Consider the following 121,896-nt stretch of genomic DNA (forward strand, 5'->3'; position numbering starts at 1 on the left):
CAAAATTAACAAATTAGCAATGTGGAACACCATGAAAGCATCAAGTTTTTTTTTTTTATTTTATTGTACCCTTTTAAGACAAGTTCATATTTGTCTCAGAGGTCCCCAAAACATGCCTGTGAAGTCTGTTTCTGAAAAAACACTCCAGTGTGGAATTTTTGCATGTCTAAAAACCTCTCTTTTTTAGCCCTGCTCAGAATGAGCTGTTTCTGTGTTTGTGGCTTTAAATGTTAATGAGCTGTCTGACTCAGTCCCTGACCACACCTCTCTCAGGAAATGGATGTGGCTTTATGGATGTGGCTCTCCTCAGCTGCCGATCAGGAGAGGAGGGAGGAACTTTCTTCCAAGCGGGGCGGGCCAACCAAACCTGGGGGCGGTGCTAACTCCCCCACATGACACCATTGGGGGAAAATCTGAGAATGGCTTGTTTCAGCACACATTTTCTGAAAGGTGGAGAAAGGGGGGCTGGATTTTTCTGATTGTAGGGGGGACAGGCCAGGGGCACATATTTTTGTTAGAAAAGCTCAAAAAAGTGATTTTTGCATAATATGTCCCCTTTAAGGAGGAAACAGATGACCTACAGCCTGTTGCACCAGTTTATGTAAGTTCTGGCTTAAGTTATGGTGTGAAGTCCACAATAAACCCTACGTTGAAACTAGTTAAGTTCAAACTTAAGTTGTGTCATTGCTCGGTTGCACCACAGAGATATAAGGTTGATCTTAACTAGTACAGATTTACGTCCAAACTAACCAAAATATTGTCGCAGATAAGACGTATTCTCTTACTTTAACCAATCACTGAAAAGCAATTTTTTAACTTCATGTTTGCTACAGATGCTAACGGCTCAAAATAATGTTTGCTAACTGCCATTAATCATCAAACAGCATCCAGTGTGGATGAAAAATATGACAAGGCATTTTGCCTATGTGAGTATTGTAAAGCCTACAGCCTAAACCTAGAGCCAGTATAAATAACAACACTGATAAAAAGTGGTGAAATTGCTAACAACACGAGATAATATAACAGTGGACGGCGGAAATGATCTCTGCTAATGGAAAAATAGTTACTGATCATGGAGAACGCAGTGCTGACTCCAAATTTCTGGTAAACCATCAAAAGCATGTATTTTAGGGGTAACAGAATTCAAATTCACATGCATGCAAAAACCTTTATAAACAGCGAGGTGGCTGGAGAGCTCTGTGGTTCATATTGCTGACTTTAAAACAGGAGATTGGGAGTTTGAATCCTGGTCAGAGCACAATAAGCTTCCCTTGGGCAAGGTCCTTAATGCCTGTCCCAGATGATAGTCGCTTTGCATAAAGTCGTCCACTAAATTACATGATAACTTGTATTGTAAATAGAAAATCACCATAAGAAAAAAAAAACAAAACCTGGGTATTTACAAAGTTTTTAGTCTGCTTTAACTTGAGTGCACGCTTTTAACTGTTTTCTCAAGCTTACTTTTAGTGTCTTTGGCGAGCTTTAGAATTGGAGTTCATGGAGAACAAAACAGCTTTACCTCCTTTTTTTTGCTGAATGATAACAGCTCAAACCATGCACAAATCCCTCTCATGTTCCTCAGTCTGGAACAGCATAGCAGTGATGAACAGCCAGGTCCACACAACTACCAGGAGAAGAGATGACTTCCTCTGCATCAGCCTCAGCACCTGAGACATCCACTGAAGCTCCTCGCACCCGTGGTCTCCGCTGCCGTTGATAAGAGTGGAAAGATCGACAGTCCACTTGTCTCCAATGATGGTGACGGTAATGCTAATACAGCTAGCTTACTTTTAGCTTAGAAACACATGCTCCGTCAGCAGTAAACAGTCACAAATGCACGGGAATTACAGCATGGTAACTGGCTTCAGCTCACAGTCCAGCCGGGGGAAAAAACAAGACAACTGAGGAAAAGTCTGTAACAACTCTACAGGTAGTCTTTAGCTCCTCTCCACCATGTTTTCTCTGCATCTTTCTCTCTCCTGCCCTAGCTTCTCTCTCCACTCAAGGTCACTGGGACCAACACTTCCTGGTCATTACCTGACGTAAACACATAACAGAAACGTTTTTGAATAATTTTTCAAACAGAATATTTAAACACATAAAATGTAATGAAATGTACATATTTTAACAGTAAATCATGCATTTTAACTAAGTTATTATTGATGAATTTTTAAAAATTCTGTTAATTTTACATCATTCTAATATGACAACTAAAAATTCAATCAGGCATTTTATCAATAAAGGATGAGTGGCAAGTGGATTGGTGAAATTCTGGCAGAAGCCTGCATTAAAATAAGACTTTCATATATCATATACACTATATTGCCAAAAATATTCGCTCACCTGCCTTGACTCGCATATGAACTTAAGTGATATCCCATTCTTAATCCATAGGGTTTAATATGATGCCGGTCCCTTTGTAGCTATAACAGCTTCAACTTTTCTGGGAAGGCTTTCCAAAAGGTTTATGAGTGTGTTTATGGGAATTTTTGACCATTCTTCCAGAAGCACATTTGTGAGGTCACACACTGATGTTGGATGAGAAGGCCTGGCTCTCAGTCTCTGCTCTAATTCATCCCAAAGGTGTTCTATCGGGTTGAGGTCAGGACTCTGAGCAGGCCAGTGAAGTTCATCATACCAAACTCTCTCATCCATGTCTTTATGGACCTTGCTTTGTGCACTGGTGCACAGTCATGTTCAAACAGGAAGGGGTCATCCCCAAACTGTTCCCACAAAGTTGGGAGCATGGAATTGTCAAAAATCTCTTGGTATGCTGAAGCATTCAGAGTTCCTTTCACTGGAACTAAGGGGCCAAGCCAAACTCCTGAAAAACAACCCCACACCATAATCCCCCCTCCACCAAATTTTACACTTGGCACAATGCAGTCAGCCAAGTACTGTTCTCCTGGTAACCACCAAACCCAGACTTGTCCATCAGATTGCCAGATGGAGAAGCATGATTCGTCACTCCAGAGAACGCGTCTCCACTGCTCTAGAGTCCAGAGGCAGCGTGCTTTACACCACTGCATCCGACGCTTTGCATCGCACTTGGTGATGTATGGCTTGGATGCAGCTGCTCAGCCATGGAAACCCATTCCATGAAGTTCTCTATGCACTGTTCTTGAGCTAATCTGAAGGCCACATGAAGTTTGGAGGTCTGTAGCGATTGACTCTGCAGAAAGTCGGCGACCTCTGCACACTATGCGTCTCAGCATCCGCTGACCCCGCTCAGTCATTTTACGTGGCCTACCACTTTGTGGCTGAGTTGCTGTCATTCCCAGTTGCTTCCACTTTGTTATAATACCACTGACAGTTGACTGTGGAATATTTAGGAGTGAGGAAATTTCACAACTGGACTTGTTGCACAGATGGCATCCTATCACAGTACCGCGTTGGAATTCACTGAGCTCCTGAGAGCGACCTATTCTTTCACAAATGTTTGTAGAAACAGCCTGCATGCCTAGATGCTTTATTTTATACACCTGTGGCCATGGAAGTGATTGGAACACCTGATTTCAATTATTTGGATGGGTGAGTGAATACTTTTGGCAATATAGTGTATCTAGAGCAGAGCAGGGTAGAATGGTACTTGAAAGGGAGCAATTTGCTCCAGTGCGTGCTGGTGGATTGCTGAGCAAGCAGAGTATGTGGAGTTTAAGGGAGACAATCATGACAAAGTGCTTGAAATAAAACTAAAAAAAATTCCTCTGAAGTCTAAAGTTGTAAAGGAGCTGTTCTTCAGACCTAAAATTTCAGCCCTCTCACTGCATGTTGGTTGGGCAGGAGCACAGAGCAGTCACAGCTGCAGCTTGTTTGGTGTTGCAGCTGCAGCTAATACTTGGCAATCAAAATCTCCTTGTAATCACCTTGTGTTGAACTTTCAGACACCAGAGTACAGCTTCCAGTATGGTAGCCCAGCTCCTCTTCAACTTTTGAATCTCATGATTTTTTAGTGAGTTTTTTTGCCCAGTCCTGCCCATTTTGTCTTCCTCTTTTGTAGTGCCTCCATCTCTTTGCTAGTACTTCTGCCAACCAACCAGTACTCTTACTGTCATTTATACTATTTATCCTTACTAACTCTTGTGTTCTGCTCATTTGTTGTTTCTCACTTTATAGATGAAAAGGCAGCAGAAAGAGAATTATCTACTTAGAGTAAAATGCAAATTCCAATGAGTAGGAGTCCCTCAACAGCAAAATGCAGCTGTTTCCATAGAATGTCTCTTTCAATCCCACTGTACACTCGCAAGCAGATGGTGGATGTGAAATAGATTCCTCTGTTTCTAAATTCTCTCTTTAAGGGGATACAGATGATCTAAAGTTGTGTTTACAGTTTGTTTCCCATGCTCCAGAGTGACCAAATGGATCCATAAATGCAGTTTTCATCCTTGTTTTGTAAATGAACGCTACATCAGACCACCAATTGTCATATCTACCGTTTTAGAAGAGACACTTTGTCTGCCGTTTGTGGGGATGACTAGAGATAAAACAGAAGTTTCTTTAAATGTGTAACAACCGCAGACTGTTGAACAGCCCACTTGAAGCTCTCACCACAAAGTGAACACAGATGCACGCTGGTTAAGATATTCAGACAACAGAAAGCAGAGGGGTTACGGTGAGGTTGGTATCAGGCATCAGTGAAAATGTTTTTTTTTTATGTGAGATTGGATGGTAAGTGACATTCAAACAGAAATCAGAGCATGATGTTGAGGAATGAAATGGGCAAGGCATCACCTGTAACCGCTGTTAACGTATTTCACTAAAGCCAGCGTGTTTATGATAGTGATGTTCTTAGATAAGCCATGTATGTGAACTGTTGATTTTTGGTATCATTATATTAGGTATACCTGTTCACCTGCTCATTATTGCAGATATCTTATCAGCCAATCGCACAACAGTAACCGATCCATTTAGGCATGCAGACATGGTCAAGCTGGGCTGCCAAAGTTCGAATTGAGCCTTAAGATGGAGAAGAAATGTGATTTAAGTGACTTTGAACATGCCACGGTTGTTGGCGGTCTGGCGGATTTCCATGATGTTAACACCAAACTATAACCATACCGTCCGAATGATGCAGCAGAAGTGAGACCCATCATACCAGGCCACGTTTTCCCAATCTGTCTGTCCAATTTTGGTGAGCCCATGCAAATTGTAGCCTTAATTTTCTGTTCTTAGCTGACAGGAGTGGCACCCAGTGTGGTTTTCAGCATCTGTCTTTCGGTTGTTCGTTCAGAGATGCTCTTCTTCAAGCCTATCAGTTCCATCTGTTCGAACCAGTCTGGTCATTCCCCTCTGACCTCTGTCACTAGATACAGTCTCTTTCTAGACCATTACCTGTATACTATGGAGATACACTATATGGCTAAAAAAGTATTTGGTCATTCCTGTTAATCATCTAACTCAGGTGTTTCAACAATCAGACCTATTACCACTGGTGTATAAAGTCAAGCACCTAGCCATGCAGTCTCCATATGCAAACATATGTGATAAAAATATGGGTTGTTCTAAAGAGCTCAGTGACTTCAAACATGGTACTGTGATGGATGCCACCTTTGCAATAAGGCAGTTCTGAAATTTCATCCCTACCGGATACTCCTCAGTGAACTGTAAGTGATATTATTAGAAAGTGAAAGTTTTTAGGAATAACAGCAACTCAGCCACATAAAATCATAGAGCTGCCTGACTGCAGCGTGCCAACTGTGAAGTCTGGTGGATGAGGGATAATGGTATGGGACTGTTTTTCAAGGTTGGTCTAGGCCATTCATCTCCCATAAAGCACAGTCTTAATGCTTCAGCATACCAATACATTTAAGACAATGCAATGCTGCCAACTTTGTTGCAACAGTTTGGGGAAGGCCCTTTTCTATGCCACCATGCCTGTGCCCCAGCGTACAAAGCTGGGACTATAACGTTAGGGTTTGATGAATTCAGTGTGGAAGAACTTGAGTGGCCCACACAGAGCCCTCACCTCAACTCCATCGAGCACCTTTGGGATGAACTGGAACAGAGATTGCGACCCAGGCCTTCTTGTTCAACATCAGTGCCTGACCTCATGGATGCTCTACAGAATGAATGGGCGCAAATCACCATGGAAATGCTCCAAAATCTTAACAGAGTTAACGCTAATGCTTATAAGGTTGATGCTATTGCTGGTGCTTTGCTTTGTGAGAAACTTAGTGTGAGGTAGACTTGTCTCATGCATACTTGAGGATTTTTAGCATCCATCCCCAGACTTTTACTTTTCAAAAACCTTTTCTTTGAGTTGCTTAGGGTGTTCTTTTGTCTTTATGGTGTAATGGTAGCTAGGAATACTGATTAACCAGTGACTGGACCTTGCAGACACAGGTTTCTTTATACTACAGTCAGTTGAGACGCGTTCACTGCACTTAGGTGGTCCCAATTAATTATGAGATAACTAGCACCACTTGGCTGAACCTCTGTTGAATTAGGTCAGTCACTTTAAAGGTGCAGTCACTTATTTTGCCTTGCATGCTTTTGTTTTATTCATATTACTTTGTAGAAATTGGTTTATAGCCAAATTATATTGAGTATGATTGATGTAAAAAATCAATTAAAGGGTAAAACATCCAAGGGGGTGAATACTTTTTATAGGCGCTGTACTTTACCCCCAATGATATCTAGATCTGAAGAAATAGAAACTGTATTTAAATACTTATGGGCAATTTGAAGTTGGTTCAGAAAAAGTTTTTAAAATCAGATTAAGAATGAAAGGGTTTCCATTGAGGGTTTCTCCCTTTGTTCTTGTTGTGGTTATGTCGACCTCCATTCCTCAATCCTCCCACCAGTTCTTATCTCTGGCGTTTGTGCAGAACTCCTCCTCAGACATGCTTTCCCTTCATCACCAAATGGCATCAGTTGTTCCTTACCTCATTCATCTTCCATTTGACCCTCAGACATACTGGGCAGGGGGGGAAATCTGTGAGTTTTCCAGTGCCAGTATCTGTCTAATCTTATTTTCACCATTTCCCTCATGGAAATCTATACATAATCACTGCAACCTGGAGGCATGAAAGCATAATGGGGGCACGCAGAAGACTATGAAGCTGCTCACATGTTGAATATGTTAGTAACTGTGGACCCGTTTGTTTTCACACGCTCTGCCTTTTCTTCTTGGTGCCCTGACATGGACTGACTCTCTGCGTATCTTAAGCTGTCAAAATAAATAAAGTTCAAACTTCAAAGCGTATTTCAAAGCCTAATGTTGGGATAAACTGCTTCTGTCACGGCAAATCAAATAAACCCTGTTGCATGGAGGCGTGGGGTATTAAAAGAAAGCTGGTTGCATGTTAAGGTATCATTACAAAGCTGCTGGGGGTCTGAGCTTTGTTCTTTCACCCTGATTCTGTGACATGATCAGATAAGGACAAAAATGAATGGAAATCTGACACAATCTACATTTTCAGTAGTTTTATTGAAAAATGCCTCTTCTGTTTCAGAAATAAATAAGAAAATAAGGCTGTGTGGAATTCACAAAATGTGCAGTTAAAACATGAGAAAAGCAATTCTATGTCCATAGTCTTGCAACCAAATCCAAACTGCATAGATAGAAAACAACAACTATATTCTGACCTCCTTAGTAAATATACAACACAAACATGCAATTCCACCAAGAGTAACAAAAAAAACAAGTTTGGTTTGTTACAACATGTCAGATTATCCTTTGGTTTACAGGCCTTGGAAAAAAAAATCTTTGGGGATCAAATTAATAATCACTTTTATGGATGGAGACTCTGAAACAGCTTTACAATGTGACGTTTGACAAAAAAAAACAAAACATGGGTAGTCTGAAAATGTTCATATACATACATACTGTATGTCCTTGAGCATACTTTCTGCTGGTTTTCACATGATTAGTGCATTATACATTGGAGTCTGATAAATACTTGCAGTTATATTACAAGCAGACATGAAAGGGAACACTTAGCAAGCACACAGGTTTGTGATGACGAACATGTTGGTTAGCATTCATCTTGCTAAACTTTTTCAAAAACATATATGTTCAAAATAGCCCGGGGTGTCAAACCCATATAAGCACTGCTTTTGTTCTGAAAATCTTTATCCTTATGTAAAAATCATGGCTGTCATTTCAATATTACACCTTCTGAGAACTTCTCATTGTAGCTATGATGCTAGCCTCTCTGTTTTGTCCTGTGGTAGTGATCTTTTTCCCCGTTGGTTTCGTGTGTAACCAGGTGATTGTATTGTCTCAAACTCTCCAGCTGGCTCCTCAGGTATAGACACCACCTCAGGTTCAGGTGGGTAGCGGTTAGCTGAAAATATTTGGGATTGCCAATCAAAACAAGGGTTTGTTCTGCAACTTCTTAAATGCACAATTTAAATATATATTGCACTATGACATTCCCATAAAGTTCCCTTCCTTAACATCCTTAAGTACCAAAGAAAAAGCTACATAAAAACACTTTCAAATGCTGTGATGACATTTACAATAAATTCATCAAGTCACTGGATAATAAGACGTAGTAAAATAACCAGCTCATACTACAAAGGACACATGAAAATGGCAAGAGAGCAACATTTAGCACTGGTGTGGTCAACGTACAAAAGAACATGATGATTAAAGGTACAAATGGAACATGCTTCGCCTGGACCAGAGCTGTTTAAGTCACTTGAGGCGCCGTGAACAGAGGTTATGCTGGTGGTAAGTAAGCAGCGGGTTATGAGGCACAAGCTCAATACAGATGTTAACATGATTTTTAGTGAAATGTCCTGATTCATACATCATTTACAAGGCACAAAAATTAGTTTTATTTACACACATGACCTCTACTTTAACACTGCTTTCAGTTATCAAACCCCCTTTGTTAGTACTGGTTTTATGGTTGTTGTTTGTACATGCTCCTTCCTTCGTAGAAATGTTCAGTCTCTGATTTTTTTTCCCACCACCGGTTTGTGTTTCAAGATGCAAACAGGCCAGCAGGTTGCCATCACTGTAGCTGGTAGCTGTGAGATGATGTTAGTGCCTGTCCGCTCCGTTCTGTTTATTGGCTTTCATTATGTTTGTTTGAATGTTCAATAATTATGTCCATGGTGATTATCCTTATGTGCCCCATAGAAATACGGGCAAACATCTCAGAAACGGGACTTCAAAGTGTAAGCGGCACAGGTGACTTAGAGCGTTTATTATGCCAAACCTGAAAATAGTTCAAAGTAAGGTGTGAGTTTTCTCTGTGGAACAAAGCATCTTATCTGATTTAATGCAGTCATCATTCACCACTAGCTAGAATGCTTTACATGCCAGTTTTAAAATTGATCATCAAATGTATGGAGGTATTGAATTAAAGTCACTGCAAACTGACTGTTCACTAAACTCCAAAAAGGTGACTGTCTCTTGCAAGTGCACAAAAACATTTTTAAAGGCTATAGCTTTGGATCAAGCTCAACTTGGATATTTAAAATCCTTGTAAAGTGAAATCCAAACTGTGTCTTAACACATTAGATATGTTGAAGTAAGGTTGCAGTTTTTTTTTTATTGTGGGGTAAATTTCTCAAATATACATAGTGGCTGTGGTGCATTAAAAGTATCAGAGAGATTTGTGTGAGAAAACAGTAAAATTAATCCTTAAGTTGTGGAACAGAGCCAGACAGCTGAGCTCCGATCAGAAGCCTTTTTTTTAATTTGAGAGGGTTGTCTTTCATGTGAGTGGGTGTGGCTTCAACTCGTTCAGCTGACATCCTAGAGCAGATTTTACTGCCTCATTTTTCATGATTTTGAAGCTTAATTTTATGAACTTGGAAATGATTTTCATGACTGAAAATTTGGCCTGGTGTTTCATAAGAACGTGGCCTGTCATACAACAAACCTAAATTACAGATTATTCTTTATCACTTCACAGGGACTTTAAAATCAGTCAGAGACAAGGTATTCTAATAAATGCAGAGCTAACATTAGCTTTTGCTAACCATGGCTGATCAAATTTGATAGTCAGTTAATCAAGTAGAAAATTAACAGCTAGAAATGTTGCACCCAAGTCAACCATATGCAACCATACTTTTTTATTTTACTCCAATTTTCCTCTGATAATGAGTAAATTTTGGCTGTTATTTTGAGATCTTGGCTTATTCAGCACATCATCTCTGAATCATGTAGGCCTAAGTTTTTCTGTAGTAATACTTGATTACAGTTATTTTGTCAAGATGCACTCATTATCATGGAAAATCAGCATGGTTATACTGTGTCATTTGTTGTGCTGTCTACAGAGGGATATGACCATGACCTAATTGTGGCCCAACTTGCTTCTCCCGACTGGTCAGATAGATTCCTGATATGTTTGATATGTTGGTTCTTCAACTCCAGACACTCCCACAGTGAGAGCAGAACCAAGAGCAGAATCCTCAACTTTGGGGTATTTTTTTACCTTTGTAAGCTGTCAGACAGCATCTTAAATCATCATGACAATAACAGAAATTACCTTATAGTTCCCCTCCTCCCTGCTATGGAATAAATAAACAAGCAGCATGACCATCGGGCCATATAGTGTGAGCACATAAATCGTGCGCTATGGTCCTGCGTTGTAAGCAGTTTGGTCGCACAGTATGAGCTGAAATCCCATCACTACTGAGTTGTCCTGAAATCGCACAGTGTATGCCCGGCATTAGATAATGGGATAAATAAGTTAAGCTTTGGATTAAACAACCTTAATGTACTTATCCTGGAAAAAGGAATAAAATAAATTGCATGGATGCATGTCCAATTAGTGCTTCCATACAAGCCGTCTTTTGTCAGCCTTTTTCTAAAATAAAATAATAATTTTTCTAAAATATGTCTCTTAATTTCAGTGGTTAATCTTTCAACATTGTTGTGTGACCAAAGCTTTAAAGAAGTAGCCACAGTGAGGTGGGGCTTAGTGAACAGTGAGTCAACAATCAGTTTCTATCAAAAAATAGCTTTTTTTGTTTTTCTGTTCAAAATGCACTCTTTCAAACTAATATCTCCATACATTTTCATAGAAAGAAGAGATGCACTGAGTTGCAAATGTAATTAGTCTGCATACACTTAGTTTTAATCTAATATTTAACCATGCAGGGCTTAGACAATGTTAATTGTACCTGTGTATCCTTGTCCATTGTAAGGAATGCCAACACACTGTGAGGAGTCGCAATATCCAGGGGGTCCTGGTGGTCCCCTCACCCCTGGAGAACCCTGGCGACCTGGAGGGCCACGAGCCCCAGCGGAGCCAGATGGACCAGGGGGTCCTGTTCTTGACTCTCCTGGTGGCCCTGCAAAGAGAGTTCAGGTAAGAGAGACCACTTGAGTAGTCTCCAGAGCTCTGAACAAAACACAGCTGACATCACCAGTAAATCTTCAAGTGAAAATTGTGGGGCTAACAGGGGGTTGCAGCACTGTAATTTAAATTTTTCAATGGCTCAATTAAAAAGCTTGACCAAGAAAGAAAAAAAAGTCTCAGGCTGCATGGAGTTAGCCCCTGGCCCCGTCTGTCTAGACGGTAAAAACTCAGGATGGAATTTTCCCCCTCTCTCTTTTTCTCTCCCATAAGTGAGCCCATGTGTTGTCAATGAAGCCACCAAAGAAAGCTCATTGTACCACAATCCAATTCTCACACACATGAACAGTACGCACACACAAAAGTGAGTCATCATCAGTGTGGACTTCCTCCCACTGGTCTTCAGTTGTCTCTTCATTCATTCATAGAAACAGACATGTGACTGTTTGCTATTGTGGCATAGACATCAATAGAAGTCTCCCTTGGGACAGGAAGCCTTCTGAAGTGGTCAGCTTTTTACCAAAATAAATTTGATACCAATTGAAGAAAGACCATGTGCTTCTTCAAACTGACAAAACAGCTTGATAACAATTTGTAGCAATTGTCTCTGAAAACGTCCTGACCTTGACTGAAAACTGGTTCAAGATTGTCTGCGATGAAATTCTCTCCTTATGATAGATGTACATTCCTTCCATTTATTGTATAGAAATCTGAGATGTGAGCCATGTTTGGAGAAGCTTAGTATACATGGAACATAAATCTTTAGGAAAGAAAAGAATTAGGAAGATGTTTGGGGTCCCTCCAAAGAATTTATGCAGAACAGCTGCCCAAATGAAGGTGCTGGGACACGTTTAGTGTAGGTAAATTCTGGCCTCTGGCTGGAATATGTCATTTTAATTGGACTAATGGGAGTACTCTGTGTCCTTGAAATGTCCACTCAAGATGGTGAAAACCCATTTGAAACCTTGTCTACGTGGTAAGATATAAGTTATGAAATAAAAGTTGAGCACACAGTGTTCAACTGCTAGAGAACTATGTTCATGTGGAAATATGGGCAAGAAAATGAAGATATGATAACAGTAGTGTTACCTTGAGGCCCAGTCGCTCCTCTTTGTCCTCTGATACCAGTTCCTGGAGATCCCCTCTCTCCTTTCTCTCCTTGCATACCTACATAAACCAGAGACAGAACCCAAATAAGAAAGGAATCATGTGTAGACTTTGCAAGGTAACTCAATATACTGCTACTGAACTTTCTGCTCATGTCATGATGATTTTAATTGATTTGTCATCTAATATTAGCTTAGTGCTCTGTTAACAGTCCCCAAAGTCAGAACTGAAACATACGTTGAGTCATCCTTTTACCACACAGCCCCTTTCTGTGGAACAGCTTACCTGAAGACTTAGGACCGCACCTAATGTTCATGCTTTTAAAAGCAAACTTAAGACCTATCTTTTTAGACTGGCTTTTAACTAATTCTTATATCATCATCTTAACCTGTTATAGTATTTTAGATTTAATTTCATACTATTCTAATTGCAGGATTCTCTTTTGGTAGTTTTTACTGAGCTATCTTTAAGTATTTGTTTTTATTTTAGCATTTTTTTTTTCTTTTAAATAATGTTTTTTGTTTTTGTGCTATTTATGGGCTGTTAAAAGATAAAAAATGTTAATTGCAATGAATCTCAGCATTGCTGTAGTAAATCGTGATCAATTTCACCCTTTTTTTTATCACATCTTAAAATTTCTTTATCTTGCATTTTAAACTGTTTTTGTGGGGTTTTTTTTATTTTTCTACTGTCTTAAACTAGTGGTAAATGACTTCCTGTTTGGATACAGACCTGCTCTTATTGAAGATTTTAATTTGAATTTGTTCACAGAAAAAGAAACTTGTTATGGATTGAAAATGGAATAAGAAAACATTAAGAAGGCTTAGATGACTTTGACATAAGTTAAATGACACATAAAGCGGCAGTGGTGAACTCATTTTCATGACTGTGGCCGCAGGGAGATGCTGACATGCATTAACACAAGGGTACTGAAAGGGACAATAAAGCATGCGAATAATCGCAACTAGAAGAATTAGTGCACTAATGGTGGACCTTGATTAATCACAATTAAGTTGATTAATCTTGACAGCTCTAGTTTGTTCACATTTACCTTGTTTCCAGTGTTTCATCATTGTAAAGTCAAGATAGAATTTCCTCTGTACACAAGTCCTTGTTCTAACAAATTCCTTCATTTATGAGGTATTTGTTGTGTATAGACTATGGGGTGGGGAAGTGGGGTGGTCGAGTGGGGAGAGGGGTGGATGGGGCAGGGACATGTTTTCTCATTTTAATTTAGTTTGTATGTAAAGCATATTGTGCTACATTGTCCTGTACATAAAGTGTTATAAAAATAGAGATTCACTGATTGACTGGTTGATTGATTGACTGGTTGATTGATTGATTGATTGATATTTTTCATGCATTTTCCTGTTTTGACACTACCAAAATTTAGAAAAGTCACAGAGAGATAAGTTACCTCTTTCTCCTTGACTTCCAGGTAAACCTGGGTTTCCAGGGAAACCAGTTCTACCAGGCTGTCCAGGCTCTCCACGCGCCCCCTGCTCTCCAGGCGGGCCAGGAGGACCAGCTGGTCCGGGGGAGTTGCTACGGTATCCAGAGGGAATCTGGTTAAGCATCATGTCGATTCGGCTCATTTGATCTGCAAGAAAAGAAAAAAAAAAAAGGTTGATTTGGATTTTTTTATGCTTTGACAGCTTTAAATGTTCCAACAGGTTGAGACTGGTTTTGCTTACTGTTCACAATCTGTTCGCAAACTTGTCTGGCAATGGAGCGCATCATGTTCTGTGAAGCAATGTCTCCCTGAAAACAGAGATTTTTATGTTAATGCATCTGTTGTTGGTGATGATAGCTAACTTAAAGTTATTTAACATAACACATACCCTGTCTCCTTTCTCTCCTTTAAGACCAGCAGGTCCCTGTTAACAAGAAGAACAGTCTTAGAAATAATCAACCTCAACTTCACCTCAATGCTGTAATGACACCATTGTTTGTGTCTCATTACATACAGGGTTTCCTGTGTCTCCTGGTTTCCCTGGTTTTCCTGTAATTCCTGGTACACCTGGATTTCCAGGGCTTCCCTGAAAAAAAGGAAGAAACACAAAGTGTAGTGTTTAATTTAAATTACTGCACACTAAACTTAATTGCAACGTTTAACTCCTGCTTCCTGTTAACTGTTGTGTAACAAGCTTTAGGTTGGGATCTATGCTTTGACATGTGCATTCATGGGGCATGTGGCACGAGCAGCCAAGAACAGTAAAGAGGATGGAAACACAGATGCACAACAGCCAACAGGACTCACACAAACACATGCACATGTATACACACACCAACCGCCATGCTGCTAATGGGTTTTGGAGCACTCAGGATGGTATGGTGCATGGATTCTAAACTGGCACACAGCCTGTTGGCATGATGGCTGGATTAAGTAGATTCAGACTTCCTCAAACCACAGAGGAAGAAAATGAGATGCATGCGCCATCCTTATAACAGTGCAGAGGCCTACAGTGCGCTTTTATGTACCGTTCCACCAGAGTGAAACGTGCAGCCAGAGAAGTGATTGTTGAAGATCCATCAGGAAATAAAGCACACTCCAAGGGATATTTATTTTGCTCCAAACTGAACAACACAAGACACAGAAACAAGCACACTCACCATGGGTCCTGGGGGGCCTCTGGGTCCAGACTGTCCCTCCTTTCCGGGTGGCCCCTGTGTAGAAACAACATACAATCAAACATGGGTTACAGCACACTGGGGACCCCATTCATGCAATACATCAGTGTCATGGCTTCATATTGGTTTCAGCTTTGAGTCCCTCTTGAAAGCCATGGCTTACTTCTTCTGGCTCACGCAAGTGACAACATTGAGTAAAACTGCACATAGCACCACATCACTTCTGTAAACGTTGAGCCAAGTGGGTGATCGCATGCTGCACATTAGTTAAATTAAGTGTTGGACTCATTTGCAGGTTTTAAACATAAAGTGTGAACATTAAGCAGGCCTGGAGGTAGATCTTACCCGCGCTCCGCTTGGTCCAACAGGGCCCAGAGGACCACGTGGACCGGGTGGACCCTGGGAAAAAAGCAGACACACGTAATAAATTGTTAATGATCAGGAACAACACATTGAAACAGGTCCTTTATGCTTCTTTAAGACTTAAACTAACAGGGAAAATATCTGCAGATTTTCAGTTATTATCCAATAATAATACATCATCCTGTTACAAAAAGGCGGAACAATTTCTTTGTTTTTTGACATATGATGTTTATAAGACAGCTCCTGCAGAGACAGTGCTGTTACAATAAGTGTTATTGTGTGAAGCCAATGAGCTCTGAGGATTCAGAATATGACTTTCTCCCACATCTCAATTTGCCTTTCCAGAGGCCAGAATAACCAATGGTGATGTTCTCTCCCACTGAATTGTGGGAGTAGGCTGAATGACCTCATCTGGGTGAGGGATGGCTTGCTCAGCCAAGAGATGCTATGTAATACCAACCTACTCAGAAATACCCTTCCACTGAGGGATTTTCCCTGTGATTTGACACTTTAGGTTAATTTCTGTTTCACAGAACAGGGATATTCGTTTTTATTATATAGACCTATGGATGGTTTAATAACATCAACCATTTGACTTCCTTTTTTTCCATTAAGTCATAAGAATGATGTTCAATTTTCAGACAGACTTTAAGTCTCAACCAAGTCGTGATCATCTTCAATTACAAGGCTGGGGGAGAACATATTCCATTCCCTATTTCCTGTTTCCCTTTGGTAGCTCCAGTCTGGGCTCCATAATAATTTAATGGCATCATCTGGCCTCCTACTGTTTGTCAATCAACACTCTGAACTGAGAGTGTGGGTCTCCCCTGAGGATAGCATGGTAAACCCCCCACTCTGAGTGTGGTTTCAATCTCTCCTTCTGGACTGGATCCAGGCTCCAGTAGCAACTTTAGCAGCTCTCTATGGATACTCTCCTGTTTCCTGTTCATAAACCACAAAATGAGAGGGAAGGACTTACTTGCAGACCAGGCAGGCCTGGGTCTCCACGATCTCCCTTTGGTCCTTGGCGGCCCTAAAGTCGCAGAAAGAGGAGGAAATGGGAGATTTGCAACAAACTTTAATCTTTATGTAACACATTTTATGTGTAAATATGACTGATTTCATGTCTTAGCGGCATCTACAGGTAGAGAAATAAAGCAGTAGCCTCACCAGAGGAGTTTGAAATATTTTGACATATAAAATATAAACTCCAGTCACCGGTGAGCAGAAAAGCGCTATTCCTCAACTTTTACAAACACACATATCATCTAAAGCTCCACAGTTATGTGACTGTAGCTGCCTTATACATTAACCCCCAAAAGGATTACGTCCCTCCATGGACTTGGATAACTTACAGGTTCTCCTGGTAGAGACAGTCCATTAGGGCCCTGTGGACCTGGGGGTCCCATTGAGCCTGGAAGTCCTGGCTCACCACGCGGACCCATTGCACCCTACGGAGATGAAAGAATTTTAAAAGCCTTACTTTAATAAACAAACAACCACAAACAGGCCTTATATTGAAGAAAAAAAAACAGAAAACGAAGATTAACACTCAGGGCTCCTTCACACCTCTAAAAAATTTTATTTAAGATGTTTCAAGACTTTTTAAGACCTGAACTGAGAAAAATTAAAACTACTTTTTGTGCAGTTAGCGTTCAAGAAAGAAAGGCATGTGAGATTTCTCAGTCCACTAGACCAGGACTGGATTTTTCTATATAAATTATTGTTTATGTAGTAGGGCAGTGGTTACCAACTTTTTTCCCCCGACTCAAATCTAAGAAAAGTTCAAGCCCCCCTAGGACCCACTTGGAAATATGAATCAATTTCAATTGGTTTTATCAAGAAAATCCCAACATAATGGACCTACTATCTTAACAGGTTCTTGATTAAACTTCCATGTATAAACTATCCATATTACAGCACTGTTAGGGACACTAAGGATAAAATAATAAAGAGGATCTGCTATTTTCTGAGAATAAAAACAAAACAAAATTACAAGTTCAAAATGTTGTAAATTTACAAGGAAGACCTTTTCTTTTTTACATACAAGTTGTATATGTACATATGTGAACTGTGACTTAGAATTTTTAACGTTATAAAGTCAAAATTTCAAGTTTTTATCTAATAAATTTACAATTTTTTAAACTCTGAAATACTGAGTTTGGTTTCTTGTAAATATCTGACTTTATAATCACAAAAATTTTGAGTTTTTCTTAAAAAATTGACCTTATTTTCACAAAAATTAACAGATCCTCTAATTTGTTTTTAATTCGTTGGGTTGTCCTAATACATGGTTGCACATTATGTCTCTAATAATGGTTTGAAAATATAAATGCACATCTAATTTTGACAATATCAGAGCTGACAGGCTCCTGTACCCCCCCTCGAGTTCTCAGGGACCCCTTGGGGTGCCTAGACCCTAGGCTGGGAACCAATGGGATAAGGCAATGAAATTTTGGATCTGCTTTGCCCAAATCTAATGATTTCTGGCACATTTAATACCTTTGTTCTATCAATTTACCATACATTGATATTTATCATAACATACTTTTCAAGGGTGCAAACCTGATACCAAATGATATTGTTATTAAAAAGATAAATTACGGGGGTGCACAGATATCCTAGCGGTCTAAGGCGCTACCCATGTATGTGAGCCGCCTGGGTTCGAATCTGGACTGTGGCCCTTTAGCGCATGTCTCTCCCCACTCTCTCCTGTTTCTGACTCTATCCACTGTCCTCCTCTAAAGAATAGAGGCATGAAAAGCCCCAAAATAAATCTTAAAAAAAAAAAAAAAGATAAATTACATTTTTTGTCAGGGAGAAGGTCAAATTAAGGGGATGGGTTTGAATATTTTTCATTGGGCAACTTGGTAGGCCTGAGAAGTGTAACATGGACAAACATATAAAGAACTATCAAAATCATGTTAAGTTGGTCAGAAAACAATAATATAATAATAAGGCCATGTCTTCGTCAAAGGGCCATTAAAATTTAAGACCTCCCACAAGAAAATCAGACTTTTTATGGCCTTAAATTTCACAAGTCCATGTTAAGACTTTCCAAGGATCTGCAGGAAACTTGACACTGGTAATGGGCTTAATGGTACTTGATATAGACCCTTTAAATCAAGCTCAGGAAAAATGTACAGCCAATAACTGAATTCAGATGTGATTATGTAACTATTGTAAAGCTGTAGCTGAGTTGTGCTGATCAGTGAAGATCTCTAGCTATTTATAATTTTGCTTCACTGTCTATGACCAGGGTCAAAATTTGACCCTACTTTCATTATGGTGGGTTTACAAACTCAAAGTCCATTAATTAATTTGGAAAAGATATATCATGTATTACTCACAGCATTGCCGGTCTGTCCTCTATCTCCTCGTGGTCCCTTAGAGCCTGGGCTACCCTGGAAAAGCAGAAGAAGCCAGAACAGAGTGAGTGTAACATCAGGCGCAGATTCCAAAAGCTCTAAAAAAAAAGCCTAAGCTCTACAAAATCCTCACTGGGGCTTAAAAGGGTTACCAAGCACACATATTCCAGAGTTCTTTACTGCTGTTTTTCCGACAGGCATTTATCTTTTGACACCTCTCCCTAAGCCCACGTTTCATTGCATGCCACCTGTCTGATCCTCGACTGCTCGCTCAGAAGGAAAAGAAAATACCGCTCCTAATGTGAGGGCCATCCTTGGTGTACTTCAGGTCAAAATGTTTAACAGGCAAATGTCAAGCAGCTTATTATAGCTGCAGACTTATTATAATGGCAGCAGAGAAATATGGCTTTTTCATCATCTTCAAAACATGGACACCTTCTGAGAAAACCATTTAAACAGACAGAGGTAGAGGAGGAAGCACAAATCACAAGGTAGAGTGAGTGTCTTTACCGAAGGCCCGGGAGGCCCCTGAGGGCCAATGCTGTCCTGTGTGCATGTGCAAGAGTGGGGCAGGGATGGACACTTGGCCTCATCTCTCTGAAAAGAAAGACAAGAGATAAAGAGATGAGGAAAGAGAAATAAAAACATGTATATTTCAACCACTGATAATTAAGATCTATAGCAAAGGTAATCCTTGATGTAACTTTGCGACAAACGTGTGCTCTTTAGACTTTACAAAGACACTAAGAAGAAGTAAGTCTGGTAATCCATCAAAGTTTATGCTGAACAAAAGTTGTAAAGCCTTCTGGGTTCTTAGACCAGATGCTCAGTGACAGAGGAAGTCTTTGTCTACATTTTTGAATACGAGTCTCTGATATTACAAGTTACGCAACAACACTACGATCATTGAGATGATACATCATTATCAGATGCAAATTACAGATCAATTACTTATAATTGGGTGAATGTGCATGCATCCTGTATTCATACCATACTCCATCATAATAAATGAGGTCTACAGCCTGCTTCGTCATCTAAAGGAGCACTTATTTTCGTGTAATTGGGGGATCATTCTGGCAACGGTCCGATAAGCACAAATTACACAGAATACAAGGTTCTATTCAATTCAGCTAAAGCTCTTTCATTTAGAACAGCTCTCAAGCTAACAGCCTAATTGACTACATACGAACATACATGAACCTAAGTAAGTATAAGCATGTAGTACACAGTAGATACAATCACAGTGGTGCTACATTTAAAGCTTAAAAGCTGAAATGTAAAAGATGAATCTATATCACTACAAAATGTGAAAGATATTTTCCAGATAGCATTCCTTAAATGGCACTTGTTCTTACCATGGCAGGCAGGTCACAGCATTTGTCGCGGCTGATCCAGCTCAAGCTGCAGATAATATCGAACATCTGGAGCTGGAACTACACAACAGACAAAGAAGAAAAGGGTGTTACAAATGGCTCTGATTATTGATGAAAATGCACACTGTTACAAAAAAGACAACAATAAGCTCCTCAAAGAAATAAAGAGATACAGGCTCTCATCCCTGCAGCACTCACTGGGAGCAGTTAAAAATTAATTGTGCATTTACACAGAAGAGCTTTTGGATAAGGATGCTTCGGAAACTTTTTAAAAAAGAATTTCATGTCGTTTTCACTCACTGTTGCAGACTGCTTCTTTCCGCCTCCAGACTTGACCATCTTGCCAAGCACTTCATAGCCTTCCAGTGTGATGTTGTTGGCCTCCTTAATGGGCTTTTCTGCCACCTCTTGGCAGTCCACGTTCAGCTTGACTTTCTCTGGAGAGATGGTGATGTGGAGCTGCAAGAGGGAGAAGATGGAGAGGGGGCATTATTAACAAGCCATTCTTGTCTTCTTAATACTTCACATCTGCTGACTTTGATGCAACACAAACATACTAAGGACTTCAGAGCTTTGTTTGGCATACATTTCTATTTGGAAGTGGCATGATTGCCCCTTTAAAGTAGGATAGGAAGTTATTTAAGAAAGTGCAACCATAAGGCCAGAAAGAACCTCTATGAACCTCTGTAAGCTATGTTGTCTGAAGCCTATTATGGGTTAGATACTAATTGCTAGATTCAGAGAATTGTTTAGTCTCAGCAGAACCACTTTAATTACAGATCCTGATATTACTGGTTACTGATTTGGCGTGGGGCTGCTGTTTGATGCCTCTAAGGATGAATGAACTATAAAAAAAGCAAATATACAATTGTTGGCATTTCAAAGCTTTAGTCAGAGCTTGTACAATAACACAGAAAGACAAAGTGAAAGATTTTGAAGTTTCTTGTCAAGAGAACTCTGCACCACATCTTGAAACAATATCATTTGTGGTGTGCCATCAAAAAGTCCTACATTTTCCATACTTTCCCCTCACAGTTGCAAATTTTCCCCTCCTTAACAGTCAGACAAGCTTTCTTTATGTCAGGAAAAGCAAGCTACCATTTCTTTCTACAAAGCCATACCAACCACAGACTGGGCCACAGCTCTTGGCAACCAATCACAAAATTACATCTGACTTCCTTGGCAACAGAAAAAAGTATTTAGTGACCACAAAGAGCAAGGGGGTGTCGTTTATCCTGGGATCGTGGCGTGGGGATGTTACACCATGATGCTGGTAAGGGCTTACTAAAACAGCTTTGGATGATATACTGGGATGAAATACTGAGCATGTATATATTACCTCACTGACCAATAAGTAAACACGCAAAAACACATGGAAAAAGAAGGCATCAGATGAACTCACTTTGAGTGACCACTGCTCCCTAGGTTCATGCTCTCTGCTAAGATTGTGCTGCAGCAAAAGCGTTGACAGAATAACTATTTCCATTAACATAGAAAGTTTCACTGGGCTCCATTGTCAACACAGTCAGAGTTCATTTGGCAAGTGATCAGGCTGACAATGTCCCTGGTTTATACACTTGACACAGATTGATGATTTGTCTCAGAACAATCGTATTGTTCTTGGATTTTTTTCAATATTCCTTCATTTCATAATCCTGAAATAAGAAGGCCTGGTGGCGTTCATTTCATACATGAACTGATAGGCAGGTGAAAGCTGTCTTTCTAACAATACATCCAAAAGCAAGTTTGTTTAAATTGCGAGCATAGAATCTCAGTGTTTTCAGTGCAAGCAATATTGCATAGATCTTAATCATGCTATCATTTAAGATGGGATGTTTCCATGTCTGATCTGGCACATGCAAATAAAGCAAAGTGGAGATCTTTAATATACTGCTTTCTGTATTTCATGTGTGATTTTAGTTTTGATGTGTTTACTTGTACAGGTCAGAAAAAGAAGCAAATCAATGTTGAATAAGCCTGTGACAAATTAGCAGTACAATAAGTGCTTTCAGTGCAAATCTTGGCCAACACCTCCTTCTCACTCTTAATTAGTGTATGCATATATTGGCACGAACTCTGCAACAAAGTCCCTGAGAGGAAAGTTTGAAGGACTGAGTTCAAGGTTTTTTGTTTTTTAGCTCACAGGCAAAGCACAGCACACTTCTCAGTGACTAAAGCAACTTGCATGCTCAAATTTTGCCAGTGAAGACACGAGTAGTCATTGCGACTCATGGAAAATGTCTTCTTCACTTCAGCTAACAGGAAGGTTCCCACTGTGGACTCCCACCCTTCAAGTGTGGGAGGGGATTCCCAAGTGGGCTAGTGAGTGGCGAGCATCTGCTTAAGAGATCTCTAAGAGCTTTCCCACATGTGCAGCTAGCGGGGGAACACGACCCCTCCGGCCCTGGGTTACTCTTTATTAACCAACATGAGGAGCTGAGATCTACCAGCACATGGTTGAATATGAAATTCTGGTTGGGTGGATGTACATTTAAAATAGGTTTGGATAGAAACTTTGAAACAACAAGTTATTGTCAGGCAACTGATATTCTGCCTTGGAGATCCACCAAAAACAGGTATCAGACATGTAGAATCAAAAGTTATTAGTCAGTGAGTGCCTTAGAAACTGTGTGGGACCAGAGACACTGCACTTAGCTGGTTTTGCTCTCATCTTTTAGGGCAGTGGTTCCCAACGTTTTTCCTTAGTGTCCCCCTCTACTCACAACTATGAAAAGCTAAGCCCCCCCATGATCCACTTGGAGGAAGTGAACGTCAATTTTAATTGTTTTCATTGACATAATCCCAACATAATAGGCCCACATACACTTGCCCTTGAAAAGGATAAGTAAAACTATCCATTATTACAAGGGTGTATTAGAGCAACTACAGAAAAAAGAGGATCTGTAAATTTTCAAGAAAAAACTCAAAATTCTCAAGTTAAAGAAAAATGCTGAAAAAATGATTTTTTTTTTTAAGTTAAAGGTTGTAAATTTATGTAAACCAAACATAGAATTTTGATACTATAAAGCTGGAAATCCAACCACTTTCTTCAGTTTGGTTTTATGTAAAATTTTTACTTTACACTGTTGTAAATTTACGACATTTTTGAGTTTCTAGTGACAAAGTTTAAGACTTTTTCATCTTGTAAATTTCAAGTTTTTTCTTGTAAATTTCTGACAATTTAGACTCTGAAATTCTGAGTTTGATTTCTTGTGAATATTCAACGTCATTATCTCCCCCCAATTTTTTTTTTTTTTTCAAAAATGTTTGGCTTTCTGCATACAAAATAACAGATTCTCGTCATTTTTTAAGGTTAGCATAATACATTATATTTCAAATCATAGTTAAAAAATACATAAATGTACATCCTATTTTGGCACCGTCTGAGCAGACAAGCCCCGAGCCGCCTCTGAGATCTCTGGCACCCCCCTTAAGGGTGCCAGGGCTCCAGGTTGGGAGCCACTGTTTTTGAGTGAACCTTTGCAGTCACCATAGGTAATCACTATTTCAAGTAGTGGCTTAACTGGCTCTAGAGATTTCAAATGAGACTATTTTTTGTCATCCAGTCTTCTATGTAAATAAAAAAAAATAGTCTTTGTGTTTTGTGCTGTTTGTCCAACAAAACATTTGAAGATGCAACCAAAGAGCAAGAAAAGGAATATGCTACTAAAGCTGCTCTTGTTTGATTCATCTGTCAAAAATGTAAAGATGAGCTTGTAATCTGGAGTTTCCGTCATACACGGACATTACATCCAACAGTTGTTTGTAAAAACCCCAGCGGTCACTTTGACATACGCACAAAAAAACGCTGAGGTCAGCATGTAATAGCCATGGACAGAGTGTTGGCAAACCACTTACTGCATGTAAACACACACCACCACAGATGTTGGCAGTAGCACCTACTTAGCAGACCAGTAAATAAGTAGCTAGGTAGACCGCTGCAGAATCACAAGCTCATGGAAGAACAACTACTGCACCACAAACTAGCCACCCAGTGCACAGTCAAGACTGCTGGCTCCACTCTGGCCACAGACTGGGAGAACACACACACTTGCATATACAAACACACACAGCGATCAGGCTGCACTCCAACTAGACCAGCAGTGATGTCATTACATCTAGTCATGACAATACATTTTTAAGAGCTCTGTTCATTCATAAAGGTACCCTGCAATTAAATGTGTAGACCCTAAATGGTCAGACTGCCATTTACAGTATGAAACTTGAGTCAATTTATCGCTTTACTAAAGCAAACATAAAGATCAGCTCGTTCATATCAGAAAGCAGCTGTTGGATTTAGCACTATTCTGTTTATTCTGGTTACCTTAAAGTAAAGGGCAAAGTAACTTTTGGCTCTAAAAAGGGGACAAGTTGCCCTTGAGAGCTAACCAAATGCGATTGGACGTGACAGAGTACATTGGAACCAGTCGTTTCTACACCAGTCTAGCATCTAAAGTCATTCCAGGTCGGTATGAAAATATACTGTCCTCTATTGTTCCACTCTTATACCCCACTGTGGTGGAACATAACAGAGGATGTTTTATATTCACTGCTGTTTTGAGTTGGACTTAAAGGCATTTGATGTCTCTTTTCACCTCATGCTGTGGCCACAAGAGACTCCATAATCTACCAATGCTGCTGATCACAGTTGTAAGCTTGGCAAGTGAACTTCATGAAGGAAAAAGAAATGAGGAGTTTGAAAAACAATAGCACTGCTGTAAAGGCAGTTATAGTTATTAAGTAAGATGATAGATTAATTTGTGTAGAGTATTTGATTTTGATGAAACCCTTAATAAGCATTGCCTGTAGGGAGATCAATTCATTTTTCACATGAAAGGCAGTTCAGATAGTTGCATGAGTAAGCTTGTGTGTCAAGAAAATGACATTTGAGAACATCTGGATTCAACTTTTTGAATCCATGGCTTGCGACGCTTGCATTTTTCAGCCAATGTGTGCTTTTAAAATTGGCAAAAGTGCTCTTTCAACTACACAGTGTCTTTAATACATTAAGTGTGATACTCTCTATTTTTATGCCTGTAGCAAAATTTTAAAGAGGCACCCTAATGCTTTTTTCGATCAATTTTCATGTCATGCAATGGACTTCTCAGCTTGTCAGCACTGGGTGTAATGTCTTCTATGACTATGAAACACATCATCAGGATAATGAGCAGAATGAGCAAAAGCCACACCCACTCAAGAGAAATATGAGCCTCACAAATTTAAGAAAATCTGATCAGAGTGCAGCTGTTTGGCTCTGTGCCAGAGCAGAGAGACGGAAGTTGAGGATTAAATTGTTTTCTGGCACAAATCTCTCCATTATGATACTTTTTATGACCTGGAGTCCAACGTGGCTGATAGATTTTGGAAATTTACTTCACAGTGAACAAAAACACAGCATGTAGCTGGATGTTAACTCTCAATGAAGACAGTAACATCGGCTAACAACAGGCTGTACTGAGATGAACCGGGTAATTCCCCATCAAGACTGGTGATGTCATGGGCTCAGATTTTTGGCCTGCCCAAATTAAACCAAGCAAGGAAAGAGGTGAACAACTTTCTAACAGTCTAAATCAAAAAGTCACATAGATCTCAGTGTTTTCACATGTTTACAGCAACCTAATTCCAACATATCTAGTGTGTTAAGACACAACATTTGGATTTCACTTTACAAGGACTAGTTTGAAAGATGGGATATTTCATTAAGTCCAACAGAATAAACTAAGGAGAGGCACTATGGGAAATGTACGATCTACCCCTTACTTTCTAGAATGTTTCAGAAATTTTGTGTGCATAATCATGAAAACCTCCAGGATAGGCCCTAAATCTTTAATAGTTTACAGTGCTGGGTCCATCAAGTAGTGGATTATCGCTTTAACCTCTCCTGAGATGTGTGTATAGCTTTACCACCTATTTATTGAGTCAGCTATCCTTTGGTTCAAAGATGTGTACTGTCAAAAGCTAAGCAGAGCTAGAATTCTACCCACAGCAGAGAATGTTTGACAGGTTATATCAAATACCATATGACTTTGGCTGTTCTATTTAAATGTAATTTAGCAGTCTTAAATGAAGCATAAAGTCATCCAGAGACATATGAAAAGGTTAAAAAATAATATCTGTGAAAATAATGAAAACAATATTCTGAATGTCTCCAGATCTTAAAAGAAAATTCAGCAGGCATGTAACCACAAAGGACACACAGCCTGTCCTATGAAAGACAGACTTTAATAACATCACTATGTGGTGAGCGCAGCGCCCCTCTCTTTTAGAATCATGTACTTTGTTTACCTTGTGGAAGCTCCCATGGAAAACCCGCCTCACTTGCTCCTCATTAAATACGGCTTTCTGGATCTCTCCTCGGGTGTCCTTGTTGTAGAAAGCGATTGTTTTGCTTGAAGCTGAAAAGAGAAGAGTCTTTGATGAGTCCCTGACAGTATGTTACGATGCCTAGGCACGCAAAGCACAGACGGAACTCTACAGAACACATGGTTGTAGAGAGAGAAGAGGGATAAAGGGAAGGCTTGAGGGGATTAGGCCTATGCTTGTAATTATTTGCATGCATTCACCACGTGTGTAAAGCACTTTTGTAAATGATACTTATTTTAAAATAAGGGCCTCATGTAGAGAAAGAAGGAAACTGAGCCAAAGAAAAAAATAGTATAAGATTGAGAACAATGAATTTAATAGGCCATCACCATTTCTGTATACTTGCATTACTTTATATGTAATGCATATCATATCTGAGATAAGGTTTCTGTAAACTAATTAATAGCCAGGAATGAAGCAGCTTAGGTAAGTAAAAAACAATTGTACAGCTGTGTATGTGTTGGGTTAGCTGCAGCAGATCTCCCTCCAGCTGGGGGCCAAAACAGGATGGGAGGCTTACGGTTTACGGTGACCCCAACCTCGGGGTTGTTGTTTTTGTCGGAAATCTGCCAAATATCAAAAGGCTCAGAGGGTGTGTCAGGCAACAGGCGGAAGAGCAGGATGATGGTGTAGGATGGGGGAAGACCCTCGGGATGGATCTCCCTGTTATGTAAAAAAAAGAAACATACATTAGATGAGCCATGAATCAGAAGTATGATATTGCATTTTTTAAATTAATGCCATGCCCTTGACATTTTGCTACCATGACACAACATTCAGTTTGTTGCATAGGCTTCAGGACCTGTAAATAATAGAAGTTTTTTCTCTGGCCTTGCTGAAATTGCACACATATTGGAAGTATTTTCTGTCCCCTCTTCTTTGCTGCACTTCAAAGTACTCCTATTAAGTCATTGGCTGTGCCCACTCACAAAATATGCATTATTATAAACATATGACATAGTATGCTGGAGAGATCTGGATGCTCTGTAGTTGCCTAAGGCCACTTAACCAAGGCCCACTAAGGAGACAAAGCTCTTGACCCAGCAGTTATTTCTGTGGTCATTATGTCATTATGAAACAGGTGGGAGGAAGGCCTGGTCCAGAAATGTTTTAATTCTTCAACTAAATGATTTGTTTCCTCCAATCAGCTCATATTCAACATGCTGTGACAATGAATACGCTCTTGGGAAGCTTTTGACTGCAGGGGCTATCAAACATCATTATAAGTAATGACTGTGGGCTGGGCAGGATTATACTGCACAGGAGATGAGGAAACATGCATATGATCAGAACCTTTCCTTTCTTTGACACATACAAAGCCTTTAAGATTGAGCTCTTACTTGGTGGGCTGGGTTAGGAAGGCGTCCTTATGCAGCCTGTAGGCGATGAAGCTGTTGAAGGAGCCAGGCTCCATGGATATACCATTCATGCCAGCGAACGTCTTGTCTGTGATATTGAAAGCCTCCAGCATCCTGAAGCCTTAAGGATTATAAACAGTAGCATATTTAGGCAACTAAACATCTGAAACCTTCTCATAGCAAGACTGTAAGACCAAACAGTTGAAGGTTGTTAAAAAATTGAGTTGTGGTAACTTAAAAATCCAAAACAGCTATTTTAGCTCTATTTTTTTCCAAGAATACCTTTGGGCATTACAGACTTTTCCACCATGAGTGAAGCTACTGACTCAGTTAAATAAGTCCTGCCAGTGTTTCAATACATCAAGGATGATGTACTGTACTCGGTGGAAGGGATCATTCTGGGTCAGGAGTCACGTTGCAGTCTTTCACTGTAAGACTGAAGTTGCCTTTGGGCATTAGGCATTTTTGCACCATGAGTTAAGTTACTGGCTCAGTTAGACAGGTAAGGCCTGTGAGGAGCAACCACAATATGTAATGGATGGAGTTCCCGCTCCGTGTGCACCTTTCAGATGTTGTCACTTGTCACATAATTGGCCTAGCTTGAGTGGCACAAATGTTCAAAATTACAGTATGTGATATAAGAAAATTGCAGTAGCCGAAGAACATGAAGCTTTATGAGAAATACTTAAACATGCTGTTTTGAGTTGAATTTAAACAGAATTTTTAAGTGTAGGAAAGTTCCTACAGTGTAGTTTAACGTACAAGTAAAACTGAGTTGATATAACTTTAATAGGCTAAGTACCTGCTACTAAACAAACACTGTATTTCAGTAACTATTACTTAAAATTTAATGTAATCAGTCACCTCTAATATTTAAGTTCTATTGACTCATCTGGGATTAAAACATAAACTATCTAATTCAAGTACAGTCATACTCAAAAAAATACTTTAACTACTTGAAAACTTTGTCGTAATCAGTTTCAACAAATATTATGAGTATTTTCAACTTGTTCAGTTTTAAAGCGAAGGAATTACAGTATTTAAATCACTCCAAAATGCTATTGAGAATAAGGGCACTTACCAGGAGTTGTGAACCCATTGATGTAGATCAGAGGACAAGCTGTAAATGGACAAAAAAGTTGTAGGGGGTTTGAAAACAGATTTGAAAACAGAATCACAGAAGTCATTACTCTCGCTGTGCATTTATCAACTATACATTGGTTAGAACATTAAGAAATGACCAATATCAAATGTATTGTTTTAAAATTCCAGAGATATAGTGTGGTTTGCCTTACTGGAAGTAGCTGTTTCACAGATAAAGGTGATCAGGTTGTCCTGGATCTTATCAAATGCATCATAGTCGTCCACAACAAACACATGTCTCTCACTGGGCTTGCTGCCGATTTGTCTCAACTCTGTCATGTCCACATCGGCCACTCCAACCACAAATACACTGTAGCCTGTGGGAGAAAAACACACATACATAAAAAACAAAGAGCATTGTTAGGCTTCCAGTAACCACAGGCAGTTTCATCGCTGCTGGGATTATTAAAGAGTTTATAAAATAAGCCACAAACTTTGGCTCTGGTGAAGGAAATCGAAGTTTGGAAGCAAAATGGGAATTCAGATAATCTGAAACAGCTCTGCTACATACAGTACGCACTGTGTCGACAACACAGAGCATAACGCACATGGAAGTGGTTTATGATTTCACACATACCAGAGTGCTGCAGCCTTTCTGCACTCTTCTTTACTTCATCCTGGGAGCGTCCATCTGTGACCACTACAAGCACCTTGGGGACGTTCTTCCTCATGCCACTGTCTGAGGTGAAAACCTTCTCATAGACATGCTTCAAAGCAACACCTGGACAAAAGAAGACAATAAGAACATGGAAAAATAAAAATACAACAGCATTCCTGATGATTGAGAAGCTACATCTCAGATATTCTAATATTGTACCTGTCTTTGTGTTGCCTCCTCTGTAGCGCACACCCTGCAAGGCTGACAGCACTATGCCCTTGTCATGATAGGTGTTCAGCTTGAACTCAGTCTTGGCGTCATCACTGTACTGGACAAATGACACCTGAGCAAGGCAAATAGCATCTTTTAATAGAAATACAGAAAGAGAACACTTTGCAATCATAAAGAAATGTACTGAGGAATAAATTTTACAGAGAGCACCAAGGTTTATACTGACCTGCATGCCTTTAGGACTGATGACATCAAAAGCTCCCGTCATGCTCTTGACAAACTGGATCACTTTGTGGAAGCTCTCATCTCCAATACTCCAGGAGCCATCAATGAGGAAGACCAGGTCTGCCTTGGCACCTTTGCACACTGCAGCACAGAAACAAAAATGTTAATTCATACTTGTACCTGTGAGGTTAAAGGAATCACTTTTTCAATGTTAACGCTCTCCTCACCATCCAGTGCAGGGGGGACTGTTGCTGGAGGAGGTGGGGTGGGAGGCTCAGTTGGTGCTTCTGTGGGCTTGACCACTGCAAGGATAAAACAGAACTTTAAAATGACGAACTATACTGTGGGTCTTGGAAAACATTAAATTTTGTAGGGATCAGTAAGAAGACTTAACAGTAGAATAGCCATTAGGTAAAATTTACCCAACACTTTTCTTCAGTTGTGTCTAAATTTGTATTGATAAGACCTTAAAATCTGTCAGTCCTTGAGTTTTCTTAAGTTTATTTTGCATCATGGGATGTAATTAAAAACTATTAGCAAAAATATTTTTTTATAAATGTTTATAATTTTCCATTTATACTGAGAACCACCATGTGGGTAAAACTAGCACCATAAGGAAGCATTGGTTTTCCCTCTGTTTTATTTCAACCCAGTAAACGATAGACTTTGCCATGAAAACACCTTCTCTCTTTTGCTGCACTGCTCAATTGCAAATTATGAACCTTCAACAAGCATACCATAGGCAAAAGAGATTCATGAGTGTGAAACGTCAGTACAGTTGGTCAATGCTTTGAGTGAAGTAGAAGCCAATAGTAGGAAAGTTTCAGGACTAGTACCAAGACAATCTTGAATGCAATGGATCATCATTTGACAGTGATCTAGTTTTCTTTCTGTGGTTAACTCTCTGAGATTTTTTAACCATTGTGTCTTGACTGGACTTTTTGTCTTTACAAAAGCTTGTAAAACATCAACGCTGTAGTGCACAGACAAGTTCTAAACATCCTTTTTTCAGGACAACCTGGGCTTTAAGAATATGTGTGCTGGAGCAATGTTACTTGAATTTTTAAAAAGTTATGGGACTATAGAGACAAAACAGAAGAACTGAACGGAAATCAAAATGCAAAGATTTGCTTGTATTACATACAGTACATAATAATGACTTTGTACAAACTTGTTCTCCCATCTCTTAGGGACCAAAAAGTAAAAAAAAAAAAAACATTGACGAAAAAAAAAAATCTTCAAAATATTCACATATTTACAAAAAAAAAGGGTCCTTATGCTTTTTTTATATCAGCTGATAATGAGCCCTTACTCAAGGCAGCTCCTGTCTGCAGTGACACAGAGGTTCAGATCACAGCCTCTCTGTGTCTCTTTCTCTCCATTATGAGTCATTCAAACTCTCTTCTCCAGTTTCTAAGTGCTTGCACTTGCGCTGTTCAGCAAAGCATGACATGGAACAGCCTGCCATTGGTTGTCACAACCCATGTGACATCTGTTTTGGGAACTGGAGATGATGGCTAATGCTAAGCTAGTGGCAGAGACGAATTAAAAGGGATTGAATAGTTGATAAAAAGATGTCTGAGTAACTGGTATGGATTTAATCTTTAAAGACTCTGGAAAGTCACCAAAGTTCCATACTCGCTAGAAAAGCTTCTGTAAGAGGTACCATTTATGTTTCAAAAGTTATTTAACTTTAAATAAAATGACAATGTTTCTCTTCTTGCCTTATACCACAATGCCAGTCTCATGGGGGTCTATGAACTGTTCATTGTCTGTGGTTAAATAATAGTTCTTGATCAGGGCTATCAATGAAAATAAATGCACTCTAATTATGGGTGAATTTTACCTGCTGGTTGTTTTTAGGGATATAGAGATCCCTGGCAGTTCTGGTGTTAAGTTTTATTTACAGTTTAGCTCTGTACGTTCTTTTTACACACATGGTGGAATAGGAATGACATCTTCATAATGTTTATCCTTTTGGCCTATACTCTTGATTACAATTATATAGCTTTTTTAAGGGGGAAAATGTTACATAAGTTGAGATGACAAGCAAAGTTGCAGTGTAATCTTAAATGTGAGATTGTTGACCTTGTAAAAATCTGTATTAAAATAACTTAAAATTTGTTATCTTACATGTCCTCTCCTTCACACTGACTCCAGGTCCCTCCAGGTTAGGCGTTTGGGCATAAACTGTTGCATTGTAAAGAGTGTCAGGGGTCAAGCCATCAAAACAGTGAGTGCTCTCGGAGCCTCTGACAGTGATCTCCTGAGCTCCACCCTTGGAGGCTTCAAAAGGAAGAGAATCCAGATTAGACATAATGAAACTGCTATTATCTGATGAATTCAAAGTGATTCCAAAGGACATGTAGACTTTTTCTTACTGTCAAAAGGATTGACTTTGAGTCTGTAGGAGGTGGCAGCTCTGTGAGGGGCCCATCTGAGGCAGAAGGAGTCATAGCCAACATTGTAGGTGGTCAGGTCCGTCACATTCAGGTACACTAAAGGGAAGCATCAGTCTCAGTATGTACTGTTCTTTTACAATATCTGGCAGGTAAAACTACAAACATTCATTTTATTTTGTGCAGATAAACTTGTAAGTCAAAAAAATGAACATACGTGTGGTGCCTTGTCCAATCAGAGGTGCACTGAGGCCTGTGTTGTACTGTGCCAGCACCTGCAGGTCATAGGTGGTTCCAGGTTTCAGGTTATGTAGTTGGTGGGAAGTCACATCTCCAACCATCACCTCTGAAGACTCATCAGAGCCTGAAAAGTGATGATGATGGAAAAAGTTGAGTTAGGTAAAACTACTTTTAGTAACTAGTATTGTTTTATTCAGGCAGCAGGGCACTCGTACCCTCGGGCTTGTAAATGAGCTTGTATCCATTAACTTTAGAGGGGGCGGGGTCCCAGGACACCTTGAAGCGTGTGTACCATTCGTCAGACACGCGAAGATTCCTGGGGCCAAGCATACCCACTGTCGAAGACAAGACAGGACAGCACAGTCAACACCTTTTTTTGCTTCAGTGCAATGAGAATGAATTCCAAGGCAATTTCTTCATTATATGGCATATTCACATTTGGATTGAGATTAATAATCTTCCATGTCATAAATAGGATGATATATTCAACCACATCAGAGGAAAATGTAAAAAAGAAATAAGCTGCCTCAAGAAATGGAGTGTAATTATGAAACGTAATAGGCTTCTTTTGTTTAGGGAACTAAATTAGGCAAGACAGTGGCCCGGACTGCAGGCATGAGATTTCCCTCTCTGGAGTACAGCCAGTTCATAATTCTTTGGAAAAGACTCTTGGTTCTTTTGGCCTTGACTGCAAGTCAAGAATTTCACTTATTTTACTTTCCCTACAGTAATTGAGGATTCTAATCAATACATCGGTCTTTTTAGATTTTCTGCTTTTAATTTCCTTCCCTGGTTGGTGCATGAAGTATTTCCTTTATATCTGTCTGTGTGCATGCACAAATAAACCGCAGAGATTTTCATACATGTGCGTCCATCTCCTTCCAGCTCTCCTCCTGGTCCATCACTGTAGATTGCAGTCACTTTGATATTATAGGGAGTGTCAGGGTCCAGATTCTGCAGGATCACGCTATTTCTGTTTCCTGGTACTGTAGTCTATGCAGAAAAAGATAAACAAATGAATAAATAAAGAGCAGACTGAGGGATAAATTCAAAGGTGTACAATTACAAGGATGCTTACAAATTCCTCAATGGGGTCTCCTGTGGTCGGGGCGTAGGTGATGCGGTACTGCATAACAGGACCATCAGCAGGTTCCCAGCTCACAGAGAGAGTACTTGTGGTCGGGTCGTACACTCTCAGGTTCCTTGGGCCACTGCGGGGCACTGGTCAAGAAAAAGAAAAAAAAGTTTATAAACTGCATATTAAAAGCATCAACAGCTTCAGCAGTTCTGCAACTAGGGGAGTTAAGATTGTTTCTGACTAAATTGTTGTCTTTTAACATGCTGGTCTAGGCTCTTACATGTCTTTCCAGCGTCACTAATAGTTGGTCCTTCTCCATCACTGTACAGAGCAACAACTCCAACATTGTAATCAGTGTCTGGGATCAGCTGCTGCAACAGAGCTGTAGTCTGGGTGCCTGGTACCAAAACCTGAGAAAAAAAATCATTTATTAGCACATTTTGTCAAAGTTTGTATAACTCTAAGTCCTTAATGAGCCACGTGAGGCGTTCCTGCGTTTATTTTCTTAAAAAAAAAAAAAAAACTCAGCAGCAGTGAGGGGGACATGATAAATGCACTGCCCAGCACAAGCATAAACAAACCTTTCTCCCTTCTTCTGACAGCTGCTTGTGTTGTACACTACCTCTAACACCTTTCTCTTACACAATAACCCTTCACTGTCAGCAGTAAGTGAAAGGACGAGCCAAATAACCCTTTGAAGTTTGACAGCTGGCACCGCAGTTTAACCCAGTCTGACAGTGACGACAGCTGATTACATAGGGGGCTGCTTTCCCCCTCACTCTCTCTTGCTGTAATAGTTATTTGGACAGAGCAAGGTAAGTGCTCCTGGAGGGCTCTGGCCTGGTGATAACCTCTGTGAGAGAGTGAAGTATGTGAGCAAATGGGTGTGTGAATCTGCTTACTGTCTAACAGCAGTTACCGGGTAGAAACTTCAGTTCTGTTTGGACTGCACCACTTGATTCAGCTGTGGTCTTTTCTGGTCAAAAATGAACATAAGTGTCTTAAAATCTCAAATCACAGGGTACAGCAGGAAAGCTGGTAATTCATGCTACAAATCTCCAGCTGGTGTTAAATTTGATGGTGCTGGCTGAAAAAGACCACATTGCCACTGACGCATATCATTGGATCTAGCTACGGAAAGGCGCCTGAGCCTGCCATAAATGTGCCAAGAAACACGGATAACTGCAGAGTGCACCTCTCAATCAATAAACTAGAATGTGTCTTCAAAGCTTGTGTTTTTAGCGTCCCAGAGAAGAAACCATGCAGTCTTTCATGCAGATGCTGGAAAGAGCTGATGGTGAGATGTCAACAACACCTTGTAGATTCTTTTAACCATACAGAAATCTCTTGCATGTGATGGTGTGGGCACACTGATGCCAGATGCCACATTTCGTGCCAAAAACAGAAGTTGCACATAAAGAATCTTTGCTTTAATGAGCACTGTATTGGTTTAACCCTTTTGCAGTTTTTGAAAAAAGAAGAATTCAGCTGTCAGTAACTGCACACATGCATGCATTATACACTCACATGGACCATTTGGTGAACAGACCCATGTTTTCTTTTTTGAACTAGGGATGTTACTGATTGGCAGCGCTAAAACAATTTAGAGATATTCTAGCACTTTTTTTGCGCCAATGTAGATATTTTTTTCAATCCATATGTGCCATACAACACTTCTTCCCTCTAACCTTGCAAAGCAGATGGATACACCCGTTTCTGTGTTTCTCACTGGCAAATCCATCTTGCAAAGCTCTCCTCTGAACCATTTGGGCCCAGTTAGAAAGTGACAGGACCAATCAGCATCAAGGGGCGGTACTTTCAGGCGCGGGGGGAGCTGTGACATAAGCAAGCAGCAACAAGAGGCCGGTACCCTGATGGCGGAAGACATTAGCATGGATGCTACTAAAGCGGCAGTTTTATCAGAACTTGACGACATTTCAAGAACAAAGAAAAGCAGTGAGTTTTTTTTTTCATTTCAAAAACGACAAAAGTCGTGTACTGAGATGTCTACAGTCGCCATGGTTTAAGTTATGCAGTTCTATATGGAGTTCATTCCTCGGTAGCTGTGCACGCACACCGCGGTAGCGGCAACAACGTCACGTGTTTTGTTGCACTGATTGGCCTGTAAAGATGTGACAGACAGAACGTTCATCCAATCACCCTCCGAGTTTCTTTTCAAAGGCTCTGCCCTTTCCCAAACGCTGTATGTCGAAGGTTTTCCAGATGGATGCGTGAAACAAATCTATCTGGCGTGTCAGGTTACCTTTCCACACCGTTAATGGAAACTCACCGACTCAGAGGGCCTGGCACCAGTCAGAGGCGCATAGACCACCCGGTATTGCTGGACTGGGCCCGTGGCAGCCTCCCAGCGCACGTTCAGAGTGTTGGTCGTTGGGTTGAAAACTTGGATGTTCCTGACAGGAAGACGCTCCACTGCAGAGGTATGAATACAATTGGTGAGTGTGGAGACAGATAAGAAAGTGAAAGGTTTGGGTGAGGGTCAGGGTAATGAAATCATGAGAGAGTGATGAAAGGAAGATTTTTAAGAAGAAGAGTGTTGACACAGTAAGGTTAGAGGTCAGCCAGTCAAGAGGTTTGTACAGATTTGGGAGAAGATGAGAAAAGGCAGAGGACATAAAAACAAAGAGATGAGAGGGGTCAAGCACTGACAGGTAATGGGGAATGGACAGAGGTTAAGAAATTAGAGGTTAAAACCATCAATTACACTTCAACAACAACTGTTGAAGTCCTATACAAACACATGTTGTATATTCCTGTTGGTATTTGTGTTTCGGTACTTTTAAGTTTTACCTTCTGCAGTTTTACAGGGTTGTTTGCAAGCATGTTTGAATCTCCTTTCTTTGTCTTATTTAACACAACATGGTCCAGACTAGTTTTGAGGACAGAGCAGCTCGGTCACTACATGAGAACATTTCAATAAAACATAAAACAAAGCTGCCCAGCAACCCACATAGACAAGTTTAAGACTCTATAACAATACTGCTATCACCGGGACACTTCCTGTCAGTGCCCTAAAGGTTAACGAAAAGGATATACAAGGCGTATGTGTAGCCCTGTGTGAAGCTTGCCTCCTCAAAAAAACCAAAGCAGATGTTTAGAGGCTTTGTGCCGCTCCTCATAATAACCCAATAAATTCAGGGGAAAAACACAGTGTGCTAAACACAGTGAGCAAGCTTCCGTACTTTAAAGATTCACACACCAAAGCCTGTTGCCTTGAAAGCTGCTTTGAATTTTAAGGCGCTTTTAAAGTAAGATGAAATAGGAAGAGTTGTTCTCAGTTTGACGATGACACTGCTTTCTACAAAGCTACAAGGTTGGCAGTTAAAAGTTTTGTAGCTGATATGCTGTATGTATTGTATTAAAGTTTGGTTAACATGTCAAGCCGCAGAACATGAGAGAACATTGCTACAAAAGGGAAAATTCAGGGTAACAGTGGCAGGAATGGAGCATGACCCTAGCCAAGTGAGTTGAGAGCCATAAAAATGTATAATGCTTCCCATTCATTCCTAACCCCACTTCTGCTTCTTTTGCCCCAAAGGAGAGCCAATTACTCAATAAATCCCCTCCCCCAATTCCCTAGACCCACCATTATCCTGACCACTACCCTTCATTCCAACCTATAAATGGACAATATTACGGTAAAGAGAGAGGAGACACCATTATAATCCTGCCAACCCTGAGGAATTCCTTCCTACGCAATCACTCCACAAAATGCTGACTCATTAGCAGCAGAGATTGCTAGGTTTGAAATTGTGGGAGAAACTGGAACGTCTGTGATCTTTGATGGACTTCAAACTAAGCTGACAGAGCTTAAAACTCTGCGTTTCAGTCATTTTTTTAAGTAACATGTGTTACATGTATGGTGTGAATTAGGTGTCCATTTATTTACTTCTAGAGAAGAACATGGCATTTGATCGGCTGGGCTTAGATTCCAGGTTCTGACAGTTTTTGGATGTTATTTTGAAACAAATCAGTCATAAATGACTGCTTTATTGAAGGTTCCTGACAGACGGAAACCACAAACCAAATACGAAGGCCAATAAGTTCACTCTGGACAGACATGAATGGAGCTCAGAGTAAGGAAAAAATCCCCTGTCCGTCAGAGACTATGTCATTCCCTGAGTGCCGTTTCTCAGTCAGCTTGAGCTATTCTAAACTCTCAAAGTGGTCTTTCAAGTATGTTAGTCCTCCTTCTAAACATCCCTGTATGAATCACTGTAACTTTAATACAATGCTTACATGTTTTGCCATTCTCAGACATGCGTTGACCCTCTCCAGCAGAGAAGACAGGAACCACAGTGACAGTGTAAAGAGTATCAGACTGCAGGTTTTTCAGCACTGTGTTGAAGGTGCTGCCTGACACCTGGGCCTGGAAGGAAGCAAACACAACAAGCATCAGGTTGTGTTCAAGTCAGGCAATAGTAACAGGGTAGAAAATTTAAGCCATGCTTTGATGCAGTGTCCTCTAGCTTACCATTTGTTCTTCTCCTCCTGCAGCAGGGACATAGAAGACCCTGTAATTACGCACGTTACCCTCAGCAGGCTCCCACTGGACATTCAGAGTGCTGGTAGTGGGGTCAGTGACTCGCAGGTTCCTAACACCACCCAAAGGCTCTGGGATAAGATAAAGTAATAGTGAGTTAATACTGCACATTTACCAAAAAAAATTTAAACCGTTGTAACTTCACCTATTTATGAAAGGTGTCACTTGAGAGAGAAAACTTACTGGTCTTTCCTACGCCATTCAGTTCCTGGCTGACTCCTCTAGCGTAGACAGCCACCACAGTGATGTCATATTCAGTGTCAGGGGTCAGCTTGGGGAGCAGAACAGTGGTTTTCTTTCCTCCAACCTGGGTCTATTTGGAGAAGAATAAATGTTACCTTCCTTTTCATCTTTAAATTTATTATCTAACGAGAAATCCTCATGTCCTAAGTTATTACATAGCTGTAACAAATTCTGTTGCTTGAACAGGCACTTACAGTGTCTTGAAAAAGTATTCATCTTCTTGGATGTTTTACCCTTTTATTGATTTTATTAATCAATCAATCACTTGGCCAGTTGAAGCTTTATGGGCAAGTCACAAAGAGAAGCCACTGTTGAAGAAAACTCACGTCATATCTTGACTTGAGTTCGCCAAAAGGCATGTGGGAGACTCCACGGTCAAGTGGGAGGAAGTTCTTTAGTCTGATTAGACCCAAATTGTCCAAGACACTAGCATCAGACAAGACGCTAGGTCTGGCAGACACCAAACACTGTGAAGCACAGTGGTGGCAGCAACATACTGTGGGGATGCTTCTTGGCAGCTGGCCATGAAAGGCCGGTAAAGGTAGAGGGTAAAATGAATGCAGCAAATACAGAAAAATCCTGGAGGATTATCTTATTCAGTCTGTGAGAGAACTACGGCCTGGAAGATTTATTATCCAGCAAGGCAATGATCTTGCATTAATGATACAGTGAGAGCTACACAGTGTTTTGTACATTTTTTTGGTGATAAAAGCAAAATTATATTGACCGTGCTTGATTTATAAAATCAATAAAAAGGTAAAACATCCAAGGATGTAAACACTTTTTATGGGCACTGTTCTCCTTTGCTTTTTAATAGTTAAGGTCAAGGTAAGGTATTTTCCTTGCATATTTGTTCGTCTGTCCCTCAACAGTTCTGAACAACTCTTAGTAGCTCTACAGCATACTACAGAAAGAGATATTTGATGTGTTTCTAGAATGGGATAAAGACTTTTACTACTCTCCATGTGTGCCCTAAACTCATGTCAATAACTGCATGGAAAGAATTCTACCTGGATAATCCTCGTCTGTAAACACTTCAGAGGAAGAATGTTTTGAGTGTTCTGGACAAAACACTTCATACACTGGCCAAGGTAAATCTGTAGCTGATGGCAGAAACAGTCGGATGTCTGGTCTTAACAGTCAGAACCAGAGATGAATTTACTCTTGGACAAGGTGTGGCGAGTGGGGAGAAAAAGGAACTCTGCGTGGGCTTAGAGAGCATGTTTGCATGTGGATTTGTTTGAGATAATGTATACACCTGTGCTTTTATGTTTGCTTTAATCCTGTGAGGGTTTCATTTATTGCTGTACAGCTCTGTCCCTAACCAACTGAATGAATCATTGAGTAGCAAAAAAGAAAAAAAAGGCTGCAAGAGTCAACATTTGGCACTGCTTTCGTTTTCTTGTACACAAGTGTAAGAAAGTGTGTGAGACATTTACGAAAGCAACTTTGATTTTCCAGACAAAATAATGCAAACTCCCCAGACTAGCTATGCTCATTGAAATTCTGACAGGGAATCAAGGCCATTTGGCTGATGCTAGTGCATTGGGTTCCAGTTTTCCAACAACCTCTCAGTGTGATACCACAAAGTCAATCGTCACAACTAAATTCAATCAAGTTCTTAAAGGGAAAGTTTTCTACTTCGTGTTAAAAAGGAAACTAACAGTCGACAAACAGTATGAGGTGAGCTGAAGCTGAGTTTTGTGCAGAACTTCTGACAAGAAGAGAAAATTAGCTTGAACCCTTAGTTGCCCTCTCATGTGACAAATGCTGGATGCCATCTGGGCTCTATTAAAAAGGTGAGAGAGAGTTGAAAAATAACCAGGTTTGCGAGCACAGCCACTTTTTTTTGGCACTTTACACTAAATGCACTGCATATAATATAAAACACCAGTAACAGAGTACCCTGTCATTAAACAAACATACATTTACCTGAAGGGGAAAGCGTTTCAGTTTAATATGTGCAAATAAACACTACTTGAAGATGGCAAATACCACAGAGTACAAGGAAACCATCAAAGCACAGTACAGATAAGTGTTTAAACTCTGGAGTGTCTGTTTATTGTCTCCCTTTGCTGTTAAATTATCAGCTCCACGGATACATCATGTGGACCTTTTACGACATTTAATTCCATCTCTCTTAAGCAACTCTCTTCCAGCCAATAAATGCCAAGTATTCTGGATGAAATGGTTTTACCAGAGTTGGCTGGAACATTTAAGACTGATTTAAGCATCTTATCAGCGTGGCTATCAGTGTGTAGGCTTTTCCATGAGCATGTGCGTAAGTAAAACTCAGTACGCTTCGGTCTTGCTTTTGAGTCTCTTGGGAAAGTTATGACAAATGTGTGACAGAAAATTGAAACCGAACATTCAGGTTTTTTTTTTTTTATTATGCAATGGAGAATGTCAGCCAAAATACCATTACCAGCAGGAGAGCCTTCTGAACTCAGGAAATATTTACAAATGAAGGGTTTGTCCACATTGATGCTACCCAGAGCTGTCAAGATTAATCTTATTAATCGCAATGAACTACGATCCACAATTAGTGTGAAATTTTTTTAAACTAAATCTATTGGGCTGTTCAACCCAATTTGGTTAAAGGGATACTTCAACATTTTGGCAAATTCGCCCATGGCCATAATTCCTATAGTCTTAGTAATAGGTCCGTTTCCTTTAGTTGTTGGTGCAAGCTGTTTCTAGATCTGGGGAGACCGTTAAACCAGCTGCACCACGAACGCTATTTTAGCAGACGGAATTTTTGCTTTCCCTCATCAAATTCATCAAATACACAATCCAACAACTCCAAAACACTCTTGTGGACAAGTTGTGACCTGCACATTCATCACGCTATGAAATAATCACGGAACATAACAAGACGGAGATGTTTTAAAGTTAAATGCAAAGCCGAAATTACACGGACATGGCTGCTGCACTGTGTCACTCCGCCCAGTGGTTCACTCAAGAAATAGTTCCGAGTATTTGCTTAATGTGTCATAATGTTACATAATTATACATTATTATTTCATAGCGTGGTGAATGTGCAGATCACAACTTGTCCACAAGAGCGTTTTGGAGTTGTTGGAGACTCCCTGCAGTCACAGTGTTTTATAGTCCACCACTGCTCCTTGCTCATGTCACTTTGAAAACTCAAAGAGAGCTTAGTGGGCACATGAAAGTCATTTGGACCTTGTAGCATTAAGAATCTAATGTTCCCTGTATTTCCATTACAATCCATAACAAGTTCCTTTATCAGTGGTAAAGTTAATATCATAATCCTCAATCTACCTATGTTTGTATACAAACAGGAAGTCAGTGACCTTTTGTTAAAATACAAAAACAGTGTAATCTTAATATATGATAAAAGGGTGCGATTATCGGGATTAACTACAGAAATCTAGAGATTAACAGCAATTAAATATGTTAATTTTTAACAGCCCTAATGCTGCCATATCAACAGCTTGAGAGATTTGCCTCAAAATCTCATATAATAATCAAACAACACTGGAGGAGTTTAAGCTGTTCACACATTTCCTGGAAGTTCAACTCCTCTGCAGGATGAAATAAATCTACGGAGTTTAATCTCAAGGAGTTGTGAACTACAGTTTGTCTTGTTCAGTAATTGTTGACCGTGTTACAGTGAAACACGCAAGCAAAGTGTAAAGAGTAAGTGGCTAATTTGTATCTTATCAAACAGACTAAACAGAGATTTTTGAATTTTGTCTGACATGTTACTTACAGTCTGGGTCCTGCCTCCAGCTGTGGGTACATAAGTGATCCTGTAGTTCTGGACACGTCCTGGAGCTGGATTCCACCTGGCGTTCATGCTGGTGGTGGTTTCATTGAACACAACCAAGTTGGTGGGAGGGCCCTGAATTACTGGAAAAAGCATGCACACACAGCGCAGTTAGAACCATATCAATATGTTTCTCCAAAATATAGTCAAGCACTTTTTTATGGATTTCCTCAAAAACATCTTTTAAAGACACAATCCTTGATATCTTCATCAGTTCAAGTTAACATTAGACTTAATCAAAATATGACTTCCCAAGCACTGTCTTTATTCTATTGCAAAACCCAACTCCCTCAAAGTCTACAGCTAATCTGTATCAAGGATTGTATTTTTAAAGATGAAAAGACAATCTCTCTGCTGGATTTTGTCTTTTATGAAGCAGCAATGAATTCTCTCGAACAGCAATGAATTGATGAAAAGATGAAAATGAATGAACTAATCGATGCATGGATGAATGCAATGGAGATGGATGGATGAATAGAGGATGGATGATGAAAAATGGATGATGGAATAGGTTTTTAAAAAAGGGGATAAAAAACCCCTTTTTTTGCATTGGCATGCAGCGTTGAAATCCTTCTTCTTTTACATTTGACTGCAAGAGAATAAATTCAGAAACAGCCACATGATGATTGTCATGGACAATGGGATGATTGGCATGGACAATGGAACAAACAGAGAAATGGAAAAACAAACACATAATAAATGTATCATGTGTCAGCTCTAGTAAAGCACCATTGGAGCAGTGGATGGGTTGCTTGATGATGAAATGACGGTTTCCAATGGTTGAACATGCTTTCAGCAACCGATATAAAAAGCATCCTTTTGTTTTACCTAAAGTGTACTTACCTGTGCTACTACCACTACCACCTTGCCTGGACACTAAAGAGGCAAAAATAGAAAGGTATAATGGGCATACCCTTTGCCGAAAGTTTCACTTGGCATATTTCCGAAAGCTAAAATTAAAAGGTTAATTCTGTCAAACAGTTTACACAGCAAACATGACTGTGAATCATTATCGTAGAGCTGTGAGTTGTGTATCTTACACGTCCGCTCAGTGCCCAGCAGGTCCTCGCTCTCTGATTCATCTGGATAGATTGCGGTGACAGATACATCGTAGGGTGTGTCTGGCTCCAAGTTCTCCAGAACGTGGGTTGTCTCATCATTGTTCAGAATTGCCTGATGAGGAAAACACAAGCACAGTGTGAAGAAAGGTGCTTGGCTAAAGTTGTAGCCAGTAATAACCAAAAAAGCAACACCGGATCCATATTGGAGTTATTGTAACTGGATTGGTGACCAAATCTGTTTTCTAAATGTTCTCACTACCTCCTGGAGGACTTTTAAAAAGAAAGGCCAAATCACTTTCTGTGGGACCCATCAAGAAATACCTGCATGAATTATAAAAATTCTAAACATCTTTGACAGCTGTTTTTCTCTTACATATTGGTAGCTGGCATCTCCTTTCTTAGTCCAGCCAATGCGGTACAGAGCGACATCAGGGGCTCCGTGCTCCCAGGTTGCTCTGAAGCTGGTCTGAGTAACTTCTGAGAATTGCAGGTTCTTTGGAGCAGGAACAACGTCTACAAAGTGGAAGAAGGATAAGTATGATCCCAGTCACAAATGGCCAACGAAAATATATTTTATGCAAATCTAATAACTGTTTTCATTCTTACCAGTGATTCCCTCTCCCAACATGGTCTGACCAGGTCCCTCATCGTACATAGGAGTAACAGCCAGGGCATACTCAGTTTGTGAGACCAGGTTGTCGAGTACTCTGGTGGTCACACTTCCTCCCACTTCCAGCTGAAGACAAAACATTCTTCTTAGAGGCCATTATATAAAATTCATACAATAAATATATCAAGCTTGGAAATCATGTCAAAAAAACTTCACATATTGTAAGAACTTCAAATTTTTTTCTCTTAAGCCAGGACTCATGAAATGTTAATTCACAGCACGGGTTTCCTGGAATACTGGCGAAAGCGGGAATGTGCTTCTAATAAGACTAGTAGGAAACTTGACTTGGAGGTATAAAAACTGCTTGTTTTCAGAGGAATATGGGAACAACAACAATCACAACAAACAACAAAAGAGGAACATATTCTAACCAAACACCTGGATTAATTCTATGTAACATCCCACTGGTTTTACTGCTCTTGATCCCATTAAGTTTTATTGGGTTAATTTCAGAAAATTGCAATCAAGGGATTCTAAACACTCATTAGCTTGAACATTTCCATGTGTTTGTCTGATCTTCCACCTTTTGATTTGTTTTTCAAGTCTGAAAGGACACTGTATTTGTCTTGGTGGATCATAAAACCATTCAAAAACTCTTCACCTGGAAAGAATATCGGAAAATGTCTACCCTGTGGGCTTTATCACATAATCCATAAGGTTGAACATGACAATCTGCTACTTTCTAGGTAGAATAAGCTCCCTCTTCCCACACACTTGATTCCTCACATTCACAACTTGGCACCCTGAGTCACTTTCACATGTGTGTTTCCATCAGAGAAGCTTTAAGGATCACCTCAACCTGATTTATGGCAAAGGAAGTAGCAACGGCAAACCACAGAGTTTGCTGCTGTAGTCCAAGAGCTCCCAGAAGGGGGACATGCAGCCATAAAGTATCTGTCCAACCCCCGGTAACAAAACCTCACATTAATCCCTGCAAAGCTGTGTTCTGTGAGTTTCATAACCTTTTCATAGGACTCCAAAACATTCCCCAATGTCCAGCCAGCCTGCTGCAGTTTCCATTATAAGGTCTCGGCCAATATATTGAGAGATCAGTCAAAAATATTGATAGGAATTCATCACCATAAATTCTAATTTCTCAAGCAGACTACAGGCAATGAAAGTTTGAAGGAAAAAACAGAGTGTGGTTCTGATAAAAAATAAAGTCTGCTGACATTTTCTTCTGAATCAAACTCACTTCTTTAGGTTCTCCATCCTCAGGCTTGTAGGTGACTAGGTACTTGCGAACAGGACCAGGAGCAGCATCCCAAATAAGCCTCATGGTGCTGTGGGTGATGTCACGCACTTTCAGCTCACCGGCAGGTGGCAAGGGCACTGAAACACAGAGAGACAAGTGTTAGTTTTAGGGTTGGGTTACGATTATGTAATAATCAGATTCAAAATCAGAATCAGCTTTATTGGCCAAATAGGCTAGGCAAATAAAGCCGATTCTGCAACAAATTTCAGCAACAAGGAATTTGACTCCAGTTAGCCTTGCTCTCAGCGTACAGAAACTAAACATTAATTTAAATTTTAAAAAATGTGAATTTAATTTCTTGTATATAAAAGTCTGTGCTTTGATAGTTAAAGGTGTTAGGGTTAAAGGTGTGCAAAGGGCGCAAGGATGCTGAATAGACATGATCAAAATATAAAACACACAAGGATGTGGGCAGATTTTCATGAGGTAGATATGATCATTTAAGATAGTTAAAGTTAAATGTTTGTTTGTTTATTTATTTTGTTTGTTTATTTATTTCAAGGATAGCCCCTTGAGATGCATCATCTCATTTTCAAGGGGGTCCTTACAAAACAAATACAATCATCAGTAGTACAAAATCATAATTAGAGATAAATCCAAAACACAATACAGAAACATTTAAACGTAAAGACACCCACTCCACACACACACACAATGTGCATACAAAGTGAGGCACTGTACCACAGAGAGCCCTCTTACAGCATTTGAGTTAAAGAGAATAGAGTAATAACATTCAGCATCTACATATGGTAGATAGATTAAATTACTGTTTAGTACGAAAAGTAGATTAATCAGTGCAAATATACATATGAGGTGAGACATTCTTACAGATTTTACCACAGAAAGACTTCTTAAAGCATTTGAGTAAGGTAGACAGATTAAATTAGTAATTATTATGGTAAGTAGATTAATCAGTGCAAATATAAATATGAGATGAAGTATTTAAACAAAGTAATTTATGTTACAGTTAACAGATTAGTGACTGCAAATGTGCAAATAAGGTGAGGCATTTTACAACAGTAAGCCTTCTTATAGCATTTGAATTACAGTAAGTAGATACATTGCCTGCAGCATTTGAGTATGGTAGATAGATTGTTAGAACAGTAAGTAGATTAATATGTGCAAATATGCATATGAGTTGAGGCATTTTACCACAGAGAGCCTTCTTATAGAATTTGAGTTACAATGAATAGATTAATTACTTGCAGCATTCAAGTACAGTTAAAAGTTTAAATTAGTTTAAGTTGGGAAGGTAGATTAATTAGTGAAAATATGCATATAAGGTGAGGCAATTACCACAGAGGGCCTTCTTACAGCATTTGAGTTACAGTGAAAAGATTAATTACTTGCAGCATTTGAGTACAGTAGATAGATTAAGTGTTATTAGTACGGTAAGTAGATTAATTATTGCAAATATGCATATGAGGTCAGGCATTTAACTGCAGTGATTTAAGTTACAGTTAGTAGATTAGTGAGTGCAAATGTGCATATAAGGTAAGACTTTTACCACAGCGAGCCTTCTCACAGTAAGAGACAGTGCAGGATATTTCACATAAAGCAGGGCTAAGGTGCTTGTTAAATGAAAGTTCTGGGTTCTGACACTTTTTTGGTCATCAGAGTAACTGTGTAACTGAGTAACCGAGTAGTAACTGTGTTTACTAATCAAGTGTGAACAATAAGCAATACATCTGATGAATTAAATATATATTTTTTATGAAATTACTACTTCTGATTTACATCTACATACATGTGACTCCTTGCTTGGTCAGAGGTTCACTAGCTGACTCTCCATACAGGGCAAACAGGGAGAGCGTGTAGGCCGTGTTGGGGAGTAACTTCACCAGCTGGACATCAGTTGTATCCCCGCCAACTCTAACCTGCAAAGGGACCAGACCAAATAAATAACAGAACGTCAGAGGAGAAGAAGGAGATGACAGGAACTCCGCAGTGACATAGACAAAAGACATTTGGTGGGAAAAATATTTTGGTTGCAGCACATCTGCTGATTCTGGTTTTGACCCACTGGGTTTGACACCTCATAAACAAATGATGATGTTTCCTTGGCAGTCTGAACTCATGGTGCGCCCACCCCTTTGTGACTAACAACGATCCTCTGTGTTTTCCCTTGTGTGCTGAATGGTCGGGCACACACTGGTGGCTTTGTAAATGTCTTTTCACATGTGAGACATCTGAATTTTGTCAAATACTGCTGACAATGTGCTGAAGTGTTTGGACATTTGTGGCGTTTGGTGCACAGAAATGCATGCATGTGGACTGTGTCCAACTATAAACACATGTAAATGTACTCATTTGTTCTTTTTTCAAATCTGTCAAAACAAACTGATTGGCTGTTTGTCTTTAGGTTCATCTTAGCAAAGTGTTTTGCCTGTTATTGTGTTGTAATCATGTAATATAATATTTCCTTCCTCCATTTTGCCTTGAACTTTTAATAATTTAATGTGTGGCTTTATCTTTCATTCTTACCTCCTGCTCCACTGTGGGCTCAGTGGCATTAATGGCGCTGTAGAGCAACATGTAGCCGGTAGCACCCTGCACCCCTTCCCACCTCACTCGCATGGTAGTGGTCTGTTCATCATAAATGGTCATGTCCCTCACAGCAGTCAGGGGCACTAGACAACAAAACAAACCGATGTTAGAGGCAATGCAATAAATGTGCATATTTTGATGCTTCATTAAGATCAAAAAGATGTTCTCAGGCTCTTTGTCATTCATGCTGTACAATCACAACAATCAGTCTTGTTTTCTATAAACTTTTATTGATAGGATACAAATCTGTTAAACCTTTGCTGCTCTAGAGAACACCAATAAAATGGCAATTAGCAACATCTTAAAAGAAACAGAAAGAATTCAAATTAAACTTAAAGCCTACAGTTATCACATAAAGTGCCACTGTTTAATTAACACTTGTTGCTATATCTCTGCAGCCACAGGATATACACAGATTGCCTTTCGGCAAATGGAGACCACACATGAGCGAGTATATAAAAATGGTGTTATGCAACTGGATCTGAGAGAGTTTGTGATGGAGAAGCTGCTCTCCATCAAAGCAAAACTGGAGTATAATGATTTTGTCAGGCGGCTGCTCAATTGTAAACTTTTGCTCTTTGACAGCTGCATTTTTTCAGGTTTTCCATATTGTGGAAGTCTCTTTGATGTAGGGTATACAGTTCCAACATTATATAATTATTTTTTTGCACTCAGTGATCAAAGCCAAATAGCTTAGTCAAGGTAGTTTACATTTCAACTTAAGGCATATTTGGATTTTCATGAGTAAATCAAACGATACTGGGCAGAAACCAAGCCAGAATGCCATAAAATAAAGACATACATGTGGTCTCAGCTCCATCCAGAGGCTCGCTGCTCTCCTCTCCCACAACTGAGTAGACGTTGACCAGGTACTTTGTCAAAGGGTTGAGGCCCTGGAGAACAACTGTGGTCTCAGTCCCATCTACAAACACCTAAGGCAGAGAGGAACATTTCAATATTGCAAGAAAAGGGGTTAAACAGAGTGAGACTCTGAAGTATGTTTTGAAACAAAACTTTCATTGGAGGGGATTTGTGTGCCTATGAATACTTCCTGATAAAAAAATAACCAATTTAGAAGCAAAACCATCTAATGACACAATTGACTTCAGCATTTTGTAAAGGTTTTCCAATTAAAAGCCCTCAGCATATGTTTTGATTCTAGATTGATAAACAATAATAAAACCCCTCCACTATGTTCACTCTTAAACAAACCCATGGGGAGCTTGACTAAAACAAACTTCTTTTTTTAACATAATTAGACTCAGACACCAAAACTGCATCTACTCCATGTATTGAGGAGCCAAAAACCTGCTTGCCAACAGTGCTATCATAGAGTCGTTATTTGCTTTCTAATCGTCAAAACTATGAGCTGTGTGTTTTTGTTTCTCTGCCCTGTGCGAGATCGTAATGTAATTAGACACCTAAACAGTGAGAAGCCAAAGCAAACAGGGGGGCTGGAAATAGAAGCTTGAGTGGAGTTTCCCATTTCTTTCAAAAACAGTAAATCAGGTCACATTATATCCTAAAAACAATAACATCCACATAGAGAGATGCTCTTCTTCCTACAAATGTATCAGAGATAGAATAACTGACTGAAAAAACAGACAGTTTGCATTGCATTTTGTACACAGCAGTTTTACCTGCTGTGGGGTTCCAGACACAGTCATATACTCTACACGGTACTTTTCCACTGGGCCTTCAGGGGCGGTCCAGGTGGCTCGGAAGGACTGGTGGGTCACCTCTGATGTTACCAGGTTAGTGGGAGCATCGGGTGCACCTCCTGTTTAGATGTTGGAAAGACAGAACTACATTATGGCTCACTGCCATTAAAAATGTCTCCATGGATATCAGACATAAAAGTTGAAGACCATCAATTTCAAATGAATAATATAGGAAGCAAAGATCATGATTTTATGATAAATGATGTTGCAATAGATAAAAGCATTTCTGTTTACTCACATGTCCTAGCACAACTTTGTACCAATTATAGTACTTTCAGAAACACTAAAGCCACATCCTCTCTGGGGAGTTCCCTTACTATATCCAAAAGCAGCTTTTTAATTTAATTTTGAGAGAATAACTTCCTACTGCAAGAAAATTGTGAGAGGAGGAAAACAGATCTGCATTCATTTCCTTGCTTGGATTGTGCTTTTTTCTAGTATTGCTATCCAACATTGGCCAGACATGCAACTGTCTGAAAGTCCTAGCGGCTATACACTATGGTTACATCCCTTATCAGCTGTGTTGGAATGGAGGATATTTTGCTAATTAGACGGTGTCGGTCTGTGTCCCCCTATTAAGTGGTCCATGTAAACATAGCTAATATTGGGTAAAATTAATGTTGTACTAGAGCTATAGCTGAGCTGATCACCGCACTGGAGGCAGCCATTGCAAATGGCTTTGAGTACAACTAAAGCATGCCCACAGCTGCCGCCTCATTCTCCTCAAATGATGATGATTGGTCTGAACAGTGTTCGTTTCGGCTTGTGGATTAAAACTTTTCAAGATGGATTTGCCTGACAACAGAGATGGAGTCTGGTAAATCCATCTGCTTTGCAAGGTGAATTCAGTTAGACAACCCACAAGAGTTCTAGCACAAATCACACAAAATCAATTGAAATATCGCTGCTTACAATAGCATGTGCAATGTGTGTCAGTAACTAAACGTTACTGGAGTAATGATGGTTGAGTACTTGACAACTTGTGTCTATCCGTTTTAGCTACTATGTAATACTGAACCAGTTTTTAAGAGTATCCTTGTTGCACTGCTTTGTAAACACACCAGCTGTGTGTACAATATGTGATGATGTAACAGCAAGCAAGTGGTGTCTCGTTTCTTAGGGGAATGTTTTCACCTTACCACTGTGTTTTAAGGGGAGGGGAAGAGCTAAGGGGTACAAATGGGACTGGCCCTAAGTGCATAGGTACCTGGGCCCTTGACACTGTTACAGAGGTTTTCAGAGAGGTTATCAACGATGTCCAACAGGAAGGAGAAGTCAGCCACATTGTACATGTGGATTTCATCGGGATCGGTGGCAATGGACCTTAACTCATTCTCATCAGCATTCTTCACACCTAAAAGAAGACAATTGTCACATAGACTTTGAACCTGACATGATTTCATTCTTTAAGTTTCTCTGAGAAAGCTCAACAAATATTAGCTTACCAATGGCATACAGCTCAATGCCTTCGTCACGCAAAGCCTGAGAGTTGACAATGACGTCATCCTGAGATTTGCCATCAGTGATCAACACACCGATCTTTCTAGCATTTGGCCTCATCCCCACATTCTCTTTGAAATTGTTCTGGAGGATGTAGTTCAAAGCCAGACCTGCAAAGAAGACATCACAAACATGATTTTACAACTGTTCAAGAACTAAGACTTCAGACATGCTAAAATTAAAACAGAGTGATGTACCAGTCAGGGTGTTTCCTCCTTTGTATGGCAGGTTTGTTATAGCCTCCAAGAGGGACTCCCTGGTTCGATGAGCATCCAAGTGCCATTCAGTTTTTGGATCTCCACTGTACTGAGCAAGACCTAGAGACACCAGAAACTGTGTTAGAACAATGAACTTGCTTTACCTTTTAACAAAAACAAGATAATGAGTTGACTTCGTTTTTGCTTGTTTGAATAGGACTCACCAATTTGGACCCTGTCAGGCCCAATGTCAAAGACTCCCACCATACGGGCAATGAAGGCACGAATGGTCTTGAAGTTGAGACGTCCAATACTCCAGGATCCATCCACCAGCAGCACAATGTCAGCCTGTGCGGTGGTCCTACACTGTACATCTGTTAGGGCACAAATTTCAGTATTAATAGGGTAAAGCTGACAATCTAAACTTAAATTTATTTTTAAAAAGATGATGTCAAACTATCATGTGCAGAAACAGATGTGTGTGGTTGATTGTAATAATGAAAGAGGTGCTGAAAGAGGCGGAGGAGGTAAAGGAAAGTAAAAGACAAGAATTATGCAGCATAAAAGTTCATTACAAGCTTTGTATCACAACTCATCCCAGTTAAAAAAAACAACATATTACAAAGTACAGGGTAAAACATAACATTTTAAATAAGAGAACATTTGTTTTCCAGGTGTTTGAATGATCATATTCTTCCTTCTGGCATGTCGAGGCAGCGTTTCTGACAGTTGTTCCATTTTTGAGTCCATGAATCTCAGGGGCAAATCAGGAGAGCACACCCGTAATGGCCTGTGACATATCAAAGGCCTCCAACGGAGAGATAACTGTGCCCTCCAGAGATACAAGGTAATATTCAGATCCTGTTTTCCAAAACAACTCTGTGATGACAAGGAGAGCTTTTAATCCTCGGGTACCTAAAAGAGAGCTGCAGATGTGCACTGGAGAAAGGCAGATGTTACACTAACTGCTACTGTCTATAACTGAAAACAAGTTTACATATTTGATTTACAGATTGTTTGCTTAAATAGAAAACCCTATCCACTTTTACAGACAGCCAGCTGTCAAGCTTCTAGCCCTGCTCCCAGATGGAGAAGACTACAATGAAAGTCTGCAGTGGTACAGAAATATGTCAGCTAACACACGGTATTTCCTAACAGGAAAAAAAGGAAGAATGAAATCTTGAGTTTCTACTTGTTCACTTGGGGGAAAATGTGAAAGGGAAAAATGTATGCTCAGATCATTCTTAGTAAACTAAAGTTTTTTTTTCCCTGTAGTTTCAGAAAACTGGCCTGTAGTCAGTAGACTGTACATGGGAGGGTGAGAGTCTCTCACCTCGTCTCTTTTATCTTCTGTGTCTGCTGAATCTGCCTCCTTATTAGGACCAGACCTGCAGCTGAGTGGTCAAACTGACCTTTACAGTTCCTTCCAGCAAACACAACATTTTTCCTCTTCTCACACTTGCCTGCCCATCACGCTCTGACTCACAAAGCAGTAAAAACATTTTATAACTGCAAACACATTATACGCAAATGGTTTAAATCTACACTGGCTGACTAGGAGTGGAAATAAAAGCGGAAGTCCAAAGTGACAAAATAAAGAAAGCAAGAAAAGGGCAGCCAGCTGGAAAAGCAATTCTATCTGTCATTTCTTTGTAACAATTAACTTTGAGGAAAGGCATTCAGATAAACTCTTCTGCTTTTTATGAGGCATGAGTTTACAGTGTATATCCCTTATTAAAGATTTACAATGTGATGCAGTCTCAGTGTTTGACTGTTGTGTCCCAGAGACATAACATATTGGAGACACTGCACTGACAGGCATAAAAAGCAAACTAAAACTAACTAACTAACTAACTAACTAAAACTCTAACTAAAACTACCTCAAGGTAAAACATCCTACCTTTTTAATATTTTACTCTTTTTATGTATTCATGTTTTTAGTAAAAGATTTACCTGGCATATAAATCTGAGGACCAGGATCATCAGAGAGAGTCGTTTTCTCCTCTCCAGCCAAAGGCATACTCTCTCCTCCATCAAACACACCAAACACATTCACACTGTATTTGGTAGCAGCTCTGTCAGCCAAAAAAAAGAAAAGATTTTCAGATTTTTCTATCACATAATACGCTGAGTCATGGAAGTATCAGTCTGAAGACACACCTCAGCTCCTCAAGTACCACAGTGTTGTCAAAGGGGCCAACTAAAAGTTCTCCCAGATCTCTTTCTTCTCCTACTGGGTGGAAAGTGACTTTGTATCCCTTTACATCACCAGGGGCATGGTCCCAGGTTACACGGAAACTGGTCCTTGAAGGTTCTGAAGTCTGGAGGTTCCTGGGACCTTTGTAAGGTGTCACTAGGCAAAGGAGAGAAAATGAGTAGATTATGAACTAAAGACTAAACTTTATAAAAATGTACCAAATCAGGATAAAAGTGCAATTTAACTGGGAATATAATACAATGTGATATCATCTATAATTGATAAATAAATCTATTCTAAAATTGGTGACAAAAACAGAAAAGATGCATAATAGAATGACGTACATGTAGTTCCTTCTCCTTGCCTTGCTTTGCCCTCTCCAGAACGGTAAACAGGCAAAACAGTGATCTCATAGGTGGTGAGGGGAGTAAGGCGTCTCAGTATAGTGGAGGTTGTGCCACCAGGAACTTTAGTTGCTAGCTGCCGTCCTCCAACCTTCGGTTTGTAGGTAACACGGTAGTTGACTACATTTCCAGGTGCTGGTTGCCATGTCACCTTCATGCTCTTCTCTGTCTCCTCAGAGACTACAATTGTTCTGCCAGCTGCTGAGACTGCAAAGAAGGAAAAAAAAAACATTAAGAGAGGAGAAATGATGAATTTATAGTCTGAGAGAAATGTAGCTTTTGGGCCTTGTTCAAATGAGAATTTGTACATATGTGTGCTTTTGAACCCAAGTTTCCAGTATAGCTTTGGAAATATAAGCAGCTTACTAAGTGAAGTAAGCAAATGCAAGCTTGCTACCTCAAAGTCTCTCTTCCAGATATCTGCTCAGTTTCAACATGTGTGCAGACACCAGAGGTGAAAAGTTACATTTACTCAAATGACCGTAATTACGTAGTTTTTTTGGGGGGGTACTTTTACTTCTTTGAGTGCATTTTGAATCCTTACTTTTACTTCTACGTAAGTAAGTTGTAACCAGTGCTGTGCTTGTACTTCAGTACTAGACTCATGTACTTTTCCACCTCTGTTGACAACACAGTAGCACATAGAGAAAGAGTGATTTCATGTCAAATCCCAAACAGCTGATTCCTGCTGGGATTCTTTTGTTCATCATTGCTTTTGATGTGAGACACATTTGCACCATGAATTAAGTTATCCACTAAGTTAGAGCTACTTCAGTGACTTTAGATACTCCTGAAGGATGCACAGAGCATACTTTACAACAGACTTACCACGGCACTGTTATACTGTAAAATATTTCTTTCAAAAGTGCAGTATAACTTTTCTATTTCTTTAACTATATATAAGTTTAATCACCACTGTCAATTTTGCTGTTCCTTTATTATGGAGGTTTAACTTTACCTGAGCAATCTGATCGGAGATAAATTCTCTTGTTGTTCTTGCCAATAAGGAAAGATCATATTTTGCTAAATAACTTCTCAGTAGCTACTCAGTACTTGAAGTACACATTAGATTTAATACTTTTTACTTTTACATGAGTGGGTTTATAGACCAGAACTTTTACTGAAGTAAATTTTAACAGGGTGCTTTTACTAAAGTACAATAATCACATACTTTTTCTACCTCTGGTAGACACATACCTACATGCATGTGGATACACACCTACCTAAATATTTCAGATTTACAGAGGTCTATATTAAGCAGGCCCAAGTTTAAATGATTAATCATGTTTAGTAGATGAGTTTGGGGGCCAGGTTTAAAACTGGTGTTGCGAGTCTGAGCAAAGCCATATATCTTATTTTCCATCAGGCATCCATAGACTGTTTTTTATTTTCAGAGCAGGAAGGGCAAGTGAGAATTTTCAGATGCTCAAAACGAGCAGAGGAAAATATTCAGAGTGCCCGACTTCAGAGGGAGAATTTTTATGAACGGAAAAAAAACAGTGCATCCAAGTTTGCCGTGTGTGGCTCAGCCCAAAGAGACCCGTGATTTGTGTAGAGAGCACGCAAAAAGAACAACAGATAGTGGGAGCAATGTGAAGGAAGGAATGAGAAATGTGAACATTTAAGACTACAAGCTGCCTCATGGTTGTGTTTGGAGTGCATATATGCTGCTCTCTTTCCTGCCAGAATCAATAAATACTAATTATGGTTGGCAATATATTTCCATTTCACTACTGGTGGACAAATTCCCTCCCTACTGTTTCCACTCAATGTGCTTTTCTCATCTGAGCATGAGTGTAGTCTAACAAGGGAGAGGCCAGCCTCTATCTGCCCTGCATCTCCCATGAAAAACCAGCGCAGGTGTGCTGGACATTACATCACCTTTGAACATGCATATAACACGAACAGTCTTACAGATGTGCACGCTAAGAGTCCACACTCTTGATGGCTCAGGCGAATGCCAACAGCTATGACGTTATCTTTTAGTTCAAGAAAATCAAACAGAGAGGTAAGTGTCGCTGACAGATCTCCATTTCTACTTTACATCCAAAAACGGCTTTCACAGCTAACCTGTGTTTCCTGGACCATTCTCCAGCCTGCGTCACTAGCCTATATTCCTCAGTCATGATCCCCCAAATTTGTTCTCCAACTCAACAGGCAAATTAAACTTTAAGGCCTGGGATGTGTTTATAACAGGAACGTCTAGAACTGCATTCTTGGCATTAAAGAAGATTTTCTCAAAAGTTACACACACTCTTAAAAAGAGCCCTGAGTGGTCATAGAGCATAAGGACAAAATTTGTGGCTTCTGAGTCTAAGCTATGCAGAACTTCGAGGAAGTGTTATAGCAGCTAAAGTGGCTTACCATCTGTGGTTTCCTCTCCAACTAAAGGCTGACCCTGTCCATGGCCGTAGGCTGCAAACACAGAGACCTGATAACGTGTTTCTGGGGTGAGTCCATCCAGAACTGTGGCTGTTGTGTCTCCTGGGATTGTCTTTTCCCCCTCCTCGTCAGTGAACTGAGACTTCCACCTGATCCGATATTGACGAACGTTACCTGGGGCCGCGGTCCAGGACACAGCAAAACTGCTCTCAGTGACGTCGCTTGTTACCAAGTCTCTGGGTGAACCAAGCTCTGTGGAGTTACAAGAAGGAACAGCGTTAATGGAAAAGAAGCAGCACTGCAGGCTACTTCTTGTCCTTAATTTTTTTTTCTTTTTTTCTGTAGTTGGACTACACTGTGTTAGTACTGAGGCACAAACATGTTTTGAACACATGGTATCGACTTCCAGCACAGCTATCAGGAGTTTTGAGAAAGTGGACAAGACACAAGCAGTGAAACACAAAGAAATCCAGATGATAAATCACCATCAATGGCTCATATGTCTCTGTTTTAACCCCTTAGAATCCATTTGACTGAGCTGATTCTTCCCTTCATAATTACAGACTGTTGCAAAAAATCTCTGCAAAACTAATCACAAATCACATATCCTCAGTGCCTCTCCAGGCAGCACTCTAATTTTCCATAGAAACAGACGAAACCTGATCCACAAAAGTGCGTTTTCTACAAATGCAGATGTTGCGCTCTCCCTCTCCCTCCGTCCCACACTTTTCCCAAGAGACCTTCTGAAAGGAAAAAAGGGAAAGAAATACAGTAGAGGGAATTTGTGGTGGTGTTTCATGACCCACAGCCAGCACATGCTTGGCTGAGAGGGATGCCCATAGAGCGATGGACTCTCATCACTCCGGTCTGGCTGCCATTCAGAGGAACCAGGACAAACCAGCCTCCCACACAACCTCTGGGATCCTGATCCTTACTCAAGCCCCTAAGCCCCTGCATGCCAGTACCTAATGGCAAAATAATTACAGGGAGAAAAGTGCAGCAGGGTGGTCTATCTTAAACATCCCTCATCAAACCTCAGCAGATGCATCACAAATCAACCACAGGAGCAAAGCATGATAAATCTCAACTGTTGATCAACCGTAGAGCAGAACCTCCAGTCACTGCATCTATATGTAGACAGATGAGTCCATAAGACGAACAGAAAACCAATCTGAACAGGAGCAGCCATGGACACCAAGCAGAGCAAAACACACCTTGAGAGCAGAGGATGTGAAGAGAAATGAGTAGAAACAGCGACTGACTAATGAAGAGTTCCAGATTTTGGAGGACCATGAAAACAGCGTGGGCCACTTATAAAAACCCAAATCAATCCATCAGACGGGCTATCTTTGCCAAGAGCAGAGGATAACCTTGACTGACTTTTCCGTCTGTGTGTGAATCAAGGACGAAAGGATCACAAGATAATGACTTCTGCAGACAGTGGCTCGCTTTTCATCAGTACTCACCAATCGGGTAAAGAGAAGGGGCGACACAAAGCACTCATACATTAAACACATGGTCTACAGGCCTTGCAAAAACTCCAGTTTGCATTTTTTATAAGCATTAACCCAATATTCAACATCCAGCACACTGATACGTAACTGTATGGCTGAAACAATCAATGACAGAGGGGAATTGGAGTGGTTGTATAAATATACAGATCAGGACAAAATTATTAGCCTCCCCATGAAAATTTCAGTTTTCTTCCAGTATGTCCCAAGCGCTGTTTAATTTTAACACAGCTTTTCAAACATCCTAGGTTTATTTTGGATTCTTACATTATTTTATTTGCATAAAGAAAAAAAATACCTTCACAAAAACTAAAAACTACCCAGACCCAGCTTTGCTGATGACTGCTTGAGGGATGGTGTTCTTTGGGTTATACGCCTCTCCCTTCTTTCTCCAAACGTAAGCAACATCTCTATGGCCAAAGCACTCTAGTTTCATCTCATCTGACCAAAGGACATGCTACAAGTATGCAGAATCTTTCTCGATGTTGTCCTTAGTATACTTCCATCTGGCTTGAAGGTTTCTCTTCTGCAGAAGTGGAGTTTTTCTTTGTCTGCAACCTCTCACTCCATTCCTGTGCAGGACTCTAGTGGTTGTCTTCTTTGAGACTACAATTCCTGACATAGCTAAGTCATTCACTCATGTCTTGGCAGTTGTTCTGGGGCCTTTAGACACATCTCTCACTAGTTTTCTTTCCAGAGTCTTTGAAAGCATTCTCTTCCTACCTTTGTCAGGTTTGCTCTGTACTATGTGGCTCTCTTTGAATTCCTTGATGATTCTTCTCACTCCAGTTTTTGACACCTGGGAATGATCCTTCGATCTTTCCCTCCTTCTTGAGCAGCAACAATTATTTTTCTCAAGTCTAGACAGATTTCTTTTGTTTTTGCCACAATGCTTTTTTAAGTGACAGCTCAAAACCCTTATTCAATTTTTTATATTGTGTGTAAATTGGAATATAAGCTTCAGTTTTATCTTGCTTTTGCATGCTTTAAGCATTATAGAGCTAAATCACATTAATTTGTTCCATGTGCAAAAGCATCCAAAATAAAGCTAGGATGTTTGGAAATAAATGTGTTAAAAATTTCTTGCTCTGTTCAACAGCTTTTTGAAAATGCTTGGGGAAAACTGAAATTTTCATAGAGGGATTAATAATTTCATCCTCATCTGTAAAACCACATAATTTGTTGCTAATAAAAACATTCAGGATCTTCCTCTCAGCTCCCAAACTAATTCCCACCCTTAAAGCAGAAGAGTACTCTCAAATTAAAATATTTGACAAGTCCAGATCACAAGTTCACAGCCTCACCCTCTTTTAGAGAAAACCACATGTGACATAACTGTGGATCATCTGAGAGATTCACTCCAGGCCATGTGCTGGCATTACCTTCACATCTGCAGCCAAAGATGTCTTAGCTTGAAAATACAAATGGCTGCACCTATTAGAATAATGCCTGAAGGCGATAGAAATCACATAAAAACACGACAAGCTCATGCTGGGAAAATAACTATAATGATTTTCTGTGGCTGAGATCTGACAGCATTAGGCGACTGTCTATCTTGGGTCACAGCCTTGGAACAGCTATTTGGTTTTTAGAGTAAAAAAGTAGACAGAAACTGTGTAAAAGGATCAAACTTTCTCTGCAAACTCCTTAGAAATGAATGCAGGAAATACATCGTTACTACAGAGTGCCATCTCAGCACTGGCACCAGGTTTTAAACTTCCTTACTTTATTGCTTTTGGTTCGCTTACGCATACATCAGAGCCACAAAGATGAAGCCGTCAGTGTCTATGTGCCAAAGTTGCCTGTCTCTGTCCTTTTACCTCAAAGGACCTTAACAGAGGTGGGGAAAAACAGTCTGGGAGTGCAAATGGAGCAGCCTGCGTCAGCCTAAAATCTCTTCAAGGCATCAGTTTCATAGAAAATCAAACCAAGATGTGACAGTTTCACCTGGTGAAGAGCTTCTCTTCAAGTTAAAGATTAAGAAAAGGTCCTGCAGGCACGTTAGGAATCATTTGTTGGGTCATGCAACTGGTTAATTATTTGAGGATTCGATACAATGGCTGCTTCAGGGGTTGAGTATTTGACCTCTCAGTTATGGGTGGAGCTTTTTATCCACCAGGCCACCCTGAAGCATTGTAGTTCACATAATCTTTGAAGTAACCCTTATTCTACTATTTTTTGCACTCTCTCTCTGTCTCTGCCTGTCCTTTGCCCCACCCCGGAGGAAAATGAACAGACAGTTCTCACTGTGACCAGACAGCTCAGACAGCTTTCAAGGTCCCCTAAGGTAACATCTTCCACATGTCGGATAAAACACTCTATCCTGAAGAAAACAATTTTGCCCTGTTTGTTTAGAATTTCCACATGTGCAACATTCATCCAAGCATTTGCTATGACACCTTTCTTTCCTTCTTCTGAGTCATTCTGAGATGTTAAAACCGTCCTATTCAGGGCTCCTGTATATGCTACCATTCACCGTTGGCCACAAGGGAGGGCTTTGTGCAGGCCACTCTCTTCCAGTTCTCGCCTACATGGACTTCACAGAGAGGGTCACTCAAAGTGAGTGACACTCCAAACAATGAGATCAGTGTTGAGGCATGCTGACGTCATGACAGCTTAATGGAGCTTGCTAAACAAAGTGCTTTGTCATGGAGCACTTTCCTGTGGGGGTGTCTGGTTGATGACAGCACAGAATCGACATGTGGAAACAAATTCTAACACCACAACCAAGCTTTTTGGTTAGTGTGGGAATGGAAAAAAATGAGGTAGAAGTGGAAAAGACAAGAAAATAGATTCATAATATCCCAGTCTTGAATCAATCAGTAGAAATGTGTTGATTTTTAAACCCGGTGGATGGGTTTATATGTTCTGCAAGACACTGTGTACAGTATACAATATTGTGAACACACTAAGTACCAAGGAACTTCATAGCTAAGCCATGATGTGCATATATGTCAGGATGCCAGAAAATAAAGAAGAAGTTGAGACAACTTTAAGGGAAATATTTGAAATAATTACAACCAAAAAGCCCAAGCTGAGCACAAAGTGGAAAAAACTGGGTTAAGAGTGGCAACAAAAGTGGCAAAAATGGGCCCTAAAAGTGGTGGAAAGGGGTTACAAGTGGCAAAAAGTAAGTTTAAATTAGCAAAAATAAACGTAACAAGTAGTGAGAAGCAATCAAAAGGGGCCAAAATGGGAATAGAACATGGATAAAGAAGGGGTTAAGTGTGGCAAAAATAGGGTTACCAGATGCAAAACAGGGTGAAGTGGGCAAATTGGTTAAAAGTGGCAAAAACAGGCAGAAAAAGTGGAGAAAAGTTGTTAAAAAGAGGCATATGGGTGAAAGAGGTAATAAATGGCCAGCAAAAGTGATGAAATAGGATTTTAAAAAGAGCAAAAATGAGTTAAATGTCAAAAATGGGCCTAAAAAGTGGTTAAAAATGGCTAAAACAAATTATTTCAACATCAGAACCCAGTATGTTTGACACTCTCTTTAGCTCCAAAATTGGGTAACTGTTAGCCGGGATGCATGTTAGCACCAAAGCTACTGATCCAACACACAGTGATACCATCAATAAATCACAACTGGGGAGGGCCCATTGACTGGGTTTGTCAGGGGCCCAGACAGTTTTGCGGGCAGACCTGCCCAGTAGTGACGACTTCACTACTACAGGACATCAACATAAACGCTCCTCTATAGAGATCTTGATAAATAGTATAGATTTGATGTGTCCCAGGCATAGAACTGCTCTTAAAAGATGAAACCATTTTAATCAGAGCAATATGCAGACATGGTTAAAGACAGCAGCCAAAGGTACAACGTGATAATGTCATTTAGCAGATGCTTTTGTCCAAAGCAACGTTCACATGAGATTAAGTACGACAAAAGCAAAGATCTAGACAGGAGGAGACAACATCAGCAGGTGCCACAAAGTGCTTCAAGTCCAATTTAATGAAGGTGCTGCCATGCAATGCTAAGGAACTTTTTTTTTTCATTTATCAACATCAGCAAGAAACAATCGTTAACACGAGACCTCTCATTATCACCATCAATCAAATTGTCTTTGCCAGCAAACAATGACCAACGTACCAAGTGCTGGGTCGCTCAGAAAGAAGTAGAGTGGGACAGACCAAGCCAACTGTATTTGGGAGACTCATTCTCCCACTTCTAAAGCTAACACACTTAAAGCTCACAGCCTTTTTGTGAGCAATAAGGCAAACGAGTTTTCATTCTAGTGCCAAGGCATGGCTATTGGAGATTTATCCAGAACAATATTTGGTTCTAACGCTTCACTGTCAGGCTAGCCACACTTGTCCCAACTAGGCTTTTTGTATTAGTCTATTTGTGTGTAGCTTTCATAATAAAACACGATACACATCTCTCTAACCTTTCAACATCAACAGCACTGCTTTGAAATAACCTCTCTGCCCCATCTATAAAACTATAATCCATAGACAGAGGAAAGATAACAAACCACTGACATTTATCTTTTTCTTGAGAGTTCCAATTTATATTTTCAGCTGATCTGCTCTTAAAGTGGTAGTTTCTATTGTCAAATATCGCTCATTTCTCTTAAAAGCCACTGTAATACAATACTTTCTATGTCTCAGACAGTCAAAGATGTAAAGGTATTACTAGGGAGCCATATGGCTGTCCAAGTCTGTTCCAAGCCACTCCATAAGTTTTCAAGGTTTACAAGCATCCCCCACCCATTTCCATCTCACTTGCCTTCAGGGCGGCAAAGCCACTTTTACATACACTCTGTGCCAAAAGAAATAAAGCAAGTGCCACATTCCTGTCTCTTGCCCTGCAACCACAGCCCATATACCCAACCAACCTTGCAAAGTAAAAGCTAAACTTCCTTAATTCTGATGTAGTCATCCGTGAGAAATACTGGATGTTACACTCTTGAGTAGACTAAGAGGAAGACAGCTTATTTAATTTTGGTAGCATCATCTTACAAACTTGATTAACCACTAATGATAAAAACAACAAATGCTCTTGTCTTATCTTTGAGCTGCTTTAGTATATCATAGAAACTGCAAACAGTAGTAGCCACTGGCCTTGAGACTAAAGAGACCAGTGTGAAAGGTTTTAAAGCAAATATCAGTGATAACAGCGTTCTTCCTTACCTTCCAGGGTCGTTCCTGTACCCAGAAGAGGATCGCCCATACCAGAGGAGTAGCGAGCACTAACAAAAAGTTCATATTCAGTTGCTGGTTGGAGGTTCTTCAGCAAAGCCTCAGTTGTATCTCCCTTGACAGATATCTCCTTCTTTTCGCCTCCTTCAGCAGGTTTAAAGGCGATGCGGTACTGAAGGACATTTCCTGGAGCAGCTTGCCATGCCAGTTTCATTGTGGATGTCGTCTCATCAAAGACCCGAAGGTCACGAGGAGAACCACGGACTGAAAGAAAGAGTAATAGATTAGTTATCAATATCCAATGCAAAGACAAGTTCCACAAAACTTCCTGAAACATTTCATGCTTACCTTCCTTGGTGGTGCCATCTGTTTGCATGTCATCCCCCATGCCTGTAGGATACTCAGCAGACACAGACACTCGGTAGGTAGTAAGAGGGAAAAGCTCCTGGAGAACTATGGTAGTCTCTGGTCCAATGGTTTGAGCCTCAAGATTTTCCCCACCACCACTCAGTGGGATATAGGACAAGCGATACCTTACCACCGAGCCTGGAGCAGCTTCCCATGACACCCTGAAACTGTCAGTTGTCTCTTCTGAAACTCGAAGGTTTCGAACAGATCCTTGTTCTGAAAAAGGAAAGAAAAATTAGATCCAAAACAAAGCCAGTTTGATCCTAAATAGGAACAAATTGTTGCAACTTTTGGCTTGGTTTAAGAATGTGTCTCTTACCTTCTAGGGTGGTCTCTTCCCCTATCAACGGGAAACTGTCTCCTTTGTCATATTGTGAAATCACATTGACCTCATATGTAGTGAGGGGATAAAGTCGGAGCAAGACGGCTGTTGTGGTATCACCAGGCACTGCGAGGGTAACGTAGTCTTCAGTGACATCTTCAGCCTTGCGGTAACGCACCAGGTAAGACAGGGCATTAGCAGCAGGAGGTGTCCAGGAGGTACGGAAGCTTCGGGAGGTAACCTCAGAGAACACCAAGTTAGTGGGTGGAAGCAGACCTGAAAATATAAGATTCTTTGTTGAGAATTCTGCCAAATGCCCAAATATATGAAAAGTTGAATATCAATACTTTTATGGGCTTAAGAAATTGTATATCTGTGAGAGTCCATGTGGCCACTGATGGTACATTCCTTTTTCTACCCACCCTTTGTCTAGTCCATGGATGGAATGCTAATTGATGTGAGTTTTGGGACTAAAGGCTTCTGTATCAATAAGCATATTGTGTGGTGTCATCATTCCACTGCTGGTTAGAAAAGCCACAGCTTGGAGCTGACCTTGTAAATCATAATCACAGCCAAGGCAAAATATCACTGTTGATGTAGCCACAGTGGTGTTATCACACTGTAAATGATAACATGGGCTAGTAGAGCTAATACAAGAAGCCCATATCAGATCTTTAGTTATGTTTATAAGCAGGCTATGGTTATGTGACTTGCTCAAGCCTTGCCTTTCAGTCATTTCTGCAGACTTGTGATCATAATTGCACTTTTTTGGCTCTTATTCATTTTACAATCTCTTGAATATCAGTCTAACTGACAGACAGATAATGGAGTGTCTAATGTAAGCCAACAAGACAGTACTGGCATGCTTAACAAATGGAGAGCATCCAAAACTTTTGCCTTACAGTTAGCAGTTACTGGATTTATATTCTATTATTCCACTTACTTCTCTTTTTGATTTTAAGCAGCTCCTGTTCAATCCTCAGACAGATGGACTGAGTCAGCTCTTTAGAAATCCTCTGGAATGCATCAAAGTCCTCCACCTCAAATACATGATTTTCTGATGGGGGATTAGCAATGGCTTCCAGCTCTGACCTCACTGCATCCTTTACACCAACAGCAAAGATCTCCACATCAATATTCCTCAAGTTTGTTGCCGCATCTTTAAATGAGTCAGATGACTTTCCGTCTGTGATCAGGACCATGACGCGAGGAACATTCTCTCTTGCACCACGGGTAGGGATGAAAATCTTCTCCCTGACGTAGGTCATGGCTCTACCTGTGTTCGTCGAGCCTCCACGGTAGGGGAAAGTGCGCACAGCTTTGACGACAGCATTAATGTCATGATGGGTGTTGAGGGCAAACTCAGTATGTGGATCACGACTGTACTGGACCAAGCTCAGTTGGACCTTGTTGGGTCCGATGTCGAAGGAATTCACAAGAACTTCCAAAAAGGCACGAACTTTGGCAAAGTTTTGTAATCCAATACTGTACGAGCCGTCAACCAGTAGGACCACATCAGCCTGCACATCCACCTCCAAAGAGCACTCTTGAAAAAGAAAATTGATTTGTTAAGGGCTTTGAATGGCATCCATGAAGGAAAAGAGGCACATATAGTATGTTCAATCATTAAAGTCAAGCAAAGATGACAACAAATCCTCTTACCTGTTGACACCTTGACAGGCTGGGTTTTCTCCATTGCCATGATAGGTTCACTAGGTGTCAGACCTTTGAGAGCATACAGGCTGATCTCATATTCAGTTTCAGGGGAAAGGTCACGAACAATGATGGTTGTCTGGGCAGGTCCCATGTACAGCTCTTGACGTTTCATTCCAGGTAGCATGGGGATAAGAGTGAGCTTGTAGCCTGTAATTTCACCTAATGAGGCATCCCATGTCACCCTCATCGACTTTGATGCAATTTCAGTGACTTGCAAGTTAGAGGCTGCCTCCACCACTGGGGAAAATTGCGGAAAATGTATTAATACATATGTTTCAAGATGTATTTTGAAATGTAAAAAGTGTAATAGAGATTTTTAAGATCTTTCGACTTACTCTCCTCTCCGCTGACCAGAGCAGTGATCTGCTCATCAACACCTGAGCACACCTCTGTGATGATCCTTCTCTGTACATCTTGGATCTTGTTAAAGTTGGGAACATTGTACACATGTTTGGTGTGGGGTGTGGAGGCCATTTCTCTCAGCTCTTCCTCATCTGCTCCTTTGATACCTATAAGGGAAAAAGTGAATTTCAAAACCATTAAACAAATACTTTCCTTTCTCAACGGCTGCCTTACAGATGTTGTAGACTCTTGACAGCTTTAAAGCAGAAAAAAATGATACGACTTGACTTTTATCGAGTCAAATATGGATATTGCAATCAATGGAAAATCAAATGATTTCCGAGAACAGGCAGACCTTCACATGGGAGAATTAATTCAACTGTAAACTGGATGAAAAAACATACCTAGGACAAATACTTCCACTCCAATGTTCCTAAGCCTTCTAGCATTCTCCTCCACTGGGTCCTGGGATTTTCCATCAGTGATGATCATGGCTATCTTAGGAAAGGCCTTCCTCGATCCAGCTTCCTCTGTAAAGATGTTCCTCAGCAGGAAATCTATGGCATCACCTTAAAACAGAAATGTACATTGATAATTAAAATCACTGGCCATGCAAACCTTTACTGACTTAATTACAGCAAAAAACACATCTAGAAATTAAGCCATTTCCATCTATACAAGCACCTTACCTGTCATAGTATTTCCCCCTTTGTATGGCAGGGAGTTGATGGCTTGAAGCAGGTCTCCTCTTCTGTTGTAACGGGTAAGGGGAAACTCTGTGCGGGTATCAGTACTATACTGAACCACAGCCACTCTGGTCTTGTCCTCGCCAATGTCAAAGGCCCCTGCCATGGAGGCAATGAAGCTCCGGATATGCTTAAAATTTTCTCTGCCCACACTCCATGAGCCGTCTACCAGGAAAACCAAATCTGCAATCGCACTGACTGAACACTCTGTGCAAAGATAAGGATAAATAAGAGTTAGAAAATGAAGAAGCAGATTTAAATTTATGTTGACTTTCCATATTTAGACTGGTTCAGCTTTACAACTGGTTAACAATGGGTGTAAGCGTCTCTAAAAGGTACGTCTCAAATTAAACCACTGTCCAACGGTATGGCAGCAGCAGCTTGGAATAAGCTGTCTGTTTCTCTTCCTGTCGGTCTAAATAAAATCTACTCTTTGACAGTTAGTTGGACATCTCAGGGACATGCATTCTTACATCAAAGAAAATATCAGCCAGTGCCAAATAGTGGACTGGTATAGTCATTACAGAGGGCAGAAATGTGGCTTCACAGACTAAACATTTAGCAGAGGTTCCACCAACATTGTTCACTTGTAAACTTTGAAATCAAACAGATCCTTAAATCACTGATGAAATTCTCTGAAATATTTTAAATGGCTATTGTAACAATTGGTGGAGCTTGTGTAGTTGGACTTTAATCCTCTTCTTTAGAAGTCTGACTTTAACTTCTGCTCCTCATATTTCTCAAAAGGACATTTTTCTGATCTAAGGCTGAAACTGTTGCTTTAAAAAAGCTCAAGTCCAATCATTTGGATGGCTGTGAATTAGGAAGGAAGTGTAAAGTTTCTAGAGGAATTGAGCAGGTAGGAGAAAAAGAGATCCTGCTGTGAATTCACCCAGACTGGTGTCATGTGTTCAGATGACAGTTTGACATCAGATTAAGACAAAACTGCAACCCAACATCTTTAACAGTTTAAGGGAGGCCACTTGTTTCTAGGTGGCACAACGAATATGTCATCCCTAGACAACTCCCTCCCCTTCTCCTCTCCCTTTCTGTGACGCAAAGCAGAACCCATGTCTCCTAGATTCAAGCCTCCCTTTTCCTTTATTCTTAATGAGCCAACTGGTTTCATTTAGGGACCGATGTCTGCCCTCCCAGTCACTGTCAGATCCCTGTCTGCTTAACTGTTAGCAACCCCCACAAGCGGGTAAAATGTGGGCATGACCAAATTATTCCATCGAGGAGGAAACATGATGACAGCCGTAAAGGGAAAGATTCAATAAAAAAAAAAAAAAGAAAAGGAAAGGAAAGCAGAGGTGGGGACGGGCCTTGTTCAGGTTTTGGTCGACACCAGTGTAAACATACTCACTGATTGCATCTGCCTGTGGGGTCCTGACTCGTCCACTGGTGTTACTGGACTGAACTGAAACACAGGAAACACCAGCAAGTTAGCACCACACATTGCTACCACTGCCTCACTTTGTGATTTTACAGAGTGGAAAAATGTAAGAACATCAACACACCATAAAAGCCAGTCACCGGGATCATGCACTCATACACACACTGACCACTTGTTCAATAGCTTGTTAATACAAAACTGGTACTAGCAAGGTGTACCTGATAAAGTGGCCATTGATTGTATATCCTGATACTGCATTAGCTTCAGAATAATAGCAGTGTAAAATGTATACTTACTAGTCAGTTGACCAAAGATTGGAATACTCTCCTCTGTCCCAATAAAGGAGTTTATGGACACTGAGTAGTCCAAGTCAGGGGTCAGGTTAGTGATAGAGGTTGTGGTGGCATATGCATCCAGGGTAAAATCTCTGGCCGGTTCATCTAGGAAGAAAATTTAACATAAATGTATGTTGTTGTAAAGTATCGTAAATAATGTTCATATAAGTGTTGGGTTCAAAAACTTTAAGTACTGACTTCATAAGGACAAACCTGCATCTGATACAACTTGTATCCTGAAGCCCTCTACCCTTGACGAGGGTCTTGTCCATGACATGTCCACTGTGTTCTCATTTATAATTTTAAATTTTAAATCTGAGGGTGCTTCCACTGTAAATAAGAAAGGGAAAACTGTTAAATCACAACAAATGTGGTACATGGTATGTATAAATATAATTTTTGATCAAAGCAAATTTCCCCAAGTACAGTTAAGCATTCACATTGATCCCAACGACAAACACTTCATGACTGAAGTGGACTTGTTTGTTGTTGGGGACAAACACATAGCACTGACATCGTTTTGTGAAGGTGACAATTAAAAGAACACGTGAAAACACTGAAAAGTGTGTGAAGCCATTTTGGAGTAAAATGGCATTTGTTTGAGTTGCTCAACCTACATGGCCAGCAACTCAAGCACCGGCATACACAATATGTGGACAACTCCACGCAAACTCTATCAAAGTGCAATGTTTGAACCATCCAACACATGCTGAGTGCAGTCTTTGTAACGCATGCTCTGACCATTAACTACACTCCTAACAACGAAAATGATCTCAGCATAACACAAATACAACTCTGACTACATTCACAAGTTACTGATTATACAATGGAATCAAGGTTGCCATGAGGTTTTAAGAGTAACACTTGACAATATTGCACACCATATGTTGTATATACATTGTATATAAACATATTTCAAACAGAAAAAATGGTTTGATATTATTGGTTTAACACTCTTGACACAATGAGTGGCACACATCCATTGCAAACCTTTAAAAAAGAATACACAATTCGTCGACAAAGACCCTTGTGTACTTTTTCAGCAGTAGCAAAATGCATTAAGTACTCTTAATACTCAAAAGACTGTTCAACTAATGAAGAAAGTGTGTATGTTAAGATAAACACAAGAGAACAAACAGTGTGACAAGACCACACGTCTTTACATCGAGCTGACTCGATCACAGCATCATGCATCATGTACATGAGAAAGTTGTTTGGCTCAACAACTTTGTTTGACTGGACGGTTGTTTCCATGTACAGTGGGGACCACACAGACAGAGATGACAAACATATTTTAGAATGATATTCTTTCTTACAGTTTCTGTTACTAGTCTGGAAATGAGTCAACAATCATAAGAGAAAGGTTGTGTCTTCTTTACATGCATAAAAGTTATAATCGAGCGTTGGAAGAGTTGTTCTGGGGTCCTAAGAGGACATGCAGCCCTACAATTCATTCTACTCAAATTTGCTATGATAAGTAAATCTTGGTTGTTTTCTTGAGATCTCAACTGATTTATCCTGTTATCACTGGATAACACATCTGGTTTAAAGTCATATTCAATCATTTTCTCAGGATCCCCAGAAACTTACTCAGGAAAAATCAGTGTTCTCTCAAGATAATACCAGCTCAGATCTCAAGAAAACAACCAGACATTACTCATAATAATGGCAGAACTAAGTCAAATAAATGAATGACTGGAGTTGAGGGAAAATGTGCATAGTTACCTTTCATTAAAAAAGTTTAGTAGGTGATTCATAGCATGTCATACAGTTAGTTTTAAATCTGTTACATTCCTTTATTCACCGACAAAATAAATCCTTAATGTTTCATGCAATTTTGTAAATTAGTGTTCCGTCAAAGGCATTCTTCATAGACATTTCTCACATATTAACGTGTAGACAAGACAGAAGACAAGATGATGATCTCTTTGAGAATATGCAAACTGTTAAGGAGGTTACTGTGATATTCAGTGCACAGATGTCTATCAAGCCCTAATATGTCAAAAGTTATACCAACGGTGGCATATCATGATAAGGGTGATGTTGGCAAGACAATACGCATGCGTGACACAAAACAGCAATTCTGCAATGTAGGAGCATGCTAATGTAAGAATGACAGTGCCATGAAAGGCAAGAATATCATTGTAAAATACACTTTATGGAGGAAGCCATAGCTTGGGACACACTGAATGCACAGGCAGATGACAAACAGGAGCCCACCAAATGATCAAAAACTTGGATCAGAGGATCACCAACCTGACATATCAATTCAAGGAGCCCGGATGGACTGCTTCCCCCCGTTTTCTCCGCGAGTACTCATCTCCAACATCAAAATGGTATGTAAGGGTGTGAGTGTGTAGGAGTGAGGTGGTGGGTTGCAAGTAGCAATGTGATGTATGTTTGGATTTTGCGGATTGAAAAAAAAAAAACCTCCCACAATTGTTCACGATGGTTTTAGCACCTCAGTCTTTAAACATATGTCTTCCAGGTTTTATGTATTTAAGATAAACAAAGGCAGTTTTGTCAAAATAATCTCAGGTATGTCTTTTGGGACCTTGCGGTTGCTTTTGTTATGTGGATGTCTGTCCCATCAGTTCCTAATAATGGACACTTCTGGCTCTCTGGGGCCAGAGTCTGGCTACTGTTCTGTTAGCAACCTCAGTCAGAGGCCAGCACACCAGCCAGCCAGCTATCCTGGCTGGAGCTACTGCCAGGAGGAAAAACCAAGAGGAGGAGGAAAGAACACCGACTCTCCCAAAGAGGCAGGACAGATGCCAAAGTAATTCCACAACATGTGCTGACATTAAACACCGCTGCATATTAACTTTCCATATGTACTGCAATTCAGCGTTTTTGCAAAAGCCCGCAAAAGAAGCCCTAGAAAGGCTCTTTGTCTATGTGCTGTCTGAGGATTAATTTGCTGTTCTCATATTTCATCTTTCCATGATTCCGTTAGTGGAGATATGTGAGGGGAGACGTTAGACTCCTCTCATCCCGGCAGAGAGCTTTCAAAAGGAAAAATAAAAAAAGGTTTCCATACCATATTTCCACATTTGCTATTTTATTGGACTGAAATATTTGCATTAGAAATTACTCTGAGTCATTTTATGTCAAATTGACTGATGGACTGTTAACAGTCTATAGCATGTTACCTGTTATTACATGTACAGCAATAAGTATTAAACAGATCATAAACAGTAATATATATGAGCACAAAACAGAGTTGGAAATTGACAAAGTTTTAAGGAATGTCAACTAAAGAGCAGTGTTTAAAGCTCTTGTGAGGAACTCTTGTGGTTTTTGCTGATTTTGGTGCCATCTCAGTACTGCAGAGTGGTGCAGGGATGAGTCCTGAAACACAGAAGTAAGCTAGCATTTTACCACCTTCGATTCCGTTGTGCAAGGGATTTTTGACTGCATTTAAATGCCTGAAATAAGGTCTGTGGTGAACACAAGCTTAAGAGACTTTAACATTTTTTTCTACAACATCAAATGCATCAGGAGAGTGCCCGCTTTTGAAATGTATATCTTTTTGCCTCTTAACAAATGCGGTTGCTAAAGAGCAGCTAACTAGGACTAGAGTGTTTGTTGGGATCATTATACATCATCACAGAAACTACCCATATCCTCGCACAAGACACGTGGGTGATGACGTTAAATTCAGTCGACGTGTTGTAGTTCAATATAACATAACATTAGCTTTTTACTTTCATCCATTATATCTAAAAAACAAATATGATACTTACATTATTGAGTCATGAAGATAATCTTTATGAACAAAACGTGTACATTTCACTAACTTATTGGACACAGTTCTTATTTTCTGCAATGATTTTAAAAAAACCTTGAAAAATTACATAGGCTCGCCGCTGAGGGAAGCCATGCAACGCTAACTTCTGGGTTACTCTACAGTAGACTAGTGTTCCTTAGATACTTCTTAAGCTGTTCTCTTTCAACAAATGTATCACTCATTTATTAAGGTAGTCTGACACCTACCCTGTGGCAGCCATTTCCAGGATAAATAAAAACTATATAGAAGAATCAGTCTTGTCACTTATGGTCTGGTTTGCTTTTTCTGGTCATAAAAGACATGAGTATTAATTTCAGACAGTTTCATAACCGCCTAAAAAATCCTCTCAAGAGCTTTAAGCACTTGCGGTTAACTTTTCCATTTCAATTACACATTTTAACTCTCAACAGCAGACCTTCCATGAGGATATTTCCCATTCTGATACTTGCATTACATTCCTTTTCAGACTAATGAAACGCAGTTGAAAGTTTTTTCAAGGATTTTAAATACACTCCTGCACAGAGACTGTTTTTGCACGAGTATCAACCAGCTTCAGAGCCATCAACGAGCTTAAAACCCTGCACCACTGCACCGCTGTGGAGAAATGATCAGGTTAACAATTTCCTACTACAACCTCAGCATAATCATAATAACTCAAAAATATGTGATGTAGCATTGCAGTGGCTAATTACCGAGGACTGGGCATTCATCCAAATTTTGCTTTGGAAAAAGTGCTAAGACTTGCTGTCATAAAACTCAAACAGTTACAGCCTTGCTAAAGCATTTATGGGGAAACATTAAGCCATGAAACAGACTTTTGTTCTATTTTGTGCCCTGCTGTTTAATGCTCTTAATTAGAAATATGATATAAAATAAGTTTACTGTGCTTGCTTTCATACAGCTGCCAAATCCAGATGAGAAAATTGCTTCAAAAGTATTTGTTAATGCATCTGAATTACAGGCACGCAAATTTAATCTGGATTTGGATTTCACATCAAAGTCCATAATCAGCACTGACAGATAAATCTGGCAAAAATATGCTACAAATAAGGATTGTGAGAATGCCCATCACCAAAGAATCAGCCAGTAGTCCAAGAGTCACATAATCAAATGGCATACACATGAAATAAGATCACTTTATTCACATTATCAAGACAGATATTTCATTTCCCCTATAATGATTCTTGAACAGTAAAGTAAAAGGCTAATCTCTGTAATATAATCAACCAGTGAGGATATAAAGGTGAAAGAAAAGAAGCAGGAGATAAAGAGACAGAGTGGTGCAGTATATGAGTGTTCAGAGGCCAGATGGTTTCGTTTACCTTGAGCATCTATGCAGGATATCAGGGCTGCAAGGAACGCAGCCGAGGCCAGTAACAACCCTATCTTCATGTTTGGCCCTTAAGGGTCAGCAGCGCATTAACCACTCTGCAGACAAGAAAGAAAAAGTGTTAACGCTGCAGATCTAGCTCACTTTGTTAGTGTGGTGAGAGACCAGTCACCACATGCTGTGGATACATCTATGTCTAATTTACTGCTGCGCATACAAAGACAGATTTAGATTTTGCTGAAGAATGGCCAGTTTGCCTTCAAACCAAAACCACATAATGGATAACATGTGTGTTCCAAGCATCCATGATTATTTTATAATTACACTGGCTCAATATTTGTAGCTCTTATTATTTAATCATTGCTTTCTTTTATGGAAGAAAAACTGCAAGACCCATCTAAACTTTCTTACACAATGAATGCCACACCTTACTGCCTTTAGCTGACGCCCATACCCTGAGGTGCTACTTAGTGGTGATATAGTATAAGCGTTAAGTAATTAGGGTTTAAAACACTCACACTCATTTGACTGTATGCACAATCTCACTTATAATTCAACTAATGATGTTTTAAATGTAATAATTGGGAATTAATCTCAATCCATAGTCACACAAGCAATATAATTCTTGTTAAATTTAAGAACTGCTTATACCCAGTTCCAAACAACCTCTACTTTAAATTGACCTATTTATTGACTGTTGTACTATCACATCACATGCATCTATGAGGTATCGTTTCCCTCACACCAGAGGTGTTTATTATAATCAACGGTAAGATAAGAGTCTTCCTGAAGGAAAAGTAGACTGCTTCCACACATTATAGCTTGATTTCAGCTTCTGAGAGTTTTACCACGAGCTGCGTGCCCCGCCTGGTGCACGAGCCATGAAACTGCAGCTACAGGAGCTCACACTTAAAAGGTTCATTTAAGCAAAATGACTGAAAGCATCAAATGTGAAAGCACACTGTTTTTTGCGTATTTTCCAGAGGATATTAAGAGTTTATAACCTATTATCAGTCATCTTTACATCCGGATTTCGAACGTTTTGAGATTTAATGTTTTGACCAAGAATATTCTATTTGGAAAGTAATTTGGGACGTGCATGCTTACAAAGTCATCTTGCGTTTAAAAGTAAATCAAACGTAAAGTGCTAAAAAAAAATGGAAAACGCGCCTAAATGTTAAAAAAAAACCCTACAAATTATTACTTCCTATTCTACTCTAAAATGTTAATTAACTTTTAAGTAAAAGTCTGTGTACTCACCAATTCAACCCCCCTTAAAATCAACCGACCAAATGTGCAGCCTGCTGGAAGCCTCCCCCTCTGGAAAGTGAGAGAAAAGTTTCAGGAGCTGCGAAAGGACCCCTCTCCTCCTCTCTCTGGCTACTGGAAGCTCCGCCAGCAGATGTCCAAGAAGGAAAAGCCTCTTTCCAAGTGGGAAGAATCTTTCCACCATCGGCTACTTAATAGGGGGCAGTCCCCAGCTCTCAGTTTACCATCAGATGGGCTTCTTACGAAACCTCTGCCTGTCAAATGATGCATGTCCCCCGCTAAGACCGATCCACTGTTTGGAAATTACATTTTTGCCTGCATTCTTTTGGTCTGGTGATTTAATGAGTTTCCAGAGCCAGTGCGACTTCACAGGAGGGCACCAGTTGGCTAGACAACACTCAGAGATGAAGTGTCATTTATGGGCAACAGGCAACCTTAGAAAGTCTATTTACTCTACCGTTTAACACAATTAGCTTGATTTGTTATACCTAAAACGACATTAGCTAGCGTGGTCTTTCTTGCAAGCGTAAACGACGCTTCAATGTATAATTAAGCAAACTATCCAATTAATTTTATACGTATTTTAAAATGTCTTGCTCAAATGAAATAGTCCTTTGTTGGATAAATACAAGAATTTCTGAATCATTCTTAGACACATTGTGACTTCTTCTAAATTATTAGAATTTGGCGCCATCTAGCGGTCAAACTAAATACAGATAAATGCGCATGTCAATGACAGAAACACAATCATTTATACACACCAAGCTTGATAAAATCACAAAATTCAAAGATTTTATTTGTTTTATTTAACTTCATCTCATGATTTGTACAATGAATAAATATCTATTTCTTTCATAATTTATAAACATTGTTATTACCGACAGGACAAATAGTTTCCTAGATACCAAAACTTGAAGAGCACATGCATGATTGTTCCATCACATTGTAAAGCCACTGTTTCACTGTGGCTTCTTGGGCATTGCAGCGCTGAAGAGCTCATACACAACATATCCACTCCCTGTGAAGAGATCAAACATGTGTTATAGATGTGACTGGGATATAACACACACATTGTCCTCAGTTCAAACATCCCTTTATGATGCATTGTGAAATTACAGTTATTTTACTTTAAAAGCCAGTTATGATGTGCTCACTGCTATTGAAATGTTTCTTTCTTTCCAAAACAGACTGAGACATCTGGTATGAGTCTGACTCAACAAATCTCAGACAAAAAAATGCAGCATACCAAAGGCAGTGAGAGTCATTGTGGCTCTGAAGAGCAGAGCGTCCTTTGTCCCACCCTTCAGATGGATAGGTATACCATTGTCCTCCTGTTCAAAGAGAAACAAGTTAATAGGTAGAATTTTTTTTTTGTTGAATTAATTTGTAATTTATATTAAGAACTCTTGTGTGTTTCTGGCTCTAGCTTTCAAGAGTATTCAAAATTTTGTCTAGCTCATCTCTATTTAACCACAGCAATTAAGTGGTGGCATACAGTACTCTATGCAATGAAGCAGTGCTTGATCTGGGATTTAGAAGCATGTGTAAGCCATCTATCAAATACGTCTACAGATATTTCTAGCGCTATGCAAGGATCAGCAAAGCCTGCCACATTGGAACTTTGTTTTTGCAATGGATTTTTAATTAGCAGCTTGCAAGCAAGATTAGTGTAACTCAAGTCTCTGCTAGAGTTGAAGGTCTTTTTAACATTTTAGGGGCAAGCCCCACCAATACTTATCTGTCAGGCTACAAAGAGGACACAATTAGATTCTGTCTCCAGAACCTGGGGATAGAGTAGAAACTTTAACATTATCATTATCTGTATCAAAATCTCTCATTCTCTGTGATGCTATAAACACTGAAAAATGAAAACAAAGTTGGCAAACCACAACTCCAGAAGGCACGTGATTACTTTAAAAACTAGGAAAAGTGTGCCCACAAAGTACTTGGAGGTTACACATTTTTACACTAAGTAAAAAAAAAAATACTTTTAAAATACTTCACTAAATAGTTACACTCTTAGGGTTGATGAGCAGATGCAGAAACAAATCACCAAATGTAAAGCCATTGTGCTGGTATGCTGTGAGAAGTAGGGCTGAACGATATATGGTTTTTCAAATTCAACTGCGATGTGTGCGTTGTTAGTCACGTGACTTTCTGCCGTCACACTGCCACTTCTGTGTTGTCCAGGGGAAACTAAAGATGGAGCTTTCTCATTCCTGTGGCTAACTCCACTATAAAAGTCTCAGACTCTTCTGTGTAGGAAGAGGCTGTGTCTACCGCAAAAAATATTCACACAACAGGTGACCCTGCTGCTGTCAAAGGTACACCCACATGACACTCAAAGCAGACGCCCAGTCACACCAGGCCGGAGCTGCAGGTGTCTACTGCAGTGAGAGTCAGAGCATCTGAACATTTGCTTAATTAGAAGTTACACTTACAGGGCTGATTATTAAACACATATTTTAATGTCATAATAAACACTTTGGTACAAAATTTTAAAAAAGTGTATATTTTCAAGGTTTAGAAAGAAACATGCCAAAGGAGCACCTTTACTAACTCCAAACCATTCCTTCTCCTCCGTGTCAGAAATGCTGTTAGACGGCAGTGTGTGATGAAAAGGGGTTTCAAGACTGTTTTAAAAGTAGATTAAAGGCAGTGGAGGAAGATCCATCAGGTTGTAGATGTTCTGACTGATGACATTCTGATCTGTGACCCTGGATTGGTTGATTGATGTTTATATGTTTAATGTTGTCTGCAACTCTGTAAATTGTTAAACCGCCTGTCTTGGCCAGGACTCCCTTGTAAATGAGATTCTTAATCTCAATGAGGCTTTCCTGGTAAAATAAATCTACATAAAATAAGTAATCCTAAAATAACTTAAATACAAAAATTAAACTAAATAATGATTTTTTTTAATTAAAATTTGAATTAATGTAAATCAAAATATACTGCATTCTTCAGGCATATGTTCATTTTATTATAAAATTGCAATATATGTCATAGAAAGACAAATATTGCAATGTTTTTTTTTATCCAATATCATTCAGTCCTGATAGGAAGTGTTCAAAGTTAAGTTCTTCATCTGGCCACTGTCCCTGGGACTTACACAAACCACATCGCCTCTGCAACACTATTAACAAGACCAGATGGAACACTGATAGGATCATACCTTGTGTCCTAAATAGGGTAGCCTTACCTGAAACATTTTTTGTTTTTGTTTCACTGAGTTTTCAATCTGTCTGCAAGCACTGCTGGAGATGGTCCGCCTGGAAAGCTGTCTTAATCCCTGATGACACAAAAACTCAATTTAAGATTATGTTGTTTATTTAAGCAGTTGTATTTCAAGTATGACAAACATTAAATGGCAAGTTTTTGGTACTGATACATTATGTGTATCAAGAAGCAAATGACAGAAAATACAAAGTGTCCACAGATAATGAAGAAAAGCTTTTTTGCAGTAAATTGGTTATTCAAATCAAGTGAGCTTAATAGTTTTTTAATTCAAAGCGTTTAAAAGGCAAAATGGGGACATCTTCTGGCCGGCATTCTCTACTACACGTACTATAGAAATGATCGGACAAATACAGTACTGTAAGTCAGCGCAGAGGTCACCCACTACTTTCATTTTTGGGTATTATTCAAACAGAGGTTATTCGTAATATGTAGTAAATAAATATATGTCCAGCTATCTTATATTCGTTCTTTGTTTAGTAACATATTTTACAACATCTCTGATAGGAAAAAAATCCGGATTTACAGCAACTGCTTGATTACCTATGTGCATTAAGTACTACCTTACCTCAAACTTTACCTTGATGTTATTCAAAACCCTGACGTCCGCCTTTCTCTGATACCAAAATGACGTCCCTGATGCGTGCATGACATCACGGCGCCTTGTAACAGGTGGTCAAGTGAATTTTATAGACACAGACCAAGCTAGGCGGTCGCTTTTTAGAAAGTCGACCCTTTTAGAAGTGGACTTTTCTGCTTAGTGTTTTAACACTTGATAACAACAAACTAACCCGACAACACTTGCTGCTTCATTTAACACCAAGCACTATCAACGGGTGACCGCAAAAGTAACAGTGGCACGTACAGTGACAATGAACTTATCACTAAACCGTTAAAACGTTATTACAGTGACTAGCAATGTTATGCTAGGCGACTTACGTCCGTCGAATAAAGTTTGAACGTTTAACGAAGGACCGTTACTTCACTCCGACCTAGAAAACCTTCACGATATCATTTTATTGAACCTTAATATTGTTCTAATTACACTTCACTAACAAACTAAGAGCGTTTGGCGATAAATATCTTAATTCAAACGTCTCTCTTACCAAAAGTTGCCTGTACATCCTGGAGAACTTGTTTTGTTAAACGAAAAGGTTGAGGTCCGTTAATGCACAAGGGCACTGTCAGTATGCCTTCCCACAATCCACCGGTGGACCTGTCACATCCGGTCGCGTGACATTATTATTCTTGGCAATATTTCGTAAACGATACTTATTATCCCGGTGTTGTAGTAATAAAAACACATAAACAAATACATTCACCAAGTTGTTTAATTGGACCCTAATAACTTTATAAAATTCCAGAAATCTCCAATTTAAAAAATTAACTTATTTTAAATTATCTTAAGTCATTATAACAGAAGATGAAGTGAAACACGGGGAAAACTAACAAATGTAACACTTTTAAAGTGCAAATCATTTGGTCAACATCGACAAATAAAACAGGTCAAGCTGTAATTAAAAATAAATAGTTGTGCTCAAATCCGTCTGAGACAACGCCCAGAGTCTGAGAATTAAGGATAATGGATATAATGGTGCAAGATTATGTCATATACGATTGATTAGCATGAGACCTATTCTTTAATGCCTCACGACTGGAGGAGTCAATTTAAACAACCAGTCTCACTAGAGGGTAGATAGTCTTACTTTTGGTACTACTTGTCATCTGTGTTCTAATATTCTCCATGGGTTAAATGCTTCATGTTAAATATCAATGCTTACCATAATAGACAGCACACGTGCAGTGATTATCCCATCCTATATTAAGGGTAATCTCAGAGACTAGAGAGGTATGTCAATGAAGTAAGATGGTACATTCTTCAGCAGGATATATTACAGTACACAACAGGGACAAAAACTTGCATTAAAAATAAAAACATCCTTCAAATATTTAAGCCATTTGCAAAGCACTGCTAAAATAAACCACATATACTTTTATAATGTATTGATAAATAGAAAATAAAAATGTTCTTTTGAAGTCAAGATATGACATTCTTAGCAGCTGTTTCCGAAGCTGTTTGCACACAGACTGTAAAATCATTCTTTGATGAGACCCGGCTGTCCTTACACGAGCACACAAGAGACAATGACAGAGACCAGTGTATTCACGCTGAAATCAACAAGCAGTCCACAACAGACCTTTCAGGTTCACCCATGCATGCAGAGGCAGGAAAATGCAACACAGGAAAAGTTTAGTTTGGAATATCTGCACTGCTGTTGCGGGTGTCATATTTGTGGTGAATGATGAGCAGAACCACACCCAGGAAGAAGCAGATAGAGCCCACAGTGATGTAGGCAATGCCAAGGAAGGGGTTCTTCCCTCCCATCCAGGAAATAGTGCTCAGGATCATACGCTTGCGACCATCAAAGCTGAGCACAGGGTAATCTGGTTATTTACAGTTAAGAAAATATTAGATCTTGAAGAAAAAGTTACAATTCACATATTACTAGATAACAAGCCTTTAAAGCAATGAGGAAGTGAAAGTAAACTGATAAGTACAAGAGATACTCTCTAACACCAGCAGGTCTCAAACTAAATAAGTCAACTCATGGGTTTACCAATAAAACAATTCACCTGGTCTTCAAGGAAAGGTGTGACCCACTTTTAAAGATAGCCTATCAAAACCTTTTCCATGTTTTGACGGAGTCTCCCGTAGTCTAAATCAAACATCCATGCTTTGCTTTGGTCAAAATACACTTTGGATTATGCATCAGAGTCTGTGTTGGCTCTTTTAAATGATTAGATATTAACATGACAAGCTTTTATTCAGTGATTTCATTATCACTTCTTGTTGCATAAGTATTAAATTGTTAAGTTAGTCCACACTTTGTATGCAGGATTTTTACAAGGAAGGGTTACCAATATACCATTAAGCGCCAAGACATGATCTATCATGATCACAAGGGCAGCCACCATTATCACACTTTGCTTGAGACCTAATGCTATTCAAAATTTGCGTCCATTCATTACATATTGCCTATGGCAGCTTTACAGCTCACAACATGCATTACATAAAGAACCACAGATGAGATCAGCGGGGGTTTGGAACCACTTTTTGCCACTGTTTCTCGCTCATTATATCATAATATAGCATTTAAAGAAAAATGGGTTTACTGATAGGTATGTAAACCCTGTGAAGTGCTGGTTTGACAGAGAAGACTCTTTAGTTAAAGGCAGAAAGTGACCAGCAGAGGTGAGCAGAGAGACTTGCAGACTACGCAACTATCACCACAGGCTGAGAGCTCAGCTATCATAATATAGCTAAAAGAGGTGCAAACTCTCAGTGGTAAAAACAGGTGATTCTAAAAGAGCCACAAAGAAACTGCATGTTGTGGACTTTGCTGAACTCAGCACAAATTGTCATACAGGAAGATGATTGAAATATTTTTCCCCTGACTGTGGCTTATATACAGTACTGGTGTAACATGTAATGTGTATTTTACACTACATAAAACTGGTATGCTACAGAATAATCTCACCCTATAGGCTTTATATAAGGCAATAAAATCATAATGGCAAACTCGTAAGTCTAAAGCTTGCTTTACATTTCAGCTTATAGTTTTTGCAGTTATTCAAAGGATACTGTAAGTGATGTCCAACACATATCGGCCGCTGGGTAGAGTGGGGGTCGTGCCTGGCTTCTTCTGGATGATGCGATAGAGCTTGCGAAAGGTGGGCAAAGCAGCTGTGCGCATCCACACAATGAAGTCTTCATTGATAAAACCGTTGTTCTCATTATCTGCTGTGTCCAGCTCGTACACTGGCTTCCTCCAGTTCACTGGCTTGGTTGTGCCTAAGGAGGATCATCATCAAAATCATGCTGGTTACTGTAAACATGAGTTATTTGAGCTAAGTGATAACTAGCACAGTTTGCTGAAAATCACCTTGGAAAGCCACAGTGAGGTTGGCGTTTCCTCCAGGATTCCTGAATTTCACATGCTTGTCTGTCCACCACGCAATGCCCTTCTTTACCAGGAGAATTTTGTTTTTGGTGCCATTCACATCAATATGATACAGATCAAGTGTGTCTGAAACAAAGAAATATTAGATGCAGTATTGTCAGATAAAGTAACAAGGCCACAAATAAGCTTAACTTCAAATGTCTGACAGATTTTATGTGCAGAGCTTTTAGCAGGAGTAATAAAAGTTACAGAGACTTAAGTTGACCTTGCTTGTTACATTGTGTTAACATTGCCCGAGGGGTAAAATTGAAGTAATCCACCATGTCTGACTTACCATTGAAAAGGCTGTTAGCTATGGCCCCACATGGAGCAATGGGTACTCCCTCACTGGTACGGTATGGTTCACATTCCTTGCTGGGGTTCTGTAAATAGCAGCCAGTGTTAGAGTGGTTCAAAGGTAATCAGAAAAACTAATGCATGTTGTTAAAGTGGAACATTTTAAAGATCCTACCGTCAAAGCAGAGCGGTCTCCATTCAGCTGGCTGTCATCCCTGGACTTCACATACCGTCTATGGTTCTGATAGAAGTTGGATAGGCCATAGTACATGAAGACATTGCTCTACAGGGGAGGAGAGATTGGGTTATATGCACAGTGCATCTCTACTGTAATCCTCAGGTTTTTTTCTTTATAGTTTGGCTAATTTTACACATTTTGAGAACACATTTTAGTAACAAGTAACGTGTTAAAATTTCTTTATGTTCTCATATGAGGTAAATATACACATATTTACAACAGTTTAGTCTTCAGGTGCACCTTACGACTGCATTTATGCATTTATAATTCAGTATAACCCATATCCAAAGAATACTTTGCGATACCACTCCGTCTTATTTGGAAAGTGTTGCAATAAAAATGCAACTTGCTGAGGGCTTTTATATAAGTAATCAATAAAAGCCTTTTCAAAGTTGAGGGTTGCACATTTTTAGACTACAATGATCAATGTTAATGTAAGCTCTAAACAAACCTTGAGTGGGCTTTTTTTAGACCTTGAATGGATCTTAATGGGTATTTAGAGTCAGAGGGACCGTTTTCTTCCTTTATAGCACATCAAGTAACACCATTACTTTGAAGCATGCATAATTCACTTGGTATCCATACTGTAAGCTTGTGCTAACCTCAAATGGCTGGTCCAATGTGAACTCTTCAGAGCAGAGACACGGTGTCGTGCTATTCCAGCTGAAGTTCTTAGCACAGGTGTAGCATGAACTGGTAATGTCAACACCAGTGTAATCAAGCTGGGAAGAAGAAAAACGGCAGCTTATAAACAGAAGCAGAAGTCAACATATTCAGTAAACTTCCCTAAAACAAATGTGATTTGTGTTTCATTTAGTCTAATATCCATAAAGCATAGCACAAGCATGTGAAACATTTTTTAGCCTGACAATACTAATCAACAGTGAATTCCACTTTCACAAAAGTGTCTGTGGAGAACATCCTTTAAGTAAGTTTTGGTGATCTTGGAGTCCAAGACTTGTATCTTATTTTTCTTTGCTAATTGTAACCTTTAAGAGCAGAACTAGTGTTATCTTAAGAAAAATGTATTGCTCCTTTGTTTTACTAATCAGAAACATACAACTAAACAAGTTATAATTATTAGATAGGACAAGTGTGCAATTTTTCTGCACTCCTTAACTACGTGTAAATTACTAATGTATAATATTTATTTGTATATGTGTAATTTTACCCAGTAATATAGCCCCACTTTCACATAAATATAATGCACACTTATTTGTGCTTTTCTTAGGTGGTGGTCTATATGTAAAGGCTATTTTTTGTCCTCTATATTTAAGCATTGTAGGTTCAGTTTTTCTTTACTTTACTTGTTGCATTGATTATTACTTATGCCCTCTAATGTGAGCTGTTGTAAGAACCCAACACCCCCCCCAATTTAGGATCAACCAAGGTTGATTTAATCTCATTTTATCCCATGAATTAATACCGTGGGGAAGTGTACAAATAGTGTCAATTAAACAGGCTTTTAAATAACAAAGATTAAGCAATATTGGTTTTGTAGCTACGACCGTAAACGAATACATCGCAGTTTTCAGGTTGGCCGGTGTTGTGTTTTAAAATGTGACCGTTTTGACTGGCGAACTTTCAGTCGAATACGTCAACGGTTGTTATCGTTAAAACTGCTGAAGACATATGGGTCACTGACACTTTGTCTAACGGAGGCGAAACTGTTTCTTTTCATCAAATAACATACAAAAAGACCATCTTTAACACAAAGAAGAAATTAAAGACACTCTTTGACAATCGACACATGTTGTTACTACAACACTACATCAGACGCATTCGGCTGTGGGGCTGCAGTTAGAACGGCTACTCTTTACACCTAACACCAGTTTACAATTTATTTCCGTTGCTCACTGACGCCTAGAGAAGTGTGGCTATAGTTAACGGACTATGTAGAAGACCCTAGACTAAGCCTGTAACTGGGGCAGGAAGTTAGACAACTAGTTAAATGTCAGGCAGGTATATTTGTTACTGTACCTCGAACTCTTTGATGTTGTTTGAAGAGACATACAGGCCGATACCGATGGGGATGAAGATCAGTCCGATAACGAAGAAAGCGGGCAGCACAGTACCTGCTGTTAGGATGGGCTGCCACGCTGGTAGTCTCTGCTGTTTAAACGCTGTGTTGTCTGGCTTTTTACTTTTCACAACCCCAGTGTTCGAAGCGCCCGAGTGATGTCCGTCCTCTTCCTTAGCGTTGTAGCTTGACGCCATCATGGCTGCAATCCGCTTCGAGCAAAACTAATCTACTGTGGTTGACAGCCGACGGCCTCTCGCTAATCCCGCACGGAAAACCAGCGGAATAAAGGTTAAACAAAACCTTTTTAACGATTAAAGAATGGCATATATCCTATATCCCAGCTAAAAACTTATCCGTACTCATTGTAACAGTAGTAGTATTTTTTTCCGTCGTTTATCTCTTCCCAGAAGAAGAAGCCGGAAGTTTTGGAGCCAATAGCATGATGTGACGTAGCAGTTACATCATCGCAGAAAGTAAAGACGCCCCCTTAAGGTCGTAATGTATAAGCAATTAAATATTAATAACAATATTTTTATTTCATTCAATATCTTTATGTGTGCTGTCGCTTAAGAAACAGAGTGTCGAATATGAAAGAATGACAGTATTTTTTAATTCAAAAAGCAAGATATTGAAATGTTTACAAGTGAATACCAGATAGATGCGAAAAAGTTAATTAAACGTATGCTTCTATGAGTGTCCACAAATACAAACAAGTCTACTCAGGGTTTATTATTAAAACCAGCCCGTTAAGTGATTTTTTTTAAGCTCAAAAGTTTAGGATAAAAAAAATAAACAGTTAAACATGACGCAAATGAGCTTGCCTTGAACCATAGATCATCACATATAATGAAATTAAATTAAATCAGGGGTGTCAAAACTACACATCTAAATATAAAAATATAATTTAAGTCTTTACAATATGGAGTTAACTTACAAAAAATCAAGATAAATGTGTTTTTTGGCAGAAACAATTCAATGGTAAAAATTCTTGATATGAAAAGTGTTAAAGCCCATATACATATTTATGTTTTGATAAAAAGAACAAAAGACAGTCACATTCTCAAATCTATATGAGTTTTATTTGGACAATTTTTGCACATTTTAAGGTGTTTTGCACTCTTTGGCTTACAACTGCTGATTTTAATGTATTATTAAAATCATTTTAAAGAACTTGGATTATTAAACTTGTTATAACTGGCCCCAGTCTTACATGATGATCATGTAAGATGCAAAATCTAACATAACAGCTTATCCAGCAATTCAGTGCAAACTGAAGGTTGTAAATGGGTGGATAAGTGTTATTACATAGCTGAGAAATTCATGTGTAAACTATCTGGCCTACTTGTGAAGTTGACAACAATACTCTTGCTATATCTGCTGCATACTTCTGTTTATTATCTTCTGTCATAATAAAAAAAAATGTAATAATTGGCTTTGAAATCACATTTATTTTAAAATCTTTTTGTACAAACCTTTTTACACAAAACAGCATAATTTACATGAAAGAAAGATTTTTCAATCATAATCTGTCCTTATAAAACATTAACAAAACACTTTTTATAAATGAGACAACCACTCAAAGCAAGAAGCAGTTAGTAGCAGCAAGGTCTGGTATAATATTTAACTCAAATGCCCATTACAACACACGCAATAAAGAGAGTATGTTTCCACCTATTTAGCAGATATTGATTTGAGACAGACAAATTCATAAGACTTTACAAAAGTTAGAAAATAAAGGCTCGTTTATTACAAAAATGCAATTTTGCCTTGTTGTAGGATATGTGTCTTCTGAGCACCATTTTTAGGCATGTTTGAGTATATGAAATCAAGCTTTTCCACCATTGTGTAAAGTATTCACAGTGGATTTTTTAACCTCAATCCTCATAGACTGACTCTCAGCTCGTGACTCCAGTTTCACGCCACTTGAGATCCCCAGGGTTCCCAGCACAGCCTTCCCCGTCTTCAGGCTCTTGGACATTGGGATGCGGGTCAGCCCTGAGCGCGTTGGCTGGGCATCATGCCCAGTCTGTTGACAATAGGGAAAGAGAGTACAGTTTCTCAGGCAGGAGAATGAATACAGTGGAGCACTTTAGAGGGACAAGAAGTGTAAATAATGGAAATGGGGTTAAAGCCATTACAGAAAAGAAGGAATTCAGAGTTTATAAGCAATGTAACTGATCATACATGCTAAAGGAACTGTGTGAATGAAAGATATAAATATTTAGTCATTCTTTCACTTGTCCGGGCTTCGTTTCAGTGTGCTGTTACAGCTGAAAGGCTGTTTTGTGTCAGCCAGAGGGCACAGAGCCCTGCATAGCTGTTTGTGAATGTAAACACTGGGTAACAACTATAAATTACAGCATGACTGTAGCAAAGTGGCAAAATGCCACATCATTAGCTCTGGTGCTTTGAGGCCTGCACATAGGGCCTTTCCTGTCACGCCATCCATCTAATCCACAAAGAGCATATTACAAGGTCCAGTGGAACCCCAACACTGTGTTGCTTTATACCTACATTCTTAGTAATGTGAGACAAAGCAGTCAGTACATTCAACTTATAAAACTCTATATAATGGGGAAAACCATTGTCACTCTCAAGATAACGAATAACAAAGTTGTATCTTAAAAAATGTTCCGTATTTTGCTTAGCCCTTTTTAAGACAAATGAGAGAAGACTGATACTGTTTAATATAAGCCATCAGACCAAAGCCAGATAGTTTGGCTTAGCACAATGACTCAGTTAGTTGATAATATCCTCCTGGAGATAACACACTTATCTTATTTGTTTAATAAGCAGAGAAACTGAAGAGTGAAAATGAACATTTTTCATTCTACATGAAGTTATTATAGGCACAATTGTCAGACAAATTAAGTGTGAAGCATAATTTCTAAGCTTAAAACCATATCTTTTTTATGGATCAAAAAAGGAAAATCTAAAATGTGGCCTTTACTAAAATTTAGAGTTGCTAGTTTACACTTTAATTAACAATAGACATCTCAAGTCAATGCAAAGTTAAGGCCACACTCTGCACACTACAGCCTATTTAACAGAAAGCTATATAATGGAAATTGATCTTCTCCTTTAGCTTAAATAAAATACATACAAGGCCTATAAAAAGTCATCACCCCCTTGAATGTTTTACCCTTTTATTTATTTCATAAATCAGTCATGGTCAATATAGTTTGGCTTTTTTGACTTAAAAACTCTGATAAAAAAAAGTGAAAACAGATTTCTACAAAGTGATGTCAATTAAATGAAAATATGCAATGCAAAATAAGTGACTGCATAAATATTCACCCCCTTCAAGTCAATATTTAGTAGATGTACCTTTGGCTGCAAACACAGCACTGAGTCTGTGTGGATAGGTCTCAATCAGGCTTGCACATCCGCACAATGCAATTTTCTCCATTCTAATTTGCAAACTGCCCAAGCTCTTTCAGTTTGCATGGCTATCAGGCATGAACAGCTCTTTTCAAATCCAGCCTTCCAGGGCATGCTGCAGAAAGGCATCCCCACAGCATGATGCTGCCACCATGTGTTTTTGTGGTGATGTCAGTGTTTGCTGTCTGCCAAACAAAGCATTTTGTCTGATGGCCAAAGAGCACCATTTTGGTCTCATCAGACCAATGAACTTTCTTCCACTTGACCACGGAGTCTGCCACATGCCTTTTGCCCACCTATAGTCCAGATTTGATTTTAGATTTCTTTAACAGTGTTTTTCTCTTTGCCGGTTTCCCATAAACCTTTGACAAGTAAGAGAACCTGGGAAACAGGTGTCTTGGTGGCCTCTCTCACTAGTCTCCTTCTTGCACGGTCACTCACAGTTTGTGAGCGACCATCCAAGGGATGTTCAATGCCTTGGGTTTTTGTATCTATCACCTAACTTATACTTTTCAATAGCCTTTTCTCTGAGTTTCTTGGAATGTTCTTTTGCCTTCATGGTGTAATGGTAGGCAGGAATACTGATTGACCAGTGGCAGTCACAGGACCTGCAACATACAGATGTCTTTACAGTACAATCACTTGAGACACATTCACTGCACTCAGGTGATCCTCATTTCACAAACTGTGAGACTACTAGCACCAGTTAGCCGCTGGCCATTTGTTGAATTGTCAGTCATTTTAAAGGGGGTGAATGTTTATGCTGTCACTTATTTTACCTTATCTGTTTTTGTTTATTATTTGCTGGCATAATTCCTACAAGCATTTGTTATTGTTTATTTTTGAAAGGCCTACATCAAGAGGCATCCTCCACTAAGCAGTTGATAAAAAATGAAGCCAGTGCTGAAGTGTGAATGTGCAGAGTTGCGTGTCCATTTAGGGCTGGCAGCAAAAGCTTTGGAGGTCACATGAATATCCCATATTAAAATGTTCATTTTGACAGCAGAATTAAAAACACTTACTGCCTGGTTCAAAAGCAGTTTTGGTTAGAATAGTGAACTTCTTTATCAGCACACTGTGGGGGGATTAAACTTATCCATTTTGGTTTTATGCAGGATAAGAGTTGTGCATAATTAGGGGCATGACTGGTTTGACTGCAGTGGGCTTTAAGCTGCTTGATAGGGGGATTAAGGCAGCCCACACTCTCACACACTCTCCAACTCTGCCTGTCACTAGGTTGACCAAAACTTAGTTTGAGACTGCATTTTGGTAGCCCAATTAGGGAACCAGAGTCTGAAACATGCTTTGTAAAACTTAATACTTCAAGTTCTCTGATCAAATAGATTATAGAATACATTTCAGCTGTTGCACATGTCACACAGAATGGATAACACAATGGGAAAGGATGCTAACTGATCACTGGATGCTGTGAAATTGAGAACTTACTGTGTTCTGTGCAGGTCTTGAAGTGTTGTTTGCTACAGGGGATATTGTGATAGTGCTCATCACTTTGCTCTGTGTAGTTCTGGTAGTAGTGGTGGTGATTTGGCGAGGGGAACGTAGAACAGTGCCAGTCGATAAGGTCATTTCTTTGCTTTCTGTTACAGCAGCCACCGGCCTGACTACCATCTTTGGTGTGATGCTGTTGCCTAGATGAATATGGATCTTGTTATCATCAGTGGTTGTGATAATGCCGGCATTGCTGTGGCCCTTTCGTATTGGCATTGGGACCATCTGCTTCTCCGGGGTGACCTTGAAAACAGCTCGGCCCATGGTCATCTCCTGGGGATCTAGGGAGGCGGATGCTTCAGGCACCATAGCAGTGCTCATTGTCATAATGGAGACAGGGGACAAGGGCCTTCCAGAGGAAGAGGAGCTGGATCGGCTGCTCTCTGGAGATTTAGCTCTGGATATGGTTGTGATAGTAACTGGAGACTTGGCTCTTTCAGGGCCCTTTTTCTTAATGGTTGGAGCAGAGTAAGTGGGAATGATTGTGATTCTGGATTTTGGCTGAGATGGGTTTGGGCTTAGGGGAGCTGAGCTGGAGAAAACATCCTCAGTAGTAGGGCTGTTGATCTCAAGGCGGGCCATGTTGTGTTGGTGGTCTGGTGTGACTCGGATGTGTAAAGGCTGCCCTTGCTTTGGGGACATGGTTAGTTCAGAAGGTAAGTGATTTCCATTGATTTGTAAAGGTTTTTCCAAACTGGTCTCATGAGCTGTGTTGTCCTTCTTCCTCATCCAGGGTATCCAGGATTTCTTCATGCCTAGGTCACTGCTGGATGAAGGAAAGCGCTCAGTACCACCACTCTTTTCTGCTGGCTTCTTCAGGCACTTCTGTCTGATGTTGTTCATGATGTGATTCTCCTCTTGGACAGACTTCCTGATAAATACAGCTGGAGTATCCTCCTCTGGGGAACCAGTGGTTGATGCTTCTGTCTGCACTCCAGTGGACGTAACAGCAATGTCCACCATTCTTCTGCCATTCAAACTGGGCCTAAGGGCTCGACTATGGCGCTTTGCAATCTCCAGTTCTTTGGTGAGATGAAAAACTTCAGTTCCCATGTTCTTGGCTTTCTCCTCTTCTTCCAAGAACCTCTGTTGCAGGATAGAGTAATCCACTTGGAGCTGAGAGAGTTGGTCTTCTTTATGCATCAGTTCGTGGATCTTCTCCTTGAGGGCAACAACATCTGCTTGCAGTTCTCTGGTTTTGACCTCCTCCCTCATGCACCGCTGTCTGAGGTCCTCCACCTGGCTTTCCTCCTCTCCTTTCTCGATCGCCTTGTTCCGTGCTATCTGAGTCCTCATTTCTTCCACCTGCTGGGAAAGGATGTTGGCTTTGTCTTGTTCAGTCATGAACCTTTTTTCTAACATGTCGTACTGATCCTCTGTTTTATTCAACTCTCCCTCGACTACTTCGAGTTGTTTGAGACGGTTTTTCAGTCGCTCGATTTCAAATGTCAGCTCCTTAACTTTGTTGTCTTCTCTTTTAGCAGGTTCAGACATTTTTCCCAGCTCGCATGTCACAGTGCTCTTTACCGACAGCTTCTCTGCTTGCTCGAACCCATCCAACCTTTTCTTCATTTGACTGACCTTAGTAGAAAGATCAGTGGTTTTGTCCATTTCATAGGCAAGCTTGCTGCTTAGTTCCTCCTTTTCAATGGTGAGAGTTTCTACTTTGGTTTCCATCTCTGATTTAAACTTCAACAATTTTTTGCTTTCCTCGATTAATTTCTCAGTCACCTCCATAACTTTACCCTGCTCAGTTTTAATCATCTGACTCATCTCCTCCTTTTTCTTCTCGTCTAACTTCGATCTTTCGATTAGAGTCTTTCTTTCTTCCATTAAAGCAACAGTCAATGTCTTCAGCTTACTCAAGTCATCCTTAAGGCTCAGCTCAGACTTCTCTAACTTTAGTTCAGAAGATTCTAGCTCTTTCATGCGGATCCTGAGAGCGACAACTTCATCTGAGAGCTCTTTGGTGAGGCCCTTCTCTTTCTCCAGAGCGGTGTGCAACTGTGCACACTCAGCCTTACTTACGCTAAAAGCAGCCTCTAGTTTCTCCAACTCCATCATTCTGTTCTGGAGTGTCTCCACCTCCAGCCTGAGGTCTTTGCTCTTACTATCCTCCTCTAGTAGCCTCTTTCTCAGCTCCTTGCACTGATTTTCAGTCTTGATGATCTCCTCATCCTTTCCCTCCATCTCCAGAACTCGTTTCCGCAAGTTTTCCAACTCAGCGATTAGGTTCAAGTTGCCGAGCTCCCCTTTACTGATCTTCTCCCTCAGCTCTTGCAGTTCCTCCTCAGATTTCCTCAAAGCACGATTGCTTTCCTCTTGTTCCTCCACTTTATGCGTAAGCCCTAAAAGTTTGGCGTTGAGTTGGCGGTTGTGAATCTCCTGACTGGCCAGCTTGGCGCTCATTTCCTCGTGCTGTTGGGTTAGCTTGGCAGATTTCTCCTTCAGTTCGGCCTCCAGGCTCATCACCCTGTGGCCGTCTTCCTGAGCGCGCTCCCTGGCTTCACTCAACGCCTGCTCCCGCTGCTGAAGCTGCTGGCTTAATTCCTGGATCCGCTGGCTTTGTTGGTCCATTTGTTCTAGGTGCTGCTGCCGCTCGTTGACCAACATCAGGGCAAAGGACTTCAGCTTGACAAGCTCCTCTCGCACCTTGGACAGACGTTTGTTGTGCTCCTTCTCCTTTTTCACCTGGTAGGCCTTCTCAGTCTCAAGCAGCCTTTTCAGTCTAGAGTAAAAACAAAACAGAACCAAATTATAAGTTGTTTTTAATGATTTAAAGCCAGTAGCTTTGTGTCAACATTTGCCATCATGTCAGTGAAATAGGAGGATTTGTAATCCAGGATGGATGTTAATCCCAGTCAGTGTTTCCGTGGTCAGAGATAATCCTAATCCTTTTCATTTGGAGTAAGTATTGCAATTTTTCATCTTTATAGAAGACAAATCTCACAGCAACACCAGTAGTTTTAACACATCTAAATCAGAGTTCATTGACATGAATGTTCTAGTAAGATACTCAGTGTATAGTTAAAGCCATTTCCTATGAGTTCACTGAGGAAGTTGTTGCTTGCTGTACTACAGTGCAGCACAAATATCAAGATCAAGTGGGAAAACTGGCAAAGATCTACATCACAAATCCCAAACTCTCCTGGTATTTAGAAACCAAGACTGCTAGTGAAAGTTCAGCACCCCCTCACCATGTGGTCTTCTTTTCTCTTAGCTTCTTTCTATGCTGCTCATGCCCATTCTCATCCCAGGCTCCAACAAAATGCATGCAAAGCAGAATGAATGCAAAGCTGCATCCTCTCCCTGCACACTCACGGGGACATGCAACATTCACCCTGAACTTTTTTGCATTGCAAAATAAGCGAAATTAATACAGGGACCAGCACAGCAACAGATTGTGCATCCAGAGCTCAAGCATTAATAAGCCTTTGTGAAACACATCTCCTATAATGGGGGAAAAGAATCATCAGAAACTACATAAGAAAAACATTCAAACTTACCCACTATGGTTGTTTTATAGCCAAAACAAAAACATATTCTGCCATGTTGCAAAATCGATGGAGAATGAATAGGAAACAGCAAGAGCAGCTTTTTCAACAGATCTTCCACCGTCACATTCCAAGCATGTTAACAGGACAATGAAAGGTGAATAAATACAGAGCAGCTCCATCGGACCTCCAGTGAGTGATGTCACTTCACCCATATAAGGCAGTAATGTGTGTATGAGCGTGTGTGCTGCTCTGCTATGGACACTGCGAAGGGGGCGGGAGCCTTGCAACAGGAGGAGTGCTTTGCAAAATTCTACCGAGTTTCCATGCTTTCATATAACATGGCATGTTAAAGGGAAAATTACTGCTTTTTTTCTTATAATTTAAAAAGCCAAGACAAAAAATGAAACTATCTCTCATGCAAATGTGTCTAGGACCAAGTTAGGTGGAAATCATTAAATCTTTGTTCAAACTGCACAGGATATTGCCTCTGCAGATAAGAAGCCATATCCTCACTGGTGCAGACAGGAGAGTATTTCTGCTGCAGCTCCACTCAATGAGGAAGATGGGCTTGAGCTGAGTTCCTTGCAAAGTTTACATGTGACGAGAAAACCAGATATGGATGAGGTAGATGTCTCCCTTGAGGTGAAAAAAGATCTGGGAGGACATGTTGCCATGACAGTTGGTCTATAAAGGGTAAACTCTGACTTTTGCATCCAACTGATGGAAACAGCCAAACTCAAAAAGACCATTTTTACATCAGTATGAATTGGATTTTTAACTCTTGATATTAATGGTATGTGAATTACTGTAAACATGCATGTATTTATAATAACAGCAGCCTTCATTGCCAAGTATTAATGCCAAGAATTAATGGTTTTGGCCACTGTGCAAAGAGGTCATCCACAGCTGTCTCTGACACCCTAGTAATTGGCCTTCTAAAATTGCTTTCATGTAAAGGTCGAAGTCATGATGTCAGCCGTGTTTGGCTCCAGTGGTCAAGCAATGTGAGAGCAGAGTTTAGTCTTGCAAAGCCTTGCTGTAACTAAGGAGGAGTTAAAAGGATAAGCTGGCTGGTAAGTAGGTAACACGTACTAAAAGCAGGACAACTTCTTGTAATAAAAGCTAAGCCTGATATTAAACAATAAGGGAAGACGATACCATGTGTAAGTGCAAGTTACAGTAACATTTTATTTTGGTGGGCCTTAATAACCTAGTCATTTTGATTAAGTCTAATTATCTAGTTATTTCTCAGGAATAAGGTGCTAATAAGTTTAGATTTTACCAAGTAATAACTCAGAAATATAGTAATATCAAGGAAGTATTAACCTAGTCATAATGTATTAATTATCAAGTAATTCCTTTTAATACTGTGGCAATTCACTGGTTATTAGGAGGCATATTACCCTATCCCCTAACCCTAACCCCCTAACCCTAAAAATAACTTGAAAATTTTCCAGGAAGGTCTCACATTAATTTAGTGGGCCAAAATAAAGACACCACCTGGAAATTATCAGGCAGCTAATATGTATAGAAAATTATCACCTTATTTCTGAGAAATTGATAGGTAAAATACCAAATAATTACCAGAGAATTGCCACAATGTTATGTGGGTTAGGTTTAGGGTGTTGGGGTTAGAGTAGGGTTAGAGTTGGGGGTTAGGGTTAAGGGAAAATGCCACCTAATTATCATAGAACTGCCACAATATTATGAGGATTAGGGGGTTGGGATAAGGCTAGAGTAATGGCTGTAGTCAGAAGGTTGGTGTTAGGTTAAAATACCACCTAATCATCCTAGAAATACAACTTTATTATAAGGGTTAGGGTTAGGGCTTTGGGGTTAGAGTAGGGTTAGGGTAAAACACCACCTAAATATAATAGAACTGCCACAAAATTGCAAGGGTTAGGGGGTTGGATTAAGGGAAGGGTAAAGGTTGTAGTCAGAGGGTTGGTGTTAGGGTAAAATACCACCTACTTATCATAGAAATACCACACCATTATGAGGGTAAGGGTTAGGACTTTGGCGTTAGAGTTGAGTAGGGTTAGAGTTGGGGGTTGGGGTTAGGGTAAAATACCACCTTAATATCACAGAACTGCTAGGGTTGGGTGGGTTAGGTTTGGAGGAGGATAAAGGTTGTGGTTAGGTGGTTAGTGTTAGGGGGTTGGGTTAGGGGTGATGTAAAGGTTGTGGCTAGAGGGTTAGGGTTAGGGGTAAATACAATTTTAATAATACAAATGTATTACTTGGTAAAATACCAACTTATTACTAGATATTTAATACCTTATTCTTGAGGAATTACTAGAAAACTACTAGGTAATTATGGCTTACTAAAATAAAGTGCTACCAAAGTTTCATCTTAGCTCTAACATTCACATATAATTTGCAGACTGTTTAAAAATGACCAATTTCAGCTCCTTAGTCAACTAAATGCATGTGGATGAATTCAAACATTTCCTAAACAAATGCACAGGTGTGATCCATAAGCCAGCATCCATGAGGAAACATTTTTTAGGCGTGAAGCAACATCTCATGCCATACTTCCTTGGGAATTTGCTCACTGTAGCCCTTTTGTGCACAGAGACAAAGGACCGAGGACTGAAGCAGATATGTGCTGCCAAAAAGCTGTCGAAACACAATGTTGTACAGCAATGACCTCTCTTGACAGAGTAAAAGCATTTACAGTTAAGCCCTGAGTCTTCTAGTGTACAGTTTGTACAATTTATGTGGTGATAAAAGAGAGAAAACAGAGATGAAGAGGACACTGGATAATGCAGGACGGCCATGACAGGTCTGTCCAGTAGGTCCACATTCAGACAGGACTGAATTCAGTTGTGCATTTTTATTTTGTGTGCAACTTAACACTATTTGGAATTCCCTTTAAGACAGTAGTGTTTTCCTCTGATAGTCATCACACATACCACTATGCCACTTAAAAATGTTGTCTTCTTGACATATAAATTGTGTGTTGTCTGGGATGGTGTTAATGGCTGATGACTAACAGTCAGAAACAGTGTGTCCTATGCCCATCCTCTGCATTCCTGCAGTTGTTTGGCACAAGACCTTTGACTTTTCTCTCGTCACGCTCACCAGATGGCTGGAGGAGATCACCTGGATAAAGGTGGGATGATGACATGCTTCCAAGTCAACTGGAAGAGTGATTTGTCAAAACAGGGCAGAGCAGAAATATGCGTGCAGCTGCATAGATGTTACCTTCTTTAAGCAAAGGCTGTAAGGTGATGGGTTTTTCAGTCTGGATGTGGTTGCTTGTGCTTTCTCTCTCCATTTTCTGCATCTGTTCTTGAGTCCAAGTCAGTTTTGTGTCCTTCTAAGGCTTTAGATAAACAAATGGGCCCTGCAGGTGCTGACAAGGACCAAAACCCAGTGGAGCTCATCCCTTTCACTCCCTCTCTGAGGTGATAGAGGGCGGCCTGTGCATGAGCCAAGGAACCTGCTGGAAACTACCTGGCATTAGAAGGAGGTCGCCTCTTTCTTGTATGCACACTGAGGATCAAGTAGAGGTAAAGAGGTTCACTTAAGATTTGTGCCATGTGCTTCTGAATGAAACCTGAGTGAAATGTTTCTAGTTTTTAACGTTTTGAAGAAATTAGTCTGCGTATCAAAATATGCTAACAGGCATGACAATGTCACTGTGTCTGACACTTTGGACTGGATATAAGATAGAGAGATTGTCATGATGTTTTTCAAAAAACAATCTTCCTCAAGATGATACCTGGGAAATTTAGTGATCCCCTTATATCTTCTCAAGAACAATGGGATATTCCCAGACATCATGAGCCAATCTGTTATGAAGCTGTAGTATTTGCCTGTTCATGTGAGCCCAAAAAATCTATTTGATCATAGTTTACTAAGTGGTCATTAGCATGTGTAAGCATGTTAACATGTTATAGTATTCCAGTAGACAGAGTAGAGTTTAGCCTGTAGCTTCTACACTTCATTATGTTTCTATTTAAGCATGTTTGCATGTCATAGTTAGCTCAGATCGTCACTGTGACTAATTAGCTTATACGGCCCCGGAATGACTGTAAACTCTTTTTGCTGTTATCTTCAAGACCGTCTGGGTGCAGGCCGCAGCTTTAAAACACCCCTCCTCCTTGCAGACTTCTAATGTGAGACTGAAAATACACACTAAGAATTTCAAAATAAAATTGGATTAAACTCCCAGTTGCGGCATGGCGGCACAGAGGTTAGCGCTGTTGCCTCACAGCAAGAAGGTCACTGGTTCACTTCCCGGTCAGGGCCAAGACCTTTGTGTGTGGAGTCTGCATGTTCTCCCTGTGCACACATGGGTTCTCTCTAGGTACTCCGGCTTCCTCCCACCACCAAAAACATGCTCATCAGGTTAATTGGTGACTCTAAATTGCCCGTAGGTATGAATGTGTGCCTGGTTGTCTGTTATACGTCAGCCCCGTGACTGACTGGTGACCAGTCCAGGGTGTACCCCACCTCTCGCCCAATGAAAGCTGTGATAGGCTCCAGCCCCCCGTGACCCGGAATGGAATAAGCGGTATAGAAAATGGATGGATGGATAAACTCCCAGTTAGGGTTAGGGTATGGGTTAGGATACCAAAACTTGTAAGTCAAAAACCTGAACTGCAAATCCTCATTAGAAAACATTTAATAATTGACCATGAAAAAAACTTTAACAAAGGCTAACATAGCTAAGGCTAAAGCTAATGAAACTACATTAGGTATGCAGCTACAAAATTATAATAAAGTCAAATTAACAATCTGCTTATTGGAAAAAACCTTGTCCTTAATGAAAATACTCTAACACAGCTAATGTAGCTCAGGCTAATGGAGCTATGTTAACAAGGTTAGCTATGTAGCTGTGTAGCTAACAAAGCTAAATCTGAAGTTACCCATACTACATTAACTACATTAGCTTAAGCTACATTTGCTTCAGCTTTAGTTACTTTACCTCCATTAGCTTTAGCTTGTTTGCTAAAGCTCACATTGCTAAAGCTAACATAGCTACTTTCCCTTACATATTAATGTTAATTACATGACTAACATACCTTTGCACAACTACTTCTAAAATGGGTCTATTGATACCAGAATAGACCTCTAACCTTTTTTTCTGTTTTTTTTTTTTATACAATGTTTTTCTTTTAGTCGTATTTGTAATGTGGTTATTTCCTGAGTCTAACATTTTTTTAATGAATAAAGTAAAATTAAAAAAAAAATGTAAATTGGAAATGCATTGTACCATCAAACTCCGTTACTTCTGATCTGATAGAGGCGGCCTCTTACAGTAATGGTCTAAAAGGGGTCTGAGATCTGCAACCAGACTCCTGTAATCTTCTTCAGACTGGCCTGTACCGTCATAATACTTGGATAAAACTGCAGATATGTGTTTGTGCTTGCACATGATGTGCAAACCAAACAACCTGGCCTTCACGATATCCTGCTTTTCTACTTCTTTTCTCACACATGCACATATTTAACTTCTGTGACGATGGTTTTCATCTTATAAAAGTTACAGGTGAGTGTTGTGATCTGACAGTTGCTTTTCATGAATGCTGATATAGGTTAAAACATCTCTGGGACTTTTCCCAATATGCATCACTGAGCCCGGGCAAAGTGTTTTGAACACTTTAGGTTCATATTTTTGCAGAAGATCTTGATCAGATGATTTATCGGGAGTTTTTGTCAATTAATAAAGCTGGTACCTCTGTACTTAAAAACTAAATAGTAGTAGAGTCGAGGTTAAAGTACTAGAATAGTAGCCTGTGGCTACCATAGACCCAAAGAAAGTATGTATGCATTTGTGTTTAAATGTATTCATTCATTCATTCATTTATCTATTTATTTCATTTATTCATTTATGAATTAATGTATGTATGTATGTATGTATGTATTGTTTTCTGCTGGTCAAAGAGCCATTGTTTGAAAGCAATTCCACACTCCAGGTGGTGTTACTGAATATCAATCTTTAATCAATCGATCAGTCAATCAATCTTTGTTTGTATAGCTCCAATTCATAACCAAAGTTATCTCATGACACTTACAAAGATGGCAGGTCTAGACCCCACTTTCTGTTGTGGCCTATAATAGATCAGCATTAATCATCATTATTATTATAAAGACTATACCCTATTATAAAAAAGACCAGCATTAATCATCATGTGCACGGCACTAGCCATAGCCCTGTTACAGTAGCCTTGTGCCTATGGCTGAATCACAGCAGTGCTGATATTCAGTATAGGGTCATGCTATACCACGCTACACCAAAGTTCACTCTATCTAAGCTAACGTAGGCCTATGTGCACAATAAATTTTGACCAAAAGAAAAAATACTTTACTTTAAAATCCTTTGAGTTATGACTATACCCTTGTTCCCTGTCTCTTGAAACCAGAAAAGAAGAAGCTTTGATACTAAGCTGAAGTCTGCTGCTCATTTCCCAGCCTCCTCTCTGGTGTGTGATGGCAGCTTAGCTGTCATGACGGTGATTTAGCTTCCATGGTCTGTTTCCTGTGTCCTGCTGTAAAAGCTCAAGGAAGAGATGTATTCAGTGGCTCTGCAGGGTCAGTGCTGCAAATGAACTGTTTGAAGTCCTGACAGTACATGAAATGCAGCATATAAGCGGTCTGCAGTCTGCTCCACAGATGACAGCCTATATACAGTATACAGTACCTATGCTCTCTCATACTATGCTAGGGTTCGTCACGCTTTCGTGCCCGTTGGCTAATGCGACTAAAAGCACTAATTATTCTACATGTGCCATACAGAATCAATGCAAACATCTCTATCTCTCAGGGTCATTGTGTGAGAATGGACAGCCGTGGGTGATGGGAATTGCAACAAAATACGTTCCCTAACAAGTAACAGCCAATTAAACTCTTTCATCAGCAATTACATTAATTAGTAGGGCCTCTTTCCTTATAGACATTCAGAGCACATCTCCACTCACACAGCCAAGCCTGTTTGATCTGTGTGGGGCCCTCCTCACACACGTGATGTAACCATCCCCTCTCCATGTTGGAGAGTGATTCTTTCCACCTGACCTCTCATCCCCTGTCTCCCCTTGACCACCAACAAGCTGGGTCGCAACCTCAGCACTGACTTCATTCTACAGATGATGTCATGGGAGATTTTTTCCTATCAAAGCGCTTTATACACCTTCCTTTGTCTTTTCCTCCTGCTCCTCCACCCGTGTCTCCTCCCCCCATCTCTACCCCTGACCTCCCTCTTTCCCACAGCAAATAGGCTGACCCCTTCCTCACCCCACTCCACCTCCCTCCTCCTCCCTTACAGACTGTGTACCTCTCACTGTCACATGTAGGTATGTGGGGTTATCACTTCAGGCACCAGCTCTCCCCCCTCTCATCTCCTCTTCCCTCCCATGGTTGATGAGGCCATTTTTCACACATTCTCTGATGTCAATGCATGCCATTGCCACATTTTCCCCCAGGATTATCTCACCTCATAAACTTTATAAATTCCACACTGGTTTTTCTTACACCACATTAGATCTCTGATGTATGTTTTCTGTTTCCACATCACATTACTACACCCACTTCTTTATTTTTTATTTGCAAATTCTTTTCCCCTCCCAATGAGCTGTTTCCATTTTTATTGGCTATCCTTCTGGGTTAACTAAAAGGAGCCTAGGTGCCACAGTTATATCCCAGCCCCCTGTTTCCTGAAAGCCTTATAAATAAAGCTGAGCAGAGTTGAACTAGTTTTTAATCACATTGAAAATGTCAGCCTAAAGCATAGTTTTTGCCACTGTTCAGTTGAGTATGACGGCATCCTCTCCTCTCCTCCTCACCTTTCTCTCTCCTGCTCCAGCAGGTTTGTGAAGTCGTCGCTCTTGTTCATGTAGTCCACATGTTTGCGTTTTTCTGTGTCAAGCTCATGAACGGTGCGCCGGTGGCACTTCTCAGCGAGCAGCAACTGACCCAGCATCCTCCGGTATGTCTCTTTGTGCTTCTCCTGCAGACGCTCCAGCTAGGAAAGGTTATAGAAAATAACACAGGAAAAAAATAATGCTTTTCTTACAGTTTTTGCACATTTAAAAACAAGAATTTACCCAATATTGGTGGCCTAGAACCAGGGGCATAGCTAGGGATTTTGGGCACCCAGAAAGAATATTACACAGGGCCCCTCTTAACCAGCTAACCAAGCAGCAAATGTTGCATCATTTTTACAAATATCTATGCATTTGAATGTATTTCTGAACCATGATTTCCCAGTGTATGAGGAATATTTTCCTATGGTTAACTTAAATTTACTTGCATTATTTTGCAGCACTGGACTATACCATTTGGACTTTTTAAAGAGAGGAGCATGGTTCCCCAGTACTTTATTTCCCTCTGTTTGATACAAATTCCAGTCTGTTGACCAATTAATTTAGTTGCTTTTGATTCAACAATGACACTAATTACAAAGAAAACATAAATAAAAACATACTTTTCATTCTTAAGGGGTAATCAGTACCCTTTTTCCCCCTGTGCTATGCCCATGCCTAACATTTCTTATTTTGCTTCCATGGTATAAAAACTGGTATCAATAATACACGCTATTTTACTTAAACTGTACTAAGTTAACTGATGGCCAGTCAGTGGGTGTACCAGTTCTTTTGCCCATTGACAGCTGAGACCACTCCCACCTTTAATGCACCCTGTGACCCATAAAGGATAAGTGATAAAGATAATGGATGGAAAGATCTAAAAGGTTAGAATTCTGGTATGAGGCGTGCAGATGGCCTGGCAGTTTAAGGCGCTACCCATGTATGTGGGCAGACCGTGTTTGAATCCGGCCTGTGCATGCATGCCTCTCCCCACTCTCTCTCATTTTTCCAACTCTATCCAAAAAAAAAAAAAAAAAATCTGGTATAGGACACCTTACCAAGCAATTACTGTCAACCATTTGTAGACATTCAAAATCATTAAAACATTAAGATATCAAAACCATACAAATTCATAATGTCATGGAGGAAAAACAGAATGTGGTTAAAAGGAAACACATGCAGTTTTTGGAGTCTAACGAATGCTTGAACTCTAGTTGAGATTTAATGAGTCTTTTTCAACAGTGGCTTTCTCTTTGCCACTCTCTTTGACTGGGGAAGAATGTGGGCCGGGCGACAGTCATAGAGTCTCTCCTATCTCAGCTGCTGAAGCTTGTAACTCATTCAGAGCAGTCACAGGTGTCTTAGTGGCCTCTCTCACTAGTCTCCTTCTTGCTCAGTCACTCAGTTTGTGAGGACGGCATGATCTAAGCAGATTTACACAAGTGCCATATTCCTTCCATTTCTTGATGATGGATTTAACTACACTCCGGGGGATGTTCAGTGCCTTTGAAATGTCTTATGTATCCATCCCCTGACATATACTTTTCAATAACCTTCTCTCTGAGTTTCTCGTGGTGTTACTTTGTATTCATGGTGTAATGGTAGCCAGGAATACTGATAAATTTAGTGACTGGACTTTACAGACACTGGTATCTTTATAGTATCATAACTTGAGACACATTTACAGGAGTCAGGTGTTTCCCATTTCACTAGTTGTAAGACTACTAGCACCAATTGTCTGGACCTCTGTTGAATTAGGTCAGTCACTCTAAGGGGGATGAATATTTATGCAATTACTTATTTTATCTCCCACACATCATGACTGATTTATAAAACCAAAAAAAGGGATGAATCCTTTTTATAGGCACTAGTGTTTGGGGGTTTACAGCAAATAGACTCGGGGCCCCAAAACATGCTCATAAAAACTGAATAATAATGCCTGAGGCTTTGACATTTTGTAAATGTATTTCTTTAACTGACTGCAAATCAAAAAAAATTCTGCTGATGCTATAAACTGACCTCCACCATAGGCTTTTGGTAGACATTTTGGCTAAGCTGTTCGGTGCCTGTGATGGAGCTGTCCCTCTGCAGGGCCTGCAGGGCTGTACCAGGAACTGCAGAGCCATATCGTGATTCAAGGGCCTGTGGAGCAGCTGGTTTGGCTCTTAGCATGCTGATTACATCTTCTCTGGCCTGAAAGCACACAAACAGAGAAATACCAATGTTTTAGTATATGCTGGGGATGAGTGTGGTTGCTCTTTCTGAAAACCTCTCTGAAGAGGCATATTTGTTTATTTAATCATGCAATGAAATTGGTGACGCATTATGAGTGTAACTTTTTACTGTAATGTCTGCAGATGAATTACATTTGAGGTTGTCGGTTGCATCATAGAATCACTTGGAAAGCACCTCTTGTTTTCTCTGACATGTTAAACTGCCACTTTCAACCACAAGATAGAGCTATTGTGCAAAAAAATGCAGCCCTGTTCCAATTCCAGTGAAAGCATGAGCACTTTAAGCACAGTAGCTTTCCCAGTATTGTTCTCCTCCCCTCATAATAATCTCTTCTCCACTTTAACAGCAGGTCAAAAGTCAAAAAGATATTATTAAAACACAATAAATCATCAGCCAGCTCACCTGAACCTCTCCTTCCATAATTCCCAGCAGCCTCAGCAGATCCTCTTTGGACAGATCCATGATATCCCCTCTTTTTTCTCCAGCCTCAGGAGAATCACACAGCAGCTTCTCTTTATCGGAGATCACCTCAACCTCTTCCTTCTCCTGAACCTTGGTGATCAGGCTCTTTACAGGGAGACCCACTTCCTGCTCTTGGCTGATGTCACGGTCCCCCTGTGGAACACCAAGCACCCCACTGGCCGGGCTCTCCACCCCGCTGCTTTTGGACCTCATCCTCTACCTGCACCATAGGGAAGGGAACAGGATTTTTTATGATTTTTTGCCATTCTTGTTTCAGATAAAAATTGTATGCCTGCTGTTATATGTGATACTATGCTGGTTTATTGCTACACTCTACTCTTAGTTTTATAACTTTGGCCTTGACTACATGTCCTCATAATGTCTTATAAGCTTTTTTACTGACGAGCTCTTCCAAAAACAGGTGTAGGTTTGTGAAAACATACCATAGCACTACAAATACACTTAATCATAACTGGATCTGACTTACATTCCTAATCTGGTAAATACATCCATAATTACAACTGTGTTTGTGTTGTATGGCAACATGTGCATTCCTTGCACATCCCGCTCTCTCACAGGTGCATCTCATGCTGAGCATTAATGGTTTGGAAGCATGTTTGTGGCACTCCTGGGTGCTCTAATCATCATTACTGACATTACAGGTCAGAATCAATCCAGATCTTGAAAATAAATCTGTAGATGACAGACACTGAATTAAATTGTACTACATTAATCAACTCTAATGACACAAGTTGCGCTGAGGTGACCAGCAGCATGATGGTGTTGTAGCTTTGATTACTTAAACATACAGTGAGCTGGGAGTATAATATAGAGAGTAAATGGAGACTGGGGTGGGTTGAATCATTGACTGGGCTCTGTTTCATCATGTTCATAAAAAATTGTTGGCCTGATGCCCGGCCCATTACTATTTAGAATTTTTGTGGAGCAAACATACTAAGGTTAGAAGGCATTTTGTGATGTTTATGGGTCAGAGTAATTTCTCATATAGATGTTGTTTATGTAGTTAAAGTTCCAGGCGATCAGGAATGAACAGCCCTTTTAAAGTCCAGCCACAAATTCTCTATTGGATTGAGGTCTGGGCTTTGACTCGGGCACTCTCCAAGCCTTCATGGGCACACTGCTGAGAAGCAACCCCACAGCATGATGCTGCCACCACTATGCCTCATAGTTGGGATGGTGTGTTTGGGGTGGTGTGCAGTGTTTGGTGTCCACAACATCTTACACACTGCTCTACTGGCCCACTCATATCAAAGGAGAGGTGTGGTTTTTGGATTGGATCTGACTTACATTCTTAATCTGGTAAATTCATCCATAATTGCTACTGTGTTTACTGACAGTTGTTGTATGGTAACACTTTTCTATATTGCTGCAGTCATTTTACCCAGGGCCAGCAGCCAAGAAGCATCCCCACAGCATGATGCTGCCACCACCATGCTTAAAAGTGGGTATGGTGTGTTTGTGCAGTGTTTGGCATCTGCCAAACACAGCGTCTTGTCTGATGACCAAAAATCACCATTTTTGTCTCATCAGACCAAAGACCTTTCTTCCAATTGACCATGGAATCCCACATGCCTTTGGCGAACTCTAGTTGATATTTAATGAGTTTTCTTCAACAGTGGCTTCCTCTTTGCCACTCTCCCATAAAGCTTTAAATGTTGAAGACCTCCTTCAGAGTAGGTGTCTTGGTGGCCTCCCTCACTAGTCTCCTTCTTGCTCAGTCACTCAGTTTGTGAGGACAGCCTGATCTAGGCAGATTTACACATGTGCCATCTTCCTTCCATTTCTTGATGATGGATTTAACTTTACTCTGGGGATGCTGAAACTTTTTTGTTTCCATCCCCTGTTGTATACTTTTTAATAATCTTTAATCTGAGTTGCTTGGAGTGTTCTTTTGTCTTCACGGTGTAATGGTAGCCAGGAATACTGATCAACCACTTTTTGTGCACTCTCAATAGCAAGTTTACTGCACTCAAGCAGATGGAAAGTGCAGAGTGCATTTGGCTTACAATAGAGTAGCTTACCAGTAATTGTGGCAGTAAGTTCAATGGAGATTAGCTTCACATGAGTTTTTAATCCTATTTAGTTAGCTATTTCCTCTTTAATACAAATGCAGGAATACACTTCTCCAGTTGTTTCCTCATAACAGGCAAATAAGTCTTGATTTGAAGGCTTGAAAGTGGGGATTTACTGCATCCATGAAGATGCACAGAAGGCATTAGGGTAGAGGTGTGTGGATTTGTATTAGGGGAAATGATTGTGTGTGCAGTTTGATTTCTATAACGCCAGCCTTGAGGCTGTAAACTCTAGGAGATGGATTTTACAAGACGTCAAGACAGAAAACACTCAGAAACTACTGAAGCTCTCTTACATCTTATATGCTCAATTATGATGGCCACTAATGTATTAAAAAAAAATCACCTAAAATGTGATGCACACACACAACTGTCTTGAGATAAAAATCATTTTGTGACAACCTGTAATCAGGAAAGGCCCCAAGTAAAACATAAACAACAATTTGGATTAGTTCATCTAACAACAGTGATGAAGAACTCTTATGTTATTTCTAAATCTTGGGAAGGGAGTGGATGAAGGCTTTTTGGTTCACGCTGGGAAAATTGTTTATCTTTCCTTGTAATAATGGTCTGCAAGGTCAAGAATGCCGTGAATTCTAATGACGCTTAAAAACCAAACTCTTTGAATCTCACCTGTTTCCAGGAAAAAGACCTGAGCACATTAGAGGGAGGAGTGCAAGATAACAACAAATGCATTTGAGTTCAAACAGAAAAGATCTGACAATCACTTTAAATGCATTCCTTATCGTAGTTGTGGAAGTTCACAGAGTGCACGTTAGCTCCAAGGAGAGCCCACTCTCGAAGATTTATTGCAGTGCCTTCCTTCCTGTGCAGAACTATTAGTTTCAGCTGTGGGTAAACTATCAATGAGTTAAAAGTAACAGCACAGTAGTGTATACAAGTACTTATAGTGTTCATTCTACCATTCAAGCAGTGCCAGAGAGTTTGAATACCTGGAGGAATGCCCAGTGGTAGAGGACATGAACTGGCACTGGACAGGAGTGATGAAACACAGAGACATGTGCGCTGCTGTAAATGACACGGGCAGTGGGCCTAAGTACGGCGACAAAACGGTTGACACCGAGTTAGGCACAGACTTTATTTTTAATATCTGGGCTGAAGCCATGAAAATTCAGAGAGGCTACTGTAACAGCTCCTTGTTTTGCAGAGCCTATCTTGGTCAACAGAGCACTTAGAGTAGTGTGAGGTGAGCATAGGAGGCATAGTGACTATAAAAAGCTGTGATAAAATAATGAGTCAATAAACATCAGCCATATTCACACAGTGGTCATCTGTAAATCATTCAAGGTTTCTGATTTTTACACTTTAAATCTGGTTGTAAGTCATTTGTTGTGCAGTCCACATGGGGCCATGGTGTCCAATCACGACCCAATCAGCTTCTTCCAAATGGTAGTGTGATTTCATGCATGTTTGATATTTTGGTCATACAATTGCACAAACACAGTTAAGAGCAGTCACAAGTAGTTTCCCGGACTACAAGGCTATTTTTCCTGATTGCAAGAGAACAAACAGTCAGGCAGCATTTGAAAGCACTGTGACAACAGCCCAGCAGCAAAGAAAAATGTAGTGCAGCAGACCTACCACCATAGAACATAGATGTTTAGATTTAGCTTGCTAGTTACCTTGCCTTCATTGGGGATGCAGAGTGAGGAGATGCAGAGTACACATGAGAGAGGAGGGTTAATGACATATCTGTAGTGCACAGAAATCAAACTTATTTTTCCATGTGTGGAAGTTTTCAAAGGAAACTTCACTGGCAATTGTCATTACCCCATCTGAATTCAGCTCATACAGTTAGCACTCAGCTCACTAGCCTTGATCCTCATACCAGCCCACCTGAGATTTTTATTTAGCCTCTTGTACACATGGCACTGTTGTGGTCACTAGTGTCATATATGCAAGACCTAATTGGTGGGAAGCTCATCCCATCCTTGCCGTCTCTCCCCACCTACCACCCACTTGGAAGCTCTAATAATGACTTCCATTGCCACTGTGAAAGCTAGAGGAGAAATAATGCACCCTGAGACTATGTGATACTAAACTGAATGCATTTGCCGAATCTAAAAATACAACATGTAAATTCCTATTCTCGGCCGTCTGCTCTCTCCAGCCTCTTGGGATAGATCGTCTCCCATACTGACCTTAGTAATCACCACAGAACTCTCCACGTATCTCTGGATCTGAATGAGTCTTTCTTAAATGCTTCTCACCCTCTGTTTAAGCTGCCACCCCATCAGTGCCATCCACTTCCCTTATACCTCTTCCATCCCTGTCCTCCTCAGTGCCAGAGTTGCTGATATCCTTGAAACTGTGGTTTTCTACCTGCCGTTGGATTTCAGTTGACTGACCTGACTGACTTCTCAAGACGTATTGATTAATGCGGTGACGACGCACTCCTTTTACCAGACCATCTTATTACACAACGGGTCACTTTTACTCATTTGTCACATTTACAACTGTACCGCTATTTAGGCTACAGTGAAAATCCATAAGGAATTTTCATCTGCAAAATTCGACAATTATTGAATCAATTTCAAACTCTTTCTGTCTTAAGTCGCCTGTGCTGGTAAGTCATTTAGCATGCGGGGTCTTCTAAACTTTTAACAGGTAACAACTTGCTGTATCTTGGAACCACACAATTAAAACAGTACTGAACTTTAAGCACAGCTGGGGGATGCTAAAACACTGAGTAGAGCAAAGAGAAACAAATGAATTTAGATTTAAGCCATTTAATCCATTCTTGTAAAAATTACATTAGTTTACTTTAACTAAGTTCAACACAATGTAAAGTTTGATATAAAATACTGATTAATAAATTTAAGGGACAACATTTAGTTTGACAAGACTGTCATGAGTTCTTTCAGGCATTTAAGCCGACTGATGACAAATCTTTGATCTATCTTTACTTGTCACTTTAGTCTTGATTGCATGAATTCCCCAGAGCACCAAACTGGGATTCATAAAGCAAGTGGTCGGCATTCCAGTCTGACATGCAACATTCCCAGTTGTCTTTATGGAAAATTGACGAGAGTAGCCGGACAATGGCCCTTTACTCAGAGGCTTTACGCCAACCTGCCACAATGCCCATACACTGTGATGACATCTTAACTATCGGCACAATGTGACAGATTGTCTGGCATCCAATCCAGAGTGCTTTATTACATAAAAGGATGGCCCAAGGCCTCAGGCAAGGCCTGCATCTAAATTTAAAGCAAGACCCCAAATCTATGCCATGGTTTGGGCAAGTCCAGCTGTCACATTAGGGAGTATTTATAGAGCCAAAGAAACACATGCTATGGCCTATAATTAAAAAGGGGTTATAATATTTCTGTCATTAATGGGCAAGTAATTCTGTATCTTTTAACTTATTCAGAGAGAATGCAGTAGTTTTTTAGACTGCATAAGTTGGGAGTAGACAGTGATGAACATCATTATCTATGATAAATGCTTTGCAGTATATTTCAAACAGCTGTTTGATATGTGGATTAGTCAGTCAATGGAAGATTAAGTGAAAGGAGGTCGATCAGGTGTTCGATTATGTAGCAAATATGCTAAATTCAAAGTGGTGTCAGCCTCCCCAGAGTGAAGACTGGCCTCTTATCATTTTTTTTTAGCTTTAGGTTTAATATCATCCGATTATGGACTGCTAGTTAGAAAAATTGGACACTTCAAGTCATGCAAGGGCATCTGTTACTACAAGCTGTTCTCAACAACATGTTGACACCTGCATACATTTGTTTGCAGATATTCTACTTATAGAGACAACATTTAGAATTTTTGGTTTAATCTTTAAATTAATCAAAAATGGCGTCTCATATGTTATATTTTTTGTTATTTTTTAAGTAGTTACATTACCTCAAATGTCTCAGAAAGTACTCAAAGCTAGAGAAGTTCTTAGTTGTAGTAGTTGTAATGGTACACATCAATTCACAACAGCTGTCTTGACAGAGCCACCAGTTACAAACACGATATATCGATACATGAAGGACTGTGGCATAAAGATGTTTCAGCTGCGACTGGAAGCTGCTGTTCTGTTGTTGTATTTCATACATGTTTTTTGCTTCTTACTAGACATTTCAAAGTTGAGCAGTCTACACTACAACCCAATTACTTTTTGCGTTGATTTGAGGATTTTCAAATCCATTCATTCACTCATTCATTCATTCAGCATTAACAGCTTTTTTCAACACTATGACATGCCAGATAGACTGTTTCACATCCACTGCATGCATATGTATCACATTCATTTGATAAAACCTCCTATACAAGTGTTTGGGAAGGGCAGGACTTTAAAAAAAAATTCTCAAAAGGCAATTAGATGAATGTTTTGTCTGTGACATTCATGACAGGCCAATTAGAGCGACAACACAAAGTAAGAGAGTAGACATGCGCAACTCCAGTGCTAACCTGAGCTATACAGGCTAGCTCTACCTTACCGTCTGAACGTCACAACTGGTCAGCGGTTAATATTCATGCTAAAGCCTATCAAGAGATGTGCAAAAACATCCTTTTTGCTAAGTGAAGCTTTCAGTGTGGCTCTTTGCTCTTGTTTAAATGAAGAAATGTGGTTGAAGTCTGATTAAACTGACACTTTTCTAAGGCTGCATCTAAGCTAATTGCTACCGTGGCTGTAGCCTTTTTACACATCAGCTTACAATACAATCAAACCCACTTGTATTGATCGCAAACTCAAGCTGAAACAGGGCATAAGAAGGGCAAAAGCATCTTTTCTGGCATGAAAAACTTTCAGTGTGGCTCTTTGCTCTTGTTTTGAAAAAGAAATGTGGTTTAGTTGTGATTAAACTGCTGCTTTGGCTTCATCTGAGCTAATTGCTCCAACAGCAGCCATTGTATACTAGCTCACACGACAACCCCCCCGTCATGATCGCAAATTCATGCTGAAGCAGTTGGGCATAAGAGTGAGAAATGTTTTCTTTCATGAAAAGCTTTCAGTGCTGCTCTTACTCTTTATTCTGTAAAGAAATGTGGTCCAGTTCTGTTAAAACTGCTGCTATACCATAGCTATGTCCAAGCTAGCTGCTACACTGGTGGCAGCCTTTGCTATCAGCTCACAGTACAACCTAACTATGCTGTGGGTACCACCTCATTCTCCTCAAATGAAGCTGATTGGTCAATCTCCATTTGCATAAACAATTGGGGTTTTGTAAAGGGATTTGCCTGATGATAGTCTGGCACATCCATCTGCTTTGCAAGGTTAGCGAATGACAACCATGAAAAAACTGTGATTTGCTGTTTGATAAATATGTTTCATAAATATTCAGAGCCCTCTGGGGATGGAAATTATGCTCTGCGTGCGTGCACTTACAAGGTTGAGATGCAGACTGTTAGCTTGATGGCAGTCTCTGGTCCCATTTCTTGCAGTCTAAGCCTCTTGTAGCACCGCCACTTTTTTAAGTCTTACATTGGATTTTCAAAAGATGACAATTAATTACACAGTCAAATATTCTTTTCCATGTGCTTTTATTTAATTTCTTTACAACTGGATTGTTATCTGCATACCTAATGTCTTTTAGAAAAAAATAGGATGATCCTAAATTGTTGTCATATGATAGAAGATATAGTCCACATGGAATTTTTTCCATTTCAGAAAAGGTTAATTTGGAGTCGTAGCAGTGGTGGGAAGTTGCCTTTATTTGGACAGTACAGTGGAAGATAGACATGAAATGTGGGGACAGAGAATGGGGGCTAATTTGCACCAAATAACATCAAGATTGGAAGTCGAGACTGCAGCCACTGTAACAAGGGCAGCCTGTGTTAGTGGGGCTCCTGCTCTGCTGTACTGGTCAGATAAAGATTACTTTGCTGGTGTCTGGTAGCACATGCCCTCAGTTATGAAACATGATATCATTTCTCTCTTTACATACTTAATCCCTTAAAATCTAGCTACATTGCTCCTTAACTTTGGTTTGGTTTGTGATATAAAAGAAAAGGTAAAGAAGCAGGGAGGGCTGGGGATTAAAGTCTGACTTGTAGCCAAATGCATTTGCCAGAGATGAAAGATGAGGATAGCAGCTGCAAAACTGTAACAACATAACTTATAGGAAAAATAATAAGTTTGATTCAGTGAGTCTGACATATTGACACCTGTAGATGTGGCTAAAAAAGGAGAAGGAAATGTTCTTTGACAATTTGACCTGAAGAAAGTGATAGAGCTCACTTTGTGTGGTGCTGCTGATGAAATTTTGAACAAGCTGAAGCCTTTTTAAGTAATTTGATGGACAGTGTGTTCCAGCCTTAACAGCCAGTGACCTTCCAGGGTCACATTTTACGTAACAGCCATGTTCTCAGAAATGCTCGAGGCAGAGGCTGTTGGCAAGCATTAGATAGACTCATATATATTAAAACCATCTCTCTATTAATACTAAATAGAGCCATTAAAAAGCTCTCACGTGCAAAAGTCAAGCATTTACAGCTTGTCTTCCTGTAATGATGGCTCTATAAATACCTCATCGTAAGAAAAACTCAGATCCTGGTAGCATACTGGAGCAAAATGTCATCTTAGGTTGAGGGTTTCATCTTGTAGTATTCTCCTGATGTTACATTAACCTGATCCTCTCACTGGAGCCTTCTGTGGCTTCAGCAGTTAAGGTTTCAGCACTGAGCACACTAAGATAAAAGTACATGTAATATCCTGTTCTGTTCAGGCCATCAGGATGAATAAATTGGAACTTTATATTTTTTTTAAATCAGCCAAGGAAGTTACTTATAAATTACTCATACTATGACATATTTATGATATTTTTGCTGCAGGCAGTTTCTTAATTATTCATTTAGTGTCTGTCATGAACTCACATGAACCCTCTGAATATATTCACAAGAGTAACACAACATCCTTATAAGTTAAAAAATGCTGAAAACATGCATGAACCCCGACTTATGATGCATATTTAATTTAGACGCACAACATGCTACCGCTTCAGTTCTTAAGCCTCATATAGTGTTACTAAGCATATGGACTGGTGCAGCTGCTGGAAAACATGATGCACCATTTATTTTATTCTATACATCTTAAAGCAAAAATAAACAAATTATCAGAGTTATACATGTAACACTGAAGCCTGAAAATATGCTTGGGAACAGCATCTATTGATTCACTCCAACAACTGTCTCATAAAGAAGTGGGTTCTTCTGGACTAGTTGCAGGAGTGGATATCAGTTTTACAGCTAGAGATCAAGGAGGAGATCAAGTTCTGGCTGTTCTATGAATAGAAACAGCAGGACAACATATGGATGAAGCTCTGTCAGATACGGTGCGTGTCACAGGGTCAGCCACTTGTCCGAAGTCTTGGCTAGATCAGAATTCCATGGATTGTAATCTCTTCTCTTTCTAGCTGTCCCACATTCTCTGAGGGGAGTGATGAATCCGTTTTCTGGGCCTTGTCTGCACATTGAAGCTGTATTGTGCATTTTGACTGTCCACTGATTCTTTATTTTTATCATTTGAAGAATTGATGTGATTGTTTGATGCTCTTTGCTAGGTTTCCTTTCATGTTGCCTGATGTTATTGATACAGAACTTTTAAGTAGGTTTATAAAGTCATTACCAGCCTTTAATTAAGGCATTTAATTTCCTGTACATGAATTAAATCTCTGGTGGTGGAGGCTAAACTGGTAGCTTTACAACCCTATTGGTTAAGTGAGTTAACATGGATCATCTTGTGCTCATGGAGCTATATAACATCTATGATCATGCCAACTTAGTGTGCATTAGGATATTTATACTGTGGCCAGATCCGCCCACAGAATTGGCTGGGCCCCTGTCAATACGAGTAAATGGGCCCCTCACAGTTGTGATTTATTGATGGTGTCACTGCATGTGCCACTTTTTTCAAGTTTTGCCACTGTTAAAATCCAATTTAACCACTTTTTCCACCACATGTTTCCACCATTCATGCATTTTTGCCACTTTCTTCCTTTTATAAACTCCGTTTATCCCTTTTTAACACTTTAACCCCACTTTTTTCCCATTTTTCAATCCCATTTCACCACCTTTTCATCCATTTGTGGTGCTAGCTTCCTTGCCAGTTCAACCAGTGAGTCCTTCTTAAAAGAGCAAAGCTCACTGATATCACTAGAGGCAAATTCCTCTACTTTTGCCAAGGACATCATACAACACAACTTCAAAAACATAGAAATATCCCTTTAAACCAGTTTTTTGTTTTGCTTTTCTGGACAGTATAATTAGACATAGAGCTTATGTTTATATCAAGCAGCAGCTCCTTGTGATGAAAAATGAAGCCAATGTCAAATTGCAAAAAAACAATGCAGTTTACAAGTTTCCAGGCAAATTCGACTAATGTTAAAATGTTGATTTTTTTTTACATCAGAAAAAAACATGTTTACAGTCCGGTTTACATAACATTTTTGGTCTGAAGGACTAATTCATGTCTTCATTTGCACACTCTGGGGAGGAGGGTATATCTTTTTCTTATTGTTTCACCATTTACTTGTTTATTTACTCATAGAGCTGGCAGGTACCTGGCTGCTGAAGGAGGCTTGCCTCAGCTTAACCTCACTGTCTGTTACTAGACTGACCTAAAGTAAGTAACAAACACATTTTCCAATATGGTAACTGCTGTTATTAGACTTCAGGATTCTGTGATAGAAACAATGTGTGGTATCATAGAGACTAAGCCATATTTTACACAATGTAGTTTACACCATTACAAAACTGGAACTACTGCCTGATGGTTATGTACCTCTTATGTCTCTTGGATATCAAGTTGCCAGACAGCTAAAGTACAGTGGTGGATCAAGAGGAATGCGCTGATGTTTTTTGTGGTAGTGTGATTCATAGAAATGTTATAGGCAAGGGCCGACCACGAAGCAAATGACGTTGACCTCGTACCTCCAAAATGTTTCAGTTGATCTTTGAGTCAGAGTGAACATTTGTGCAAAGGCTGAAGATCCCTCAAAGTATTTTTGATTCTCAAGAAAAGGATACACTTAAGTCTTTTGAACTTGACCTCTGACCTCCAAAATCAAATCAGTTTATCCTTGAGTCTGCGTGGACATTTGTGCAAAGTTTTAAAAAGAAAGTTTGAAAGTACTGTTGAGACATAAAATTTACAAGAACAGCCTGGAAAGCAAAGGATAGGCATGTGATCCCATGACCTTGACTTTTGACCCATGACCTCTAAAATCTAACCAGTTCATCATTCAGTCAGGGTGAAAATCTGTGCAAGTGTTTTTGAGGTATCACATTCATAATAGACAGACAACCCAAAAACATGCCTCTGGTTTTGGCTTTTACCAGTGCAGAGGTGAAACACAAAACGCTATAAGCCACCACTAACATCAAATCATTACTAAAAGTTAAACAATCAGTGAAGAAAGATAAATGGACTGTCAGCATTAATGGAGATCAATTAAGGTCTGTCATTATTATATTTATTATTCTAATCATGATTAATCACATGCTTTATTGCCCCCTTGACTGCAATATAGCTAAACCACTGCAAAGTCTCCCTGCAGCCACAGTGATGTTAAATCAGTAAATTTCTGCATCTTAATGTCTCATTTCAGTTTAAAATACTCACAGACAGCTCAGTGGACAAGTCAAAAGTCATCTGCATTTTGAGTAATTAAAATTTACTTTTATACAGTTCCCTTATTTACTTTCAGTCCATAACAAGTTCCTTTTTCCATGCTAAGTTGATGTCATAATCCATATCCATATCCAAACAGGAAGTCAGTTACCCTTACAGTGTGTCCCAAATCAGATACTTCTGTAATAGAAACAATTCTGAGTTTATAAGTGTGCAAGGTGTGTTCACACTAAGAAGTGTACTCAAAAGCGGAATAATAATAAAAGCTCTCGAGATGTCCAAAAAATGAGTGAGGAACAATGAACACTTCACACCCACGATGAACGCCATAGTGAAGAATGACGTAGTAGATGTACTGTTAGCATGAGTGCTAGCTAATGTCAGCATCAGCTAGCTATCTAACATGCAATGAACAGCGTTAGATCATTTCAACCAAGAAAAAGGCTTTTAAGGCAAAATGTTCATTTACGCTGAGCAAATAATGTTAGAATAACATAAAAATAACATAAAATACAAGTGACATGGATTTAATAGTGAGTTTAAATAGCCGTCAGATTGAAAGGGGTCTGGCTGCAGACGTTACATCACTCATGGCCACTCTCACAGACTGTTCATGTGAGACACTGTATAACTCAGAAAGGGAGCGCTGTAATTATCTGTGCGATGTATTTCCAGTTCAAGATTTATCTAAAAGAAAACCAAAAAAACTTTATTCTTAAACAAAGTGTGGCAGTTACATTCTTGAAATAACCACATTGCAAACATTACAGACTAAGAAACACTTCATAAATACAATGTTTAAAAAAAGGTCAGAGGTCTAATCCAGGATTAAACTACGTATAGACCTGATTTACAAGTAGTCACACAAATTGCATTTTACTTTAGCTTTGTTAGCTTTAGCTAAAGCTAACTTAGCTATGCTAGCTAAGTCAATTAGTTAATGTGGCTAAGTTAGCTTAAGCAATGTTAGTTTTAGCAAACATAGCTAAAACAAATGTAGCTATGTACATTTGTAGCTGCTTCGTGAGCTTTGCTATAGCTAAGTTAGTTATGTAGCTTCATTAAAGACCCTGTAAAGTGAAATCCAAAAATTTTTGTCGTAACACACTAGAAATGTTTTGAGCCAGAAATGGACTTTGTCTCTTCTCTGGCACAGAGCCAGGCAGCTGTGCACTCATCATGAGGTCAAAGTGAGGTCACGGGGCTGGCTGATGGCTTGAATGCTTTTCTCCATTCAGAATGTAGAATTTTTAAAGGTGCTTTCACATTAGGCCCAGTTGTTTTAAACCACGCCATGGCGATTCCTCTTCCTCCCCCTTCCCCCTGTTTGGCTTGCTTTCACACTAGCAACATCGATCTGTGCCCGGGCCCACTTGTGTATGTATGTCCGTAACAGCAGGTGCAGTATGCACGTAGCTGGTCCACGAACCTGCCAAGGAGGAGAAAGAAGAAAAAGCTACAATAGCAACCACTTGGGTCACGACCTGAGCGAAGATTGTTTTAGTTTTAACGGGGCAAAAAAGTCCACCCAGCAGCCATGGATGACTTAAAATCTCCTTTTAAGATGCCTGCAACGTCGCTCTTCGTATCTGCACATCTACATGCAGCTCAGAGGCTTAAATGGGCTCGCGCTGCGCAGATACAGCAGTTTTTGAGGTAACTGGAGACTTTTATTGCCTTTGCATCTCCTCTCACTGACTCCAACTTGTGTTCATCCACAAGGGGAGTCATAACGGACTGTTTATTGACTGGATTCTGATGATTTCCACCTTTTATTGAGGGAAAATGTGAAGAAAACATCCGTGTCGTGGAAAGAAGTTAAGTTTTTACTATGACATCATAGAGGCGACTGTTGCTCTGTCCAGTATCCAGGCACGGTTGCATTCACATCTCATCCGAACAGTGCCAGAGTCCACTTGAATTGCGCCCGAAACCACACCCCCAAGTGGTCTGGTTCATTTGGATTCACACTAACCAAAACGAACTGGACTTTGGTCTCAAGTGCACTTGGATCCAGGGCAGGGCCCCTAGTGTGAAAGCCACCTTAAGTTTGAGAGAACTGTTTTCACCTGAGTTGGCGTGGCTTCAGCTCATTCAAGAGACATGCCCACACCATCCTAGAGCAGATTTTACTGCCCTATTTTTTTTTTTTGAAGCTTAATTTTATAAACTTGAATATGTTTTATTTGACTGAAATTTGAACAAGGGGTTTACAACACAGTGATCTGTCACGCAACAAACCTAAACATAGATTTATTTTCACATTACAGGGTCTTTTACTACACTGCTATGTAGCTTACACAGCTAACAGAGCGACATAAGCTAGGTTTGCATTAGGCTTGAGTGTTTTCATGGAGGATGAGCTATTTCATGTAAGCAAAGTGTTTACTCAGCTGTGTTGAACATTTTGTAATCATATTTCCATTCTGAAATATATGGCGTCTCAGATGAACAGTCTACAGCCAGACTGTATTAGTCATTATCAATGATAACTGCCTAGTGTCTGTTAGGCGTCAGCCGCTAAAAAACAAAAGAAGTAGAAGAAGAAAACATTGGCCAATTATTGTTGTCACTTCCTGTAAGTGCAAAACAGCAATGTGTGATTTGTTACCATAATAACCCACTGTTATTTAGTCCTTAGTAGACACAGTAGACACAGTATTGGTTTGGGATAGCACAAAAATTCAAAATTAAAAATATCACTAATAACACTAATAACACTAAATCACTTTAAAATGACAAATAGCAGAATTTCAAAACGTGACAAAAAAGGGGGATTAAACCTGATTAACAACAGAATTTCTGAGAGTACTGAGATCAAAATTAAAATATTTCTTTTGACGGACCTAATAAATACACGTTACAGTTTCCAATATATTTATCTAAGGTGGTGGTGACCAAAAACAAAGGAAAAAGTAAAGCCACATCTAGCCTTTAACTTTCATATGGGTCCACACACAACTGTTGTTCTGCCTTCACCTTTAAATCTTTAGGTTAAAATATCTATTCCCCTTTTGTTTAAGATGTTTTAGTAAAAATGAAACATGTTATAGTGTTTGTTGTGATAATATATGTTTAACCAACCATACTTTATACATTTTCAGCACCCCTTCTCATTAAGTTTGCTGGAGGAGAATTTATATTGTTTTATGTTGGTTGGTATTGTGAGTACTGTCTGTTTCCTTTCTAAGGGAAAAAAGTAGCTGTTATGAAGACAATGAAGCAAACTGTTTAAAAATATCATATTGAATAAACATACAAAGTGTCAGCAGCCTCTGCCTGACATACTGTCGTGAGAAATGACATGGTGATATTTGGTCCTAAGCTCAAAGGGACGATGAACCTCAGGGACCAGTCATCCTTATCTCTGTGCTATCGGTAAATATAGGCTGTTTTCCCTCTATGTCAGTGACATCACCAGAGAGTCATTGTGTCTTCTGTTGCTGTCAACATCACGCAAGCTGACTGCAGGAGTCATGATTATGTCATTTCCTGTCAAGGACTGATGCATGGGAAAAGCATGGGACGGGTAGAAAGGGTGGGAAAACAGTTGAGCTCAACTAATGTTTTCCTTCTGTGGAATTTCAGATTTCTTTGACAACTGCAGAAAGTTACTCCACCAGAGAAGACACAATGGTGCAATTTATGAGTTATATGCTTGAAGACAGCAGCACTTGGACTGATTCTCAGGACACCCCTGCTGTGTGGCAACCTCATTAATGTCTTGTTGTAATGTAATGTGTCAAGAACCAATCAATAGCATTTCTAATGCTAGGTGCAGGTGATCTAAAGAGATATTATGTTGCCATGGTGTTTAAGGTTTATTTTTAACATGAGTTATAAGTACCACTGTTCTGCGAAACATCCAAATGTGTCCAAACTGCATTTTTGGAATTCAAGACTAGAGGCCCTTATACGACCGGAGCTGTGCATGTGTCGGTGTCAGCTGTTGTTGAGGACTGGCAGACATATGGGGAAGGATGCAGACTAAGTAAGCTCCACCTTCTAGTATGTTGTCTGCGCTCATGCACATACTTACTCCAAAAAGGGATTAGCTTATAAGCACGCACATAAAGTCACATCACAGCAGCACAGCTGCACTTTGAGGAAGGAATGAGGCCAGAGAGTTGATGATATGCAGAAGACCATAAAGGTGTCAAAGAATAATGAAAGCGGTGCATTTGATGGTATAAGTCCTTTCAGGCAACGCACAGTATCTGGTGCAATCAAATCACATTACTGGCTTTTAATCTTCTTAATCTAAAACCTTTTTTCCTTTTATTTTGCCAGAAATTCTTTGAAAACAAGCTGCATGTGCAACAAAACCATGCAGAAGCACATTACCATGCAAAGCAAATATATGATATGACCCCTTGACTATTCATTCTCTGCCCTGTCAGTGGGAAATTGGTTGTGCTTAATGTTGCATCAAAGAAGCCAACACTGCACCTCACAGTTAAACTTTACTACCTTCCTAACAACCACTGTCACTTGAGTGACATAGAGCTATAGTAATGTCATGAGGTAAGCCTGTGACACATTTAGTACATCTCAAATCAATGCCGCTCTGGCAAACACCCAGGCCTTCGCCTGCTTCGTTTCAGTTTGCACAGAGACCGCATTATTGATTTACAGTATGAATAGTTCATTTACAAGATAACTGCCCCGTCCACATTCACAAATCTGTCGTTCTCGTGCAGCCATTTCCCAGATTGAGCTCAGTTTTAGGGCATGTGCCGAGCTGGAGCGGATAAGCTTAGATAAGGCTGGAACAAGCACAAAAATGTTAATGAGTAATCTCTTGCCACTTGTTCTCTTTGTCTTGTTTTAGCGGTGATATCACTGAGTGCACAATCAGCTGGAGAGGCTGAGGGTGAGGTTGCACAGAGCCCCTGAGCACTGACAGAGAGGATCTTTTTAAGCCACACCTGCGTTAGATCCCCTTGCAGAGCGTGAGATATGTTTCTTCTTTTTAGGTTTACTGAGGCAAAGAGATGTCCTGCTTGAAAAATGGAAGGCGGCTAGCAGGAGCCATGTGTCTCCTCTGAAAAGCGGATGACTTCATGCACATGAAATGGCATTTTGGCATCATTACTATCCATAAATATTAAGGATGAAAGATGTCATCCTTTTGCAGCTTTGGAGGCCTTAAGAGCTTCTTAATGTTAGGCAGTGCTGTGTATATTTGTACTTTCTGGGATGTATAATAAAAGCATGAGTTTCCCAGTGCTTTAGAGCTGTTGGCAGCTCTGAATGAGGTCAAAAGTTGCATGTGTGCATTTCTATATGAGTGCATATCATTTAACATGAACTGCCAAATAAGATGGATTACTTCTCCTGCATTTGTAACATCTCAGAGAGCCATTATCCGCTGTTGTACTGTAAAGCCGTGGGCTTCTCCTCCTACATGCAAGCCGTCATACTAAAAGGCCACATTCATTCAGCAATATAAGATGTAATTCATTGAGAAATGTTTGATTCATGCTTCTCATTTCTGTGTGCATTGACACAATGCCAGAACTGTACGACCACTTACAACACTAAGAGTTGTCCCTAGTCTTCTCATTGAGTAATTAATGCAGCATGTTAAAATTGATGGCATTTGAATGAATAAAAAGTGAGCTGGATTATGTTTCAAGCTGTTTCATTCATATGGTTTGCGAAGTAGCAGAGCTCTGCTTTAGTGAGATTTCTATCAATCAGTGCTTCTTTATTGTCTTCATAAGTTTGAAAGCTGCACCTGTAGCTCTGCTGTTTCCAGTATTTCAGCCTGAAACTAGAAAAGATGACATTCCTGACTTTGCCAGAGGCACTTTTTGTGTCTGTGGCTTTTTTTCCCACAAGAACAAGAAAGCCCTTTAAGAGTAGAAACTGAGAGTGAACTTACCTGCTGTTGTGTTGTCCCCAGGTTTGAGCTATTAGTAGCCACACTAAGGGTAATCCTAGAGAAAAGGCACTGGAGCAGTAAAGTATCCTCTGGTATCCTCTGGCTTGTGTGGTCCACTTGTGCCGTCTACTGAGCTGTGCCAAGAACCATCTCAAACTCTGCTCTCTCTCTCTCTCTCTCTCTCTTCTCTCAGTTCTCCAGGTCAGAGAGGGAATGGTAGAGAACACTAACCGAGCACTGTAACTTCCCTCTCTCACTCCACCCTCCCTCTTTCACTCCCACAGCCTATCCAGTTCTGCTCCGCATGGCAGTTTAAAACACACCTCTCATTTTCTTTCCTCACTAGAAGTCAGTTGAAGAGAGTGTGAGAATAAAAGGGGGTTGAGGGAGGTGGGGAGGTGCTATTCTACTCCCTCTCAGCAGTTGAAAAGAGCCGTTGCCCTGTGAGGAGAAAAGGCAGAGGTGCGGTGTGATGTTCTTTGTCACAGGGCCAGATCTTTTCCTCCATTGTCCCTCTTTTTGACTTGGTGCTAAAAGTATGGTTCTAAATTTAACCCGTCCACTCTTGCCAACACAGGCGTTATTAGCTGCTGAGGCTAGCTGAAAGCTAGATGTTTTGGCTGGCCAGCTTGAGTGCTAACGCCCCGCTGACCCTTAGTGACAGCTGAACCATGCCATACCATTCTCTCATGCCGGGAAAGTCCGGTGACGCAGCCACCCGGGCCCTAACAGTGGTCCGAGGAACCACCAATTGCTGAAGAGGGCTGAGTACAGAGAAACTCTCCAAGACTCTGGCAGCTAGACTGCCTTTTTGGCCCAGCATGCTGAGAGAAAGGCTAGCAAGCTGAATCCGAGGCGCAGTAATTGGGCTCCACATCAATGGGAACAGCTTTATTTGCTGCCAGGATACTGTTGAGGTGGACACGTGCACAGTAGCAGGGGAAAGTAAACACCTAAGCCTAAGTTTAGATCACACAGCTTATACTGTAAATGCATTCATAATAAACAGACATTACGTATGCTTTATTCTCTTTCTAAAAATCCATGCAGACTATTGATC

At 39.9% G+C, this 121,896-nt stretch overlaps 4 protein-coding genes across 6 annotated transcripts; all 4 read right to left on the reverse strand.

The window, feature by feature from the left end:
- Positions 1 to 7,410: 7,410 nt before the first annotated feature.
- On the reverse strand, positions 7,411 to 74,731 carry col12a1a (collagen, type XII, alpha 1a). Of its 3 annotated transcripts, none has more exons than XM_041811974.1 (66): positions 74,571 to 74,731; positions 73,303 to 73,408; positions 68,404 to 68,520; positions 68,152 to 68,295; positions 67,826 to 67,879; positions 66,403 to 66,666; positions 66,118 to 66,282; positions 65,707 to 65,880; positions 65,318 to 65,608; positions 64,599 to 65,201; positions 63,653 to 63,931; positions 63,274 to 63,549; positions 62,917 to 63,189; positions 56,255 to 56,524; positions 53,831 to 54,097; positions 53,450 to 53,642; positions 53,243 to 53,364; positions 51,514 to 51,663; positions 51,290 to 51,409; positions 51,038 to 51,202; positions 50,800 to 50,946; positions 49,512 to 49,651; positions 48,674 to 48,803; positions 47,809 to 47,954; positions 47,072 to 47,201; positions 45,265 to 45,401; positions 44,006 to 44,135; positions 43,773 to 43,912; positions 43,379 to 43,511; positions 43,182 to 43,214; positions 42,282 to 42,421; positions 38,486 to 38,615; positions 38,234 to 38,373; positions 37,999 to 38,128; positions 36,029 to 36,171; positions 34,019 to 34,148; positions 33,739 to 33,881; positions 33,524 to 33,653; positions 32,876 to 32,995; positions 32,638 to 32,784; positions 32,403 to 32,519; positions 32,155 to 32,307; positions 30,249 to 30,323; positions 30,023 to 30,162; positions 29,785 to 29,908; positions 29,545 to 29,688; positions 29,120 to 29,284; positions 28,906 to 28,944; positions 27,807 to 27,945; positions 26,987 to 27,129; positions 26,389 to 26,498; positions 20,404 to 20,562; positions 20,086 to 20,163; positions 19,241 to 19,327; positions 18,713 to 18,766; positions 16,718 to 16,813; positions 16,342 to 16,395; positions 15,345 to 15,398; positions 14,982 to 15,035; positions 14,336 to 14,407; positions 14,210 to 14,245; positions 14,063 to 14,129; positions 13,786 to 13,968; positions 12,351 to 12,428; positions 11,086 to 11,256; positions 7,411 to 8,288 (listed from the first exon to the last, which is right to left on the reverse strand). In XM_041811974.1, exons 2-66 carry the CDS (start codon positions 73,370 to 73,372, stop codon positions 8,140 to 8,142), a joined length of 9,357 nt encoding a protein of 3,118 aa, XP_041667908.1. In that variant the 5' UTR covers positions 73,373 to 73,408; positions 74,571 to 74,731; the 3' UTR covers positions 7,411 to 8,139. The 3 variants fall into 3 exon arrangements, with proteins under 3 accessions (XP_041667908.1, XP_041667909.1, XP_041667910.1); XM_041811976.1 differs by having other exon boundaries at positions 8,146 to 9,170; XM_041811975.1 differs by lacking the exon at positions 43,182 to 43,214.
- A 618-nt stretch (positions 74,732 to 75,349) lies between these two features.
- LOC121525937 (cytochrome c oxidase subunit 7A2, mitochondrial-like) lies at positions 75,350 to 79,040 on the reverse strand. Its single transcript, XM_041812159.1, has 4 exons — positions 78,920 to 79,040; positions 77,779 to 77,868; positions 75,826 to 75,910; positions 75,350 to 75,597 (listed from the first exon to the last, which is right to left on the reverse strand). Exons 1-4 carry the CDS (start codon positions 78,935 to 78,937, stop codon positions 75,539 to 75,541), a joined length of 252 nt encoding a protein of 83 aa, XP_041668093.1. The 5' UTR covers positions 78,938 to 79,040; the 3' UTR covers positions 75,350 to 75,538.
- An 86-nt stretch (positions 79,041 to 79,126) lies between these two features.
- On the reverse strand, positions 79,127 to 84,802 carry LOC121525936 (cell cycle control protein 50A-like). Its single transcript, XM_041812158.1, has 7 exons — positions 84,330 to 84,802; positions 82,952 to 83,071; positions 82,287 to 82,394; positions 82,110 to 82,197; positions 81,758 to 81,901; positions 81,457 to 81,666; positions 79,127 to 80,258 (listed from the first exon to the last, which is right to left on the reverse strand). Exons 1-7 carry the CDS (start codon positions 84,567 to 84,569, stop codon positions 80,065 to 80,067), a joined length of 1,104 nt encoding a protein of 367 aa, XP_041668092.1. The 5' UTR covers positions 84,570 to 84,802; the 3' UTR covers positions 79,127 to 80,064.
- A 656-nt stretch (positions 84,803 to 85,458) lies between these two features.
- LOC121525935 (filamin-A-interacting protein 1-like) lies at positions 85,459 to 121,038 on the reverse strand. Its single transcript, XM_041812156.1, has 6 exons — positions 120,837 to 121,038; positions 103,208 to 103,487; positions 102,590 to 102,763; positions 100,550 to 100,728; positions 89,200 to 91,990; positions 85,459 to 86,398 (listed from the first exon to the last, which is right to left on the reverse strand). The coding sequence occupies exons 2-6, from the start codon at positions 103,478 to 103,480 to the stop codon at positions 86,198 to 86,200; spliced, it is 3,618 nt and encodes a 1,205-aa protein (XP_041668090.1). The 5' UTR covers positions 103,481 to 103,487; positions 120,837 to 121,038; the 3' UTR covers positions 85,459 to 86,197.
- Positions 121,039 to 121,896: the final 858 nt, after the last annotated feature.

The sequence above is a fragment of the Cheilinus undulatus genome, linkage group 18, assembly GCF_018320785.1.
Source record: "Cheilinus undulatus linkage group 18, ASM1832078v1, whole genome shotgun sequence".
Taxonomy (NCBI): Eukaryota; Metazoa; Chordata; class Actinopteri; order Labriformes; family Labridae; genus Cheilinus; species Cheilinus undulatus.

Coding starts and splice junctions, on each gene's coding strand:
- LOC121525937 (XM_041812159.1), bottom strand. Junction 75,911..77,778: donor AAAAACAAAAAATGTTTCAG/GTAAGGCTACCC, acceptor CTCTTTGAACAG/GAGGACAATGGTATACCTAT. Junction 75,598..75,825: donor AATGACTCTCACTGCCTTTG/GTATGCTGCATT, acceptor ATCTCTTCACAG/GGAGTGGATATGTTGTGTAT.
- LOC121525935 (XM_041812156.1), bottom strand. CDS start 103,480: ATGAGGTCCAAAAGCAGCGGGGTGGAGAGCCCGGCCAGTGGGGTGCTT. Junction 100,729..102,589: donor ACCAAAAGCCTATGGTGGAG/GTCAGTTTATAG, acceptor AACCTTTCCTAG/CTGGAGCGTCTGCAGGAGAA. Junction 86,399..89,199: donor CAAGACCTGCACAGAACACA/GTAAGTTCTCAA, acceptor TATTGTCAACAG/ACTGGGCATGATGCCCAGCC.
- LOC121525936 (XM_041812158.1), bottom strand. CDS start 84,569: ATGATGGCGTCAAGCTACAACGCTAAGGAAGAGGACGGACATCACTCG. Junction 83,072..84,329: donor ACAACATCAAAGAGTTCGAG/GTACAGTAACAA, acceptor TCTTCTTCCCAG/CTTGATTACACTGGTGTTGA. Junction 82,198..82,286: donor GAGACCGCTCTGCTTTGACG/GTAGGATCTTTA, acceptor TGCTATTTACAG/AACCCCAGCAAGGAATGTGA.
- col12a1a (XM_041811974.1), bottom strand. CDS start 73,372: ATGAAGATAGGGTTGTTACTGGCCTCGGCTGCGTTCCTTGCAGCCCTG. Junction 63,190..63,273: donor AGATGGCACCACCAAGGAAG/GTAAGCATGAAA, acceptor TCTTTCTTTCAG/TCCGTGGTTCTCCTCGTGAC. Junction 32,996..33,523: donor GGAAGGAGATGGACGCACAT/GTATGAAAATCT, acceptor TGTCTTCGACAG/TGGGTATGCTTGGCCCCAGG.